Source organism: Melozone crissalis, unplaced genomic scaffold, assembly GCF_028551555.1.
Source record: "Melozone crissalis strain CALT ecotype California unplaced genomic scaffold, PUWL_Pcris_2 ptg000027l_1, whole genome shotgun sequence".
Taxonomy (NCBI): domain Eukaryota; kingdom Metazoa; phylum Chordata; class Aves; order Passeriformes; family Passerellidae; genus Melozone; species Melozone crissalis.
The window spans coordinates 41,052,802-41,196,980 of record NW_026535805.1 but is presented as its reverse complement, the minus strand read 5'-3'; the positions used below and the strand labels follow the sequence as shown (position 1 = coordinate 41,196,980).

The following is a 144,179-nucleotide window of genomic DNA, read 5'->3' as shown; positions in this document are numbered from 1 at the left end:
GCTTTGGCCTTCCGAGGGGATCAATTTTGGCAAGCTTTGCAGCATGTGCCTGCACCTGATGGCATATGGCCAGGCTATTGATGGATGTGACTTTGAAGAAGAATTTTATATTTTAAAGTACCCATGCCACGTCCCTCATAACTTATCCTCCAAGTTCTGTCTTCCTCCTTGACTTTTTCCCCTGCTTAAGCAACATCTCTGAGCTTAGTTTTGGCATTTTTATTGCCCTTTGCAATACAGCTCATTTCATCCTGGCCATTTTCATGCAATCAAAAAATTGCCCCAATTTTTTTTGTTCTCTTCACCAATTGCAATTCCTTTGATGTTATCTGCATTCCTGCATGTTTGGAAGTCATTGTTTTCTCCGTTGGCCTTCCGCGGGGATCAATTTTGGCAAGCATTGCTGCATGTGTCTGCACCTGATGGCATATGGCCTGGCTTTTGATGGATGTGACTTTGAAAAAAAATTTTATATTTTAATGTACCCATGCCACGTCGCCCATATCTTCCCCTCCAAGTTCTGTCTTCCTCCGTAAATTTTTCCCCTGCTTATTCAACATCTGTGAGCTTAGCTTTGGCATGTTTTTGTCCTTTGCAATACAGCTCATTTCATCCTGGCCATTTTATGCAATCACAAAATTTGCCGAATATATTTTTCTCTTCTCCAATTGCAATTCCTTTGATGGTATCTGCATTCCAGCATGTTTGGAAGTCCTTGTTTTCTGTTTTGGCCTTCCGAGTGGATCAATTTTGGGAAGCTTTGCTGCATGTGCCTGCACCTGATGGCATGTGGCATGAATTTTTTCGCATGTGACTTGGAAAAAATTTGATTTTTGTTAAAGAACTCATGCCATGTCCCTCATATATTCCCCTCCAAGTTCTGTCTTCTTCCTTGACTTTTTCCCCTGCTTATGCAACATCTGTGAGCTTAGTTTTGGCATGTTTTGCAGCTTTGCAATACAGCACATTTCCTCACAGACCATTTGTTGGATGACACTAAAATTACCGATTTTCTGGTTTTAATAAATTGCATTTGATTTGATCCTATCTCCTTTCCAGAGTGTTTGTAAGCCTTTCTTTTGCGTTTCGCAAAATTCCTTTTCCCTTCCCGAAAGGAAATGAGATTTCCTTTCGAGAAGGGAAAGGAATCTTGCGATTTCAATGAGCACCAGTAGAGGAATCTTTGATACATGTCCCTGCACTTGATGGCATGCCATGCCTTTCCATGGCTTTGACTTTGGGAGAGATTTTTTCCTCTCTTTATTATTCTTATAACACTATCCATGCCACGTCCTTCAAATCTCCCTCTCCAAGTTGTGTCTTCCTCCATGGCCTTTTCCCCGGCTTTTGCAACATCTGTTAGCTTAGTTTTGGCATCTTCTGCTCCTATCCACTTCTCCTGATACAATCCGGGTCCAGTTTCTTATAGTCATTAAATGACCCAAATTTCCCCTTTTTTAATTTTTCTCCTCCAATTTCAAATCCTTTGATGATATCTGCATTCCAGCATGTTTGTAAGTCCTTGTTTTCTATTTCGGACCTCCGCGGGGATTAGTTTTGGCAATCTTTGCTGCATGTGCCTGCACCTGAAGCATATGCCCCGGCTTTTGATGGATGTGACTTTGAAAATTTTTTTTTTTTTTAGAGTACCCATGCCACGACACTCATCCTTTCTACTCCACATTCTGCCGCCCTCCTTGGCTTTTTCCGCTGCGGTTGCAACATCTGTGAGCTTTGTTTTGGCATGTTTTGCTCCTTTGCAATGCAGCAAATTTCATCCTGGCCATTTGCATGCAATCACAACATTTCCCAATTTTTTTTTTCCTCTTCTCCAATTGCAATTGCTTTGATGGTATCTGCATTCCAGCATATTTGGAAGTCCTTGTTTTGTGTTTCGGACTTCCGTGGTCATTTATTTTGGCAAGCTTTGCTGCATGTGCCTGCACCTGATGCATATGGCCTGCCTTTTGATGGATGTGAGTTTGAAAAAAATTTTTTGTTTTTAAAGTACCCATGCCATGTCCCTCATAACGACCCCTCCAAGTTCTGTCTTCCTCCTTGACATTTCCCCCTGCGTTTGCAACATATGTGAGCTTCGTTTTGGCATGTTTGGGTCCTTTGCAATGCAGCGCATTTCATCCTGGCCATTTTCATGAAATCACAAAATTTCCCCAATTTTTTTTCTCTTGTACAATTGCAATTCCTTTGATGGTATCTGCATTCCAGCATGTTTGGAAGTCCTTGTTTTGTGTTTCGGACTACCGCGGGGATCAATTTTGGCAAGCTTTGCTGCATGTGCCTGCACCTGATGCATATGGCCCGGCTTTTGATGGGTGTGACTTGGAAAAAATATTTTTTTTTTAAAGTACCCATGCCACGTCCCTCATAACTTCCCCTCCATGTTCTTTCTTCCTCCTTGACTTTTTCCCCTGCGTTTGCAACATCTGTGAGCTTAGTTTTGGCATGTTTTGGTCCTTTGCAATGCAGCACATTCCCTCACAGACCATTTTATTGAAGACCATAACATTGCCGACTTTCTGGTTTTTTTCAAATGCATTTCATTTGATCCTATCACCTTTCCAGGGTGTTTGTAAGCCTTTCTTTTGCGGTTCGCAAGATTCCTTTCCCCTACCCTAAAGGAAATGAAATTTCCTTTCGGGAAGGGGAAAGGAATCTTGCGATTTCAATGAGCACCAATAAAGGAATCTTTGGTGCATATCACTGGACTTGAAGGCATGCCATGCCTTTCGATGGCTTTGACTTTGGGAGAGATTTTTTTCTCTGTTTTTTTTTGTTATTACACTATCCATGCCACGTCTTTCATATCTCCCTCTCCAAGTTGTGTCCTCCTCCATGGCCTTTTCCCCTGCTTTTGCAACATCTGTAAACTTAGTTTTGGCATCCACTGCTCCTTTCCACTGCACCTAATACAATCCGGGTCCAGCTTCTTATGGTCACTAAATGTCCCAATTTTGCCTTTTTTTTCTTTTTCTCCTCCAATTTCAATTCCTTTGATGGTATCTGCATTCCAGCATGTTTGGAAGTCCTTGTTTTGTGTTTTGGCCTTCCGCGGGGATCAATTTTTGCAAGCATTGTAGCTTGTGCCAGCACCTGATGGCATATGGCCTGCCTTTGGTCAGATTTGACTTTAAAAAAAATTTTTTATTTTTACAGTACCCATGCCACGTCCCTCATAACTTCTCCTCCAAGTTCTGTCTTCCTCCTTGACTTTTCCCCCTGCATTTGCAACATCCTTGAGCTTTGTTTTGGCATGTTTTGCTCCTTTGCAATACAGCTCAATTCATACTGGCTATTTTCATGCAATCACAAAATTTCCCCAATTTTTTATTTTTCTCTTCTCCAATTGCAATTCATTTGATGGTATCTGCATTCCAGCATGTTTGGAAGTCCTTGTTTTCTGCTTTGGCCTTCCGCGGGGATCAATTTTGGCAAGCTTTGCTGCATGTGCCTGCACCTGATGGCGTACGGCTTGCCTTTTGATGGATGTGACTTTAAAAAAAAATTTTTGTTTTTAAAGTACCCATGCCAAGTCCCTCATATCTTCCCCTCCAAGGTCTGTCTTCCTCCTTGACTTTTTCCCCTGCATTTGCAACATCTGTGAGCTGAGTTTTGGCATGTTTTGCTCCTTTGCAATGCAGCACATTCCCTCACAGACCATTTTATTGAAGACCCTAAAATTGCCGATTTTCAGGTTTTTTTCAAATACATTTTATTTTATCCTACCTCTTTTCCAGAGTGTTTGTAAGCCTTTCTTTTGCGGTTCGCAAGATTCCTTTTTCCTTTCGGGAAGGGAAAAGGAATATTGCGATTTCAATGAGCACCAATAGAGGAATCTTTGGTGCATGTCCCTGCACTTGATGGCATGCCATGCCTTTCGATGGCTTTGACTTTGGGAGAGATTTTTTTCTCTGTTTTTTTTTGTTATTACACTATCCATGCCACGTCCTTCATATCTCCCTCTCCAAGCTGTGTCTTCCTCCATGGCCTTTTCCCCGGCTTTTGCAACATCTGTAAGCTTCATTTTGGCATCTTCTCCTCCTATCCACTGCTCCTGATATAATCCGGGTCCAGTTTCTTATAGTCACCAAATGTCCCAAATTTACCCTTTGTTTATTTTTCTCCTCCAATTTCAATTCCTTTGATGGTATCTGCATTCCAGCATGTTTGGAAGTCCTTGTTTTCTGTTTTGGCCTTCCGCGGGGATCAGTTTTGGCAAGCTTTGCTGCGTGTGCCTGCCCCTGATGCATATGACCCAGCTTTTGATGGATGTGACGTTGAAAAATATTTTTTTTGTTCAAAGTACCCATACCACGTCCCGCATAATTTCTCCTCCAAGTTCTGTCTTCCTCCTTGACTTTTTCCCCTGCGTTTGCAACATCCGTGAGCTTAGTTTTGGCATGTTTTGGTCCTTTGCAATACAGCTCATTTCATTCTGGCCATTTTCATGCAATCTCAAAATTTCCCCAATTTTCATTTTCTCTTCTCCAATTGCAATTCCTTTGATGGTATCTGCATTCCAGCATGTTTGGAAGTCCTTGTTTTCTGTATTGGCGTTCCGCGGCAAAAAATTTTGGCAAGCATTGCTGCATGTGCCTGCACCTGATAGCATATGGGCTGCCTATTTTATACATGTGACTTTGAAAAAAATTTTTTGTTTTTAAAGTACCCATGCCACGTCCCTATATCTCCCTCTACAAGTTATGTCTTCCTCCATGGCCTTTTCCACTGCTTTTGCAACTTCTGTGAGCGTAGTTTTGGCATGTTTTGGGCCTTTGCAATGCAGCACATTCCCTAACAGAGCATTTTATTGAAGACCCTAAAATTGCCGATTTTCAGGTTTTTTTCAAATGCATTTCATTTTATGCTACCTCTTTTCCAGGGTGTTTGTAAGCCTTTCTTTTGCGGTTCGCAAGATTCCTTTTCCCTTCCCGAAAGGAAATGAAATTTCCTTTCGGGAAGGGAAAAGGAATCTTGCGATTTCAATGAGCACCAATTGAGGAATCTTTGGTGCATGTCCCTGCACTTGGTGGCATGCCATGCCTTTCCATGGCTTTCACTTTGGGAGTGATTTTTTTCTCTGTTTTTTTTTGTTATTACACTATCCATGCCACGTCCTTCATATCTCCCTCTCCCAGTTGTGTCTTCCCCCATGGCCTTTTCCCCTGCTTTTACAACATCTGTAAGCTTAGTTTTGGCATCTTCACCTCCTATCCATCGCTCCTGATACAATCCGGGTCCAGATTCTTGTAGTCACTAAATGTCCTAAATTTCCCCTTTTCTAATTTTTCTCCTCCAATTTAAATTCCTTTGATGGTATCTGCATTCCAGCATGTTTGGAATTCCTTGTTTTCTTTTTTGGCTTTCCGCGGGGATCAGTTTTGGCAAGCTTTGCGGCGTGTGCCTGCACCTGATGCATATGGCCCAGCTTTTGATGGATGTGACGTTGAAAAAAATTGTTTTTGTTTAAGGTACCCATACCACGTCCCACATAACTTCTCCTCCGAGTTCTGTCTTCCTCCTTCATTTTTTCCCCTGCGTTTGCAACATCCGTGAGCTTTGTTTTGGAATGTTTTTTTGCTTTGCAATACAGATCATTTCATCCTGGCCATTTTCATGTAATCACAAAATTTCCCAATTTTCTTTTTTCTCTTCTCCAATTGCAATTCCTTTGATGGTATCTGCATTCCAGCATGTTTTGAAGTCCTTGTTTTCTGTATTGGCCTTCCGCGGCGAACAATTTTTGCAAGCATTGCTGCGTGTGCCTGCACCTGATGGCGTATGGCCTGCCTATCGTCGGATACGAATTTGAAAAAATTTTTTTTTTTTTAAAGCACCCATGCCACGTTCCTCATAACATCCCCTCCAAGTTCTGTCTCCCTTCTTGACTTTTTCCCCTGCTTATGCAACATCTGTGAACTTAGTTTTGGCATGTTTTGGTCCTTTGCAATACAGCTCATTTCATCCTGGCCATTTTCATCCAATCATAAAATTTCCAAAATTTTTCTTTTTCTCTTCTCCAATTGCAATTCCTTTGATGGTATCTGCATTCCAGCATGTTTGGAAGTCCTTGTTTTGTCGTTCGGACTTCCGTGAGGATCAGTTTTTGCAAGCTTTGCTGCATGTGCCTGCACCTGATGGCATATGGCCTGCCTTTTAATGGATGTGACTTTGAAAACAGTATTTTGTTTTTAAATTACCCATGCCACTTCCCTCATATCTTCCCCTCCAAGTTCTGTCTTCCTCCTTGACTTTTTACCCTGCATTTGCAACATCCTTGAGCTTTGTTTTAGCAGGTTTTTGTCCTTTGCAATACAGCTCATTTCATCCTGGCCATTTTCATGCAATCAAAAAATTTCCCTAATTTTTTATTTTTCTCTTCTCCAATTGCAATTCCTTTGATGGTATCTGCATTCCAGCATGTTTGGAAGTCCTTGTTTTCTGTTTTGGCCTTCTGTGGGGATCAATTATGGCGAGCTTTGCTGCATGTGCCTGCACCTGATGCATATGGCCTGGCTTTTGATGGATGTGACTTTGAAAAAAATTTTTTTTTTTTAAAATACCCATGCCAAGTCCCTCATAATTTCCCCTCCAAGTTCTGTATTCCTCCTTGACTTTTTCCCCTGCGTTTGCAACATCTGTGAGCTTAGTTTTGGCAAGTTTTGCTCCTTTGCAATGCAGCAGATTCCCTAACAGACCATTTTATTGAAGACCCTAACATTGCCGATTTTCAGGTTTTTTTCAAATGCATTTCATTTGATCCTATCTCCTTTCCAGGGAGTTTGTAAGCCTTTCTTTTGCGGTTCGCAAGATTCCTTTTCCCTTCCCGAAAGGAAATGAAATTTCCTTTCGGGAAGGGGAAAGGAATCTTGCGATTTCAATGAGCACCAATAGAGGAATCTTTGGTGCATGTCCCTGCACTTCATGGCATGCCATGCCTTTCGATGGCTTTGACTTTGGGAGAGATTTTTTTCTCTGTTTTTTTTTGTTATTACACTATCCATGCCACGTCCTTCATATCTCTCTCCCCAAGTTGTGTCTTCTTCCATGGCCTTTTCCCCTGCTTTTGCAACATCTGTAAGCTTCGTTTTGCCATCTTCTGGCTCTTTTCCACTGCTACTAATACAATCCGGATCCAGTTTCTTATGGTCACTAAATGTCCCAATATTCCCTTTTTTTCTCTTTTTCTCCTCCAATTTCAATTCCTTTGATGGTATCTGCATTCCAGCATGTTTGGAAGTCCTTGTTTTCTGTTTTGGCCTTCCGCGGGGATCAATTTTGGCAAGCTTTGCTGCATGTGCCTGCACCTGATGCATATGGCCTGCCTTTTGATGGATGTGAGTTTGAAAAAAAATCTTTGTTTTTAAAGTACCCATGCCATGTCTCTCATAACTACCCCTCCAAGATCTGTCTTCCTCTTTGACTTTTTCCCCTGCTTATGCAACATCTGTGAGCTTATTTTTGGCATGTTTTTTTCCTTTGCAATGCAGCTCATTTCATCCTGGCCATTTTCATGCAATCACAAAATTTCCCCAGTTTTTTTTTCTCTTGTACAATTGCAATTCCTTTGATGGTGTCTGCATTCCAACATGTTTGGAAGTCCTTGTTTTCTGTTTCGGACTTCCGCGGGGATCACTTTTGGCAAGCTTTGCTGCATGTGCCTGCACCTGATGCATATGGCCCGGCTTTTGATGGATGTGACTTGGAAAAAAATTTTTTCTTTTAAAGTACCCATGCCAAGTCCCTCATAACTTCCCCTCTATGTTCTGTCTTCCTCCTTGACTTTTTCCCCTGCTTATGCAGCATCTCTGGGCTTAGTTTTGGCATGTTTTGCTCCTTTGCAATACAGCTCATTTTATCCAGGCCATTTTCATGCAATCACAAAATTTCCCACATTTTTTTTTTCTCTTCTCCTATTGCAATCCCTTTGATGGTATCTGCATTCCAGCATGTTTGGAAGTCCTTGTTTTCTGCTTTGGCCTTCCGCGCGGATCAATTTTGGCAAGCTTTGCTGCATGTGCCTGCACCTGATGGCGTACGGCTTGCCTTTTGATGGATGTGACTTTAAAAAAAATATTTTGTTTTTAAAGTACCCATGCCACGTCCCTCATATCTTCCCCTCCAAGTTCTGTCTTCCTCCTTGAGTTTTTCCCCTGCATTTGCCACATCTGTGAGCTTAGTTTTGGCATGTTTTGCTCCTTTGCAATGCAGCACGTTCCCTAACAGGCCATTTTATTGAAGACCCTAAAATTGCCGATTTTCTGGTTTTTTCACATGCATTTGATTTTATCCTATCTCCTTTCCAGGGTGTTTGTAAGCCTTTCTTTTGCGGTTCGCAAGATTCCTTTTCCCTTCCCGAATGGAAATGAAATTTCCTTTCGGGAAGGGAAAAGGAATCTTGCGATTTCAATGAGCACCAATAGAGGAATCTTTGGTGCATGTCCCTGGACTTCATGGCATGCCATGCCTTTCCATGGCTTTGACTTTGGGAGAGATTTTTTTCCCTGATTTTTTTGTTATTACACTATCCATGCCACGTCCTTCATATCTCCCTCTCCCAGTTGTGTCTTCCTCCATGGCCTTTTCCCCTGCTTTTGCAACATCTGTAAGCTTAGTTTTGGCATCTTCTGCTCCTATCCACTGCTCCTGATACAATCCGGGTCCAGATTCTTATAGTCACTAAATGTCCTAAATTTCCCCTTTTCTAATTTTTCTCCTCCAATTTCAATTCCTTTGATGGTATCTGCATTCCAGCATGTTTGGAATTCCTTGTTTTCTGTTTTGGCCTTCCGCGGGGATCAGTTTTGGCAAGCTTTGCGGCGTGTGCCTGCACCTGATGCATATGGCCCAGCTTTTGATGGATGTGACGTTGAAAAATATTTTTTTTGTTTAAAGTACCCATGCCACGTCCCTCATAACTTCTCCTCCGTGTTCTGTCTTCCCCCTTGACTTTTCCCCCTGCATTTGCAACATCCTTGAGCTTAGTTTTGGCATGTTTTGGTCCTTTGCAATACAGATCATTTCATTCTGGCCATTTTCATGCAATCTCAGAATTTCCCCAATTTTCTTTTTTCTCTTCTCCAATTGCAATTCCTTTGATGGTATCTGCATTCCAGCATGTTTGGAAGTCCTTGTTTTCTGTATTGGCGTTCCGCGGCAAAAAATTTTGGCAAGCATTGCTGCATGTGCCTGCACCTGATAGCATATGGGCTGCCTATTTTATACATGTGACTTTGAAAAAAATTTTTTGTTTTTAAAGTACCCATGCCACGTCCCTATATCTCCCTCTACAAGTTATGTCTTCCTCCATGGCCTTTTCCACTGCTTTTGCAACTTCTGTGAGCTTAGTTTTGGCATGTTTTGGGCCTTTGCAATGCAGCACATTCCCTAACAGAGCATTTTATTGAAGACCCTAAAATTGCCGATTTTCAGGTTTTTTTCAAATGCATTTCATTTTATGCTACCTCTTTTCCAGGGTGTTTGTAAGCCTTTCTTTTGCGGTTCGCAAGATTCCTTTTCCCTTCCCGAAAGGAAATGAAATTTCCTTTCGGGAAGGGAAAAGGAATCTTGCGATTTCAATGAGCCCCAATAGTGGAATCTTTGGTGCATGTCCCTGCACTTGATGGCCTGCCATGCCTTTCCATGGCTTTGACTTTGGGAGTGATTTTTTTCTCTGTTTTTTTTTGTTATTACACTATCCATGCCACGTCCTTCATATCTCCCTCTCCCAGTTGTGTCTTCCTCCATGGCCTTTTCCCCTGCTTTTACAACATCTGTAAGCTTAGTTTTGGCATCTTCACCTCCTATCCACTGCTCCTGATACAATCCGGGTCCAGATTCTTATAGTCACTAAATGTCCTAAATTTCCCCTTTTCTAATTTTTCTCCTCCAATTTCAATTCCTTTGATGGTATCTGCATTCCAGCATGTTTGGAATTCCTTGTTTTCTTTTTTGGCCTTCCGCGGGGATCAGTTTTGGCAAGCTTTGCGGCGTGTGCCTGCACCTGATGCATATGGCCCAGCTTTTGATGGATGTGACGTTGAAAAATATTTTTTTTGTTTAAAGTACCCATACCACGTCCCTCATAACTTCTCCTCCGAGTTCTGTCTTCCTCCTTCATTTTTTCCCCTGCGTTTGCAACATCCGTGAGCTTTGTTTTGGAATGTTTTGGTCCTTTGCAATACAGATCATTTCATCCTGGCCATTTTCATGTAATCACAAAATTTCCCAATTTTCTTTTTTCTCTTCTCCAATTGCAATTCCTTTGATGGTATCTGCATTCCAGCATGTTTTGAAGTCCTTGTTTTCTGTATTGGCTTTCCGCGGCGAACAATTTTTGCAAGCATTGCTGCGTGTGCCTGCACCTGATGGCGTATGGCCTGCCTATCGTCAGATACGAATTTGAAAAAAATTTTTTTTTTTTAAAGCACCCATGCCACGTTCCTCATAACATCCCCTCCAAGTTCTGTCTCCCTTCTTGACTTTTTCCCCTGCTTATGCAACATCTGTGAACTTAGTTTTGGCATGTTTTGGTCCTTTGCAATACAGCTCATTTCATCCTGGCCATTTTCATCCAATCATAAAATTTCCAAAATTTTTCTTTTTCTCTTCTCCAATTGCAATTCCTTTGATGGTATCTGCATTCCAGCATGTTTGGAAGTCCTTGTTTTGTGGTTCGGACTTCCGTGAGGATCAGTTTTTGCAAGCTTTGCTGCATGTGCCTGCACCTGATGGCATATGGCCTGCCTTTTAATGGATGTGACTTTGAAAACAGTATTTTGTTTTTAAATTACCCATGCCACTTCCCTCATATCTTCCCCTCCAAGTTCTGTCTTCCTCCTTGACTTTTTACCCTGCATTTGCAACATCCTTGAGCTTTGTTTTAGCAGGTTTTTGTCCTTTGCAATACAGCTCATTTCATCCTGGCCATTTTTATGCAATCACAAAATTTCCCTAATTTTTTATTTTTCTCTTCTCCAATTGCAATTCCTTTGATGGTATCTGCATTCCAGCATGTTTGGAAGTCCTTGTTTTCTGTTTCGTCCTTCTGTGGGGATCAATTATGGCGAGCTTTGCTGCATGTGCCTGCACCTGATGCATATGGCCTGGCTTTTGATGGATGTGACTTTGAAAAAAATTTTTTTTTTTTAAAATACCCATGCCAAGTCCCTCATAATTTCCCCTCCAAGTTCTGTATTCCTCCTTGACATTTTCCCCTGCGTTTGCAACATCTGTGAGCTTAGTTTTGGCAAGTTTTGCTCCTTTGCAATGCAGCAGATTCCCTAACAGACAATTTTATTGAAGACCCGAACATTGCCGATTTTCAGGTTTTTTTCAAATGCATTTCATTTGATCCTATCTCATTTCCAGGGTGTTTGTAAGCCTTTCTTTTGCGGTTCGCAAGATTCCTTTTCCCTTCCCGAAAGGAAATGAAATTTCCTTTCGGGAAGGGGAAAGGAATCTTGCGATTTCAATGAGCACCAATAGAGGAATCTTTGGTGCATGTCCCTGCACTTGATGGCATGCCATGCCTTTCGATGGCTTTGACTTTGGGAGAGATTTTTTTCTCTGTTTTTTTTTGTTATTACACTATCCATGCCACGTCCTTCATATCTCTCTCCCCAAGTTGTGTCTTCTTCCATGGCCTTTTCCCCTGCTTTTGCAACATCTGTAAGCTTCGTTTTGCCATCTTCTGGCTCTTTTCCACTGCTACTAATACAATCCGGATCCAGTTTCTTATGGTCACTAAATGTCCCAATATTCCCTTTTTTTTTCTTTTTCTCCTCCAATTTCAATTCCTTTGATGGTATCTGCATTCCAGCATGTTTGGAAGTCCTTGTTTTCTGTTTTGGCCTTCCGCGGGGGTCAATTTTGGCAAGCTTTGCTGCATGTGCCTGCACCTGATGCATATGGCCTGCCTTTTGATGGTAGTTTGAAAAAAAATCTTTGTTTTTAAAGTACCCATGCCACGTCCCTCATAACTTCTCCTCCAAGTTCTGTCTTCCTCTTTGACTTTTTCCCCTGCTTATGCAACATCTGTGAGCTTATTCTTGGCATGTTTTGTTCCTTTGCAATGCAGCTCATTTCATCCTGGCCATTTTCATGCAATCACAAAATTTCCCCAGTTTTTTTTTCTCTTGTACAATTGAAATTCCTTTGATGGTATCTGCATTCCAGCATGTTTGGAAGTCCTTGTTTTGTGTTTCGGACTTCCGCGGGGATCACTTTTGGCAAGCTTTGCTGCATGTGCCTGCACCTGATGCATATGGCCCGGCTTTTGAGGGATGTGACTTGGAAAAAAATTTTTTCTTTTAATTTGCCCATGCCGCGTCCCTCATAACTTCCCCTCTATGTTCTGTCTTCCTCCATGACTTTTTCCCCTGCTTATGCAGCATCTCTGGGCTTATTTTTGGCATGTTTTTTTCCTTTGCAATGCAGCTCATTTCATCCTGGCCATTTTCATGCAATCACAAAATTTCCCACATTTTTTTTTTCTCTTCTCCAATTGCAATCCCTTTGATGGTATCTGCATTCCAGCATGTTTGGAAGTCCTTGTTTTCTGCTTTGGCCTTCCGCGCGGATCAATTTTGGCAAGCTTTGCTGCATGTGCCTGCACCTGATGGCGTACGGCTTGCCTTTTGATGGATGTGACTTTAAAAAAAATTTTTTGTTTTTAAAGTACCCATGCCACGTCCCTCATATCTTCCCCTCCAAGATCTGTCTTCCTCCTTGAGTTTTTCCCCTGCATTTGCCACATCTGTGAGCTTAGTTTTGGCATGTTTTGCTCCTTTGCAATGCAGCACGTTCCCTCACAGACCATTTTATTGAAGACCCTAAAATTGCCGATTTTCTGGTTTTTTTCACATGCATTTGATTTTATCCTATCTCCTTTCCAGGGTGTTTGTAAGCCTTTCTTTTGCGGTTCGCAAGATTCCTTTTCCCTTCCCGAAAGGAAATGAAATTTCCTTTCGGGAAGGGAAAAGGATTCTTGCGATTTCAATGAGCACCAATAGAGGAATCTTTGGTGCATGTCCCTGGACTTCATGGCATGCCATGCCTTTCCATGGCTTTGACTTTGGGAGAGATTTTTTTCCCTGATTTTTTTGTTATTACACTATCCATGCCACGTCCTTCATATCTCCCTCTCCAAGTTGTGTCTTCCTCCATGGCCTTTTCCCCTGCTTTTGCAACATCTGTAAGTTTAGTTTTGGCATCTTCTGCTCCTTTCCACTGCTCCTGATACAATCCGGGTCCAGTTTCTTATAGTCACTAAAGGTCCCAATTTCCCCACTGTTTTTGTTCTCCTCCAATTTCAATTCCTTTGATGTTATCTGCATTCCAGCATATTTGGAAGTCCGTGTTTTGTATTTCGGACTTCCGCGATCATCAATTCTGGCAAGCTTTGCTGCATGTGCCTCAACCTAAAGCATGTGGCCCGGCTTTTGATGGATGTGACTTAGAAAATAATTTTTTTCTTTAAAGTACCCATGCCACGTCCCTCATAACTTCTCCTCCAAGTTCTGTCTCCCTCCTTGACTTTTCCGCCTGCGTTTGCAACATATGTGAGCTTCGTTTTGGCATGTTTTCGTCTTTTGCAATACAGCTCATTTCATCCTGGCCATTTTCATGCAATCACAAAATATCCCAAATTTTTTTTTTCCTCTTCTCCAATTGCAATTCCTTTGATGGTATCTGCATTCCAGCATGTTTGGAAGTCCTTTTTTTGTGTTTTGGCCTTCCGTGGGGATCAGTTTTTGCAGGGTTTGCTGCATGTGCCTGCACCTGAAGGCATATGTCCTGCCTTTTAATCGATGTGACTTTAAAAACAGTTTTTTGTTTTTAAAGTACCCATGCCACGTCCCTCATAACTTCTCCTCCAAGTTCTGTCTTCCTCCTTGACTTTTTCCCCTGCTTATGCAACATCTGTGAGGTTAGTTTTGGCATGTTTTTCTCCTTTGTAACACAGCTCATTTCATCCTGGTAATTTTCATGCAATCACAAAATTTCCACAATTTTTTTATTTTCTCTTCTCCAATTGAAGTTCCTTTGATGGTATCTGCATTCCAGCAGGTTTGGAAGTCTTTGTTTTCTGTTTTGGCCTTCCGAGGGGATCAATTTTGGCAAGCTTTGCTGCATGTGCCTGCACCTGATGGCATATGGCCTGCCTTTTGATGGATGTGACTTTGAAAAAAAATTTTATTTTTTAAAGTACCCATGCCACGTCCCTCATATCTTCCTCTCCAAGTTCTGTCTTCCTCCTTGACTTTTTCACCTGCTTTTGCAACATCTGTGAGCTTAGTTTTGGCATGTTTTGCTCCTTTGCAACGCAGCACATTCTCTCACAGACCATTTTATTGAAGACCCTAAAATTGCCGATTTTCTGGTTTTTTTCAAATGCATTTCATTTGATCCTTTCTCCTTTCCAGTGTGTTTGCAAGCCTTCCTTTTGCGCTTCGCAAGATTCCTTTTCCCTTCCCGAAAGGAAATTTCATTTGCTTTCGGGATGGGAAAAGGAATCTTGCAATTTCAATGAGCACCAATAGAGGAATCTTTGGTGCATGTCCCTGCACTTGATGGCATGCCATGCCTTTCGATGGCTTTGACTTTGGGAGAGATTTTTTTCCCTGTTTTTTTTTGTTATTACACTATCCATGCCACGTCCTTCATATCTCCCTCTCCAAGTTGTCTTCCTCCATGGCCTTTTCCCCTGCTTTTGCAACATCTGTAAGTTTAGTTTTGGCATCTTCTGCTCCTTTCCACTGCTCCTGATACAAACCGGGTCCAGTTTCTTAAAGTCACTAAATGTCCCAAATTTCTCCACTTCTCTTTTTCTGCTCCAATTTCAATTCCCTTGTTGGTATCTGCATTCCAGCATGTTTGGAAGTCCTTGTTTTGTGTTTCGGACTTCCGTGTTCATCAATTTTGGCAAGCTTTGCTGCATGTGCCTGAACCTGATGGCATATGGCCTGGCTTTTGATGGATGTGCCTTTGAAAAATAATTTTATTTTTTAATGTACCCATGCCACGTCCCTCATTTCTTCCCCTCCAAGTTCTGTCTTCCTCCTTAAATTTTTCCCCTGCGTTTCAGCATCTGTGAGCTTACTTTTGCCATGTTTTTCTCCTTTGCAATACAGATCATTTCATTCTTGCCATTTTCATGCAATCACAAAATTTCTCCAATTTTTTTTTTTCTCTTCTCCAATTGCAATTCCTTTGATGGTATCTGCATTTCAGCATATTTGGAAGTCCTTGTTTTCTGCTTTGCCCTTCCGACGCGATCAATTTTGGCAAGCTTTGCTGCATGTGCCTGCACCTGATGGCATATGGCATGCCTTTTTTCACATGTGACTTGGAAAAAATTTGATTTTTGTTAAAAACCCATGCCATGTCCCTCATATCTTCCCCTCCAAGATCTGTCTTCCTCCTTGACTTTTTCCCCTGCATTTGCAACATCTGTGAGCTTAGTTTTGGCATGTTTTGGTCCTTTGCAATGCAGCGCATTACCTCACAGACCATTTGTTGGTAGACACTAAAATTGCCGATTTTCTGGTTTTCTTAAAATACATTTGATTTGATCCTATCTCCTTTCCAGAGTGTTTGTAAGCCTTTCTTTTGCGGTTCGCAAGATTCCTTTTCCCTTCCCGAAAGGAAATGAAATTTCGGGAAGGGAAAAGGAATCTTGCGATTTCAATGAGCACCAATAGAGGAATCTTTGATGCATGTCTCTGCACTTGATGGCATACCATGCCTTTCGATGCCTTTGACTTTGGGAGAGATTTTTTTCTCTTTTTATTTTTTTTATTACACTATCCATGCCACGTCCGTCATATCTCCCTCTCCAAGTTGTGTCTTCCTCCATGGCCTTTTCCCCTGCTTTTGCAAAATCTGTAGGCTTAGTTTTGGCATCTTCTGCTCCTTTCCAGTGCTCCTGATACAATGCGGTCAGGTTTCTTATAGTAACTAAATTTCCCAAAATTCCCCAATTTTTTTTTTTTCCAGTCCAATATCAATTCCTTTGATGGTATCTGCTATCCAGCATGTTTGGAATTCCTTGTTTTGTGTTTCGGACTTCCGCGGGGATCAGTTTTGGCAAGCTTTGCTGCATGTGCCTCCACCTGAAGCATATGGCCCGGCTTTTGATGGATGTGAGTTTGAAAATAATTTTTTTTTTAAAGTACCCATGCCACGTCCCTCATAACTTCTCCTCCATGTTCTGTCTCCCTCCTTGAATTTTTGCCCTGCTTATGCAACTTATGTGAGCTTTGTTTGGCATGTTTTGGTTCTTTGCAATACATCTCATTGCATCCTGGCCATTTTCATGCAATCACAAAATTTCCCCAATTTTTTATTTTTCTCTTCTCCAATTGCAAGTTCTTTGATAGTATCTGCATTCCAGCATGTTTTGAAGTCCTTGTTTTCTGTTTTGGCCTTCAGCAGGGACCAATTTTGGCAAGCTTTGCTGCATGTGCCTGCACCTGACGGCATATGGCCTGCCTTTTGATGGAGGTGACTTTAAAAAAAATTTTTTGTTTTTAAAGCCCCCATACCACATCCCTCATATCTTCCTCTCCAAGTTCTGTCTTCCTCCTTGACTTTTTCCCCTGCATTTGCAACATCTGTGAGCTTAGTTTTGGCATGTTTTGCTCTTTTGGAATGCAGCACATTCCCTCACAGACCATTTTCTGGAAGACCCTAAAATTGCCGATTTTCTGGTATTATTCACATGCAATTCATTTTATCTTATCTCCTTTCCAGGGTGTTTGTAAGCCTTTCTTTTGAGGTTCGCAATATTGCTTTTCCCTTCCCGAAAGGAAATTTCATTCCCTTTCGGGAAGGGAAAAGGAATCTTGCGATTTCAATGAGCACCAATAGAGGAATCTTTGGTGCATGTCCCTGCACTTGATGGCCTGCCATGCCTTTCGATGGCTTTGACTTTGGGAGAGATTTTTTTCTCTGTTTTTTTTTGTTATTACACTATCCATGCCACGTCCTTCATATCTCCCTCTCCAAGCTGTGTCTTCCTCCATGGCCTTTTCCCCTGCTTTTGCAACATCTGTAAGCTTCGTTTTGGCATCTTCTGCTCCTTTCCACTGCTCCTGATACAATCCGGGTCCAGTTTCTTATAGTCACTAAATGTCCCAAATTTCCCCATTTTTTTGTTCTCCTCCAATTTCAATTCCTTTGATGGTATCTGCATTCCAGCATGTTTGGAAGTCCTTGTTTTCTGTTTTGGCCTTCCGCGGGGGTCAATTTTGGCAAGCTTTGCTGCATGTGCCTACACCTGATGGCATATGGCCTGCCGTTTGATGGATGTGAGTTTGAAAAAATATTTTTTTTTTTAAAGTACCCATGCCACGTCCCTATATCAGCCTCTCCAAGTTGTGCCTTCCTCCATGGCCTTTTCCCCTGCTTTTGCAACATCTGTAAGCTTAGTTTTGGCATCTTCTGCTCCTTTCCACTGCTCCTGATACAATCCGCGTCCAGGTTCTTATAGTCACTAAATGTCCCAAATTTCCCCATTTTTATTTTTCTCCTCCAATTTCAATTCCTTTGATGGTATCTGCATTCCAGCATGTTTGGAAGTCCTTGTTTTGTGTTTCGGATTTCTGCGAGGATCAGTTTTTGCAAGCTTTGCTGCATGTGCCTGCACCTGATGCATATGGCCTGCCTTTTGATGGATGTGACTTTGAAAAATTTTTTTGTTTTTAAAGTACCCACGCCACGTCGCTCATAACTTCCCCTCCAAGTTGTGCCTCCGTCTTTGACTTTTTCCCCTGCGTTTGCAACATCTGTGAGCTTAGTTTTGGCATGTTTTTTTCCTTTGTAATGCAGCTCATTTCATCCTGGCCATTTTCATGCCATCACAAAATTTCCCCAATTTTTTTTTTTCTTCTCTCCAATTGCAATTCCTTTGGTGGTATCAGCAATCCAGCATGTTTGGAAGTCCTTGTTTTCTGTTTTGGCCTTCCGCGGGGATCAATTTTGGCAAGCTTTGCTGCATGTGCCTACACCTGATGGCATATGGCCTGCCGTTTGATGGATGTGAGTTTGAAAAAAAATTTTTTTTTTTAAAGTACCCATGCCACGTCCCTATATCAGCCTCTCCAAGTTTTGTCTTCCTCCATGGCCTTTTCCCCTGGTTTTGCAACATCAGTGAGCTTACTTTTGGCATATTTAGGTCCTTTGCAATGTAGCATATTTCCTCACAGGCCATTTGTTGGATGACACTAAAATTGCAAATTTTCTGGTTTTTTTCAAATGCATTTCATTTTATACTATCTCCTTTCCAGGGTGTTTGCAAGCCTCTCTTTTGCGGTTTCCAAGTTTCCTTTTCCCTTCCAGAAAGGAAATTTCATTCCCTTTCAGGAAGGGAAAAGGAATCTTGCGATTTCAATGAGCACCAATAGCGATATCTTTGGTGCATGTCCCTGCCCTTGATGGCATACCATGCCTTTCGATGGCTTTGACTTTGGGAGAGATTTTTTTTTCTGTTTTTTTTTGTTATTACACTATCCATGCCACGTCCTTCATATCTCCCTCTCCAAGTTGTGTCTTCCTCCATGGCCTTTTCCCCTTCTTTTGCAACATTTGTAAGCTTAGTTTTGGCATCTTCTGCTCCTTTCCACTGCTCCTGATACAATCCGGGTCCAGTTTCTTATAGTCACTAAATGTCCCAAAGTTCCCCTTCTTTTATTTTTCTCCTCCAATTTCAATTCCTTTGATGGTATCTGCATTCCTGCATGTTTGGAAGTCCTTGTTTTCTGTTTTGGCCTTCAGCGGGGACCAATTTTGGCAAGCTTTGCTGCATGTGCCTGCACCTGATGGCATATGGCTTGCCTTGTCATGGATGTGACTTTGAAAAAAATTTTTTTTTTCAAAGTTCTGTTTTCCTCCTTGACTTTTCCCCCTGCATTTGAAACCTCTGTGAGCTTAGTTTTGGCATGTTTTTGTCCTTTGCAATACAGCTCATTTTATCCAGGCCATTTTCATGCAATCACAAAATTTCCCCAATTTTTTTTTTCTCTTCTCCAATTGCAATTCCTTTGATGGTATCTGCATTCCACTATGGTTGGAAGTCCTTGTTTTCTCTTTTGGCCTGCCGCGGTGTGAAGGTCCGCCCGAAATGAACGGGTGACGAATGATTTTTGGGTGCAAATCATAACCAACAAAGGCACAGTGGTTTTGCAGTAACAAATCAACAAGGTGCAATTTTATTGTTTATACCTACAGCTAAATAGGCGTTTGGTTAAGGAATCCGGGGAAGAGAAGGGTAAGACAAGGAAAAAGGTAGGAAAGAATGTCAGGGAATGGGGTATAGCTACCAAAACGTGAGGTCTTCGGGGTCCCGCCGCCGAAACTCGCTGGTACACGTCTTGGGGAGTACTCAAAGGACAGTCGGACCGAACCCCAATATAGATACTGTTCTTGGTTGGGGGAAGGGTAGCTGAAATTAGGTTTCTATGGAGGGGAGAAGTCCATTGTTTTCATGGCCGAATGCTCACAGGTACGTTAGGTTTTTCCCTCTCCCTGCGTTGGGAGGGGGTACAGTCCCAGTCTCTGGAAGGAGGTTGCCATGGGGGTGCCATGGGGTTGCCATGGGGGTGCCAATAGGTTGCCATGGGGGTTCTTGGTTCCCTGATCAGGGGATTCGCATCTCTGTTGGTCCGTCACGGTGGTTGAAGACAGGCAAGAGGGGTCTTCTCATGGAGCGGGGGGGGGGAGTCACCCCAGAGCTCAGTCCAGCCAAGTCAGGAGTTTGGAAGAAAGTCCAGTTCAATTGTCCAGAAAAGGGCAGCATGCCCCCCTTCGCGTACAGCATGGCGTGTTCTGCAAACATCACTTGTGAGCACACTAGATAAGTAGGAGACTTTCTTTCCCAACTGGCTCAGCAGTTTTACCCCTTCGGTAGTCTTTTCTCATGACAATTGTGAGGCAAAAAATGAAGGATTTTCGGATGGACTTCTACACGCGGGGATCAGTTTTGGCAAGCTTTGATGCATGTGCCTGCACCTGATGGCATATGGCCTGGCTTTTGATGGATGTGACTTTGAAAAAAATTTTTGATTTCAAAGTACCCATGCCACGTCCCTCATATCTTCCCCTCCAAGTTCTGTCTTCCTCCTTGACTTTTTCCCCTGCTTATGCAACACCTATGAGCTTAGTATTGGCGTGCTTCGGTCCTTTGCAATTTAACACATTTCACCCCGGCCATTTACATGCAACCAAAAAATTTCCCCAATTATTTTTTTCTCTTCTCCAATTGCAATTCCTTTGACGGTATCTGCATTCCAGCATCTTGGGAAGGCCTTGTTTTCTGCTTTGGCCTTCCGAGGGGATCAATTTTGGCAAGCTTTGCTGCATGTGCCTGCACCTGGTGGCATATGGCCTGCCTTTTTTTTCAAGTTACTGGGAAAAATTTTTTTTTTTGTTAAAGAACCCATGCCACGTCCCTCATATCTTCCCCTCCAAGTTCTGTCTTCCTCCTTGACTTTTTCCCCTGCTTTTGAAACATCTGTGGGCTTAGTTTTGGCATGTTTTACTTCCTTTGCAATGCAGCACTTTCCCTCACAGAGCATTTTATTGAAGACCCTAAAATTGCCGATTTTCTGGTTTTTTTCAAATGCATTTCATTTGATCCTATCTCCTTTCCAGAGTGTTTGTAAGCCTTTCTTTTGTGGTTCGCAAGATTCCTTTTCCCTTCCAGAAAGGAAATGAAATTTCCTTTCGGGAAGGGAAAAGGAAGCTTGCGATTTCAATGAGCACCAATAGAGGAATCTTTGGTGCATGTCCCTGCACTTGATGGCATGCCATGCCTTTCAATGGCTTTGACTTTGGGAGAGATTTTTTTCTCTGTTTTTTTTTGTTAGTACACTATCCATGCCACGTCCTTCATATCTCCCTCTCCAAGCTGTGTCTTCCTCCATGGCCTTTTCCCCTGCTTTTGCAACATCTGTAAGCTTAGTTTTGGCATCTTCTGCTCCTTTCCACTGCTCCTGATACAATCCGGGTCCAGTTTCTTATACTCACTAAATGTCCCAAATTTCCCCATTTTTTATTTTTCTCCTCCAATTTCAATTCCTTTGATGGTATCTGCATTCCAGCATGTTTGGAAGTCCTTGTTTTGTGTTTCGGCTTTGCGCGGGGATCAGTTTTGGCAAACTTTGCTGCATGTGCCTGCACCTGATGCATATGGCCTGCCTATTGATGGATGTGACTGTGAAAAAATATTTTTTTTTAAAGTACCCATGCCACGTCCCTATATCACCCTCTGCAAGTTGTGCCTTCCTCCATGGCCGTTTCCCCTGCTTTTTCAACATCTGTAAGCTTAGTTATGGCATCTTCTGCTCCTTACCACATCTCCTGATGCAATCGGGGTCCAGAATCTTATAGTCACTAAATGTCCCAAATTTCCCCCTCTTCTAGTTTTCTCCTCCAATTTCAATTCCTTTCATGGTATCTGCATTCCAGCATGTTTGGAAGGCCTTGTTTTGTGTTTCGGACTTCTGCGAGGATCAGTTTTTGCAAGCTTTCCTGCATGATCCGGCATCTGATGCATATGGCCCGGCTTTTGGTGGATGTGACTGTGAAAAAATATTTTTTTTTAAAGTACCCATGCCACGTCCCTCATAACTTCCCCTCCAAGTTCTGTCTCCCTATTTGACTTTTTCCCCCGAGTTTGCAACATCTGTGAGCTTAGTTTTGGCATGTTTTGGTCCTTTGCAATACAGCTCATTTCATGCAGGCCACTTTCACGCAATCACAAAATTTCCCCAATTTTTTTTTTCTCTTCTCCAATTGAAAATCCTTTGATGGTATCTGCATTCCAGCATGTTTGGAAGTCCTTGCTGTCTTTTTCGGGCTTCCGCGGGGATCAATTTTGGCAAGCTTTGCTGCATGTGCCTGCACCTGATGGCATATGGCCTGCCTTTTTTCGCATGTGAGTTGGAAAAAAATTATTTTTTATTAAAGAACCCATGCCACGTCCCTCATATCTTCCCCTCCAAGTTCTGTCTTCTTCCTTGCCTTTTTCCCCTGCTTATGCAACATCTGTGAGCTTACTTTTTGCATGTTTTGCTCCTTTGCAATGCAGCACATTCCCTCACAGACCATTTGTTAAATGACAATAAAATTGCCGATTTTCTGGTTTTTTTCACCGGCATCTCATTTGATTCTATGTCTTTTCCAGAGTGTTTGTAAGCCTATCTTTTGCGCTTCGCAAGATTCCTTTTCCCTTCCCGAAATGATATGAAATTTCCTTTCGGGAAGGGGAAAGGAATCTTGCGATTTCAATGAGCACCAATAGAGGAATCTTTGATGCATGTCCCTGCACTTGATGGCATGCCATGCCTTTCAATGGCTTTGACTTTGGGAGAGATTTTTTCTCTGTTTTTTTTTGTTATTACACTATCCATGCCACGTCCTTCATATCTCCCTCTCCAAGTTGTGTCTTCCTCCATGGCCTTTTCCCCTGCTTTTGCAACATCTGTAAGCTTAGTTTTGGCATATTCTGCTCCTTTCCACTGCTCCTGATACAATCTGGGTCCAGTTTCTTATAGTCACTAAATGTCCCAAATTTACCCCATTTTTATTTTTCTGCTCCAATTTCAATTCCTTTGATGGTATCTGCATTCCAGCATGTTTGGAAGTCCTAGTTTTGTGTTTCGGACTTCTGCGAGGAAAAGTTTTTGCCAGCTTTGCTGCATGTGCCTGCACCTGATGGCATATGGCCTGCCTTTGGATGGATGTGACTTTGAAAATAATTTTTTTTTTTTTAAGTACCCATGCCACGTCCCTCATAACTTCCCCGCAAATTTCTGTCTTCCTCCTTGAATTTTTCCTATGCGTTTGCAACATCCGTGAGCTTTGATTTGGCAGGTTTCTTTCCTTTGCAATGCAGCTCATTTCATCCTGGCCATTTTCATGCCATCACAAAATTTCCCCAGTTCTTTATTTTTCTCTTCTCCAATTGCAAATCCTTTGATGGTATCTGCATTCCAGCATGTTTGGAAGTCCTTGTTTTCTGTTTTGGCCTTCCGCGGGGATCAATTTTGGCAAGCTTTGCTGCATGTGCCTGCACCTGATGGCATATGGCCCAGCTTTTGATGGATAGGACATTGAAAAAAAATTCTTTTTTTTAAAGTACCCATGCTACGTGTCTCATATCTTCCCCTCCAAGTTCTGTCTTCCTCCTTGACTTTTTCCCCTGCTTATGCAACATCTGTGAGCTTAGTTTTGGCATGTTTTGCTCCTTTGCAATGCAGCACATTCCCTCACAGACCATTTTATTGAAGACCCTAAAATTGCCGATTTTCTGGTTTTATTCAAATGCATTTCATTTGATCCTACCTCCTTTCCCGAGTGTTTGTAAAACTTTCTTTTGCGGTTCGCATGATTCCTTTTCTCTTCCCGAAAGGAAATTTCATTTCCTTTCGGGAATGGAAAAGGAATCTTGCGATTTCAATGAGCACCAATAGCGGAATCTTTGGTGCATGTCCCTGCACTTGATGGCATATCATGCCTTTCGATGGCTTTGACTTTGGGAGAGATTTTTTTCTCTGTTTTTTTTTGTTATTACACTATCCATGCCACGTCCTTCATATCTCCCTCTCCAAGTTGTGTCTTCCTCCATGGCCTTTTCCCCTGCTTTTGCAACATCTGTAAGCTTCGTTTTGGCATCTTCTGCTCCTTTCCACTGCTCCTGATACAATCCTGGTCCAGATTCTTATAGTCACTAAATTTCCCAAATTTCCCCTTCTTTTATTTTTCTCCTCCAATTTCATTTCCTTTGATGGTATCTGCATTCCTGCATGTTTGGAAGTCCTTGTTTTGTGTTTCGGACTTCTGCCATCATCAATTTCGGCACTTTTTTCTGCATGTGCCGGCACCTGATGCATATGGCCTGCCTTTTGATGGATATGACTTTGAAAAAAAAATTTTTTTTTAATTACCCATGCCACGTCCCTCATAACTTCTCCTCCAAGTTCTGTCTTTCTCCTTGACTTTTTCGCCTGCGTTTGCAATATCTGTGTGCTTAATTTTGGCAGGTTTTGTTCCTTTGCAATACAGCTCATTTCATACTGGTCATTTTCATGCAATCACAAAATTTCCCCAATTTTTTTTTTCTGCTCCTCAAATTGCAATTCCTTTCATGGCATCGGCATTCCAGCATGTTTGGAAGTCCTTGTTTTCTGTTTCGGACTTCCGCGGTCATCAATTTTGTCAAGCTTTGCAGCATGTGCCTGCACCTGATGGCGTATGGCCTGCCTTCTGTCGGATGTGACTTTGAAAGAAATTTTTATTTTTAAAGTACCCATGCCACGTCCCTCATATCTTCCCCTCCAGGTTATATCTTCTTCCTAAACTTTTTCCCCTGCTTGTGCAACATCTGTGAGCTTAGTTTTGGCATATTTTGCTCCTTTGGAATGCAGCACATTTGCTCACACGACATTTTTTTGAAGACCCAAAAATTGCTCATTTTCTGGTTTTTATCAAATGCATTTCATTTGATCCTATCTCCTTTCCAGAATGTTTGTAAGCCTTTCTTTTGCGGTTCGCAAAATTTCATTTCCTTTCGGGAAGGGAAAAGGAATCTTGCGATTTCAATGAGCACCAATAGAGGAATCTTTGGTGCATGTCCCTGCACTTGATGGCATGCCATGCCTTTCCATGGCTTTGACTTTGGGAGAGATTTTTTTCTTTGTTTTTTTTTGTTATTACACTATCCATGCCACGTCCTTCATATCTCCCTCTCCAAGTTGTGTCTTCCTCCATGGCCTTTTCCCCTGCTTTTCCAACATCTGTAAGCTTAGTTTTGGCATCTTCTGCTCCTTTCCACTTCTCCTGATACAATCCGGGTCCAGTTTCTTATAGTCACTAAATGTCCCAAATTTCCCCCTTTTTTATTTTTCTCCTCCAATTTCAATTCCTTTGATGGTATCTGCATTCCTGCATGTTTGGAAGTCCTTGTTTTGTGTTTCAGTCTTCCGCGGGGATCAATTTTGGCAGGCTTTGCTGCATGTGCCTGCACCTCATGGCATATGGCTTGCCTTGTCATGGATGTGACTTTGAAAAAAATTTTTTTTTTCAAAGTTCTGTTTTCCTCCTTGACTTTTCCCCCTGCATTTGAAACCTCTGTGAGCTTAGTTTTGGCATGTTTTTGTCCTTTGCAATACAGCTCATTTTATCCAGGCCATTTTCATGCAATCACAAAATTTCCCCAATTTTTTTTTTCTCTTCTCCAATTGCAATTCCTTTGATGGTATCTGCATTCCACTATGGTTGGAAGTCCTTGTTTTCTCTTTTGGCCTGCCGCGGTGTGAAGGTCCGCCCGAAATGAACGGGTGACGAATGATTTTTGGGTGCAAAACATAACCAACAAAGGCACAGGGGTTTTGCAGTAACAAATCAACAAGGTGCAATTTTATTGTTTATACCTACAGCTAAATAGGCGTTTGGTTAAGGAATCTGGGGAAGAGAAGGGTAAGACAAGGAAAAAGGTAGGAAAGAATGTCAGGGAATGGGGTATAGCTACAAAAACGTGAGGTCTTCGGGGTCCCGCCGCCGAAACTCGCTGGTACACGTCTTGGGGAGTACTCAAAGGACAGTCGGACCGAACCCCAATATAGATACTGTTCTTGGTTGGGGGAAGGGTAGCTGAAATTAGGTTTCTATGGAGGGGAGAAGTCCATTGCTTTCATGGCCGAATGCTCACAGGTACGTTAGGTTTTTCCCCCTCCTTGCGTTGGGAGGGGGTACAGTCCCAGTCTCTGGAAGGAGGTTGCCATGGGGGTGCCATGGGGTTGCCATGGGGGTGCCAATAGGTTGCCATGGGGGTGCCAATAGGGTGCCAGAGGGGTTCTTGGTTCCCTGATCAGGGGATTCGCATCTCTGTTGGTCCGTCACGGTGGTTGAAGACAGGCAAGAGGGGTCTTCTCATGGAGCGGGGGGGGGGAGTCACCCCAGAGCTCAGTCCAGCCAAGTCAGGAGTTTGGAAGAAAGTCCAGTTCAATTGTCCAGAAAAGGGCAGCATGCCCCCCTTCGCGTACAGCATGGCGTGTTCTGCAAACATCACTTGTGAGCACACTAGATAAGTAGGAGACTTTCTTTCCCAACTGGCTCAGCAGTTTTACCCCTTCGGTAGTCTTTTCTCATGACAATTGTGAGGCAAAAAATGAAGGATTTTCGGATGGACTTCTACACGCGGGGATCAGTTTTGGCAAGCTTTGATGCATGTGCCTGCACCTGATGGCATATGGCCTGGCTTTTGATGGATGTGACTTTGAAAAAAATTTTTGATTTCAAAGTACCCATGCCACGTCCCTCATATCTTCCCCTCCAAGTTCTGTCTTCCTCCTTGACTTTTTCCCCTGCTTATGCAACACCTATGAGCTTAGTATTGGCGTGCTTCAGTCCTTTGCAATTTAACTCATTTCTCCCCGGCCATTTACATGCAACCAAAAAATTTCCCCAATTATTTTTTTCTCTTCTCCAATTGCAATTCCTTTGACGGTATCTGCATTCCAGCATGTTGGGAAGGCCTTGTTTTCTGCTTTGGCCTTCCGAGGGGATCAATTTTGGCAAGCTTTGCTGCATGTGCCTGCACCTGGTGGCATATGGCCTGCCTTTTTTTGCAAGTTAATGGGAAAAAATTTTTTTTTTGTTAAAGAACCCATGCCACGTCCCTCATATCTTCCCCTCCAAGTTCTGTCTTCCTCCTTGACTTTTTCCCCTGCGTTTGCAATATCTGTGAGCTTAGTTTTGGCATGTTTTGGTCCTTTGCAATGCAGCACATTCCCTAACAGACCATTTTATTGAAGATCCTAAAATTGCAGATTTTGTGGTTTTTTTCAAATGCATTTAATTTGATCCTATCTCCTTTCCAGAGTGTTTGTAAGACTTTCTTTTGCGGTTCGCAAAATTCCTTTTCCCTTCCCGAACGGAAATGAAATTTCCTTTCTGGAAGGGAAAAGGACTCTTGCGATATCAATGAGCACCAATAGAGGAATCTTTGGTGCATGTCCCTGCACTTGATGGCCTGCCATGCCTTTCGATGGCTTTGACTTTGGGAGAGATTTTTTTCTCTGTTTTTTTTTGTTATTACACTATCCATGCCACGTCCTTCATATCTCCCTCTCCAAGTTGTGTCTTCCTCCATGGCCTTTTCCCCTGCTTTTGCAACATCTGTAAGCTTCGTTTTGGCATATTCTTATAATTTCCACTGCTCCTGATACAATCTGGATCCAGTTTCTTATAGTCACTAAATGTCACAAATTTCCCCCCCCTTTTTTTTTCTCCCCCAATTTAAATTCCTTTGATGGTATCTGCATTCCAGCATGTTTGGAAGGCCTTGTTTTCTGTTTTGGCCTTCCGCGGGGATCAGTTTTTGCAAGCTTTGCTGCATGTGCCGGAACCTGATGGCATATGGCCTGCCTTTTCGCGGATGTGACTTTGAAAAAATTTTATTTTTTTTAAAGTTCCCATGCCACGTCACTCATATCTTCCCCTCCAAGTTATGTCTTCCTCCTTGACTTTTTCCCCTGCTTATGCAACATCTGTGAGCTTAGTTTTGGCATGTTTTGGTCCTTTGCAATGCAGCACAATAACTCACAGGTCATTTTTTTGAAGAGCCAAAAATTGCCGATTTTCTGGTTTTTTTCAAATGCATTTAATTTGATCCTATCTCCTTTCCAAAGTGTTTTTAAGCCTTTGTTTTGCGGTTCGCAGGATTCCTTTTCCCTTCCCAAAATGGAATGAAATTTCCTTTCGGGAAGGGATAAGAAATATTGCGATTTCAATGAGCAACAATAGAGGAATCTTTGGTGCATGTCCCTGCACTTGATGGCATGCCTGCATTTCCATGGCTTTGACTTTGGGAGAGATTTTTTTCTCTGTTTTTTTTTGTTACTACACTATCCATGCCACGTCCCTCATATCTTCCCCTCCAAGTTCTGCCTCCCTGCTTGACTATTTACCCTGCGTTTGCAACATCTGTGAGCTTAGTTTTGGCATGTTTATATCCTTTGCAATACAGCTCATTTCATCCTGGCCATTTTCATGCAATCACAAAATTTCATAAATTTTTTATTTTCTCTTCTCCAATTGCAATTCCTTTGATGGTATCTGCATTCCAGCATGTTTGGAAGTCGTTGTTTTCTGTTTCGGACTTCCGCGGGGATCAATTTTGGCAAGCTTTGCCGCATGTGCTTGCACCTTATGCATATGGCCTGCCTTTTGAAGGAAGTGACTGGGAAAAAAACTATATTTTTTTAGAAGTACCCATGCCACGTCCCTCATAACATCTCCACCAAGTTCTGTCTTCCTCCTTGACTTTCTCCCCAGCGTTTGCAACAACTGTGAGCTTAGTTTTGGCATGTTTTGGTCCTTTGCAATACAGCCCTTTTCATGCTGGCCATTTTCATGCAATCACAAAATTTCCCAAATTGTTTTCTTTTCTCTTCTCCAATTGCAATTCCTTTGATGGGATCTGCATTCCAGCATGTTTGGAAGTCGTTGTTTTCTGCTTTGACCTTCCCCATGGACCAATTTTGGCAAGCTTTGCTGCATGTGCTTGCACCTTATGCATATGGCCTGCCTTTTGAAGGAAGTGACTGTGAAAAAAATTAAATTTTTTTAAAAGTACCCATGCCACGTCCCTCATAACATCTCCACCAAGTTCTGTCTTCCTCCTTGACTTTCTCCCCTGCGTTTGCAACAACTGTGAGCTTAGTTTTGGCATGTTTTGGTCCTTTGCAATACAGCCCTTTTCATCCTGGCCATTTTCTTGCAATCACAAAATTTCCCCAATTGTTTTCTTTTCTCTTCGCCAATTGCAATTCCTTTGATTGTATGTGCATTCCAGCATGTTTGGAAGTCCTTGTTTTCTGTTTCGGACTTCCGCGGGGATCAATTTTGGCAAGCTTTGCTGCATGTGCTTGCACCATATGCCTATGGCCCGCCTTTTGAAGGAAGTGACTGTGAAAAAAATTATATTTTTTTAAAAGTACCCATGCCACGTCCCTCATAACATCTCCACCAAGTTCTGTCTTCCTCCTTGACTTTCTCCCCAGCGTTTGCAACAACTGTGAGCTTAGTTTTGGCATGTTTATATCCTTTGCAATACAGCTCATTTCATCCTGGCCATTTTCATGCAATCACAAAATTTCCCAAATTTTATATTTTCTCTTCTCCAATTGCAATTCTTTTGATGGTATCTGCATTCCAGCATGTTTGGAAGTCTTTGTTTTCTGTTGTGGCTTTCCGCGGGGATCAATTTTGGCAAGCTTTGCTGCATGTCCCAGCACCTGATGGCATATGGCCCGCATTTTGATGGATGTGAAATTGAGAAAAAAATTTTTTTTTTTATAGTACCCATGCCACGTCCCTCATATCTCCCTCTCCAATTTGTTTCTTCCTCCATGGCTTTCCCATTCTTTTGCAACATCTGTGAGCTTAGTTTTGGCATGTTTTGCTCCTTTGCAATGCAGCACATTTCCTCAGTGACCATTTGTTGGATGACACTAACATTGCCCATTTTCTGGTTTTTCTCAAATGCATTTCATTTGATCCTATCTCCTTTCCAGGGTGTTTGTAAGCCTTTCTTTTGCGGTTCGCAATATTCCTTTTCCCTTCCCGAAAGGAAATGAAATTTCCTTTCGGGAAGGCAAAAAGCATTCTTGCGATTTCAATGAGCACCAATAGAGGAATCATTGGTGCATGTCCCTGCACTTGATGGCATGCCATGCCTTTCGATGGCTTTGACTGAGGGAGAGATTTTTTTCTCTGTTTTTTTTTGTTATTACACTATCCATGCCACGGCCTTCATATCTCCCTCTCCAAGCTGTGTCTTCCTCCATGGCCTTTTCCCCTGCTTTTGCAGTATCTGTAAGCTTACTTTTTCCATGTTTTGGTCCTTTGCAATGCAGCATATTTCCTCACAGACCATGCTATTGAAGAGCATAAAATTGCCGATTTTCTGGTTTTTTTCAAATGCATTTCATTTGATCCTATCTCCTTTCCAGAGTGTTTGTAAGCCTTTCTTTTGCGGTTCGCAAGATTCCTTTTCCCTTCCTGAATGGAAATGAAATTTCCTTTCGTGAAGTGGAAAGGATTCTTGCGATTTCTATGAGCACCAATAGAGGAATCTTTGGTGCATGTCCCTGCACTTGATGGCATGCCATGCCTTTCGATGACTTTGACTTTGGGAGAGATTTTTTTCTCTTTTTTTTTTTGTTATTGCACTATCCATGCCACGTCCTTCATATCTACCTCTTCAAGTTGTGTCTTCCTCCATGGCCTTTTCCCCGGCTTTTGCAACATCTGTAAGCTTCGTTTTGGCATCTTCTGCTCCTTTCCACTGCTCCTGATACAATCCGGGTCCAATTTCTTATAGTCACAAAATGTCCCAAATTCCCCCTTTTTTATTTTTCTCCTCCAATTTCAATTCCTTTGATGGTATCTGCATTCCAGCATGTTTGGAAGTCCTTGTTTTGTGTTTCGGACTTACGTGGTCACCTGTTTTGGCAAGCTTTGCTGCATGTGCCTGCACCGGATGGCGTATGTCCTGCCTTTTGATGGATGTGACATTGAAAAAATTTTTTGTTTTTAAAGTACCCATGCCACGTCATTCATATGTCCCTCTCCACATTGTGTCTTCCTCCATGGCCTTTTCCCCTGCTTTTCCAACATCTGTTAGCTTGGTTTTGGCATCTTCTGGTCATTTCCACTGCTCCTGATACAATCCGGGTCCAGTTTCTTATAGTCACTAAATGTCCCAAATTTCCCCCGTTTTTTTTTCTCCTCCCATTTAAATTCCTTTGATGGTATCTGCATTCCAGCATGTTTGGAAGTCATTGTTTTGTGTTTTGGCCTTCCTCTGTCATCGATTTTTGCAAGCTTTGCTGCATGTGCCTGCACGTGATGCATATGGCCTGGCTTTTGATGGATGTGACATTCAAAAAAAATTTTTTTTTAAAGTACCCATGCCACATCCTTCATAATTTCCCCATCAAGTTCTGTCTTCCTCCTTGACTTTTTCCCCTGCGTTTGCAACATCTGTGAGCTTAGTTTTGGCATGTTTTGGTGCTTTGCAATACAGCTCATTTCATCCTGGCCATTTTCATGCAATCACAATATTTCCCCAAGTTTTTTATTTTTCTCTTCTCCAATTGCAATTCCTTTGATGGTATCTGCATTCCAGTATGTGTGGAAGTCCTTGTTTTCTGTTTTGGCCTTCCGCGGGGATCAGTTTTGGGAAGTTTTGTTGCATGTGCCTGGACCTTATGGCGTATGGCCTGCCTTTTGATGGATGTGACTTTGAAAAAAATTTGTTTTTAAAGTACCCATGCCACGTCATTCATATGTCCCTCTCCACGTTGTGTCTTCCTCCATGGCCTTTTCCCCTGCTTTTCCAACATCTGTAAGCTTGGTTTTGGCATATCCTTATAATTTCCACTGCTCCTGATACAATCTGGATCCAGTTTCTTATAGTCACTAAATGTCACAAATTTCCCCCCCCTTTTTTTTTTCTCCCCCAATTTAAATTCCTTTGATGGTATCTGCATTCCAGCATGTTTGGAAGTCCTTGTTTTCTGTTTTGGCCTTCCGCGGGGATCAGTTTTTGCAAGCTTTGCTGCATGTGCCGGAACCTGATGGCATATGGCCTGCCTTTTCGCGGATGTGACTTTGAAAAAATTTTATTTTTTTTAAAGTTCCCATGCCACGTCCCTCATATCTTCCCCTCCAAGTTATGTCTTCCTCCTTGACTTTTTCCCCTGCTTATGCAACATTTGTTAGCTTAGTTTTGGCATGTTTTGGTCCTTTGCAATGCAGCACAATAACTCACAGGTCATTTTTTTGAAGAGCCAAAAATTGCCGATTTTCTGGTTTTTTTCAAATGCATTTCATTTGATCCTATCTCCTTTCCAGAGTGTTTGTAAGCCTTTCTTTTGCGGTTCGCAGGATTCCTTTTCCCTTCCCAAAATGGAATGAAATTTCCTTTCGGGAAGGGACTAGAAATCTTGCGATTTCAATGAGCACCAATAGAGGAATCTTTGGTGCATGTCCCTGCACTTGATGGCATGCCTGCCTTTCCATGGCTTTGACTTTGGGAGAGATTTTTTTCTCTGTTTTTTTTTGTTATTACACTATCCATGCCACTTCCCTCATAACTTCCCCTCCCAGTTCTGCCTCCCTGCTTGACTATTTACCCTGCGTTTGCAACATCTGTGAGCTTAGTTTTGGCATGTTTATATCCTTTGCAATACAGCTCATTTCATCCTGGCCATTTTCATGCAATCACAAAATTTCATAAATTTTTTATTTTCTCTTCTCCAATTGCAATTCCTTTGATGGTATCTGCATTCCAGCATGTTTGGAAGTCCTTGTTTTCTGTTTCGGACTTCCGCGGGGATCAATTTTGGCAAGCTTTGCTGCATGTGCTTGCACCTTATGCATATGGCCTGCCTTTTGAAGGAAGTGACTGTGAAAAAAATTATATTTTTTTAAAAGTACCCATGCCACGTCCCTCATAACATCTCCACCAAGTTCTGTCTTCCTCCTTGACTTTCTCCCCAGCGTTTGCAACAACTGTGAGCTTAGTTTTGGCATGTTTTGGTCCTTTGCAATACAGCCCTTTTCATCCTGGCCATTTTCTTGCAATCACAAAATTTCCCCAATTGTTTTCTTTTCTCCAATTGAAATTCCTTTCATGGTATCTGCATTCCAGCATGTTTGGAAGTCCTTGTTTTCTGTTTCGGACTTCCGCGGGGATCAAATTTGGCAAGCTTTGCTCCATGTGCTTGCACCTTATGCATATGGCCTGCCATTTGAAGGAAGTGACTGTGAAAAAAATTATATTTTTTTAAAAGTACCCATGCCACGTCCCTCATAACATCTCCACCAAGTTCTGTCTTTCTCCTTGACTTTCTCCCCAGCGTTTGCAACAACTGTGAGCTTAGTTTTGGCATGTTTTGGTCCTTTGCAATACAGCCCTTTTCATCCTGGCCATTTTCTTGCAATCACAAAATTTCCACAATTTTTTATTTTTCTCTTCTCCAATTGAAATTCCTTTGATGGTATCTGCATTCCAGTATTTTTGGAAGTCCTTGTTTTCTGTTTCGGACTTCCACGGGGATCAGTTTTGGGAAGCTTTGCTGCATGTGCCTGCACCTGATGCATATGGCCCGGCTTTTGATGGATGTGTCATTGAAAAAATTTTGGTTTTTAATATATCCAAGCCACGTCCCTCATAACTTCTCCACCAAGTTCTGTCTCCCTCCTAGATTTTCTCCCCAGCGTTTGCAACAACTGTGAGCTTAGTTTTGGCATGTTTTGGTCCTTTGCAATACAGCTCATTGCATCCTGGCCATTTTCATGCAATAACAACATTTCCCAAATTTTATATTTTCTCTTCTCCAATTGCAATTCTTTTGATGGTATCTGCATTCCAGCATGTTTGGAAGTCTTTGTTTTCTGTTGTGGCCTTCCGCGGGGATCAAATTTGGCAAGCTTTGCTGCATGTCCCAGCACTTGATGGCATATGGCCCGCATTTTGATGGATGTGAAATTGAGAAAAATTTTTTTTTTTTTAAAGTACCCATGCCACGTCCCTCATATCTCCCTCTCCAATTTGTTTCTTCCTCCATGGCTTTCCCATTCTTTTGCAACATCTGTGAGCTTAGTTTTGGCATGTTTTGCTCCTTTGCAATGCAGCACATTTCCTCAGTGACCATTTGTTGGATGACACTAACATTGCCCATTTTCTGGTTTTTCTCAAATGCATTCCTTTTGATCCTATCTCCTTTCCAGAGTGTTTGTAAGCCTTTCTTTTGCGGTTCGCAAGATTCCTTTTCCCTTCCTGAATGGAAATGAAATTTCCTTTCGGGAAGTGGAAAGGATTCTTGCGATTTCTATGAGCACCAATAGAGGAATCTTTGGTGCATGTCCCTGCACTTGATGGCAGGCCATGCCTTTCGATGACTTTAACTTTGGGAGAGATTTTTTTCTCTTTTTTTTTTTGTTATTGCACTATCCATGCCACGTCCTTCATATCTACCTCTTCAAGTTGTGTCTTCCTCCATGGCCTTTTCCCCTGCTTTTGCAACATCTGTAAGCTTCGTTTTGGCATCTTCTGCTCCTTTCCACTGCTCCTGATACAATCCGGGTCCAATTTCTTATAGTCACAAAATGTCCCAAATTCCCCCTTTTTTATTTTTCTCCTCCAATTTCAATTCCTTTGATGGTATCTGCATTCCAGCATGTTTGGAAGTCCTTGTTTTGTGTTTCGGACTTACGTGGTCACCTGTTTTGGCAAGCTTTGCTGCATGTGCCTGCACCGGATGGCGTATGTCCTGCCTTTTGATGGATGTGACATTGAAAAAATGTTTTGTTTTTAAAGTACCCATGCCACGTCATTCATATGTCCCTCTCCACATTGTGTCTTCATCCATGGCCTTTTCCCCTGTTTTTCCAACATCTGTTAGCTTGGTTTTGGCATCTTCTGGTCATTTCCACTGCTCCTGATACAATCCGGGTCCAGTTTCTTATAGTCACTAAATGTCCCAGATTTCCCCACTTTTATTTTTCTCCTCCAATTTAAATTCCTTTGATCGTATCTGCATTCCAGCATGTTTGGAAGTCATTGTTTTGTGTTTTGGCCTTCCTCTGTCATCGATTTTTGCAAGCTTTTCTGCATGTGCCTGCACGTTATGCATATGGCCTGGCTTTTGATGGATGTGACTTTGAAAAAATTTTTTTTTTTTAAAGTACCCATGCCACGGCCCTCATAAATTCCCGATCAAGTTCTGTCTTCCTCCTTGACTTTTTCCCCTGCGTTTGCAACATCTGTGAGCTTAGTTTTGGCAAGTTTTGGTCCTTTGCAATACAGCTCATTTCATCCTGGCCGTTTTCATGCAATCACATAATTTCCCCAATTTTTTTTTTCTCTTCTCCAATTGCAATTCCTTTGATGGTATCTGCATTCCGGCATGTTTGGAAGTCCTTGTTTTCTGTTTCGGACTTCCGCGGAGATCAGTTTTGGGAAGCTTTGATGCATGTGCCTGCACCTGATGCATATGGCCTGCCTTTTGATGGATGTGACTTTGAAAAAAATTTTTTTTTTAATGTATCCAAGCCCTGTCCCTCATAACTTCTCGACCAAGTTCTGCCTCCCTCCTAGATTTTTCCCCTGCGTTTGCAATATCTGTGAGCTTAGTTTTGGCATGATTTTGTCCTTTGCAATACAGCTCATTTCATCCTGGCCATTTTCATGCCATCACAAAATTTCCACAATTTTTTATTTTTCTCTTTTCCAATTGCAATTCCTTTGATGGTATCTGCATTCCAGTATGTTTGGAAGTCCTTGTTTTCTGTTTCGGACTTCGGCGGGGATCAGTTTTAGGAAGCTTTGCTGCATGTGCCTGCACCTGATGGCATATGGCCCGCCTTTTCATGGATGTGACTTTGAAAAAAAATTTTTTTTTTTAAAGTACCCATGCCACGTCCCTCATATCTTCCCCTCCAAGTTCTGTCTTCCTCCTTGACTTTTTCCCCTGCTTATGCAACATCTGTGAGCTTAGTTTTGGCATGTTTTGGTCCTTTGCAATGCAGCACATTCCCTCTCATTCCATTTTCTTGAAGATTCTAAAATTGCCGATATTCTGGTTTTTTCTAATGCCTTTCATTTGGTCCTATCTCCTTTCCAGAGTGTTTGTAAGCCTTTCTTTTGCGGTTCGCAAGATTCCTTTTCCATTCCCGAAAGGAAATTTCATTTCCTTTTGGGAAGGGAAAAGGAATCTTGCGATTTCAAAGAGCACCAATAGAGAAACCTTTGGTGCATGTCCCGGCACTTGATGGCATGCCATGCCTTTCGATGGCTTTTAACTTTGGAGAGATTTTTTTCTCTGTTTATTTTTGTTATTACACTATCCATGCCACGTCCTTCATATCTCCCTCTCCAAGTTGTGCCTTCCTCCATGGCCTTTTCCCCTGCTTTTGCAACATCTGTAAGCTTAGTTTTGGCATCTTCTCCTCCTATCCACTGCTCCTGATACAATCCGTGTCCAGTTTCTTATAGTCACTAAATGTCCCAATTTCCCCATTTTTTATTTTTCTCCTCCAATTACAATTCCTTTGATGGTATCTGCATTCCAGCATGTTTGGAAGTCCTTGTTTTCTGTTTTTACCTTCCCCACGCATCAATTTTGGCAAGCTTTGCTGCATGTGCCTGCACCTGATGGCATATGTCCTACGATTTGATGGATGTGACTTTGAAAAAAATTTTTAGTTTTTTAAATACCCATGCAACGTCCCTCATAACTTTTCCTCCATGTTGTGTCTTCCTCTTTGACTTTTTCCCCTACGTTTTTATCAACTATGAGCTTAGTTTTGGCATGATTTTGTCCTTTCTAATATAGCTCATTTCATCCTGGCCATTTTTACACAATCAAAAATTTCCAAATTTTTTTTTTTTTTCTCTTCTCCAATTGCAATTCCTTTGATCTTATCTGCATTTCAGCATGTTTGGAAGTCCTTGTTTTGTGTTTCAGACTTCCGCGGTCATCAGTTTTGGCAAGCTTTGCTGCATGTGCCTGCACCTGATGGCATATGGCCTGCCTTTTGATGGATGTGACTTTGAACAAAAATTTTTTTTGTTTTAGTACCCATGCCACGTCCCTCATATCTTCCCCTCCAAGTCCTGTCTTCCTCCTTGACTTTTTCCCCTGCGTTTGCAACATCTGTGAGCTCAGTTTTGGCATGTTTTGGGCCTTTGCAATAGAGCTCATTTCATCCTGGCCATTTTCATGCAATCACAAAATTTCCCCAATTTTTTTTTTTCTGTTCTCCAATTGCAATTCCTTTGATGGTATCTGCATTCCAGCATGTTTGGAAGTCCTTGTTTTCTGTTTTGGCCTTCCGCGGGGATCAATTTTGGCAAGCTTTGCTGCATGTGCCTGCACCTGATGGCATATGGCCTGCCTTTTTTCGGATGTGACTTTGAAAAAAATTCTTTATGTTTGAAGTACCCATGCCACGTCCCTCATATCTTCTCCTCCAGGTTATGTCTTCTTCCTAGACTTTTTCCCCTGCTTATGCAACATCTGTGAGCTTAGTTTTTGCATATTTTGGTCCTTTGCATTGCAGCATATTTCCTCACAGACCATTTTTTTGAAGACACTAAAATTGCCGATTTTCTGGTTTTATCAAATGCATTTCATTTGATCCTATCTCCTTTCCAGAGTGTTTGTAAGCCTTTCTTTTGCGGTTCGCAAGATTCCTTTTCCCTTCCCGAAAGGAAATGAAATTTCCTTTCGGGAATGGAAAAGGAATCTTGCGATTTCATTGAGCACCAATAGAGGAATCTTTGGTGCATGTCCCTGCACTTGATGGCATGCCGTACCTTTCGATGGCTTTGACTTTGGGAGAGATTTTTTTCTCTGTTTATTTTTGTTATTACACTATCCATGCCACGTCCTTCATATCTCCCTCTCTGTCGGAGAATGACTTAAAGAAATGGCCATGAGACATACAATTGAGAGAAAAGTATAAGGGAAAAGTAAAGCAGTTTCTAACAATTCTCAGCCTTCTGATTTGTATAAACAATTAGACTCTCTCAGGCATCATTCTATAAACAATGGAGTTCTCAGATTGTCTTCCCATAACAAGCAGAACACCGTCTCTGGGAAAGCCTGCCATCCTGAGAACAGATGTAGAAATTTTGGGAACACTGGTTTCTGTTTTAGTTTCTGGTTTCTGTTTTGGTTTCTGTTTTTAATAAACAATTGTAGGTATTCTAAAATAAGAGGAGTGGTTAGAAGTTTCTCTGTTAGCCTATCATGAAATTGGATTACAGAATATTCATGGCGTTCGTTAGCACTGTTATTTAAGGTGATGGATTGATCAATAAAGTTGGAGTTCGATGCATTACCAGGATGGTCGATTCTCCCCTTCACTTCAATATATGGTGACCTCCGACCATGATAGTGAACACCACCGGGAAGCGAACGCCACGCGAAGTGAAGCCAGTTTCGGGTTCCGTAAGATCGAAACTGCAGCCGGAACGGCAAAGAAGCGTGGAAGACAAAGCGGAGGGTAACCCGCCGGCCTGCGCCGCGCTGCGAGCGACTATACAGATAGGCTCGTCCAATACATGTGGCCGCGACCTTGATTTGAAGAGCTGCAACGTTCGCACATAGGTATGGAAAGGCAAGCCGCATATGAACTTTTTATTACCCTGTTGGAAAAACGGCAAATTAAGGGAAGAGATTTACAGAAAGAATTACCGGGTCTTTTAGCTTATGGCCTAGAAAGGGGGATCTTTATAAATCCTCACACAGTTCACGAATTGTCTGAGTGGCGTAAATTTGGTGATTTATTGTGGCAGGCTGCCTTAGATGATGATAAAACTGCTAAGAAGTGGGGTAAATTATTGCGGGTCCTTAACACCGAGCTTTTGCAAATTCAAGCTGAAAAAAGGGCTGCTTATCAGGCCACTGCTGCTCACGATCGTAACAAACACTACGATCAAGATAGGGAATTTGATAAGAACGCGGGAACTCCTCTTGGCCCCGCGACGCGGACAGTTTTATTACCTGCTTCACCACCTCCCTCGGAAAGCCAGGCTATGAGTCATACTATGAGCCAGGCGCAGACCGCCTCGCTGCCCGCCGCGCAGCCCCCGTTAACGAGCCAGGCTACAAGCCCGGCTACGAGCCAGCCTACAAACCAGGCTACGCAGACTGCTTTAGTACCCGCTTCGCAGCCCCCCCTAACGAGCCAAGCTCCGCAGGGTGCCTTGTTGTCTGCTTTGCCGCAGGCTACACAGAGCACTTCTGACTCTCCCGTACCTGCTGCGTCCCAGCAGCTGGGGCCAAAAACGCGTACTCCGTTCCCGACAAGCAATCAGCCGGTCCCTGGGTCGGAAAACCACTTGGCGGAGGCGATTGCAAGGGAAAGAGATGCGTGGGCTGCCCTGGCCAAAGATGCAATTGAAAAGGGAGATCTAGAGCCAATAAGTTCGGCTCCAGAGCTGGTTTGTCCGGTTGTCTTTAACCCTCAGGCTGGTGGAGGAATTCAAGCCGCAATTAGTGCTCTTGACTGGGAATTGTTATCTCAATTGCAAGCTGCTGTTAGTCAGTTTGGACTTGGAAGTGGACCAGCTAAGCAAATGCTTGATTATATTTTTAACACCAGTATCCTCATCGTTAATGATTGTCTTGGCATAGTTAAATTAATCTTTACCCACCATCAACAATTGCTGTTTAATGATCATTGGCGGATGCTTGTCAGTGAGTGTGTGGTAGTTCAAAGACAGTCGGGTGACCCCTTGCATGGCGTCACTGTTGATGAACTTATGGGTCTGGGACGTTTCCTTCGTACTGATGCACAAGCTTTAATAGGTCAAGAAAAGTGCCGGGAGGCAATGCGGTTAGTCAGACTCGCAATAGACATGGTGAAGGAACCGGGAGAGATACCAGTGTCTATAGGAATTAAGCAAGGCAGAGATGAGTCATTTGGCGTTTTTGTTGATAAAGCTGCTGCTGCAATTGAAAGAGCTGGCGTGCCAGAATATTTGCGCAGGGTCCTACTCAGGCAGTGTGTCCTTCAAAATTGTAATTCTGCTACTAGAAACATACTTAATTCTTTAGGTGCAGATTGGACTGTAGAGGAAGCATTAGAGAGGATGGCTCTTATTCCTACCGGGCAGCAGGCTTTTGTGGTAGATGCACTCAAACAGATAGGAACAGGTTTGCAAGAACAGGCAAAGTCCTCTCAGAGTCAGGTGTTAGCCGCTTTTGCACCTCTTCAAGCGTCAGCTGCGTTTGCAGCATCAAATAAAGAGGGCCGCACGAAATGCTGCCGATGGGAAGGCACGGGCCACTTGCGCCGGGAATGCCAAGCACCTTCAGAAGTCATCGCTGCATCATCGGTACCTTTTCCTGCCTCTAACCCTCCGCAGCAGGGAGCCTCTAATCCTCCGCAACAGGGAGCCTTCAACCCGACACCACAGGGAGCCACCGCGGGCGAAGCTGAACCGCCACGAAGGGAGTGACCTGCAGCGCAAAGCAGAGATGAATTGGCAAAAGGACTTAACAGGACTTTGGGCTTATGACTACGGTAAAGGGATTTTCCATATAGTTTATGGATTAACGGAAATGTGTAAATTCGGTGATTTATGGTGGAATTGCGGTGCTGTGCTACTCCGAACTTGGCACGGGCGCACCGGAGGCAGCAGCGGGAAGATCAAAAGCCGCCGCCGCAGGAGCCGAGCCGCGCCGCCCCGAGAGCGGAGCCACTGCGTGGGAGCAGCCGCGCCGCCGCCGCGGAAACCAAGCCGCGCCGCGCCGGAAGTGATCAAAGAGCGCCGCGGGGGGAGCGACCGGAGCCACATCGCCCTCATGTGTGAACTGGGGGCCAGATGTCCACGGGCAGCCAGTTGCTGCTTGGGAACAGTGACTGGACATCAGAGAGCAGGTGATGGAGGAGCAATCATGCTGTGCATTGATAGTTTTCGTCCTGCTGTTTAGATCGACCGACATCTTTTCTGGGCTCTGATGAGCGTCCAGCGCCATCCATTTTCAGGGCTAGTTGATTCGGCAAGTGAGTTGTCACACACTCCTTAGCGCATTCCGACTTCAGACTGCTTTTTCGAGCGGGAGCGCTTCTCCCTCCGCCCCGTAACTGGCAGGAGCTACAGTTTGAGATCTAACAGCTGTAATAATCGTGACTTTTGTCAACAAAAGATTCCTATTGCAATTAAAAGACCAGTGAAACTAAACAAGCGACACCAAGGACTATTGCTGTCAGGATGTTTTTCACCTAAGTTAGTAAAGATCTTTTGTTCTCCCCAGCACAGACTGTAAAGCAGAAATCAGCGTAAATGAATGCGAGAGTCAAATTTCGGCCGATTTGGCTCGGCATTGGTTATGCTGTCTTGGAAACACCTGTATTACCAGAGACTTTGAACATCAGAAGCCCGGATGGCTGGGCCGGTGGAACATTAGACTTTAAAGCTGTGTTTTGAAAAGCTTAAAAATGTTGAGATGTGTTGGATTGATTGTATGAGTGAGATGTTGGGAGTGTGTTTTTGGTATAAATGCTGCAGCAAAGACGTGAGAAAGGTTGTTTTGGTTGAGTGTTTTGGAGTCAGGCCTGTGAGTGAGTGATAGTAAATGTTATATATTATTTCTGTAGCAAGTTTTATCTGTTATTAAGTGGTTTAAGTTGAGTTATCAATTAAGTGCCATTAAATGTTAAGGTTAAGTTTGTTGAGCTTGTTTTCGGTTGGGTTCGAGGTCTTCTAAGTTTAAATTATATATAGGTTTGAGTTGTGTGGGATTTGAAGAAAATTAATTTTTGTTAAGTATTATTAAGTAAGTTAAGTTAGATTCTGTTAAGTTTGAATTAGATTTAAGTGATTTACATGATTTGCAAATAAGTCTGTTAGGTCAAATATTTTAAGTGCTTTAAATGCATACTACTTTTCACCACTCCAAATTAACAAAGGACTGAGAATCTCCCAGTTGATGCCATTTGAGCCAAATGACTAAAGGATTACAAACTGAAAACTGACTTTGAACATTTCTGGGAAGCTCATGAAAAAAGGTGGATGTGATAAATTCAAGGACAGAAAGAATCATTTTCAGACTTTTTCACCTTCTCTCCAGGTTCGCATGAATGAAAACAGCTAACAGCTTTCTTCTCTTAGTCCAATTACCACCTATCGTGCAATGCCTGATAAGGCCATAACACGCCGTTGCCGGACGACCAGAGAACTGATTGACATTATTGAATCATTATCATCTTTCCATATAAGAGGACCGGCAAAAGAGAACTGTTTTGAATATCACAGCCTAAATTGTGCTGCTTGGGTTGCACTGTGTTGTGGGGGTTGTGATCAGTTGTTACTTTTTCATTTATGGTGCCACACCTGTAATTATAGGCATATCTGGGAACATAATTGGGAGCAGGCACTACGGAATGAGACAGGGCTAAACATTGCTTCAGCTTCAGACCTTTATAAATCTCATGAGCAAAAATCTTAGCTTATTATCAGTGGGAGGTACAGTGTATTTTGAAAAGGGGTTAAAGCTCAAAGTACATCATATATAGCCTCAATAAGGTGTAGAAAACTGGTGCCTTTAACACAATATTCTGTTGTAGGCCCTATAAGAAGAGATCCCAATCAAGCATTAGATAATTGCAGTTCAGCTGTGATTACTCTGAATTTCAAAGGATGAGTCAGTATAAACAGACATGGGCTACTCTGGATTCATCTCTAAGCCTGGAAATAGTGTCCAAACAGCTTTATAACCAGTGTAAAGGCTCTACTATTATGACACCTAGGAAATTACCCACAGGGATATTTTAAATTTGTGGAGATAGAGCCTGGAAAGGAATACCAGCCCAAGCGCAGGGTGGATCTTGTTATTTAAGCAAGTTATCATTATTCCACCTCTGAGCACTGGTTCTGATCCTTCTCCACAGGATCACATTTCTGACACTGAGTGTCCTGTTTGTTCTCAGGCCTTTGGTGCAGCTGAGCCCTGGCAGAGCAGGGTCTGCACTTTTGGAGTTTGTTATGAGGCCCACATGAAGCTGCTCTGAAGTTTAAAGTGTTGCCAAGCATAGTGGATGAGTTCCCTTCTTTTTTCTTTGCCCCTGATAGTAAACAGGAGGAATTGTCTCCTCCACAAGAGTTTCTGTGAGGAAAAACTTCACCATTATCTTACCTTGTTGCATTCAAAAATAGTCAGTAAGATAATAGAAAAAACCTGCAAACTAACCACTTTTCTCTCAAAGAAGGAAAAACGGGGGAAATGTCGGAGAATGACATAAAGAAAAGGCCATGAGACATACAATTGAGAGAAAAGTATAAGGGAAAAGTAAAGCAGTTTCTAACAGTTCTCAGCCTTCTGATTTGTATAAACAATTAGACTCTCTCAGGCATCATTCTATAAACAATGGAGTTCTCAGATTGTCTTCCCATAACAAGCAGAACACCGTCTCTGGGAAGGCCTGCCATCCTGAGAACAGATGTAGAAATTTTGGGAACACTGGTTTCTGTTTTAGTTTCTGGTTTCTGTTTTGGTTTCTGTTTTTAATAAACAATTGTAGGTATTCTAAAATAAGAGGAGTGGTTAGAAGTTTCTCTGTTAGCCTATCATCAAATTGGATTACAGAATATTCATGGCGTTCGTTACCACTGTTATTTAAGGTGATGGATTGATCAATAAAGTTGGAGTTCGATGCATTACCAGGATGGTCGATTCTCCCCTTCACTTCAATACCTCTCCCAGTAGTGTCTTCCTCCATGGCCTTTTCCCCTGCTTTTGCAACATCTGTAAGTTTAGTTTTAGCATCTTCTGCTCCTTTCCACTGCTCCTGATACAATCCGGGTCCAGTTTCTGATAGCCACTAAATGTCCCAAATTTCCCCATTTTTTTTTTTCTCCTCCAATTTCAATTCCTTTGATGGTATCTGCATTCCAGCATGTTTGGAAGTCCTTGTTGTCTGTTTCGGACTTCCCCGGGGATCAGGTTTGGCAAGCTTTGCTGCATGTGCCTGCACCTGATGGCATATGGCCTGGCTTTTGATGGAGGTGACTTAGAACAAAAATTTTTTTTTTTAAAGTACCCATGCCAAGTCCCTCATATCTTCCCCTCCAAGTTGTGTCTTCCTCCTTGACTTTTTACCCTGCTTATGCAGAATCAGTGAGCTTAGATTTGGCATGTTTTCGTCCTTTGCAATACAGCTCATTTCATCCTGGCCATTTCCTTGCAGTCAGAAAATTTCCACAATTTTTTTTTTCTCTTCTCAAATTTCAAATCCTTTGATGGTATCTGCATTCCAGCATATTTGGAAGTCGTTGTTTTGTCTTTCGGATTTCCGCAGGGATCAATTTTGGCAAGCTTTGCCGCATGTCCCTGCACCTGATGGCATATGGCCTGCCTTTTGATGGATGTGACTTTGAAAAAAAATTTTTTTTTTAAAGTACCCATGCCACGTCCCTCATATCTTCCCCTCCAAGTTGTGTCTTCCTCCTTGACTTTTTCCCCTGCTTATGCAACATCTGTGAGCTTAGTTTTGGCATGTTTTTGTCCTTTGCAATACAGCTCATTTCATCCTGGCCATTTTCATGCAATCACAAAATTTCCCCAATTTTTTTAATCTCTTCTCCAATTGCAATTCCTTTGATGGTATCTGCATTCCAACATGTTTGGAAGTCCTTGTTTTCTGTTTTGGCCTTCCACAGGGATCAATTTTGGCAAGCTTTGCTGCATGTGCCTGCACCTGATGGCATATGGCCTACCTTTTGATGGATGTGACTTTGAAAAAAATTTTTGTTTTTTAAAGTACCCATGCCACGTCCCTCATAACTTCCCCTCCAAGTTGTGTCTTCCTCCTTGACTTTTTCCCCTGCTTATGCAACATCATTGAGCTTAGTTTTGGCATGTTTTGCTCCTTTGCAATGCAGCACATTTCCTCTCAGACCTTTTTTTTGAAGACCCTGAAATTGCCGATTTTCTGGTTTTTTTCAAATGCATTTCATTTGATCCTATCTGCTTTCCAGAGTGTTTGTAAGCCTTTCTTTTGAGGTTCGCAAGATTCCTTTTCCCTTCCCGAGAGGAAATGAAATTTCCTTTCGTGAAGGGAAAAGGAATCTTGCGATTTCAATGAGCACCAATAGAGGAATCTTTGGTGCATGTCCCTGCACTTGATGGCATGCCATGCCTTTCAATGGCTTTGACTTTGGGAGAGATTTTTTTCTCTGTTTATTTTTGTTATTACAATATCCATGCCACGTCCTTCATATCTCCCTCTCCAAGCTGTGTCTTCCTCCATGGCCTTTTCCCCTGCTTTTGCAACATCTGTAAGCTTCGTTTTGGGATCTTCTCCTCCTTTCCACTGCTCCTGATACAATCCGGGTCCAGTTTCTTATAGTCACTAAATTTCCCAAATTTCCCCATTTTTTTTTTCTCCTCCAATTTCAATTCCTTTGATGGTATCTGCATTCCAGCATGTTTGGAAGTCCTTGTTTTCTGTTTCGGACTTCCGCGTGGATCAGTTTTGGCAAGCTTTGCTGCATGTGCCTGCACCTGATGGCATATGGCCTGGCTTTTGATGGATGTGTCTTTGAAAAACATTTTTTTTTTTTTAAAGTACCCATGCCACGTCCCTCATAACTTCTTCTCCAAGTTGTGTCTTCCTCTTTGACTTTTTCCCCTGCGTTTGTAACACCTGTGAGCTTAGCTTTGGCATGATTTTGTCCTTTGAAATACAGCTCATTTCATCCTGGCCATTTTTACACAATCAAAAAATTTCCAAAATTTTTTTTTTTCTCTTCTCCAATTGCAATTCCTTTGATGGTATCTGCATTCCAGCATGTTTGAAAAGTCCTTGTTTTGTGTTTCGGACTTCCGCGGGGATCAGTTTTGGCAAGCTTTGCTGCATGTGCCTGCACCTGATGGCATATGGCATGCCTTTTTGATGGATGTGACTTTATAAAAAAATTTATTTTTTTTAAAGTACCCATGCCGCGTCCTTCATATCTCCCTCTCCAAGTTGTGTCTCCTTCCATGGCCTTTTCCCCTGCTTTTCCAACATCTTTGAGCTTTATTTTGGCATCTTCTGGTCCTTTCCACTGTTCCTGATACAATCCAGGTCCAGTTTCTTATAGTCACTAAATGTCCCAAATTTCCCAATTTTATATTTTTCTCCTCCAATTTCAATTCCTTTGATGGTAACTGCATTCCAGCATGTTTATAAGTCCTTGTTTTGTGTTTCGGACCTCCGCGGGGATCAGTTTTTGCAAGCTGTGCTGCATGTGCCTGAAACTGATGCATATGGCGTGCCTTTTGATGGATGTGACTTTGAAAAAAAAGTTTTTGTTTTTAAAGTACCCATGCCACGTCCCTCATATCTTCCCCTCCAAGTTGTGTCTTCCTCCTTGACTTTTTCCCCTGCTTATGCAACATCTGTGAGCTTAGTTTTGGCATGTTTTTGTCCTTTGCAATACAGCTCATTTCATCCTGGCCATTTTCCTGCAGTCACAAAATTTCCCCAATTTTTTTTTTCTCTTCTCCAATTGCAATTCCTTTGATGGTATCTGCATTCCAACATGTTTGGAAGTCGTTGTTTTCTGTTTTGGCCTTCCACAGGGATCAATTTTGGCAAGCTTTGCTGCATGTGCCTGCACCTGATGGCATATGGCCTACCTTTTGATGGATGTGACTTTGAAAAAAATTTTTGTTTTTTAAAGTACCCATGCCACGTCCCTCATATCTTCCCCTCCAAGTTGTGTCTTCCTCCTTGACTTTTTCCCCTGCTTATGCAACATCTGTGAGCTTAGTTTTGGCATGTTTTGCTCCTTTGCAATGCAGCACATTTCCTCTCAGACCTTTTTTTTGAAGACCCTGAAATTGCCGATTTTCTGGTTTTTTTCAAATGCATTTCATTTGATCCTATCTCCTTTCCAGAGTGTTTTTAAGCCTTTCTTTTACGGTTCGCAAGATTCTTTTTCCCTTCCCGAGAGGAAATGAAATTTCCTTTCGTGAAGGGAAAAGGAATCTTGCGATTTCAATGAGCACCAATAGAGGAATCTTTGGTGCATGTCCCTGCACTTGATGGCATGCCATGCCTTTCGATGGCTTTGACTTTGGGAGAGATTTTTTTCTCTGTTTATTTTTGTTATTACAATATCCATGCCACGTCCTTCATATCTCCCTCTCCAAGTTGTGTCTTCCTCCATGGCCTTTTCCCCTGCTTTTGCAACATCTGTAAGCTTCGTTTTGGGATCTTCTCCTCCTTTCCACTGCTCCTGATACAATCCGGGTCCAGTTTCTTATAGTCACTAAATTTCCCAAATTTCCCCATTTTTTTTTTCTCCTCCAATTTCAATTCCTTTGATGGTATCTGCATTCCAGCATGTTTGGAAGTCCTTGTTTTCTGTTTCGGACTTCCGCGGGGATCAGTTTTGGCAAGCTTTGCTGCATGTGCCTGCACCTGATGGCATATGGCCTGGCTTTTGATGGATGTGACTTTGAAAAAAAATTTTTTTTTTAAAGTACCCATGCCACGTCCCTCATAACTTCTCCTCCAATTTCTGTCTTCCTCCTTGACTTTTTCCCCTGCTTATGCAACATCTGTGAGCTTAGTTTTGGCATGTTTTGCTCCTTTGCAATGCAGCACATTTCCTCTCAGACCTTTTTTTTGAAGACCCTGAAATTGCCGATTTTCTGGTTTTTTTCAAATGCATTTCATTTGATCCTATCTGCTTTCCAGAGTGTTTGTAAGCCTTTCTTTTGCGGTTCGCAAGATTCCTTTTCCCTTCCCGAGAGGAAATGAAATTTCCTTTCGTGAAGGGAAAAGGAATCTTGCGATTTCAATGAGCACCAATAGAGGAATCTTTGGTGCATGTCCCTGCACTTGATGGCATGCCATGCCTTTCGATGGCTTTGACTTTGGGAGAGATTTTTTTCTCTGTTTATTTTTGTTATTACAATATCCATGCCACGTCCTTCATATCTCCCTCTCCAAGCTGTGTCTTCCTCCATGGCCTTTCCCCCTGCTTTTGCAACATCTGTAAGCTTCGTTTTGGGATCTTCTCCTCCTTTCCACTGCTCCTGATACAATCCGGGTCCAGTTTCTTATAGTCACTAAATTTCCCAAATTTCCCCATTTTTTTTTTCTCCTCCAATTTCAATTCCTTTGATGGTATCTGCATTCCAGCATGTTTGGAAGTCCTTGTTTTCTGTTTCGGACTTCCGCGGGGATCAGTTTTGGCAAGCTTTGCTGCATGTGCCTGCACCTGATGGCATATGGCCTGGCTTTTGATGGATGTGTCTTTGAAAAACATTTTTTTTTTTTTAAAGTACCCATGCCACGTCCCTCATAACTTCTCCTCCAAGTTGTGTCTTCCTCTTTGACTTTTTCCCCTGCGTTTGTAACACCTGTGAGCTTAGCTTTGGCATGATTTTGTCCTTTGAAATACAGCTCATTTCATCCTGGCCATTTTTACACAATCAAAAAATTTCCAAAATTTTTTTTTTTCTCTTCTCCAATTGCAATTCCTTTGATGGTATCTGCATTCCAGCATGTTTGAAAAGTCCTTGTTTTGTGTTTCGGACTTCCGCGGGGATCAGTTTTGGCAAGCTTTGCTGCATGTGCCTGCACCTGATGGCATATGGCATGCCTTTTTGATGGATGTGACTTTATAAAAAAATTTATTTTTTTTAAAGTACCCATGCCGCGTCCTTCATATCTCCCTCTCCAAGTTGTGTCTCCTTCCATGGCCTTTTCCCCTGCTTTTCCAACATCTTTGAGCTTTATTTTGGCATCTTCTGGTCCTTTCCACTGTTCCTGATACAATCCAGGTCCAGTTTCTTATAGTCACTAAATGTCCCAAATTTCCCAATTTTATATTTTTCTCCTCCAATTTCAATTCCTTTGATGGTAACTGCATTCCAGCATGTTTATAAGTCCTTGTTTTGTGTTTCGGACCTCCGCGGGGATCAGTTTTAGCAAGCTGTGCTGCATGTGCCTGAAACTGATGCATATGGCGTGCCTTTTGATGGATGTGACTTTGAAAAAAAAGTTTTTGTTTTTAAAGTACCCATGCCACGTCCCTCATATCTTCCCCTCCAAGTTGTGTCTTCCTCCTTGACTTTTTCCCCTGCTTATGCAACATCTGTGAGCTTAGTTTTGGCATGTTTTTGTCCTTTGCAATACAGCTCATTTCATCCTGGCCATTTTCATGCAGTCACAAAATTTCCCCAATTTTTTTTTTCTCTTCTCCAATTGCAATTCCTTTGATGGTATCTGCATTCCAACATGTTTGGACGTCGTTGTTTTCTGTTTTGGCCTTCCACAGGGATCAAGTTTGGCAAGCTTTGCTGCATGTGCCTGCACCTGATGGCATATGGCCTACCTTTTGATGGATGTGACTTTGAAAAAAATTTTTGTTTTTTAAAGTACCCATGCCACGTCCCTCATATCTTCCCCTCCAAGTTGTGTCTTCCTCCTTGACTTTTTCCCCTGCTTATGCAACATCATTGAGCTTAGTTTTGGCATGTTTTGGTCCTTTGCAATGCAGCACATTTCCTCTCAGACCTTTTTTTTGAAGACCCTGAAATTGCCGATTTTCTGGGTTTTTTTCAAATGCATTTCATTTGATCCTATCTCCTTTCCAGAGTGTTTTTAAGCCTTTCTTTTGCGGTTCGCAAGATTCCTTTTCCCTTCCCGAAAGGAAATGAAATTTCCTTTCGGGAAGGGAAAAGGAATCTTGCGATTTCAATGAGCACCAATAGAGGAATCTTTGGTGCATGTCCCTGCACTTGATGGCATGCCATGCCTTTCCATGGCTTTGACTTTGGGAGAGATTTTTTTCTCTGTTTTTTTTTGTTATTACACTATCCATGCCACGTCCTTCATATCTCCCTCTCCAAGTTGTGTCTTCCTCCATGGCCTTTTCCCCTGCTTTTGCAACATCTGTAAGCTTCGTTTTGGCATCTTCTGCTCCTTTCCACTGCTCCTGATACAATCCGGGTCCAGTTTCTTATAGTCACTAAATTTCCCAAATTTCCCCATTTTTTTTTTCTCCTCCAATTTCAATTCCTTTGATGGTATCTGCATTCCAGCATGTTTGGAAGTCCTTGTTTTCTGTTTCGGACTTCCGCGGGGATCAGTTTTGGCAAGCTTTGCTGCATGTGCCTGCACCTGATGGCATATGGCCTGGCTTTTGATGGATGTGACTTTGAAAAAAAATTTTTTTTTTAAAGTACCCATGCCACGTCCCTCATAACTTCTCCTCCAATTTCTGTCTTCCTCCTTGACTTTTTCCCCTGCTTATGCAACATCTGTGAGCTTAGTTTTGGCATGTTTTGCTCCTTTGCAATGCAGCACATTTCCTCTCAGACCTTTTTTTTGAAGACCCTGAAATTGCCGATTTTCTGGTTTTTTTCAAATGCATTTCATTTGATCCTATCTGCTTTCCAGAGTGTTTGTAAGCCTTTCTTTTGCGGTTCGCAAGATTCCTTTTCCCTTCCCGAGAGGAAATGAAATTTCCTTTCGTGAAGGGAAAAGGAATCTTGCGATTTCAATGAGCACCAATAGAGGAATCTTTGGTGCATGTCCCTGCACTTGATGGCATGCCATGCCTTTCGATGGCTTTGACTTTGGGAGAGATTTTTTTCTCTGTTTATTTTTGTTATTACAATATCCATGCCACGTCCTTCATATCTCCCTCTCCAAGCTGTGTCTTCCTCCATGGCCTTTCCCCCTGCTTTTGCAACATCTGTAAGCTTCGTTTTGGGATCTTCTCCTCCTTTCCACTGCTCCTGATACAATCCGGGTCCAGTTTCTTATAGTCACTAAATTTCCCAAATTTCCCCATTTTTTTTTTCTCCTCCAATTTCAATTCCTTTGATGGTATCTGCATTCCAGCATGTTTGGAAGTCCTTGTTTTCTGTTTCGGACTTCCGCGGGGATCAGTTTTGGCAAGCTTTGCTGCATGTGCCTGCACCTGATGGCATATGGCCTGGCTTTTGATGGATGTGTCTTTGAAAAACATTTTTTTTTTTTTAAAGTACCCATGCCACGTCCCTCATAACTTCTCCTCCAAGTTGTGTCTTCCTCTTTGACTTTTTCCCCTGCGTTTGTAACACCTGTGAGCTTAGCTTTGGCATGATTTTGTCCTTTGAAATACAGCTCATTTCATCCTGGCCATTTTTACACAATCAAAAAATTTCCAAAATTTTTTTTTTTCTCTTCTCCAATTGCAATTCCTTTGATGGTATCTGCATTCCAGCATGTTTGAAAAGTCCTTGTTTTGTGTTTCGGACTTCCGCGGGGATCAGTTTTGGCAAGCTTTGCTGCATGTGCCTGCACCTGATGGCATATGGCATGCCTTTTTGATGGATGTGACTTTATAAAAAAATTTATTTTTTTTAAAGTACCCATGCCGCGTCCTTCATATCTCCCTCTCCAAGTTGTGTCTCCTTCCATGGCCTTTTCCCCTGCTTTTCCAACATCTTTGAGCTTTATTTTGGCATCTTCTGGTCCTTTCCACTGTTCCTGATACAATCCAGGTCCAGTTTCTTATAGTCACTAAATGTCCCAAATTTCCCAATTTTATATTTTTCTCCTCCAATTTCAATTCCTTTGATGGTAACTGCATTCCAGCATGTTTATAAGTCCTTGTTTTGTGTTTCGGACCTCCGCGGGGATCAGTTTTAGCAAGCTGTGCTGCATGTGCCTGAAACTGATGCATATGGCGTGCCTTTTGATGGATGTGACTTTGAAAAAAAAGTTTTTGTTTTTAAAGTACCCATGCCACGTCCCTCATATCTTCCCCTCCAAGTTGTGTCTTCCTCCTTGACTTTTTCCCCTGCTTATGCAACATCTGTGAGCTTAGTTTTGGCATGTTTTTGTCCTTTGCAATACAGCTCATTTCATCCTGGCCATTTTCATGCAGTCACAAAATTTCCCCAATTTTTTTTTTCTCTTCTCCAATTGCAATTCCTTTGATGGTATCTGCATTCCAACATGTTTGGACGTCGTTGTTTTCTGTTTTGGCCTTCCACAGGGATCAAGTTTGGCAAGCTTTGCTGCATGTGCCTGCACCTGATGGCATATGGCCTACCTTTTGATGGATGTGACTTTGAAAAAAATTTTTGTTTTTTAAAGTACCCATGCCACGTCCCTCATATCTTCCCCTCCAAGTTGTGTCTTCCTCCTTGACTTTTTCCCCTGCTTATGCAACATCATTGAGCTTAGTTTTGGCATGTTTTGGTCCTTTGCAATGCAGCACATTTCCTCTCAGACCTTTTTTTTGAAGACCCTGAAATTGCCGATTTTCTGGGTTTTTTTCAAATGCATTTCATTTGATCCTATCTCCTTTCCAGAGTGTTTTTAAGCCTTTCTTTTGCGGTTCGCAAGATTCCTTTTCCCTTCCCGAAAGGAAATGAAATTTCCTTTCGGGAAGGGAAAAGGAATCTTGCGATTTCAATGAGCACCAATAGAGGAATCTTTGGTGCATGTCCCTGCACTTGATGGCATGCCATGCCTTTCCATGGCTTTGACTTTGGGAGAGATTTTTTTCTCTGTTTTTTTTTGTTATTACACTATCCATGCCACGTCCTTCATATCTCCCTCTCCAAGTTGTGTCTTCCTCCATGGCCTTTTCCCCTGCTTTTGCAACATCTGTAAGCTTCGTTTTGGCATCTTCTGCTCCTTTCCACTGCTCCTGATACAATCCGGGTCCAGTTTCTTATAGTCACTAAATTTCCCAAATTTCCCCACTTTTTTTTTTCTCCTCCAATTTAAATTCCTTTGATTGTATCTGCATTCCAGCATGTTTGGAAGTCCTTGTTTTGTGTTTCGGACTTCCGCGGTGATCAGGTTTGGCAAGCTTTGCTGCATGTGCCTCCACCTGATGGCATATGGCCTGGCTTTTGATGGATGTGACTTTGAAAAAAATTTTTTTTTTTAAAGTACCCATGCCACGTCCCTCGTAACTTCTCCTTCAAGTTCTGTCTTCCTCCTTGACTTTTTCCCCTGCTTATGCAACATCTGTGAGCTTAGTTTTGGCATGTTTTTGTCCTTTGCAATACAGCTCATTTCATCCTGGCCATTTTCATGCAATCACAAAATTTCCCCAATTTTTTTTTTCTCTTCTCCAATTGCAATTCCTTTGATGGTATCTGCATTCCAACATGTTTGGAAGTCGTTGTTTTCTGTTTTGGCCTTCCACAGGGATCAATTTTGGCAAGCTTTGCTGCATGTGCCTGCACCTGATGGCATATGGCCTACCTTTTGATGGATGTGACTTTGAAAAAAATTTTTGTTTTTTAAAGTACCCATGCCACGTCCCTCATATCTTCCCCTCCAAGTTGTGTCTTCCTCCTTGACTTTTTCCCCTGCTTATGCAACATCTGTGAGCTTAGTTTTGGCATGTTTTGCTCCTTTGCAATGCAGCACATTTCCTCTCAGACCTTTTTTTTGAAGACCCTGAAATTGCCGACTTTCTGGTTTTTTTCAAATGCATTTCATTTGATCCTATCTCCTTTCCAGAGTGTTTTTAAGCCTTTCTTTTACGGTTCGCAAGATTCTTTTTCCCTTCCCGAGTGGAAATGAAATTTCCTTTCGTGAAGGGAAAAGGAATCTTGCGATTTCAATGAGCACCAATAGAGGAATCTTTGGTGCATGTCCCTGCACTTGATGGCATGCCATGCCTTTCGATGGCTTTGACTTTGGGAGAGATTTTTTTCTCTGTTTATTTTTGTTATTACACTATCCATGCCACGTCCTTCATATCTCCCTCTCCAAGCTGTGTCTTCCTCCATGGCCTTTTCCCCTGCTTTTGCAACATCTGTAAGCTTCGTTTTGGGATCTTCTCCTCCTTTCCACTGCTCCTGATACAATCCGGGTCCAGTTTCTTATAGTCACAAAATGTCCCAAATTTCCCCATTTTTTTTTTCTCCTCCAATTTCAATTCCTTTGATGGTATCTGCATTCCAGCATGTTTGGAAGTCCTTGTTTTCTGTTTCGGACTTCCGCGGGGATCAGTTTTGGCAAGCTTTGCTGCATGTGCCTGCACCTGATGGCATATGGCCTGGCTTTTGATGGATGTGACTTTGAAAAAAAATTTTTTTTTTAAAGTACCCATGCCACGTCCCTCATAACTTCTCCTCCAATTTCTGTCTTCCTCCTTGACTTTTTCCCCTGCTTATGCAACATCTGTGAGCTTAGTTTTGGCATGTTTTGCTCCTTTGCAATGCAGCACATTTCCTCTCAGACCTTTTTTTTGAAGACCCTGAAATTGCCGATTTTCTGGTTTTTTTTCAAATGCATTTCATTTGATCCTATCTCCTTTCCAGAGTGTTTGTAAGCCTTTCTTTTGCGGTTTGCAAGATTCTTTTTCCCTTCCCGAGAGGAAATGAAATTTCCTTTCGTGAAGGGAAAAGGAATCTTGCGATTTCAATGAGCACCAATAGAGGAATCTTTGGTGCATGTCCCTGCACTTGATGGCATGCCGTGCCTTTCGATGGCTTTGACTTTGGGAGAGATTTTTTTCTCTGTTTATTTTTGTTATTACACTATCCATGCCACGTCCTTCATATCTCCCTCTCCAAGTTGTGTCTTCCTCCATGGCCTTTTCCCCTGCTTTTGCAACATCTGTAAGCTTCGTTTTGGCATCTTCTGCTCCTTTCCACTGCTCCTGATACAATCCGGGTCCAGCTTCTTATATTCACTAAATATCCGAAATTTCCCCATTTTTTATTTTTCTGCTCCAATTTCAATTCCTTTGATGGTATCTGCATTCCAGCATGTTTGGAAGTCCTTGTTTTGTGTTTCGGACTTCCGCCGGGATCAATTTTGGCAAGCTTTGCTGCATGTGCCTGCACCTGATGGCATATGGCCTGGCTTTTGATGGATGTGACTTTGAAAAAAATTTTTTTTTTTAAAGTACCCATGCCACGTCCCTCATAACTTCTCCTTCAAGTTCTGTCTTCCTCCTTGACTTTTTCCCCTGCGTTTGCAAGATCTGTGAGCTTAGTTTTGGCATGTTTTGGTCCTTTGCAATACAGCTCATTTCATCCTGGCCATTTTCATGCAATCACATAATTTCCCCAATTTTTTTTTTCTCTTCTCCAATTGCAATTCCTTTGATGGTATCTGCATTCCAGCATGTTTGGAAGTCCTTGTTTTCTGTTTTGGCCTTCCACAGTGATCAATTTTGGCAAGCTTTGCTGCATTTGCTTGCACCTGATGGCATATGGCCTGCCTTTTGATGGATGTGACATTGAAAAAAATTTTTGTTTTTTAAAGTACCCATGCCACGTCCCTCATATCTTCCCCTCCAATTTGTGTCTTCCTCCTTGACTTTTTCCCCTGCTTATGCAACATCTGTGAGCTTAGTTTTGGCATGTTTTTTTCCTGTGCAATGCAGCACATTTCCTCTCAGACCATTTTTTTGAAGACCCTGAAATTGCCGATTTTCTGGTGTTTTTCAAATGCATTTCATTTGATCCTATCTGCTTTCCAGAGTGTTTTTAAGCCTTTCTTTTGCGGTTCGCAAGATTCTTTTTCCCTTCCCGAGAGGAAATTTATTTTACTCACAAAATCCTTTTTGGCAAGCTGAATTTTCTGAAGCAGCTCCGAGAACTTCAAGTCTTGGTGATTGTCACTCTCAATGAGACTTAAGTATTACTCCAGCTAGTTAGTCTAGCAGAGACTTGTCATCCATGTGATACTTGAACATTGTCACATCTTAAAAGGTAAATGTGCAGAAGTATAGTGAGAAAAAAAAAAAACTACTGCAAGCAGAGCCAAAAAAAGTAATGTTTTTGTCCATGGTGGAATATAAATTATCTTTTCCTTCTTCCCCAATCCTCACCTGACTGCAAGAAGCACACTTAGCCGCATCAACACATCCAATGAATGAGCCAATCTTGGAGACGGGATCTGTTTCTATGAAACACACTGGGAATCAAATTTTTCAGCTTCTGTTGTACAGAAGATGGCTGAAAGCTTCATTCCCTCTTCCTTAGTACTTGTAACTCATGGAGGCTAGGATCCTGGTGAAGGCTGTCAGCAAGCCAGCTATGCCTGCTGAGAGGCACTTGGAATGGTTCAGTGTTTAGTCTTTCCCCGGTACTCAACACAAGGGCCACTCTACTCTAGTATGCAAGCCTGGATGATGGTTCCTCTTCCCTTACCCTCCTGGAATATTTATTTTCTGTTGGCAAAAGAGCAGATCTGTCTTCTGGTTTATCCATACTGTGATTCTTTGTCAGATGCTCCCAGACCTCTGGGGACACAAATCAGGGCTTCTTACAAGCCCGTCATACTGAGCTGAATATTAATCATGTAGAGAACTAGATGCTGGATTTCTCGCTATCTCTTTTCTAATGCCTTTAATCTGATGATGCCATTGCTTTCACATTTCTCCTCACCTCTTTCTATGATAGATCAAAGTCCTAGGAACAGAATTAAGCCAAATCTAAAGGATGCCATATTTAAACTTCTTATCTGAAGAAAAGTTCTTATCTCGATCTGAAGATCTATCTCCTAGTCTTTCACTGTACAGTCATACCATTCAAAAGGCTGAACATACCAAAATTACATTATTTTACAGATACATAGACTGATTTCAGGAACAAGCCAGTCTGTTAAAATGAAAAAAAAAAATAAATAAAAGGCTGAAACATTATTTAATCATCAAACCATCATATACTGTGCCCCCCTAAAAAAAGATTATTTTTCCTGTTATTGCTTACCATGATTCCTTTTCCCTTCCCGAATGGTTAATGATAAGTTTTAAACAAGTAATAATAGGAAACCCTAGATTTATGTCAACAATCTGAAGAATTGTGTGATTAAATATTTATGGTAGGTTAAAAATTCTTACTAGGATAATTTCATACATTGCAGAAAGAAAAAGTAAAGCTGTCTCAAGGTCAAAAGTAAAAATGCCATTTTCAGGGGAGGAGGCACATAGAAAATTCAAGCTGGGACCAATATTTCCTAGTGCTATGATTTTCCTCTCTGTACATTTCTTATGATCAGAATTGCTTCTTAATAAGCTCGCCTAGCAAAATTTCACTCTCAGGAATTTTAAGGTAAAAAATATATTGCTCTTAAACAAGAACACAAAGAGTTCTTGGAAAGAAAACTTGCTCTCTTACTTATAAAGTACTCTTAGTGAACTTACCTGATAATTTGACATGAGGTGATGTGGGGACATTTTCTTCTTTGATATTTTTTAATGACACACAGTAGGGATTGCATAGGTAACCAAACACTAACGATAAATTTTCTTAACCATGCAGAACTTGCTAAATGGAGAGGTGCTCACTCATTGTCGTATGCTCCTATCTCTGTTCTAATCTCTTTCTTCTCCATCACTTCAGTTCCTAAATATTGTTGAATTTTATTGTTTCTGGGCTGAGATTCTGTTTGATGTGTCTGAGTACATTTCAGCACAGTAAGAGTCCAACCTTTCAAGGACATACATTATACCTTATTCGATATAATAAATGGCACACTACCAGAAATACATTCTAAAGGGTTTTTTTTCCAAAGAAGCAGAGAAAATGAGAAGAGAGTCTGAAGGAAATCCTGCACTGAACAACCAGGGAAAGGTCTGCCCAAGTCCTGCCATGGGCGTCTCTTAAACACATTATAGCACATAGTGTTCTCTATGGCAGGATCCCACAGACATACGAGAGCACAAATATTTATTTCACAAATTTGGACTCTGTGGTGGAACATAAACATTTTGTATGTTGCCTGCAGCTTATTATCACAGATCCAATGTTACATTTCTCAGAAATCAATCACCTAGAGTGCACTTTGTACTGAGATCCAGGGTAGGCAAAGAAAAATAAGGCTATGTGTTTCAATGATTATCCAGATGTAAGTATAGGTGTATCCCCCAGGAGCTTGCTGGAGAGCCCTGAGTGCCTTGACTGTGGGCCAAGCCATCAGTATTGGGCTGTTCATGGTCCTTTCCTCACATCCACAGCCAGCCGTGGAGCCTACTCTGCCTGCGCTCTCCAAGAGACCTGGGTGTTCTTGGCCAAGTTTTTCCACAGCTGGGACAGGAAAGGCTCAAGTGGATACCCATGAATGGAGGGGAGTTGGATGGGTCTCTGCTACTGGGAGGAGGCTGGTCAGGGGCAAGCTGTCAGCAGAGGAAGAGAGGTATGCACACGCCTTTCATGGAAGGAAAGACAGACACCTCGGTAGGAAACACACTCATTTCTCCATGGAGAAGTCTCATGTCTGAGATCCACTTGGAGGTCTCAGCTGGCAGATATGAAGGGTCTTTTGTCTTACGTGTATCCACAGATATTTACACACTGGGGAGAATGTAATGTGTGATTTTTGAAAAGCATTTGAGATTCACTGGAGTGAATCACATCTAATCCAAATTAGTTGACTCTTTTTTATTTCCTCAGTAATTAGAATAATAGAAAAATTAAAGGCATTACTTCTCCACCCACAAGACACAGTTTGAACCATCCCTCTGCTGTATCAGATATCTGAAGAATATTCATTCTGGCCACAAGAAGTATGTTTTATGAGTTGAAACAAAATATCCGTCAGTAGTAGAAAAATGCTATCCAGCTGACTTTAAACCCACATGTGCATTGGACTCTTTAAAAATGTATGGCATGACTTACATAAACTGACTACAAAAAAAAATTCAATTTTTGTTCTTAAATTATTGCCCAGGGATAGCTACAAATCTCTTTTTGTGTTATGACACAACATAACAGAGGAGCAATGATTTGTGATTTTGTTTTCTACAGACCAAATTCCTCTCACCTTTTCTGAACCAGACATGAAGAAATGATGAAGTTTTTCATGGTCTGCCGTAGCTCACCACATCACTCTCTCTGTTTCAGTCCTATTCTTAAGCCATTTTGATTCTTGCCTGCAGTTGTGGTACCCACAGCACAAATCTGGGCAAATTCACGGGCTGCTCTAGCATGCAATCTCCCACCCATGATATTACCATGCTATTACCAGACCTTTCTATTACCCAGAACTGCCCAGGAACAAACCACCTGTCAGGGTCCGTCCTAGTCGACAGATGACCTGATGGTTCGTAGGAATGATCTCAGAGTGCAAAACACCAACACGGTACAAGGGGGTTTGCAGTGATAATCAAAACAAATGTAGTTTTATTGAAATAACTACAGCAAAAATGCGATAGCGGGATTAAGGGAGAGAAAAACAGAGAGAGAGAGAGAGAGAGAGAGAGAGAGGGGATATAGCTACCAACGCAGAGACGAAGTCCTTTGGTGCAGTCCAGTCGAGGGTCCGCCTGCTACGCTGGGGAGATCTCAAAGGCTCTCCTAACTCAGAGGTTTTTATTACTGAAAATTGTGGGGAGGGGGAACAGATACAATAGGGAACAGATGTAACAGGTAGTCTATGTTCTCGGCAGTAAATGAGCTTGATAGATGTAACAGGTAGTCTATGTTCTTAGCAGTAAGCGAGAGCCATTGTATTCTCGGTCCAGTGGTCACAATCTGCAGGCAAACATCTCGCTTCGGTCAGCTTGCCTCCCCACACCCCTCCCCCGGGCTGGGAGTTTCAGTCCCAGTTCTTGGAAGGAGCAGAGGTGCCTTTTAGGAGTTTCATGTCTCAGTCCTTGATGGAAAAGCTTCTCACATCTCCGTCTGTCTGTCACGGTGGTTGTAAAACAGATGAGGGTCTTCTGTGGGAGACCACCTGAAACTCAGGAGAAGTCCAGCCAGGCGGAGAGGTGGGACAGCTTCCAGAGCTGCTATTGTTGCAAACGGGGCATGGTGCCCTCTTTTTAGCATACAGCAAACACACTTGTGAAAACGATAGCTCAACACTGAGCTTTCAGGTCCCAGGGCCCGTGGCGTGTGACTTTTCTCCTTCAGAGCCAGATATTCTAGACGGGGGGGGGTCTTCTCTTCAGTGGTCTCCCAAGGACGATCGTGAGGCAGATGAGGGAAAATTAGGACAGACTCTCACACGACCCCGTGACTCACGATTGTCTTGAAGGGATCTTCATCAGCAGGGCTCTGGGGTGTTGCTGATCAGTCTTGCCGTACGTTGGTAGCATACCCGGAAAAGTAGAGACAGTATGACAGAGAGAGAGAAAAGAGGAAAGGAGGAAAAGAAAGGATAGGAAAAAGAAAGGGGAAAAGGGAGACAATAAACAAACATAATTAATATTGATTATCATAACAATTTTCATAAATGGTTGATTAATTAAAACAATATTATTTGTATAACAATTCCAAAAAATGGGTGAAACAAATCACAAATAATCAAAGTAAAGGCCATAAACAAATCTTAATATTAGCATTATCTTTAAAATAATTTTCTAAAACAATTCACTAAAAATCAAAAATAATTTTCACAAAATCATAAAAGGGTACTCAGGATTACTCTAAAACACATATGCTTGATTCAAAATTTCTTTGTGTCACATGTCTTGGGGATTTCCACAGTGCAGGGGACATCAGCCAAATTGTGTGCATTAACTATACACGTCAATCTTGTCAGCTGTTTCACCACCTTCTAATTCATAACGACTAGGATTGCTGATAAAATAACATCAAACAGAATTAAAATCAAAAGGATAACAATGAGATGACACACACTGTTCAAGACACTCGTAGCAGTAGGAGACTGTCCAAAAGAGCATCACACCACCGGTGCTCAGCATCTTTGTCAACTCTTTCCATGACATGGTGTGTCTGTCTCACATTGTGATGAACAGTCACCAGGGTCTTCTGTTTGCTTTCTTTGATTTTCTCCAGGATTTCAACCAAGTTCTGATGGAGCAGCAGTTGTCTTACCAAAGTAAGATCCATCTCAATAGGAGTAGGCATCAGTTTGTGAATCAGTGTGTAGTTAGATTGCAATAGGTAGTGAGAAGTGACTGGAGCTTCACAAGTAAAAAAAATCACATCCTGAAATCTTCGTAAAGTTACAAGCACAGAAATTTAAATGATTTTTAGGACCTACTATAACATTTTATATGAGCACAAAATCACAAATAATTCTAAAACATGCACATCTATTGCCTATGTATATAAGAACTGTTTCAGAAGCCTCATTAGGACAGATCTCAAAATGACAGATATTTTGCTCTGTGTCTAAGCAAATGTCTTGAACTATGATTGCATTGCTTTCACAGATGAACTCTTGTTGTTCTCGGGCAATACAAGATTCCAAATTAACAGTTTGCCATCTCTCACCAATTTGACAGGCCCATTCTCTATGTTCGGAAAGATAGAGAATAGCTCCGTCGTAATTCAGTTCTAATGCTATAACAGGGAAAGTCAAATGCACTGAGGCATTGTGTATGGTTAACACAAAAACTGTGGCTGTATTTAAAATGGGATCATAGGTCAAGTTCACCAGGTTCCACAAGGATTGGAATTCTCTTTCAAAGTCAGTGGCACTGTCCCAAATTATTTTCCAAATTTCAGTGGGAAAAGTGCCTTCTTCACCTACCTTCTCCCAGTCTGGTAATATGTTTGATAGCAGCCACTGGTGTGTTCACAAAAGCCAATAAGAATGACTGCAGTAGTTGCTGTAATTTGGTCAAATCTCTAACTGTGACAGCCAATTCATTCAAGTTCAGTTAATTTACATGTTATGTGTAATATCATCACCTGGTGTTACCGTAAAGAAGGGAAAACATTATTTCTGTTGTCCATCACTAGTGTTATCATGGTTTATCAGGTCTTCATGTCCCTCGGAGTTCTTCTGAAAAAGTAAACACAACAGACTCTGCCACGAAGAGGCAGAAAAGGTTAGAACAATGGAATTGTCAGAGAGGTTTGGAACAGCAGTGGTGCTTCCCCTACAGCAGCAGGGAGTCCACCAAAAACATGTTGTCCAGGGTAAGGTCCTGGGTTCTTGAAATCATCTGGTCCCTGTAGTGAAGGAATTGTGCTTGGAGCTGTCTGGCAAAAAGCAGCGATTTTGGAACACTCATTTACCCCCCATCTATAGTAAGAGGTATGAGAAGTCCATTTAATCTTTTCACCTTCTGCCCTATCCTGCACACTTTTGACAGTAAAGTGAGAAACATTACCAGATTGAATTTCCTGTGGGCTTAGGAAAATCCCAAACCATCCCTGCATTGCTTTAACAGTATTATCTCCTGTAGGTCTTTTAAAAGCATCAGCCTGGAGCAACCCAAATATAAACATAGCATAGGACTTGGTGTTAATACAGACAAGAAAGTAATTCTGTCCCTCACTTTGGAAAATGCTCCAAACAGTTAACAGCTCCCCAACCTGGGCATTGTCCTGTTCCTCTCTGTTAGCAGAAGCGGGGGAGAGAGGAGGGGTTGCTTTAGTCACAGAGGCAGGTTTATTTTGGCTGTTACCCAAGCTGCCAGTTTCTTGGATTGCCCAGTTCTCCTCTACTTCCCTGGGAGCCAAGCCAACCACAAACACCCCTTCCCAGGTAGTGTACCTTTTCTCAGCATCTTTGAAACCACAGGAATAAAAACCAGCAGGCTTTGTCAGACCCTCGGGACCTTGCTGCCAAATGTTTACTGAAAGTTGTGAGGAGGCAAATCCCCACTCCACCTGAAAGGCGTCTGTGGGATGGATAGGGTCCAGTGCCTGATGAGCTGTCACTTCAAGAATCAGCAATTGCAATGTTTCCTTCTGAGAAGAAGTCCAATCCCACTTTATTCTTTTTGTCAGCAAGTCATAAAGGGGAACAAAAGGGTCATTCTGGTTACTAAGAAGTTTATCTGGTCTTTCTATAGGAGACATAGCTACTATGGTTTTCTGAAGGAGAATTGCTGTAGGTTTAAGTGTTCCTGGAAGCCCTTGAGTTAAAGAGGTCATAATTTCAGGCTTTACAGGTGATTGGATTGGAAATTCAAGACCAGGAATTAATTTATTTTCATTAATCGATTGCAGGCAGCCGGCTTTGTGAATGTTTTCCAGAAGTTGGTCGGGGGTACCGACCAAAGGGTCTCTTTTTCCCAAGGGGTTAAGCCCCTCAGCCCAATGAGCAGTGTGCTGAGTTAGGCACCATGGGATGCGTCTGTCTGCTGTTGTTAGGAACACCCCATGTCCCCAGCACCCACCAGCTTCTCGTTCTGACAAAAGAATCTGATCTCCCCCAGTGAGAGACACTTGGCAAATGTGTTCTGTTTCAGATTTTTGAGGGAGAAGCCCGTACTGCTTTGCAAGTTTTGTTAATTCAGTAGCAGTGTATGGGATTTCTTTAGTGATTATGTGCGGGTTAAGATCTTCATTATTGATATAGTTGCATTCTGTTTTACTTAGAGGTTTTATGTTGTTACAGCAGTGTTTCCCGCAGTTTTCCATCAGGGCTAATTCTTTTTGAGGGCAATTTTGATTAATGCGAGGAGTTTCTTTCTCTTCTGTTTCTTTTGAGGAATTAGTGTTCTGTGAATTTTTAAAATGTTCCTCTCTCAGGGCAGCCCGTAACAAGTTATTTACATTTCTTTCTTCATTCAATTGTTTTTGCAAAACTTCAACTAGGTTTTGAAGGGAGTCTATGATAGCATTTTCCTCACTTTTTCGCTTAAAGCGAGTTTCTATGGCTGCTGTTAGGCAGGCGCCCAAGACTGAGCAGAGGATGGTTTTATTTGTGCCCAGTTTGAATTTTGATTCATATTGCATAGAAGATATTCTATCAATAACATTTTCTAAGTTAAACCAATTGCAGCTTGCCCATTCTTCTCCCCCCGGAGAAGGTGTGGCATTGTATTTAGCAAGCAGAGCATAAAATTCAGCTTTACCTTTTGCACTGAAGTTTGTAGTCATTTTGTGAGGGGACCAAAGCTACACCAGGGAGTTAAGTTACACAAATCACACAGCCTTTCCACTGTCCCCTTGCTTCCCTGGGTAGTTGAAGAGACAGAATCAGTCTGGGAGGCTCTGTGAGGTTGTTTCAAATTTGTCTCTTCCTTCCCAGACAGTACAAATACACACTCACATGAACACACACACACAAATGTTTTTCTTTGTGAGTGGACCAGAAACCTAGAACAGGGAAAAAGCCACTCAGCCTTTGCCGGGCCGCCCCTCGCTCCCTGTGTAGGTGAAGGGACAATATCTGTCTAAAAGGCACAGCTTAATTTCCTCAGGTCTGTCCCTTCCCTTTTTAGACAGTCCAGGTACACAAAAATACAACAGTAAAAACAGTAACAGGTTCAAATTCAGCTCAAATACAACAGTAACAGGTTCAGATTCAACGCAAATACAACAACAGTATCAATATCAATATCAGTAACAACATCAATATAAGGATCAGGAGAAGTATCAGTGTCGGTGTCAGTGCCGGTATCAGAGTCAGCAACAGTAGTGACAGTAACAGTTACCCCCATTTTGCACTGAGAGATCTTTTGTGCCAATTCCCGAGACAGAGCACTCAATTTAGCATGGGATTTGCCTGCAAATCCCTCTGTCTACTGGAATCCTGTCCGTGACGCCAATTTAATGTCAGGGTCCGTCCTAGTGGACAGATGACCTGATGGTTCGTAGGAATGATCTCAGAGTGCAAAACACCAACACGGTACAAGGGGGTTTGCAGTGATAATCAAAACAAATGTAGTTTTATTGAAATAACTACAGCAAAAATGCGATAGCGGGATTAAGGGAGAGAAAAAGAGAGACAAAGAGAGAGAGAGAGAGAGAGAGAGAGGGGATATAGCTACCAACGCAGAGACGAAGTCCTTTGGTGCAGTCCAGTCGAGGGTCCGCCTGCTACGCTGGGGAGATCTCAAAGGCTCTCCTAACTCAGAGGTTTTTATTACTGAAAATTGTGGCAGGCAAACATCTCGCTTCGGTCAGCTTGCCTCCCCACACCCCTCCCCCGGGCTGGGAGTTTCAGTCCCAGTTCTTGGAAGGAGCAGAGGTGCCTTTTAGGAGTTTCATGTCTCAGTCCTTGATGGAAAAGCTTCTCACATCTCCGTCTGTCTGTCACGGTGGTTGTAAAACAGATGAGGGTCTTCTGTGGGAGACCACCTGAAACTCAGGAGAAGTCCAGCCAGGCGGAGAGGTGGGACAGCTTCCAGAGCTGCTATTGTTGCAAACGGGGCATGGTGCCCTCTTTTTAGCATACAGCAAACACACTTGTGAAAACGATAGCTCAACACTGAGCTTTCAGGTCCCAGGGCCCGTGGCGTGTGACTTTTCTCCTTCAGAGCCAGATATTCTAGACGGGGGGGGGTCTTCTCTTCAGTGGTCTCCCAAGGACGATCGTGAGGCAGATGAGGGAAAATTAGGACAGACTCTCACACCACCCTTTCTCACTTTTATGCCATGGGCCTCAGGATAGGTAGAGTACGGCACTGAAAGACCAATTGTGCTAACTTTATAATGCACGTGAGAAATCCCCTGAGGTTATATTTGGGAGAAATTGAAGACTGTTGGTGTTTATGCAGGCATGCTGAGAGGCATTGATGTCACTGAGGACGAGAACCTGGGTCTCTATTTCCCTGATTGTGCCGAAAGCCCAAAGAAGGAATTTATGAAACTCCTACTGATCTCTTATGTCTCTAGGACCCTGCAGATTAGAAAATAAAAAGAACCCCATATTGTACCTTGATGAGAGAAATGGCATAATGAGATGAAATCTTCTATGAGGTATCAAAAATAAAGTTTGGATTAAGGCCCATTAATATAAGGATGAGTCAGGAGCTGGCTCCTTAGGTCTCTCAGTGATTAAGGGAAGTAGTAAGCTTATGAAAACATCCAACATTATCAGAGATTTGAGTAACTTTTTGGATACCCTTTTCCCTCTGACTATAGAGGTAACCTGATTGTCTGCTGCAGTCCTTCAGTGTTCACTCTCTACTTTACCACCTTAAAAACTTTTGGCTATTATTGGCAAATTCTGGCACTTTGCTTCCCAGCTACTTTCTCAGTACTTCTGGATATGCTGAGTGCAGATGTTTGCAGAACTCAATGGATGGCATCTTCTGTTATGAGAAGTTGGCACAGCTCTCTTGGTATTAAAGTCCTCTTAGACCTGCAGAGACACCAAATCTAAGTACACAGCTGTGGCTCATCCCAGCAGTTACACCCCTCTGTCATGAAATAATCACCAACAGCGTCCTAAAAATATGTGTCACTCCTTCGATAGGTGGAGTGAGAGAAGGATAGAGATTTAGAAATCATGAACAGTGCAATAGATTTGAATAAGAAATTATATTTAGAGTCTGTAGGCTGATTTTTAAAGGTCGCATGAGTCAGTAGTCATCATGAGGCTGAATCAGAATTATTGCTTCTGAATATATAGGAAGGTATGAGGAATTTTTCAAAAATTATTTTAGGTTCCCCTTGCCAATGCTTTTGAACACTCAGTTTGGGTGTCTGTCAGAAGTCCAGAGCATCAAAATTCCCTTCAAAGAAATGAAATTGATAAATGATCAGTTACTCATTTCATTAAACAATCAGTAGAAAGATCATCTGAAACTGTCTTGTGAAACTTCAGGAAGCCAAAACCTTAATTGCAGATGCAGCAGGTCATCTGTCTTGAAGAGGATCAAAATTCACTTAAAATAGCCTCTGAGATACAGTATAAGATAAATGTTTCTTGTATTGATTTAAGATTGTACTTTTCAAAACTTCTATGACTTCTACAGTCTACAGTCTTCTATTTATATGGTCATAAATGAATTAAAGTGAGGTTAAATGAAGTGCAATTTCACATGCATTAAAATAAATTGTTCTTCAACACTTGTGATTAAAAGAGAAACTAATTTAGATGAAGAGAGTGGCTAAAACTCTAATTTAAAATAGATGTAAACCAATTTGAAGATGACAGACCATCTGGGTAAACTCAGATGCAGAGAGAACATCTTGACTTAGTCTGCATCCAGGTGCAGAGGGCCAAGAAATTTCAAGGAGGTAATGAGTGATTCAGGCTGACTACTAGTTAGACTCTCAGATATCCAATCCTCTCTTTTCTCCATCTTTAAATTTCCAGCCCAGAACCTCAGCTGGCAACTCAACCTGTACGTGGCTGTCCTGCATACAGTCATCCAGTAACACACTGTGATATGTGGTGAGGGAAACAGCATCCTGTAGATAATGAATTGTTGGTTCTTCAACCGTGTATGTATGTGCGTGTACATAGAGAAAAATAGACTGTAGGTGATATGAAAAGAGAGAAAAAGACAGAGAAACAGAGAGGAAAGAAAGCATTTGCCATTGATTAATATTTGCTATGAGGACACAGAAAATATTTTCCCCATCAGACTGCTTTGGGGTTTTTTCCCAAACTCTAGCCTGAAGAAAACAGGAAGAAAGAAACTGAACATTTTTCCAGATATCATACCAGGATGCCAGCCCTCTCCTAGGTCATCATATCAACCTTGCTGATTGTTCAGCCCACTGTGATCTGCGTAAGCTGTTTTAACAGTTGTGTATCAACAGCAAACATTTGCCTGTTGCCTTCCTGTGCCACAGAGCTCCTCTCTTTGCCCAGGAACTCCTGGCCAGCTGCCACAGACAGTAGACTCACCATCTTGACTTGGTCATGTTTGTTAACTCACTCTAGATAAACACAGCAGATCAGTAGCAGCCAGTAACCCTTACTCAGCTACTTTTCCTGACATGCTCCATACTCATGAGCTGCATTGTGTGATTGATTTGCAGGGTGACTATCTTCACAGGGCTCTGGAGAAGGATGCAGTCAGAAAGTGTGAAGAGTTAAAACACAGGGCTCCAAAACAAGCCCTGTGAACCTCTACAACTCCTAGGAAACAAACTTTTCCAGGTTGACTGACGAAAGCATGAATTAACAGACACAAGCTTAATTAATTCACTGTCTCCAATGGAAAATGACATTTCTTGGCTTGCCCAAAGAAAGGAAAGAATGTGAGTTTAAAGAAGGGAAAATATTACAGCTAAAAGGGCATAGTTATCTTCAGAGATGGTGATTAATTGCCTGGGAAATACATGGTCTGAGAGCTCATGTATAAATATTTAGTAAGCATCCAAAACTAGTTCATAACAAATTCCCTTGAACATAACTTTTGCCATGCTTGTCAGTTTTGCTTTTATCTTAAAGATGCAAGGATGTCTTGCATTGAAGCCACAGCTACAGAAAAGAGGAGTGTCAGTGACTGATATGGGTACCTGGCAGAATTGTTGCAGGGAATAGAAGGAATAGATCATTCTGGCAGCCCCTTCCTGCCCTAATGATACTTCTCATCTGCAGTGACTCTGGGTCATTCACATTTACAAAAAGAAAATCTAGAGAATCAGAGGGCCAAACAGGGAGCAAAATGATTGCCACCTGGGGTTTGGTCTGCCTGCTGTCTAATACTCTGCCACTGCACCAAATGACTTGTCTTGCATTTTCTGGTTTGAAGTTTTCTTTCTAATATGCTGAGGAGGACTATTAAAGCTCCACTAAAAAAGTCCTGCAAGAGGAGAGTTACTTTGATAGGCGCTGATTGGTGATCTCCAGATACTACCAGAGGTCTGTTGTGGGAAGGAGAAAGGAGTATTTTCATCACTGACAGCTGTAGCATAAATCTCTATTATTTTTATGGTATCTGGTTAAAATAGTTCTCAGCTGGGCTCTGTGTGTAAGTCAAGGCTACACATTGCCCCTGTTTTTCACCCTGAATAGGGATTTTGTTCCTCAGATCCTCTGATGTCATGAGCTCAATTTTACTCTTGATGCAATGCCCACTTGCTTTTTCCCTGGCTGCCAGCAGCACAGAAAGAGGCACACAAGGATGAGGGAGCCCACGTGTCCAGTCACCTACCCACCAGGGCACAGGGCTGAAAACAGAAAAGGGAGATGAATAGAAAACAGTCAAAAACCCAGTCTGAAAGAGCTGAATAAAGCTACAGAACTGGACAAAATGGTCCCTCTTACCTTCGGACCTGCTGTCTCAGCTCTGGAGGCAACAACAAGCTGGCTTTGTTTTTGTGATCCAGCCTCTGGTTTGTGGGAGAAGGCTGGCAGCCAGAGGCCCTTGCCCCATGCTGGCAGGGGAGATGGGGAACGCTCACTTCAGGACAGTCAGTGGGAAGAGGGATTTAGGCATATTGTGCAAACCTCAATAAGTCTCCTTTTCTACTATTTTTTTTTTTGTTATTTGGGCAAGATGAACCTTTCCAAGGAAGGGGTGATACAATAAAACAAATAGAAACAATATGTAGAAACAATATGTAATATTTTCCAAATAACTCTTCCCTACCCTACTATTTTTAAAAAGAAATTGATAATCTATTGTTGGCATATGCCCTGGTCTACTGAAAAGTCACTTGAGAATAGAGCAGAAGAGGAAGGGAGGCAAACTAAGTGATTTTGATATGTCATTTTCCAGGTGATTTATATTTCATTACAAAAGCACAGAATTTGTTAAAATTTGCAATTGAATTAAAAATGAACAGTTGTGGGAGAGTCTGGATAAACTGGCAAGAAACTCAACAAAAATACTGAATTTCAAGTTTTTTGTAGTTCTCACTTCTAATAATCACAGTTCAGAAAAATCTTGCCAATTCTTCCCCAGATAATCAAGATGTTGAAGAACAGAATGATAAAAGTGAGTGGAAATATTTTATATTTGCTTTTGAAAAGTTCATTAATTTGTCTCAGCTACTGCTATATATGTCCATAGAAGATGAGTTAGAAAGAGGCAAATATCAGCATTGAGGAAAAAAAGGTGCAAAAGAATAAAAACATTTTTGTTGAATTATTCATCATTCCAGTGGGATTAGTCTAAAACTGCTGAACAGAATCAGTTACTACCAAGGTTTCCCCATCATTTCCAATTTGCAGGTCCTATTTTCAGCAGCGTATAATGTTTCTGAATGCTTCATTTGGACGAAATTTTCCATGTCTAGTGTCTGCTTTAGGCTGCTTTGTTTGTGGAAAAAATCAGCCAAAATGATTCATTGGTTTCCAAGTAAGAGGTTAGTTAAAAATACATTGTTTTTCACACAGTAAAAATGTTCTGATCCCTTTTCCCTGAAGGCACTGAAGTATCCCTCTCATTTGAAACCTGGGATTGGGCTTGGCACAAAGGCTGAAAGGAGAGGGGTACTCCATACAGGTGGGCCTAGGGAACACTCTAACGTATAGGAATTAAATCAGCAAGCCCTGTAGTTTCTCTTCACTGGGCTTCTTCCAGCAGATGTCTGACAAATCTGTTGTTGGCTCATTCGTCTTCTGCCTATCATTCCTGTGCAAATGCTGTGCAGCTGTCTGCAAGAACCAGGGATCTTTGGACTGTATGCTTGGAATGCTCCCTGGCTGACCAAAAGTTGCAGATCCTTCTGTATCCTTGTCCAGGAGGAACTGAATTGTGGGCATTTGGCTGCTGGATTGTCAACACCTGGGAAAAGCAGCTGGCATTTCCATGGGCAACATCAAGCAACTTCTGTCTAATTTTCTTTTCTTGCTATTTTTAAGGATGAAATTGCAGGGAAAAAAAAGAACATGTTCCAGGTTCTTTTCATCTGTGGTTTGTATTTTGCCCTATCAGTTGTAGAGAATAAATACAAGGAAATATGAATAATGTTAAGAACTGGCTAGCAGGTTTTCAGCAATGCACCAGCTGCTTATTCAGCACAGGAAAAAGTACATTGTTATGTGTCTCATCTCTTTGCACAGAGGAAATACAGAGGTGTGGTGCTGGTGGGGAATCCTAATAATCCATCATAGAAGTGGGGCTCTTCTGGGAGACTGCTGGTCTGTGGGCTTGTATGGCCATGGCCGGCACTGCATCAGCACATCCTGTCCTGGCTTCCCACTCAGCTCCATTTCGAATTATTTCCTTCTGTCTGTGTGCAGGCAAGGGGGCAGAAGTGTCAGGAGCTGGAGCAGGGTTACAGGTCCAGGTACCAGCACCCAGAGTGGGAGAGGGTTTGTGTGTCAGTGTGCAACCATCAGAAAGTATCACACTGATTTAGCTGCTGAGCAGGACAAGGGGCTTGCCTGGGAGTTGAGAGGGGGTGTCTCTGTGTGTCTTTGAACACCAGCAAATGAAGCAGGGGGGTGGGACCTGGGGGCTTGTCTGTCCAGGGGACATCTATCACAGGGAATCCCATTGCATGTATGCAAATATTTCCCACTGATGGGTCTTCATCACGAGCTGCTGGGGGAGGGAACAGGGTTAAGCTGTTTGTGCTGTCTGTGCATGTGTAACTATAACTGTTGGTGCTGCTTTTGGGGGTCAGGCTGTGTATTTGCATATAATGCATGCCTCATGGTTGTGCAGGTGTGCCAGTGGGGATGCATGCTCAGTCTTGCCACTGGCTGGACCTGGGGACATGCAGCAGCAGCAGCTTCACCCCTTTTGGGATGCCAGATTCAGCAAACCAAAATAGCTATGATATTTCTAAATGCAGAGTAAGCACCCTGTGTGCTAATGGGAAGGTGAAATGGACAAATATAATAGGCAGATAAAACCGATTAAAGTATTTTAATAGTTCCCATTAGGTGACAACTGAAATGTTACATTATTTTAACCGGTCCCTCTCCACAGCCTGTCATTTTCTTAAATAGTGATGGGTGTTTGAGGCACTGCTGGCTGCCAGAAAAGCAAGATCAGGACGGCTGCAGAACTCGAGTAATTCTCCCTCGGTACCACAAGATGGCAGGACCTTAGTTTTCAATCTTTTCTACTTCTGCCTTATTCGTTCTGCTTTTTTTTTTTTTTTCCCCTGTAATTTTTGGGTTGCCTGACACTCTCAGATAATGCTATTTACATTGAAAGTGAGTATAAATGATGTGTCTTTAGCAATGAAGCTTTGTCTGCATAGCAGCTTTGCTTTAGCTCTGGAGGGGATTGAACACTTTAAAAATAATTCTGCTTTATAAATAAACTTGGCATAAGTAAGTGCCTTTCTGGTTCTGTTTTTGTACCAATTTTCCCCTTTTCTTTCTGGGAGTAGGCCAGCCACTGCAAATAACTATACTGGTATAAATTACAGATATAACAGTTGACACATAAAGTGTTCTGGCTTTTGTCCCTGGACAACACCTTAGTAAAATGACTTATTTTTTGAAGAAGGCAGATGCCTAGCAGTTGTTGGGGGGTTTTCTACTTCTGTAAAGTGCATTGATAGTGTGTGATTTCAGCTCTTCCCCTCTGACCTCTGCACCTGGCACTACATGAGCAGGCACTAAACCATGGCTGAGTGTACTTTGGGCCTTCCCTCCTTTCCTTCACTGCCACTGAGCTCTCTCTCTTGCCTGGGAAGGCAAACAGCAGGGTCCAGGGCCGGCACAAAAGACTGGTTAACACCAGCTCTCTGTTTCTTCCAGGGTAAGAAGTGTCTCTTTTATCGAAAAGCTTAGAGCTGATGGCATGTGCAGATCTCTCAGAGGGCAGCAGAGAGTGCTATTCAATAAGCAGTTATTTTTTCAGTTTGGCTCTCTCTTTTTCAGGTTTTAAAGAAAAATATAAGAGGAAACCATGAAAAATGGGGGGTAGGGGAAAGAAATATTTTATTCCTTCTGCCTGTAGGAAAGAGCCTCCCCTCCTCTACAAATTAAGCTGGATGTGGTCAAAAAAAGACATGAAGATCCTCTTAAGTTTGGCAAGTCCCTTTTTCCTGCCTGGGTATCTCAGCTGTCCATTGCTTCAAGGCTGGCAGATGGGCAGGGGGATAAGACCACAGCATATTGTGGGGAATCTGGCAATTACCTGCTACCATACCAGAAGTCAACACTTTAAAATTCTTCCTCTGCTGTTATCCCACTCTATAGGCAGGAGCAGGAGAAAATACATCAACTATTCAATAACAATGTCTTTGTGCCAGACAGAGTAAAATCTGTGGCTTTAAAAAAAAAAAAAAGGCAAAAGAAAAGTGAAAACTTTTCTTAGTAAGACCATCATTAGCTGGGATCTCGTGTTACCTGTTTTAAGGTAGCTGAGGAATAGAAAAATTCTAGCTATGGTTAGAGTAGGAATAATGGGAGAGCTAGAGAAAGGGAATTATAGTGGTAAACCAGCTGGGAACTACATCCAAAGAAATTAAGATAACCCTTAGTCCAACAACTACTAATGGAAGGAGAACAATATAGCATTCTCTTCAAAAGTTTAACTCAATATTTGAAAATTGAGTTAAACTTTGAAGAGAATGCTATATAGATGGATCTATTTTACTCTCCCTGTTGGGGTTGAGACTGACTAGAGAATATAATATGTATATTTTTCTAGTATGAAATCTTTTCCTTACCTTGCAATTTCAAAAACTTTTAACCTGTTGCAATCTCGTACAAATATTTTTACAGAAAACTAGAGAAACATTCTTAAAAACTCAGTCTGGTTTTAAAAAACCCAACCAAACAAATAAAAAAACCCAGAAAAGAACAGTATCTAAGAATTGCCTTTGGCAGACAGATACTAGGCCTTTAACACAGTTAGATAGTTACAGAAAAAAGAGGTCCTTGGAAAAGGTGTGTTTTATCTTTTTACAAGGGAAAGATCTTGTCTGTTTACCAGACTATCTTCAGCCAAGATAGGAATGCCCCTCAAAGGGGAAAGTTTTTGCCAAATCTAAGATTGCCTGTCCCAGATAAAAAATTGCTAGAACTTCATATAGGAGAAGAACAACAAGATGGACAGATTTCATAATCTGAAACTCTTGTCTACTTGTCTTTTCCAGCCTTCCATAATTCTGTTTTGCCTAATTCTCCTCCCAGAAAAATCTCTTTAATAATTTCTTCACTCCAGCACCAATACAGTCTCTGTACATTTCTGGGAGTTCTCTGTCTCCCTGTGGTATCCATTTTCACTGATGTATCCATCATCACCCTGTCTTTAAGGGTTTGGAGACATATTTCTGGTTATGGCATGGATACACTACTGAACTTGGGACTCCTAAGCTCTGTGCAACACCTTAGCTATGAACTCAGTTGTTCTTTCCATCCATCATGCTTTTCAAAAATACCTACAAATTTCATATTCAGTGATCATCTCTCTTCTCTCTGTAGCTCAGCTCTTCCACACCCTAGCTAAAAAGCACTAACCTTTGGAGGTATGTTCAGTTGGACACATCTATCTTTTATTTTTTCCCCATGGTCTGGTTCCTGAGATGCCTTTCTCAACTTTCTGACCTACTTTTCTCTGTCTTGCCAGCTTTAGTACACTAACTCCTCAGCTGCTGAAGGAGGGGGTAGATCCATACAGCTCTATAATGGATTTGTATCACCTTACATCAGCAGCAAATCCAACCTGTCAGGTCTAAAAATGTGTCCAGGTGCAGTATTTCACTCAGAGTCTCCCAGAGAGGCACAGTCTGGGAATAGCTTCTCCCAGATTTATTACATGATGCTACAAATAATGGCCAACATTTGAGCAGCTTCTATGGTTTGCACAGAATAGTGCAGATTTGTTATATATAAGTTTACTGTATTCCCCAGAAATGCTTCGCAAGGTTTTCACAGGTTATTAAGAAGTTTTCAAACCTTATCCTCTTAAATACCTTAAGATATCTTCTAAAGACAAACTAATCATGCAATCTCAAGACAACCTGTGAGAAAGAAAAATATACTGCACAACATCCTCTTTTTGACCTAAGAGCATAAACTCTCCAGGAAACCAACAGGAGACCCACAGAAATGCTTTTGCCTTAACAAAGTGGGCATTTTTAATGTATTTTCTCTTGTACTGAGAATTTGTGATCATAGGCATTTGAGATTGTCATATTATTCTTATTTCTTCATAATGCAAAATGTTTCACAATTTTAAGAACCTTTATTTAAAAAAGCTTTAAGAACCTTTTATTCTCTAGTTCACAGGTTAGAGCAGGGGAAGGAGTTAGCAGCTTGGATTTTGCCAAGTTTTCTCACAAGAGATTGGAAATTTTTAGTGAATAAACACAGTTATGTTTCTTAAAAATCACTGCAAAGAGGGAAGTTTAAATCATTATTAAATAATTGCTATTGCTCAGGAAACACTTGCTCAAGCCTCTAAAACTAAAAGAGAGAGCAATACTTTTTTTTTCTTTGCCATAATTTTGTAAGAGAGTTGTAAACTCTACAGCTAGTCTGGTCTGGCGTCTCTAGTGACAGAAGCACATTCAGCTCCCAGCTGGTTTCTTGCTTGCTAGGATGCAAGAAACAGCATTTACAAGGTGATGTATATGCAACCCATGGGAGGCATCCATAGGAAAGGAGAGAGCAGCCTCACAAAAGACAGTTTACCTTGCCAATAAGTCTCTGAGTCTCCAGGAGTATTTACTCAATCTGTTTGTGTTTCACAAGCAGAGCTTTCTGTCTCTCAGAGCTCACTTCCACAGCACGGTGTTAGTTGCCATTGGTAGTGTAACTGCAATATGTTGTCCTAGAGCAGATGTGAAGCCTCAGATTTCCTTTTACAGGAGTATGCATGCAGAGCAAAAAGACATTTGCTTGAAGTAAATATTTTTCTAGTATGACCAGAAGCAGACTGTAAGACTAGTCATCTTAAATGTCCCAATGTTTTCCTGGTACCTTACCATTTTCCTGTAAACTGGAAACACCACAAAACTAAAAACTCAGTCTAGGTGAATAGTCTCCTTTGCTTGATTTGTTGTGCAAACATAAATTACGTCTACATTTTTTTCCTAGGTGAGTTTCCTTAGCACCAGGCCTTAGGTTTTAGTTGATGGGGCAACTGCACCTGCACCACCTGCACTTTGCAGGGGCTGAAGTAGGGAAACCACATGGCTGTACTCACCTCCAGTGTCCAGTGCAGGGGACTGGTGAGGGGATGGCAACTGCTTGTGAGGGCACCCATGACCTAGGGAGACCTCTCTGGGGGTGGAGGAAGGGGACTAGAGGAGCTTTACCCTCTGCTAAAAGGTTGTTTGCTCTCTCTCTCTCTCTCTCTCTCTCCCCCTCACCCTTATGGAAGACGCAGATGTACCAAATAAGAGGCAAAGGGCAGAAGGAATGAAAATTCTTAAACATTCCAGTAGTAATGATTGGTCTAAAAATAGTCACTTTCTGCTTGATGGGAGGAAAGAGGAGAATGAGGCCAGTGTTTCTGCTGGATTTTGTTTATTAAATTTGTGCCCCTATGGCATCTGGGATAATATGGCCAAACAGGCCTCTTTTAAACAAGCCAGACCTCCCCAGTGAAAGGAATTAAGCCCAATACAGTTGTGATCCCACCAGCTGGGATTCAGCCTCTCCCCCTTGCACTGGTCCACACTTGCACCCAGCCTAGATGTCACGCTATGCAGCCAAGGATGGGCTGACATGGGGTTGTATAGATGGGCCTCCAGGATGGGAAAAGAAATCAGAGAATGACATTCTCCTCTACAGGGACAAATATTATAGCTATGTAAACTCCAATGTTCCTGTCTCAGACATCCTGCATCCTGTTTTTACTACACACAGGCAAAATCCCAAATGGTTGTCAATTTAGATGAGAGGGATATTTGAGGAGAGCCACATGTTTAAATGGAAGATCTGTAATGGCTAAATAATAGACCCAAAAGGGATAAAATACTATAAATAGTACCTCTATAGATAGTCTGCAGGTGATAGGCGACTGGATCATTTTGTGAGGAATAATATTAAAACAGAATGGGATTTTCAGCAACTATTGGAGAATGCAATACACCAAATATTTTATCTCACTAAAATATTTATGTGTCTGGCTTCTCACTAGAAACTTTAAAATATTTTTTTCACACAAAGAAAAGCATGAATGACATAATTGTTAAAATAATGCATTGTGCATAGTCATTTTTGGGCTCATCATCTGCAAGTCATAGATTTTCCAATGTATACACATCTTCACCACCATGGTTTGCTTGACAATAGTACTTACTGTATATGCTATAACTATAACTATTGAATGATTTGGGTAGAAACACAAAGAACATATGCTTTACTAGAGCTAAATATTGAAAGAAAACCACAGAGAGCTGTGTCTGAGAGCTTTTTCCTGTGCAGTGTGACTAGGTGCGTGCTTGCTACATGTTTTTCTTCAGTGACATAGAGTTAGCTCGTGGCATTTCTCACTTTTATCTTTGTTTGAATTTTCAACAATTTCAGACTGGTTTTTATTTGTTTTCTGGTTCTAAGTTTCTGTAATAATGTGTTCACATCTGTCTTGGATTCTTTTATTTGGAAATATCCCAGAACTCTATCACCAATTTCTCTTTTTATTTACCTATGAAGCAAAATTTTCCTTTCCATTCCCCCAGAAATCATAAAACACTTGTGTGTTAAACAGAAATGAGTGTTTAGTGTATATGACAGGTCTGCCTGATATGCTGGCAGCTATCTCTCACAGACATCCTTTCTGAGCTGGCTTTGCTTTACATCATCTTGTGCCATACTGGATAGCAAAAACAAACACCCATCTGTTCACGTGTTCCTAGGATGGGTGCCCACAGAAAGGAAATCCCTGTAGATAAGAAACTGCATCAAATCAGAGAACAGACAGAATGGAAACTAACTCTAGATCTGATTTATATTTTTTGCAAATCAAGTCAACCCAGGATGGATGCCAGTAGTAGCAAATGAGACACAGCACTGCATGTGAAAGGGCTCCCCTATCCAACACAAAAGCTCTTTTCTAATTTCATTGCCTGTTATTTTTCCCTTTGCTCCCTGAAGAAAAGCTGTTAAAGCATGCCCAGATTAGGGATGGGTTTGAACATAAGAAAGGCCAATGTCCATGCTGACTCCTGTTAGAACAGGATGCATCCTTGACTTTATGATATCTTAGTAGATGGAGGATGCCCCTCACTTTTTTACATTCAGAACAGATCTGTAAAAATAATAATTCAGAAGACTTTTCTGCCTATATTTCACCATGACTACTCTTTTCAACCAGTTCTATTTGGGACTACAAAACAGAAGAACATAATTCTTCTGGCAGGAAGAAGACATCTACATAGTTACATTTCTTTATTGAAGCTTCAGGAGCTTAATCCCAAAAAAACCCACATGCTATTTGGCATACACTATTTCCTTACCTCATCCAGGACCAAAGGGAAGAATGACAGAATATATCACAGTCCAGGTATATTTAGAGCAAAGAGCTGCCCAACAATGATAAAGAATTTTCCCATGTAGGAGTTTTTCCAAGCCAAGTACAGATACAGCACCAGGAGGATAAAGCTGGCCTTGGTCAGCTTTCATGGTCCATCTTAAACTCCCTTTATGCATAAGTTCTCTAATGAGATTGTTATAGCTCCTAGAAAATTAATCTACCCTTGATTAAATCTTTCATCTCTACTTGAGACATGGAGCTGCTTCAGTGCCTCTCTCCTGTCAGCTGTCACATGCATTGTAATTTTGGATACATGCATTGTAATTTTGGATACATGCAGAGGAGCCCTACCTGCTCTGTGATGCTTTCTTTTTCACTTCTCAAATTCAGAGAAGACAGCTGCCAGATTGTCTCCTCATCTTCCTTCTTATGTGATATTTCTTTGCATAAAACAGCCTGCCCTGCTTAAGAAGAGGAGCTGCATGGAGAGCTGATATCAGTTGTTAAGAGATAATGAAAAAAAAATGGCCACAAAAGCATTTTATCTCAGCTCAGGTTCTTGATCTGCTCACCACACTGCACAGAAGTGCTCAATGTCATAAAATGCACATAACAAAGCTTGTGTGTAACTAAGCCGACAGAGGTTAGTTGTAGATCAGGTGTTGCAGAGATCAGGGAAGCACTCTCAGCATCTAGACTCGCTTATTTTTACAGTCACACTCCAAAAGGGTTTATAAAATACTGAAAAAAATTATAGCTTATTGTAACTGCAGTGGGGCTACAAAAGTGAATGGGATTTTTTAAATGTTCAGTCCTATTCTACTGCATGGCATAATTTCACTGGGGAGCAATAAATTTTGTCTCTTTCAGGAATACTCCCTACCCAACACCTTCTGAGTTGAAAAGTTTCCAATTTCTGAATATAAATAAAACTTTGTACATATGAGACAGAAAAACAACCTCTTAATCAGCAGTTTGGCCTATTGCAATGCTCAGCATGTGCTAACAATAGCTGCTGGCAGGCTCAGTCCCCTGGCAGAGCCTAAATGTGAGATAAATCTTTATTGCTCCTGCTGTCCAGATCAAATCTAGAAAAGGAGTATCTACTTCTCGCCAAAGATTTAATCACTGTGCAAATATCTTAGTACACAACGAACGCCATGAACTACCTGGGATCGGGAAAAAGAAATGCCAACCAAGCCAAAAGATTTGTACAGGATTCACGATGAGGAGATTTGGGGTTCTGCCTGTGTTTTTCATCCCTTTAGCACCCTTAGTTCTCGTATCTCAGGAGCTGAGATGGTTTTGCAGTGTGCTGCTCCCAGCAATGTCCAGACTGGATGAATTCTTCCCATAGCTTTATGGCACATGTCAGCCAGACATGCCCAAATTTATGTTTGCAAGTCCTGTCCATATAGCAGTGATTTCATTACCTGCAGATAACAACAGTCAAGGCAAAATAATACAACACAGACCAGGCTGATTGTGGTTAACTAAGTTGCTTTTAGTTTATTAATTTTGCCCATATACATAGATGACTTTGAACGCACCACGTGAAAGAGGCAGGACAAAGTATAAGAAAATGGTACAGGAAAATATTTCAATATGCAATGTGTCAGTGTACCTACTGTATTTCATACATATTTTACATTGAAAACCAAAAACCCCACAGTTTCCAGAGGATGTACACATTTTGTTTTGATCCAGCAAATTTAGTTCATTAATAAGTAAAAAAATAAATCTACAATAGCAACAGTGCAAACACATCAGAACTTGCATGGCATACAGAACACAGATGAATAAAAATTATTATACAAAGGGCCCAGTATTTCCTATGGTACTGGCTGTGATGTATACAATACACAACAGGGTAAGGAATAAACTGCAACTTAAACAGGAAGATGAACTGCATATTACTGGCTCTGTCTTGTATGGTCGCTCTATCTCAGGAGGTAAAGCTGTCATGCCTTGGATCTGAAATTAAAATAGCAAAAAATTATCAGAGTTTTGTCACATAAGATTAGAAAACTCTTTTTGCTCTCAAGATAATTGGCAGCTTGCCTGATAGTCTATTGATAGCTTTGTACTTGGGCTGTGACTCTCACTGTGGAAACATCAAGCTCAGTAAAAGTATGAATATACTGCACGCCAAATGATCAGCCAGTGTGCATATCCAACATTCTCAGCTCGAGAGCAGCAGTACACACTGGCATCCTCTCCAGTCAAGCAAGGATAGACTTTGGTTGCTTGATTTGAATAACCTTATTTTGCTTTGTGGGGTTGTTTGGCAGGTTTGGTTGTTGTTTTCATCTTTCTGTCAAATAAAAAGAAAGCTGGTAGTGTCACTCTGCTGTGGGCACATAGGATGATATTTGAATGTGTTCATTTCTGAGTGCATGGCTCACACTTGCACGTACAAAACAGCTAAAACTGTCTACACAGGTTTTGTTCCACAGAACCACAGAATGGTTGTGGTTGGAAAGGATCTCTGGAGGTCATTGGGTTCCACGTCCCTGCTCAAGCAAGGTCACATACAGCAGTGTCATATTGCTATGTACTGAGCATTTTTCATTCTTCCCATAGAACTCAGCGCAATTTTATGGGATTTGACGTAACTACATGTTTGCTATAGTTTTGACATGAAATTGGAGACATTTGTGTACACAACCCAGCTTGCTTTTCCTAAATTTACTCCCTACATGTTAAAGAAAATAAGCTCTGCAGAAAGTACGCTCCTGGGCACATTTTTGAAAGTTTGAATGCCCACCTGTACAGCATATGCTCGCTTTGGGGACTTCATCTATGTTGCTATTATTCTGTACCCTAGAAAGAAACCCCAACTGAATATTGACTTAATCTTAGCAAACACAACACAAAAGTAAAACTGAAATACAGACCAACTCTATAGAAAAAAAGAAGGTATTTTCAACTCAGTTCCTCTGCTTCAATTTTTTTCAGTCTTGTAACAACTGAGGGATTGTTTGGACATTCAGGTAAAATCTGTCCCTGATTTTGATGAGGATGGTCATTTAAGTGCAATATCACTAATAAGGGAAGAGAAAGGAAAGAGTCCTAATCTTAGCTTTGAAGAATATGCCCATGTCATTTTGAAAAAGGAAACTATGATTAAGGAAGAGCTAAGAACTCCCAGTTCCAGTGAGCTCATTCTTTGAGTTGTAAGTATTGTTCCTTCATCCTGTAAGATAAAGAGCAACAGTATTTTCCATTAAAAGTATACCATTAAAAAAACCTCAGCCTATCCCCACTTGATAAAATTTCTGTGCTTTTCATCATCTTGACTTGTCCTCTGAAAAATAATCAGTGAAAGGGTGGCTATGCAATTGCTACTAGCCAGCAGTTGTAAAGGTCAAGAAGTTTAACCAAAACTGGTGAAAAGTCACAGCATTGTCTACAACTGTTTTTTTCTGTCTACAGCTACTTTCCACAGGAGGTCTACAATGGGACAGAACCTCTTTGATTACTTATAGCACACAGTATTCCTTTGTCATCCACTGGGCAGAACAGTCTAACCTATGCTGGAAAAACACAAGAATGCTGCTGTAGGAAGGGAATTTCTTCACCACCTGAAAGGACTGTGTGACACACTATGAGGAAGCATGGGCTATCTTCTAGGGTGAGGAGGATGAGGCAGAAGTCCTTTCATAGGAATTACTTCATCAGTAGTATCTCACAGCAGCTCTGCTACACTGGACTGAAATCACAATAGGAAATAAGCTGGTACAGTGAGACTGCCTCTCATTCTGAACAGAAAATCTCAAAAAAGTAAAAGCGTAGAATTTGGAGTCTGTAAAGGAATTCAAGAGGAATACATATTTTAAAGCATCCCTTTTAGGGATGATATGACATGCACTAGCCATTCTTTTTAAACAAACATCAACATTAAAGATGACAACTTTTCTTAGCAGTGTCCTGATAAAATGCCAATAGATATTTAAAATAAATAATAATTTATTGGGGAATTATTTTTTCTCTTACAGGTTTTTTCATCAAGACAATAGGGCAAGAAAAACCATGGAAGATAAAATCTTAATAAATTGCACAAAGGGAACAGACTATCCAATTTTATTTTTCTGGCCCAACACTATAGACAATTCTAGGACCACTAAAAAAGCAAGACTTATTGCAAGAGTATTCATACAGCTTTAGGTTGTCTAGATGCCCAAGTTAAGAAGGCAGATTCTTAAGGCTTCATTATGCAGTCAGTAAGCTTCCCTTAGAAGGTGTGTCAGAGAGGAAACCTGATTTAGGGATTTCAAATCATCTGTTGCAAGACCCTAACATAAGTCCCTGACAATGGAGGTGGCCAAGCTAGGACAGCTTCCTGGCATGGTCACTTCACCTGGACACACATGGCTGCTCTCTGATCAGTCCCAGCCCCACTGAAAGACTCCATCCTCCTATTACTGATCCCAAGTGCTGATTAAAGCTCCAACTTCTCTATTCTTTCTAAATGCTTCTAGAACTCAAGTTAGATGAAAGTACTGGTAAAATATTCTCATCATTTGTTATTGTATGTAAATTAAATATAGCTGCTTAAACATCCTGAAGACATATAATCAGATAGTTATTCACATGCATTGAAACACAGTAAATCAGATTAGTTTCATGTCATCGTTGCCTCCTTTTCAGCACACAGACTTACCGACCATTCCGCATTATCTGTTTTTGAACATCTCACGTTCACAGGTAGTTTAAGCACAAGTTGATTATAGGAGAGACCCTCTGATCTGGACCATTTGAATTTGTTCATTGCATCCATAAAAGACAGGTTTTTATATTGCTTAGGACTCTTGATAATGAAAGGCCAAGTCCTAAAGAAAAACAAAAAATAATTAGAAGAAATAGATAAAAACTATCAAGCTGAAATGAAAGAGGAAAACTTTTGGGGAACTTACTCAGAAAAATAAATGCTCTACAACTGTGTATATTATGCCTAGCTCACTAAGTTCTCTTTTCAACTGAGTTCCCTTCTACTGAAAACTGATGCAGTTTCATTGATTTTGACAACCTTATGAAAGGCTGTCAGCAGGTTAGTACTTGCTACCAGATGCTTTTAGAAATGAAAGACTTCAAGAGTTGTATTGCTCTTCTCTGATCCACAAACTCAATGCACAAGCAATACAAAACAGATCTGCTGTAACTTCTGAAGAAAACAAAAACAAAAGAAAGCCACACCCACTGCTAGGTTTGGCAGGCCAGGTTGCCAAGGAACCTTTGCCATTAGAAAGCTGCTTCCAGACGGTTCTGCCAAGCTCAGGTCAGAACTGAGGAGTTGCTCTGCACTGGTGGGCAGCAGATAATAAAAGGTGTTGTGGACATTCCCTTTGGCATATTCCTGCAAGCTGGCTGCAAGGACACTTTTGGCCAGAGGTGGCTTAGAGACCTGCTGCACTGCTCTGGAAGATCTGTCTGGCCAAGTGTGGGAATCCTTCCCATGAACAAATGGGGACAATCTCATTTCTCACCAGCCATATGGAAAGAGAAGGAATGAGATTTCATTCAGTAAAGAAAACTAAACAAGTAACATAGGAAAATTTAAAAAAAATCCAAAAATCCAAACCTCACAACCTTTTCAATTGTTTCTGCTTTCTCCTTGTTTGACTTTACTGAGAAGAATGGAAAAAACATGGTAGAGGAATCAAACACAAAATCAATACAGCTGGAGGAAGAACAGAAGTATCTAAACCTTTATCCAGTAACCTAATTAATACTGTGATTGGAGCATGAGTTATCTTTTCAGAATACTTTAAACAGATCTGTGTTACCTTGTACTAGGCTGTCTGCCACTTGCTTTGGGGAAATTGCCTATGCCAGAGTTCTGCTCCTCAACATCTAGGCATAGAGACTGTGATTTTAATAAAGTATTTTGGTACTCAGGCCACTATTATGGCCCAATCACTTTTATCTCTGCTCCTCAAGATTTAAACTATTGTTGTGCCACCAGACAGAGGAAAAATGTTTTAAAGGGAACCACAATGCTTTGATCCTACTCCCAGTTTGCATTTGTATGTCAAGAGAGACTTTGGAAGAGTCAGTGAAGCAATTCTAGTGTTAGACTGACACAAGAGACATGAGGATCAGGTCACATATCCTTAGGCTGACAGAGTTTAATGAAACAAGAATTGTGGATTAGGTCATAAATACTAGAGGCATTAATAATCTCCTCTTCTAATTACTATTCCATTTGTGGCAGACAGTCTGCATACTTACTCTATTCAGAACATCTTTATTTCCCCAGGCCAAATGCGCATTTTTTCCTTAAGTACAGTTAACATGAATGAACACTCAAGAGAGCATACATTTGTTAGAGTATTTTATTTCTAAGCTCAGAAAGACTCTTTTAGATAGGACTAATTTAGAAACTCTCTTCTTCCTACATTAAAAGAGGTTGTAAATGGAAATAGTGTGGAAAATTATGTAGACATTGATTGCACTGTGACTTCCTTCAAACTCTTCTTGAACTTAAATTTCAGAACTAAGACCACTAAGCCTGTATGTCAAATTATTTTGCAATAATAGCTTTATATGGTTTGTTAAGATAAACTGTATAAGCAAAGACAACTTTTAAAATTTGTAATGACACACAATTAGTCTATCCATTTGATCTTAAAATCTTACTATTACCGTAGTTTAGTGCAACTAAAAATACAAATGTAATTCACCTTTCACCACAAAATGTTCATTCAACCTTTTATTGTTTGATTATTTTTCTGCATTTCATTCATTTGGGAACATTCCAATTTTGACTCTTCTCACTGTTTAAAACCTCCTGTTGAGATGCTTTAATTTTAAGCACTATAAGGAACATATTTTTGTCTTCAGAATTCCTGTCCACAAAACTACCCAGGGAAATTCAATAACCAGCTCACAAACTCTTTTTCAAGATTACTTCTCTATATATGAGACATTGACATGTTTTAATAAATGGATAGATTTAAAACATTGATATGTATGTGGTAAATAAAACCAAAACAAAACAATGTAAACAGTATTATTTCCTTAAAAGAAGAAACCGCTTTTCTATCAGAAGAAAAAAAGATGCAAAATAATTTGGCAGGAAAAATGGCAGCACAGCATATTGACCAAAAAAAGTGGCACAGTGAATATGTTTCTTTTCTTTCTACCAGAAAGAAAGAAAAGTTGTATAAAAAATGATCCAAGAATCCCACAGACAGAAAGAGAGGTGCTGCACATATTCATAAAGATTTTACATACCTGACTGGTCGATAGATTTCCTTAACACCGATGAACTGGAGCTGTTCCATTATATCAGGAATACTCGCACAGCGGGTAAGGTTGATTCTTGGGTAATAGAGCAGGTATGACAGGCACATTTCATTCCTGGTGCTCAGACCACCCTGAAAATGGGATTTTTCGTTAATCAGGGTAGCACTGGAATCCCACAGATTAAACCACTGATTAGCATTCAGATGCTAATGAAAGGTGTGTCAGAAGGCCAAATTTGACAAGTTTATCTCATACATGAGGTTATCAAGTAGCAAGAGACTATTACATAATTAATTACAAAATACTCTGGAAGGTCAAGCAATAGCTTCTAAGTTAAAAGACATCAGAAAAAACACCTGTGAATAAAATAAGGCCCATATTATATTGAAGTGTACTATCTGAGAAGTTCAGGTTTGCTTTCAGTTGCCCCTGAGGTGCTTTACATTTACCACGTTTCAGAAAAGTGGAACAGATAAGGAAAAAATTCTTGTAGGACAATTAATATGTTTAATAAGAAATTAATTGAGCTTTGCCTAGTAAAACAGAGGCTGGGATAGAAGATTCATATTCCTTACAACCTATGAACTTAGGTTGTAAGTACATATGCCAGCAAAAAGCAAGAAGGAAAATAATTATTTCTATTAACAGATAATGTTGACTCAAGAAAAAATGAGCATAGCATTATAAAATCAGTTATTAGAGTAATATTTCTAGCTAACAGAAGAAACAGACTCTTAAGCAATCTTCCATTGAGAACCATGGGGCAAACAACCAACTTAAAATTAATCTTGGTAAACATGGACAAGATTATAAACTGCATGTTCCTATATCCTGGGTGGGAACAGTTCCACAAGTCTCATGGAACCACAGGAATAGGAATGGAGAAAACAAACACATGAGCCAAGAGTTAGTTAGTTAGTGGTCACCATACAGGAAAACAGGAAAAAACTCAAAAGCCTTCATTCTTGCTCTTTTGCTTCTCATTAAATAACTACTGCATGCGCCTACATGCAATCCATTACTCAGGGAGAAGTATCCCTTTTCTCTCTGGATGCCAGGAACAGCTTTTCCCTGCAAAACAGACAGCCCTCAGGTCTCACTTCCCAGAGGTCTGGATCCAGCCACTCCCCAGGAAGCAGCATCAGACCCTGGCACAGGCAGCTGTATCCCTTCCATAGACACAGTGGGTTTGGCATCACTCTGTGTGTTCCTAGACAACTGGCACAGTCCAGCCCATGTCCGAGTAACCAAATTTACTTCACCTCCAAAACCCAGTGACTGCATTGCAAAGGCCAGTGCCTCTGTTAACCTATCCAGCTGCTTCTGGGAGACTGTGCCAAACCAGAGCTGGACACCCTCAGCAGGGAAGAGTGGGTTCCCAACACCTCTTCCCAACCAAGGACCTTCGTTCTGCCTGGATTCTGTATTAGGCACAAAACTAAATAGTTGGAAAACCTCCTGATCACAGCTTATCTAAAAATCAATACAAAAGAACTGGCAATTACAACTCCAGGGAAAAATGTGTAACAAGTTCATAAAAATAATTCATTGCAGTATGCAGAATTTGCATGTTAATACATGTTGTGAAGAAAGCACTCCTTATACCAGAAAAATTTGACTTCTAAGGATTTTTTATGAGCTGACGTGCTTATTTTTACAAACTATGCATATGAATGCCTTAAGCAAAAGATCAGACTAAGATCACAATAGCTCAGATGACCTTAAAAACTAAGAATCTATGAAAGGAAAGACAATAAATAGTTATGTGCACACAGGAATTAGTAAGTAAATTCACTTTTTTAAAACAGTGTTCTATGAAAAAGTTTTTAGTCCCCAGTTTTATCTGTGTACTTATTTTGATCCACCAAAATATTGCTTACCCATGTCATACGAATTCGGTCCACAGTACTGTAGTGGCATTCTGTGACTAAATTATCCCCCTGAAATACAAAATTTAGGAAGTTCACAGCTCTGAACTTTATCAACACCAGTTTCAGGTAACCACAGATGACAGCAAGCACCTAAGTAATAAATATAAGAGCAGTGGATATGACTTTTTGAAAGAGTGAAGTATTAGGTAATTGCCATATGTTAAGGCCTTGGCACTTAGTATTCATATTATCCAGATCCTCAGGGATCCCCCATGGATTTAAACAGAGTCTTAATAAGAGTGTTGTCTGGATTTCTTTTAAAATAACAATGAAGGTACACAGTTACCATCCAATTTTCTGGAAAATTATATAGTAGACAATGTAAACAAATGATACTTGCTGCAAAACTCATCCAGTGCTACTTTACCCAGGCTAATTTACACTGCCAACTTCAATAGAAATATTTGGCAAATGAGGAAAAGAAGGCTTTCCACATCACAAAAACAACTATATCTCCGCCAAGCCTGGGAGTAGAGGAGTGGCAGGCAAAGACTTCACTACATTGACAGATATGTATGGGAAAGGCTGAATACTTACCTTCTCAAGCACATACAATTAACTTTTTGGTGTCTTGACAAACTGATCTACAGTTTGGTAATAGTTTCCCTCCCTGTGAAACTAATCAAGTACAAATTTGAAAATCACCGTGATAATCAAGTGGATTTTTTTCGTATCATCATCTTTGCTTATCAACCATTATACGTCCCTAAAAAAACCAGATCACCTTTCAAAGGCTGAAAATTTCTACTTTCCTACAGGCTGTTTCTCTAGATCAAGGCTAGGACAGTCTGTACTCCAGACTGATGGAAGAAGGTGCATCAGCCTCATGTCAGCCAAATAGAGACAGAGGTTTCTGAAGTAGCTTGAGCTGGCACAGTGTCACTGCTTCCAGTGGGAATACTCTGTTCCTGTCAATGAGGTCTCTGGCTCTTGTATCTTGCAGACTGGATAACATTCACTAAAATTGTTCCTTCTCTTAGACTAGATTTTCTGCTTCCAAATGGAGAAGAGAGTGCTACTATGTGAGGAAAAAAAATAACATGGACTCCACAAACTGAAAGAAGGTTACACTCTTGGGAGAGCTTATAGAAAGAGAGAATAACAAGAATTTACGTGAAAAATCATATTATTAGTTAATTGATTAAACTGTTCTCTGAATTATACCAGATGATGTATGTAAAGTTGCACTGGTAGTTTTGCATAAGATGAAAATGAAAGGCATAAAAAATGGTTCTCTTCAGAGAAAGAATTCCATCTTCTACTTGAGCTGGGGTTTTTTTTGTCGTTTTGCTGTTACTATCAAATGCTCTTTATAGTTTTTCTGTTGTCTATTCTCTTATGTTCTTGAATTTTAAGAGGCCTTCTGTTATAATTGCATGAATTTTCCTAAAAATGTTACAGGCTTTCTCTGCAAACCTGTCATCTTCTGCCAGCCCTCTTCCTAAACCCTTCAACCTTCTTTCCTGAAGGAGGTACTTTGTCTTTGAAGCCCCTAAACTATGAGCAATTTCACTTCAAAGAGTAAATTCTGCACTTGAACATTCAGGTTTTGCTGTAGAAATTAAACTTTTAAGTTAGCGTTTTAGCTTCTTGTCTTTAAAGTACAAATATCAAAGCCTCACAGTGTGGGAGCAGAGATGTAAGAGAGAAAGGGGCTTAAAGAGAAGCCCCTGAATTTTAAACCATGGGGCTCCTGATCATACTTGAAGTTCAGTCATTTCAACGTTCTTTTCAGATCCGTCTCCCTTAGTGATTCCAATTGTAAATAAATTCAATTTTTTGATGTTTTGCAACTGGCAATTTAAAAACATGCTTTTTCTCATGCACCAGGACAAGCTACTCTCCTGGCCAGATCTGGAGCACCAAGGCGATCTTTGCAGCACTAAAATTTCTGTCATCATGCTAAAACTTAAATATAGATACTGGGTGGAACAAAAGAAGAGTGAATAATTTTTAAATGAGTGACACACTAAAAATGCAGACTCCTTTCATGCAATACCTATGCATAGCTACTGCTTTATAATATAACTGTAGTTGGAATATTTCTACAAGTTCTATTGCATTATTTTCAGGAATACAGTAGATACAGTTGTATGATTTCTTCTTTCAAAGGGTTTTGTTTACTAGTGAAACATCAGGTGGAACATGGGCATGGAGTTTTGCTCCCAACAAGAAAAAGTGTGAAACAAACAGAAGACTTGGCTGAGTTTTAAACATGTTTGTAAGGCTGGATACTTGCTGGGTGCAAATACTGAAGATATGCTACTTGGTCCCACAGCTCTGTAAAGCCATACAGAGGCATTTCCATTATTCATCTTTCTGGATGAGTGAAGATGGTACAGCCCAAAACAAGGGATTTTCTAATCTGCTTTGTTCAAACATTTGTGATAGTAAAGTTCAATTATTATGGATATCAAACATATCCAAGGAATAGCTTGATTTGGTGAACCAAGCCAGTTCTGTGGTGACTCATGCGGACACTCCTGAGACACTGAAACTTTAATGCATGAGTGACTCTGCAATAAGTGGAAAACGTAACAGAACATCCAAGAATTCTATGATGCTAGGCTAAGAAATTGTGTGGCAAATTTAATCCTAAAGGTGAGAAAATTATAGGCACATGATCTCTTAAACACTTTCAGGAAAAGAACTAAGAGTGTCGTACTGGCAAGATGGTTCTTTCTTCATTCAGGTACTGAAACTCCTGGAAGTTGAAGTCAAACTCGTCGTCATAAGCAAGCAGCTTCTGCTCCTCGCCATTGTGGAAGTGGCGCATCCTGATAGCTCTGCCAGCAAGGTGAGCATGGAGAAGCACTGCAAACACTTGAATCCCAGCAGGTCTCTCAGCACCCAGAGCCTGGCCGAGAGAAACCAACATCATCACTGTTCCCAAATTAAAAGTATTGTAATGTAATTCCATCTACAAATACATTCATTAATGCATTTTGAATTCACTCAGTTTACTGAAAAATGCAGTCTGAAGCAAAACCAAGACATTAAGTGAAATTCAGGGTTTATGTACAAAAAAGGCTAGGGTTTTTCTGTGATTATTTTTTATAAACAAAACATGTTTTTACACCTAACACACCCATTTGTTAAAATGAAAATCAACTGGACTGCAAATAATTCTCAATAGTTTTAAGACTTTCAAAGGAATAGTACTAAAACCTGCACATTATTTTGGTGCTAATGGCCAACACTAATGAATGTGGATGTTTATTGTGAAAATGAATTTCTCTGCAGTTATGAATGATGCCAAGAGACGCACTTCAAATTGAGAGGCTGTAGTTGTGACATCCTCTACTTTCCATCTTTAAGTGAACTGGTAGGGAAATACCATAAGTTTAAATCTAAAAGTTTTTTTCCAGGTCAAAAACATTTGCAAATTAACTTTTCCAAATTGACACAAATCTGGCATCACTCCCATTCTGGCTGACATCTACTGATCTAAACTTTATGTTGAGTATGCTCAGCTGTAATTATTGTTCAGAGCTCAAGGTAGAAATAATCTGTCATCACAATACCTTTCAAGAACAGCCTTAGGGTCAGAAGCCTCATGATAATGGATAACTCAAGAGTTATAAGGCTGAAAATTCCAGGAAAATACACAACATTTAACACCACCAAAAACAAAACTAAATTTTGTATCTAATTTAGCCTTCATTGTAAACCATGTTATTAATTCAACCTTTCCCTATGGAAGACAAAGTATATGAGAATCTCCCATTATACAGTCACCACAGATTTTAGACAGTGCTTCCATTGCCTGCAGAGATATTTAAGTTATCTTAATGAAACCAAGAACTTAATAAATGCAAAACCTGTTTAGGTCTTCAGTTTCTGTGGCTGGTGTAAGAACACCTTTCAGGCTTTCATTTCATCATTAGAAGCCTTTTGCACATGCCCACATCTGAATTAGTCTAAACTTTTTTTTCTGAGCTAGCTATACCCAGAAAGCTATTAATACCAAAGTTATTAATAGCTTTGCCACAGAAAGCAGTGTATGCTTACATATTGAACACAAAACAAAAACATTGCAACCCCTGTGTCATCCATTATTATTCAAATAAATATAGCAGCCTGAGTAGTGAGCATGCCAAGTACCCAGTTCAAAAAGACAACATTTTGGAGGACAACATGTACCACCAGATGCCTTTGCTCACGTCTTTTAACTGTAACTATCAAATTTTCCAAGAGGTTCAAGTGACTCTTCCAATTATTTCCATGAATGAAAACCAGTGGATTCAGGCAAGGGACATACCTCTTCCAGACATTCCAGTGTGCAGTGACCCTCTGACACAAATTCAGGCATGCCTGGTGGGATATTGTGGAAAAGGCTGACCCAAAGACCAGCTTCAATAACCCCAGCATCGTATTTCCTTAAAACTGGAGTATAAATTAGCCTCAAACCAGAGTTATCTATCAAGCCTGCAACAAAAGAACACACTTAGCCATGGCTAAAAATCAGGTTTTTAAGGGAGAAAAAAAACCCAAACCATATTGTTTCATGTTTTTCATGCTATATCATAAGTTTTCTACATGAAAATCAAGGAATCAATCTCAATATCATGGAAATGAGTGAAACCATATGCAGGAAGTGGTTTTTTCTCTTCAAAATTTTCAAGCCACATGTTGTCTTCTAGTTGAGAATTTTATCTATTTCTTCATCTTGGGTCCTACCATTAATTATATTTTTCCCTTTGCTTTGGATTGCCTGTTACATTACAGACTACCTGAGATGAAAAATACATCCTTTTTACAATCTCTCCAATTAAGAGAGCATCAATTAAACATGAAAATTGCCTTACTAAATCCCAGACTTGTAGACAATACCCCCACCTTGAGTGAACTAGACAAGAGAATTACAGAGTATGTTAATTTTGCTCTGACTCAAGAACTTATCTTGATTTCAGAAATTGGTTTAAAGAACCAAAGCCTGCTGTTTGGAGGCTGTGTTTTTAAGAGTCAAAATAATACAAATCTATTTTGTTCACCCACATATGTTTAGCCATATGTGTTTGTTTGTGCATCTATTAATAATTTATGTTGCCTTATTCATCTAAATGCTTAGAATACTTGTCTTCTTTTAGTAATTTTTATTTGTAAAGATATTGACAAAAATTATTAATCTGTTTGTGCACAGGAACTAAATTCTGTTAGCTCATCTATTAATCTCTTTGTATTTTTGAATAATAACTGAAACAATTTCAATTTTGAAAATGAAAAATGCAAAAAACATATTGAATATCTCAGAGAAGGTAAGATGCTTCCTAATGACCTATATTAGTCTTCTGAAAAACAAAGCAGACATAGCAGTGCCTGAAGCCAAATTTTACATCAATATGATATCGGCAGTCTATTTTAAGATAAGCAAATGGCAGAGGTACAGAGCAGGGATTGTTACACAGTCACTAAAATACCTAAGATGGAGTAGTGCATATAAATATTAAGGAACAAAGGATATGAACTGTGCAAGCCAATTAAGAATTGTAATCAGCCTTGAGACCTTCTGCAACATACAAATCATATTTAAGGTGATACATTGTGTCCCACAACATCCCAACTTTAGCATTTGGGAATCCCTACTCACTCCCTTCCTGGAGAAGTTTGTACCACCTCATCAACTTGACTTTTTCCTTTTGGTATTTCTGCTTCAGAAATTGTTAGACATTGTTAATGTCTAAATGTCAGACACTCTGCTGTATGGCAAAACTCTGGTATGTCAGAGTTTCTGATAAACAATCTCAAAAGAGGCCACCTTTCAAATGAGAAGTGAATGTTAAGGACTACTAAACCAGAAACAGTGAAAACCATCCATATTAAACTAAAATATGTTTCAACTCCTCCTAACTGGGAGCCAAAAGCCACTACCAATTTGAGTCACTTAGGAAAACATTACCCCAGGTCACAAAGTGAGGCAAACAGTGCAGCCTTTCACCAAACTGAGAAAATGCAGGTGCCAAAACACACAAAGGAAGGTGACCCAGTGGCAGGTTTGCTGCTGTGTCAGGAGAACTCATTTGTCCCACCTGAAGCAGATGGAGCACCCAGGTCTGCTCTCTTGCACTCCTGGCACAATCTTACACGGTGTATTTTGCCAGGGAGGAGGAAAACTATGACCTGGATTACAAACACTCTGCTCTGCCTACGCTGTCTGAATTTTCCCAGGTCTTTTGGGAGTGTCCCAGCAAGGCACAATTGTTCCTATTGCTTAAATGGAAACAAAACATTATCAGTTTTCCAGTTTTTTGTATGTGCCACTTCAGCTAAACCAACACTATCACGAACAGTCAATTAAAACAAAATGATGGATTTAGGGACACAACCAAATCAAAGGGACAAACCAAAGGGACACAGTTTTGCAGCATGTCATTTCTTGGGTTTTCATGCAACATTTGATGAAAAAGCATACAATATCAAGGATGCAAATTAAGTTGATTGTATCCCATGTCCTGAAAGCACAGAGTCTGACATTAAATTTAAAAAAAATAATTTAAAAGATGAAGATGGGAAATGACAGTAAGGCAGAGTGCCATAGCCCACACAGCAGATTTAATTTTAATTTTATTTTATTTTATTCACGGGGGTGTAAAGAAAGGCCAGTATACTATCCTGCATTGGATTTTACTCAGTTCATATGTAGCAACCACCACAATATTCCTGGGTACAGTAAGTTAATAAACTTCTGTTTCAGAACAAAAAAGTATCTTTCCCAGAGGCATCTTCAAAGTTCCCCTGATTTTCCTGGGATTTTTTGTTTCTCCCTTTTACTTCTTCTAAATATAAATTAAATTCAGGAAGAACAATTTTAAAACACTATTACAAATTAAAAACTTATATTTTAAGATAAGCTGGTTTTTGCTGGTGAATGGTCAAGACACTTGAGTCTATACTTCTGCTTCAGAAACTGTCCACTGTTCAGGTAGATGTATATCTAAAAAAATGCAGCAAAAAAAAATTCAAGGGCAGTGAGAAAAACACTGTAAACCAGGAACTATTGATCAGGAGCAGAAATAACCCTCAGCTTTTTATTTGCTCTGTTTGCCATGCAGTGCAGGGATGAGCACTTGTGTGTAGTACATTTTCCAGTCTGGCATGCTTTAAAGCCTGTGGGGCTACAAACCTTCTGTCTCTGATGGATTGTCATAATGCACCTCCATAAGGACAAACAGAGGGTCGGCTGCTGTGCCGATGGATAAGCCAACATGAGGAGGGTAGGTGAAGCCCTGGAAACCAATACACATGGAAATCAATACAGAGTTAAGGTCTTTTTTGCCATGGTTAAGAGTTAATTTCTCTTTGCAGGTACATTGACTCCTTCTTGCAATGATATCATCATATTAATGATAAAATTTACAAATATCACTTCTTTTACAGCTTTCTGAAGAGGGCATTGTGATAAAATGTACTACTATGTACTTAATAAACTTAATAACTATGTCAATATAAAATAGTAGATCTAATGCTTCCCAGAGGACAAGGCTCTGGGCAAACTAGTCTAACTTCACCTCTGACCCTGCTTTGAGTAGGAGGCTGGATTAGAGACTTCCTGAGGTCCTTTCCAACCTGCATTATCCTGTGATCTTATGATTATTTATTCTGTATTTATTGTTTGAGCAGAAAAGGAAAATTCCATTTTAAACTTACAAACATTGCATCATCAAGCACTTAGTCTGACAATAAAACCCTTATGAAGAAGTGAATCAACATTTCAAATGTTCCCAGCTTCTGAAAGCAGTAATTTCCAGGGAATACTGAGGTTGCATGTACTTAACTTGCTTTTTGTGCACAAGTAACTGTATTCTAAGTAAAATTATTTGAACAATAAAGGTGATTTTTATGGCTATGTTTCCACTAGCAAGCCAATAAAGAAGTAGCTCTGCATGGTGTAACAGCTTGTGCTGGACCCACTGGCCCCAAATGATGTTCCTCTGGACAAGCGCCAGTCAGGTTCCATTTATTGCTAAAGGTGCTGGGTTCATCCCTGCACATTTATTTTAACTTCATCCCAGAGAGGCCTGTGCAAATTCTCAAACCACTCATGACGATAAACAAAGCTTTGTAAGTGGGGATAACTGGGAGATTTACTTCAAAAGCTCACTCTTGATTCAACCCAAAATACCAGTATCTCCTAAGTGAACTCACTTACCAAATTCACTTTAATTGGAATTAATCTGCACCATTTTATATTTTATAGCTAATATTTTAATACGCAATTTGACATTCTAACTTTCTGAAATGTGCAATTTGAGATTCCAACTTTTTGATGCTTGATAGACATTAATGGATTAATTGTAGTTCATAGCAAAATTTATTATCATCTTCATTCTACATAGGGGTAAGCTAAAGCTAGTTAGTGAAATGGGTACTTGGGCAAACCTGAATGTAACCCAGATCTGTCAGATTCCTCTCTAAAGATTTAACAACAGCATCATCCTTGCAAAAACCTCCATAGGGCTTGTCAAATGATAACTTATTTATATGAGTTTTTAATTTCACTTAGATTAAGACAGTTAAAAGTACAAATACTAGGTCAGAGCATAGCTGATGGCAAAATGCACAAAGCATACACCAGGGATAACGCTCCTAGTGGATTAAACTTCTTTTGATGGGTCCATGTAACAATTCTTCCTTCCTCACACTGCAGCATTTGCAGATGGTTTTGGACTGCGGGCTGGCAAACGAAGGTTCCAGAAAGTTTCATCACCCCAGTCCCTCTCTGTGCCCAAACCATCATTTGGGCACACAGTGAATCAAGGGTGTAAAGAGCTAGGATTCTTTTGGTAGTCATGCTGTGTTATGTCAGCTGAAAGCATTAACTTTAATGCAGCCTAAATTAACATGAAATAAGCTGCAAACACATCCTGGGGTGAGCATGGCATCACAGCCTCTGTTTTCTGTAGATATGCCTCACTGCCATGTGTAAAGTGGTCCTTATGCTGGCCCTGCACTGACACAGGACCTCTCCTACACTGAAATGTTTCTTTGGACAGGTAAGAAACTTCAGAATGATATGCCTGAATGGGGCAACACTGAAACCAGGTCCTGGTGAGGCACAAAATTAATTAAATTAATGTATAACTTCATTTGGAGAGTTGTGCCTGTGTGTGTTTTATGAAGCCACCTACAGACACTGTTTTTCTTTCTGTCATTATCCACAGGTAGCAGATACTGGTCATTGCTGGAGGCACTGTATTTCCATGTCAGATGGGACAAGCTGATACAGCAAGAGATTTCCGTGCTCCAAAGCTCTCTTCCTCCCCTAAGGCATCAACTCCCTCTCTACTATTTTTCATTACTTTTGGGTTGTCACTCAGGATGACCACTGCACTGCATACTTGAAAGGCCAAGAGGAGGTTGAGGACTTACTGCTGAGGCATTTAGGGACTGTGATCCCATACCATTAAGAACAGACAGATTAAGTAATCACTAATATACTAGGAAGACATTTCCTGATGATACACACCCTCAAAAAGCCCCACTGGTGAACCATGCTAGACAGACATTCATCCTACCTCTCCTCCAATGGCCCAGGCAAAAATGACTGTCTCACATGTAAGAAAAGAGTCTGGCATGTTGGGGTGGTAACACTCATGCCCATAATCCAGAACACTGTCATTCAAATTGCTGCTGCACTGGTACAGGAGGATGTGGTGCACCAGGTTCTCGTGGCCTTTCTGGATCAATGGCTTAACCTGTCAATGGCAAAATTAAAAGAAGAAAAAAAGAAGAAAACATATCTCAATGTGACTATTTCAATGCAGGTATGAAGACAGGACTAAAAATTCTATGGTACTTTCATTTTAAAAGAGGAGACTCGATGTTAGATTGTACTTAGCTTGAGATGTAAGCCCAGCACTCTACAAACTCAAGGAGTGAAGTTTCCAAAATTTTCATTTTGCCCAAGTGCATCAATGAGGGTCATGAAAAACATTCAGCATCTGGACAAAACCTCTGTTACAATCTTACTTGTTCTCTCTTCTCCCATCCTAGTCTTGCACTGTCACTTTTTTCTCCCTGCCCAGTCTTGTTTAGCCACATTCCAGCAGGAGGGGGGATATAAACCAGCTGAAAATGTGTTCTGCTGAACCAGCTTGATGTCTGAACTACTCAGAGGTTTTCATCCCTGTTTCTGCCTCTTTTGTACTATTTCAAATTAAAGCTGCCCATAAATTCTGTATATAAAGGGTGAGCCTACAGGTATACCCCACATTCCTCAGCAGCTCAAAATGGACTTTGAAATTTTTTCGACATTTACAAGAAATTATAATTATTTTTTTTAATCCTCTCAGTTGTAAAGACTTTATTAACATGAAGTCATTCTTGAGAGGTTGGGTGCTCCAGCCTGTTTATGGCAGGGATGAGCTGGAGGGCTCTCAGGGGTGCTCCAGTGCCCCCAGTATAATTACACCACAGAATTTCTGCATAGGCCAAAATTATTTAATTTCCATGTAAGTGTTCACTCCCTGTTTGGATGGGTGATGTTAAATCATCTCTGTCAGAGATGATGTCCCTGGGGCAAAGATGAATACTTCTGAAAATAATTATTTTGCATTTCAGAATGACCATATTCCACAAAATATCAGCATATAAAGGACAGTATTAAAATGAAAGTGAGTTTTTCCCTTGCTTTTCCTTTCAAAGATTTTGTTCCATTCTATTATATCTACCTTCAAGTTCAACAAGATAAAGATTAATATTTTCACAAGGAAAGTAAAGCTTTGGCAATGCAACTCTTAAGGTGCAGGGTGCCATGCAGTATTGCATTTCAGTATTAGGAAAGAGAAGGTTACTTAAAACAGGAAAAGAATATATATGCAACCTAAATTTGCATCCATTTCATTTTGCAGGCACATCCATGTGCTACTGGAGGACAGGAACAGGGTAAGCAGGAGCAGTTTATTACATTATTAAAATATTGTCAACACAATTTCTCTCTCTGCATTTTGTTCAAACCACTAGATTGATTACAAAAGAGGAAAGGCAGGAGGAAGCAGCCAGAGCCTGTGTGCATCAAGGCCACCCTCCCTGACATGAATCTGCAAAGTTCATTGGAGTTGGGCTCTTGGAGAGGTCAGATGCTGCTGAGCACCTGCATGTCCACCCAAGAAGAGCACAACCCACTTCACTGCACTTAGAAATCAGTGGAAGGATGCTAATTGATTCAGATGCACCAAAGTTTTATTCTGGAGGGAAGACTGAACTACTCCACAGGGGATCATCTGTACTGTTCTCAGTAAACCCTGCTCAGTTAGCATTACCACCCTTGTGAATTACTGCACTGTGGAAGTAAAAGGTATTTTTGAAGAAGATGAGTCAGTTTTTCCATGAAATAAGACTGTATTCCCCAATATATCAGACTGAATGACAAAGATTCAGAAATCCATTCCAGCTTGATGTTGCTTCTTCCCTCTTTCCATCACACACCTGCATATTTATCCAAGTACTGCACACCCAAACACAGTCATGACATGGCAGCTTATACATTAAATACCAGAATGTATCTCTAGATTTTTTTAAGCTCTGCATACTGTATATGTTAGTCAAGAAATGGTTGTGGGAATATTATCCCTCTATCTACCAAGAAAAAAAGGGAACTTTTGTCCCAACATGTGATAGCTCTGCCTGCTGCTACAAGATCCCAGCACCTGCTGTGCTTACAATCACTACTTCAAAACCAGCTTCCCCTCAAAACAATGGGACATCACCAAAATTAGAAACTCACATCCTGTCATTGGTTTTTAGTGTCAGTTACCTAAACAATTACAGCAATTCAAAAAGCAGTTTTGTTCGGCTTTCTGCAGTGAAGAAAAGAAAATAAAAGACTAGAACAAATCCTTACACATCTTTCCAATGTACCTTGTAGGAAAAGTTACATTCTTCAGATGCAGAAATAAATAATGAAGAGCAGCATTGAAGGTATGCTTTTCACATATTTTTACTACAATCTGGTTAAAGAGAAATTTCTTTTTCCCCTTTTAAATAGAAAAGAAAAGAAAAGAAAAGAAAAGAAAAGAAAAGAAAAGAAAAGAAAAAGAAAGAAAGAGAAAGAAAGAAAGAAAGAAAGAAAGAAAGAAAGAAAGAAAGAAAGAAAGAAAGAAAGAAAGAAAGAAAGAAAGAAAGAAAGAAAATAAATTTTAGGAAAATCTCATTAATCCCGCATTGTTCCAAAATGCATGGAAGTATTTTAATGAGTATTTTAAAGGCTCACAGCATTACTGCTAAATGAAACAAGAGAAGGTAGAGGGCCAGAGCCCTTAGACACTTCTCTGATCTGAAAAATAACTAACTGTATTTACATACTAGGATAACTTCAGCAGAAAAGAAAATTAAAAAATACAGTCCCATATTCTATTGTAGTGTTTAACTGGAGCAGGGGTTTAAATATGCCATTCTACATCCCAGCTGAGTTTTGCCCTATTTACTCAGCTATTGGTGATTTTAGCTTATAGAATAGATTGGTTATTTAGGTTGCCTCATACTTCCTCTCTGACTTTCCACAAAGTACATCTGTACAGATTACTTTGTTCTAAGCCAAAAAGAAATTTCTAAACCTCTTTTTTTTTTTCTCAAATAAACAAAATATTGTTTTCTGACCAGCCTTACAAGTAATGATGAACAACAACTGAGTTTCTCAAATAAGGGGCCAAATTCAGGAAATCGTTAATGCATTCAGAAGTGCACATAAGTAGTTCTAGATGTAAAATTAGTTGCTAAAGTAGTTACCTATAATTAAGTCTCGAGATCAAGGTGGCTTGTTTACCAGAGTACTCATAGCCTCAATGAATGATAACACAATTTTCAGAGCTCTACTTCTCCTGGTCTCCCGTCACAATGATAGAGGACCAGCCCTGAAGAGTCACCAGGACTGTTTTGTAAATTTGTGCAACTTTCAGGATACTTATGGAAAGAAAATTATTCGAAGTGGCACACTAGGGCCACTTCAGGAGTGAAATACACACACAAAAATTGATAAAAACAGGCATGGTACATAATATTCAGTAAACTCTGCAGATGTAAGTCAACAGCTAATTTTTATTTGGACACATCAATATTATACACAGCCTTGTTTGCTCTCTTACTACAAGGGGACTCTAAAATGACACCTGGAGCCAAGCAATAAGATAAGCAATAATTGAGTAATTTAGATGGGATGTAGTGAAAATGGGAATCCACCTTTCATTTTCATTAATTATGAAGAAACCTGTGACTTTGAAATATATTTCCTTCCTCTGTCCTTGCCACTTCCTACCAATCTCTTGTTAGCCAAAGAAGTAAAGAAAGAAACTGAAAGGCGACTAAAAATGGAATATAGATACTAAAATGGAATATGAATATAACTACCTATCTTCCCCAATTTACCTCATTCTTTGAGGACCATCTGTGGAATTTTCACTGTTGCTGACATGCAGGGAAGACCCAGCTGTCAGGGTTCATCTCTTTGCCTTGTTGTGAATAAGCCTGCAGAGATACTGCACCACTGGGCACCTCAGTGACTTCTTCCCCTGCAGGCAAAGTGCATTTTCTGCTTGACATTTCCTATCTGCCAGAGGCATGGAGAACAAAAGCCCTACATCCACTCTACATCAAATTGCCCAAAGTGTTTGGGATTGCAAAAATGTAAGTGCATGCAACAAGGCACAGCCTCTCCTGTTTTACATGAAACCTACAGGAAGAAGATCATGATTTATTATTCATGATCGTTTGCTTTTTGCTTCTTTTTCTCCACCCTTCTTGAAAGCTTGGCCAAAAAGTCTTTCAAACTGAGCAACTGACATACATGAACCACACTTCCACTAACAGAGGTAAAAAATAATAGACGCACTATAAACCACCAGTACTTCAAATCAGGGCTGCCAAGGAAGGAGGTATTTAAAATATTTCACATTCAAATGTAAGTGAAGGTACTGTCTTCTGCAATCAAAAGTATGGGTTATGGTCATAGTGATTGGTTTGTACTCATCAGGCAGGCTGAGAGGTTTTAGAGAGCTCCCTTCATGGTCCTGAATCTCTTAGGACTTGTGAAAATGCTGACTTTCAAAAAATAAAAAATAAAAAAAAAAAATCTAGTTTTTCTACTGTTAAGCCAGATGATATGTGTGCTGTTCACCTCTCATTTCAACAGGCTGACATCACATGAACAAAGAAAATATTTATATCTTCTCATCCTCAATTTTTCTTCCTCTCTTCTTTGTTTCCTATTATCACTTTATCTAATGCACAGTTTGAACACTGTCATATGTTTAGGTTTTTTTTTTTCCTTATAAAAGAAGCCAAAATTTTAATATAACAGTGCTTTGCATCTCAAGCTGATGATAAGCAGGGTCAAGATACTAATGTGTGATGTATTAAACAGGAGGAAAATGCAAACAGTTCAAGTGGTCCAAGAAGTTAAATTTCCTACAAGTTAAAAACATCTCCAGAAATCTGAAAGTCTTTCTTGCTTATTCCTGTTTTCCTACCTTTTTATTTGCTCTGATTTCTTTGACGGTAATAAACATGATTTGTCTTTATGCCTGCTTGTGCAAATGATGAAAGTTATTCAAATATATCCATAGTCACACCTTAGTGTCCCCTTTTAGAAAATACAGCCCACCAAATGTCAGAAAACAAAAACCTGACTTTATTTTTATATATGGAAATAGCAGCAGGTTTCTGATCTGCTTGCATCAATGTTACTACACTAAAATGTCAGACAAATAAATGATTTTTTTTTCTGGCTCAAACAGGTAATTCCAAATCAATCTTACATTTTAAAGACATGATGGTATGATATATTGCCATGTAAATGATTCTGAATAAGGCCTTACACAACACCTCATGTAGTGGTGACACAGGGAAGAAAATGTAATTCTTTGGTCTCAAAATGGAGAGTAAAAATTTGATTTTTATGCTAGCACTGCTACATCTAGGAGAATTTCCAGTCTGTGGTTGGTTAATTCATTTATATGAACTTGCCATGTCTCTGATTAACTCAGAGCAAAAAGTGATGGCTGTGAGTACTGAGTACTGGCTGAGTTCACTTGAAAATTTTCGCTAAAGACCAAGTCATAGGGTCTCTGCTTCCTGTACTCCTCATCAGGAAGAACTATTACATGCTTACTGATTACTTTGGTCTTTGTACTTTTGAAAATGTGTACCAAGCATATATAATAAAAAATTATCTGACTTGGAAAAATTTTTCAAAGAGCAACATGATTTCTTCTTGTTAGAATTCATCAAGATTTTTCCTGAGTTTTTAAAAGTGTAATTGTGAAATTATCAAATATTTATCTAAAACATCACCTTTAGGGTTTTAGATTTTCTTCAGAAAAGCAAATACTTAAAATATTTGGCTTTATAAAGTTAGGCCTTTTTCAGAAAAAAATTTCTATATATTCCAGAAAAAAACTGTCAGTAGTATGGCTTTATTTTCCTATAAATATTCTGAAAGAAAACCACCAGACGTTTGTTGCCTAACACTGCTTCTTGCACAAAACCCAGAGGTGTGCTGAGCTAGAACAAGAGCTGGAAACACGCCTCTGGGCTGGGGTAGATGTTGAAGTCCATGACTGCAGGGTGGAGCAGGATTTTAGCACCAACAACTGAACAGCTATCTCACGTTACCAGGAGAGCCTGCCTACACCAGAGCCACATCTGGGACACAATTACGGTGCAGACTTTCAGCACAGAGTTAAGGCATTCTGGGGTCAGGCAGGGACCACCCTCCCCATGCCTCCACCCTACCCCATCTGTCAGAAAGCATTAAATTAATGCCACAGAATAGTTTGGGCTGAAAGAGACACTTGCAGCCCTCAGCTGGCTGCAGTCTAGTGTGGACTAGCTGCTGTAATCTTTCCTGAGATCATTTGCACATAACACAGCTTAGTGCTCATTCTGTTTTCCTCACTGTAAAACCCAGACCCTAAATTCAGTCACCACCTCTAACAAATTTATTTAAATCATTCTCTGTTCCAAGGGCTTCTGAGTTTATACTGGGCCACTTAGAAAGGTGTATGTTTTGGTGAGTTAATTGCAGGAAATAGAGCAAAGCCACTGCTTCTGGTTCCCTCATGGTCATCAGGGATGATTACTTCTGAGGTACAACAGGGAGGTACAACTGCTTAAATTGTCTTTCAAACGTAAAAATGTTAAACCAAATTATTCTCATACACATTTTTCATACCTTCAAGCTGGAGAGAAATCTAACCTGAGCATTTAGTGACAGCTCTAGATTTTTGTATTTGAATAAAAACAGAGATGTAGACAAGAAAAAGGCCCAGGCAACAGAAACCATCCCCAGCCCTAATCTCATAATGTGATTAGATAAGGTTTCCTTGGAGTATGGAAGCTTTCCAGACTGAAAGTTCTATGCAATCTAAGGCATTGAAATTTGTGTGATTTGTACTTAATATGTGTGGAGGGGTTTTCCCCCTTAAAGTGAGATTCAAATAATAATTTTAATTTGAAATAACAATGTAATTTGATTGATTGATTGAAGCTGCATTGTTGGCACTTGTGTTTACCTGGTTTTGGGCCCTCTTTTAAATGTAGAATAAGAATTCTAATAAAACTGAGGAGGAAAGATCTTTACCACGTGAATGGAAAATCTAATTCAAAACACAGATATTTCCTGCTCTTGGCGTAAAAAAAGGGTTTGTTTACTCTGTGACTGTGTGGTTCAATGAAGGTTCTTATTTAGGTTTTGTTTCTATACAGCATTAAGAAGTTATTACCATACCTCTGTTTTAAGCTTTAGAATTTTTATTGGAAAAAAAATATATACTTTCAGGTAAAACTTAAGGGTTGCTGTGCTTTTAGCTTGGAGAGAAGGCTATATATCTAAATTTACATAAATCTTTCTATCCCCATATAATCCTACTAATAATTGCACTGTCTATCCAGAATTTCTGCAGAACAACTTAAATATTTTAATTAAGAAAGAGGAATCAAAACACATAATAAACAATAAGCCCAAACATTTAAAAACAAAAGTTAGAGATGGTTTCTTGTTCTCTCTGTTATCATGCTCATTCTTAAATTTTTATTCCTAATTAATTACCTGGAACTCTGCCACTCATAAAGAGTTTCAGACTTTAAAGACTTACAGTAATTTAGACTAAATCCAAAAGAAGTTTAGCTCAAAGAAATACCAATAAAACATTGTTTCTGCCTGACGTACGCCTGAAGATTTAAGATAATGCATTTACTAATAGTTAAGAAGTATAACCCTGAGGAGAAATCTCATAAAAAGCTCAGGTCAAGCAAAAACATGTTTCTTTTGGTTAAGCATCCTGGCAGTACACTCATTGTACTCCTAAGCAGCAGAGCCACTGGCAGTGGTTGTGGTCTAAAGGATGACCATAGTCTCTCAGCATAGTTGACACACTTCAAGCAGAATTAATTGGCAATTAATCCTGAGCATCCTTCCTTCCTTATGAAAACAGTATCATCATAAATTATTATGTAACCAAATATGTATCAGGCCTAATATCTAAGGCCAAAGTGGGTAACCAATAAAGAGTTTATAATTATTCAAGAGAAACGTACAATTTGAACAGTATAAATAATAAAGTCAGCGAAGGTACTCCCATTTGTTCATGGCATCACCATTCTTGCACAGCAATGTCTATTTCTTTGAGGGCAAAATGGCAGAGGTTTTGATTCTATTGTAGAACTGCAAAGCAATTCCCTCGATCATGCAGCTAAAATAACATTACACTTTTTCTCCTCCTGCTTATGAGTGAGCGTGCAGCTTTGCCTGAAGACAGAACACATGAGAATTGGCAGTGTGTCCCTTTCTTGTTTTGCACATGCAGAAGTACATTACCAGGAAACATGTTTTCTGAAAGTGACACTCTGACTTCTGTGAGGGGCTACCAAAAAGGATGTGAGAAAAACCTTGTGTGCTCGGATACTGAGCTCCCAGAGGAGCCACCAACTTGCACATCCTGGCACCTTCAGTTTGAAGGGAAACGGGATAAAATAAGCACAAGGCTCCCAATTTTGACAAGACAGCCTCCAGAGCAACACTCAGGAACTATTGCTCATAACCCTCTAAAAATTTATATCTTCAGGGTTAATATACAAACATAAGAGAGCTTACAAATAAGTAGTTAAGTAACGATCACCTTAATACTATTTCCACATTTTCTCACCCAGTCAAATCCTGGTATACCCCTTAGCAGGACTTCATCACCCATCAACACATGCAGGAAGTCACACAACAAGGGTTATTTTCAGATTACATGATTCTTTTCAAAAGTCTGCAATAAAATTATACCATGGCAATTATTTAGAAACCAAAACTGATTGGCACTTCATAAAAGAGAAAGACACAGTTGCAGTCCCAGCAACTTAAGACACAGTAATGGAAAGGTCACAGTAGCACAGGAAGAAGGGGAAAGGGGGTTATGGTCAGTTCATCACACCTTGTTTCTCCCGCTTCTCAGGGAGAGGAGTCTTCCTCCTGCTCCAGTGTCAGGTCCCTGTCATGGGTGATCTCCATGAGCTTCTCCAATGTGAGTCCATCCCATGGGCAACAGTTGTCCACAAAGTGCTCTAAGTGGGTCACTATTCCACAGGATGCAGTCCATCAGGCACAGCCTGCTCCAACACAGGTCCTCCACAGGGTGACAGGTCCCGCCAGGAAACCTGTTCCAGTGTGGGCTCCTCTATCCATGGCCTGCAGGCCCCGCCTGGAGCCTGCTCCAGCACATTTCCCACAGGGTCACAGTCTCCCCTCAGGCATCCACCTGCTCCAGCATGGGCTCCTCCACAGGCTGCAGGTGGATCTCTGCATCCCTGTGATCCTCCATGGGCTGCAGGGGCACAGCTGCCTCACCATGGTCTGCACCAGGGGCTGCAGCAGAATCTCAGCTCCAGTACCTGGAGCAGCTCCTCCTCCCGTTTCTTCAGTGACCTTGGGGTCTGAACAGTTGTTCCTCTTCTCACTCTGCTTTTCACTAGCCACAATTACATCTGCACAGTAATTCTTCTTTTTCTTCTTAGATCTGTTATAGCAGAGGCATTCCCACCATTTCTGATGGGCCCAACCTTGGCCACTGGAACATCCATCCTGGAGCCACCTGGGACTGGCTCTGCTGCACATCAGGCAAGCTTCTGGCGGCTCCTCACAGAAGCCACCCCTGTAGCCATCCTGCCACCAGAACATAGCCATGCAAACCCAATACAGTCTGCTATGTGTGGACATGGTAGAGAGGCATTTTCTGACCATTGTCTGTCTATTTTTCCACAGTTACTAATGTGGAGTTTATGAATCTATGCTTTGTTCATAGCTGTGACTACTGCGCACTGCAAGTGAAAGCAAAGAGGGAGAGTGTCATAATATCATTTTCTGAAACTACCACCAGTAGCTGGGGTTGCAGATAAAAAGATTGGTACTGAAGAGAAATACTTCAATTAGATGGGAATAGATAGTTCTGCTCCATTTAAATACCATTGGAGCAATTTAATTTACCTTATTGAAAATCTGTTTAAGATGCTGCTACAATGTGATTTGTCTGAATTAGAAGGCTGATCTTCAGAAACAATGCCCAGATGCTAGCAGAACCAAGCTAGGTTTGTTTTGTGATCCATCTACACAAGCCCCATCAAGAGAGATTTTACTACCTATGAGCCTGCTATTCTGGTATTTGCACAAAAGATGCTTTGGAACTGCTCATCTAAGGACAAATGCTGCTCTGAGGTGTTTTGTTGCCTGCTATGATAAGAAGTGCTAGATGTTTGGCTGCAGACTATTTTCTTATCTTTTCAGTGCCTCACCTAGTCATAGGTTTACTTTAAAATCATCTATAAAGCTAAGAATAAGGGAAAAAAATAAAGACATGGCACAAGACAAAATAGGGTTAACCAATATCAATGGTCTCCTGAAGATCACCCCACAAATTCTCTCAGAATTGGGAGGTAAAACTCAGAGATCTTCAAAAAACTTTTACTTCCCCCTTTTATGCTTACTTTTGGTCACATTTTAAAGTAAGACTGCTGTCATCTGACTTTTATTTAATCAAAAAGTCACACAGCACACATATTTTCCTACCACCTGCTGGCATGGTCAATACGTTGCCATAATGGATGATGTTGCTTTTATTTAGAAAAAAAAATCGAAGAAAATGGATTAAATTAACTAGACATTCAACTTTGCTGATGACAGAAGTAGGTTATTTTTGCATGTCAAGTATGGAATAAATAATGCATTAATAACTGCATAATTTAATAATTCTTTTAGTTAAGATACACAAGTGAAATGAAAGAAGACTACCATAAAATAATTTATGTAAGAAATAGAAAGTTTGGTAGGACTGCAAAATCTGTAGTCATATATAATTTAATCTGTGGTCACAGAAGGGAATAATACCTTAAGCAATTTTGCATATTAAATAATTTAGCAGAATATGAGAAAATAATGCATTTTTGTTATTTCCTCCAACAGTGCTTGGGAAACTTTTAATTTTCAGCCTGTTCAGTTACATGAATCTTAGGACTGGAAAGCCTAATGGGCCAATTCAGGCTTGCACCAAAGAGCCAGCCCTGCAGATCAAAGGGCAGATAGCTTACAAGCTCTGCAGCGTAAGATGATTGTCTGGTTGCCAATCTAATTTACTTGGGCTGAAATTGCTTTGTAGGGGAACGCATGGGAAAATATAGAACATTTGTTTATGTCAGGCTGCATGATGCAATTTGCTAGAGTTATCACATTTAGCAAAATGTAAAAGTTCAGGCCAGAGAGTAACAAGCAGTTACTGTCTGCTATCACTCAAGTTAAAAATCAGTGCCCTCATTTAGGTACTGCAGGCTACAAGCTGCCCTTCTGGCTTCCAATCAATCAGTCTCTTAAACTGGAGTCCCTTTGTATTTTCACACTGGGGTCTTTGGTATTACTAAAGCATTCCACTGTCAAAAAGCACAGTTACCCGTGGCAACAAGTTTTTTGGAGTTTTCACTTCCTTATCAGTTTGCCCCAAAACAGAACATGAAGATTAACTGGCAGCTGCTGGTGTGTTCTAATACAGGCCTTTCTTTAATTGAAAAGAGGCTCCCTCTTCTAAGGACATCAGCAATGGAAAACTTTAGTGCTGATATAAAAATATGCCTAATGTAACACTTCTCAGCTAATGCTAAATAATTAGGGTTTTTTTCTGCTTCTATGATTAGCCTGTTTCACTAGTCACATCATAGGCTTAGTGCCAAAAAAATTACACAGGGCTGTGGTTGAGAGATCATTTTTCCCACAGGCAAATTTTTTTTTTAAAGTATTATTTTGCAATTTTTGCTTTTATTACAGTCTCTTCTCTCCCCTGACCTTTTTGGTTCAGATATATCTCCCCTGATTCATTCATCTGGGCGTTACTTATCTAACACAGGATGGTGGTCTGGGTTCTCTCATCCATCAGTGGAGAGAGACATTGAACCGTACACAGGATGCTTGAGCTCACACATTTCTCACAACTCTTCTAGGATGATACCAACAGCGAGTTTTGCCACTGTAAGGTCAATTAAGCAGCTGGCTCGGGCCCATAGATAAGTCAGGTAAGATGAGAGGAAGCCCCTCTCTATGGCTGAAAATTTACTGTCTCTAATATGTTGCCTGAGTATCTATAAGTTGCACTGAAGAGATACTGGATTTTGACCACACAGCTTAACCCCCAGTATGGGGATTCTTCCCCATTTCAGCAGAGCTAAACCTGCTCACACCATTCTCATAAGCAGGTTCAAATAATGCACGTGGAAGGACTGCTTTATACAAGAAACAAAGATTCTAAGAGCTTACAAAATGCAACTACTATCCTCCTTTCCAATGCCAAATGCCCTCTACTAGATGTCCCATGTAAAAAGTTCTCTTCCAGAATCAGAAATATTTTATGCTCTCGGACACAGCCACATCACAGCATTTCTGCTGGTATTTCTTTGACTATACTAGTTCTGAAACAACCTATAAAGTTTAGAACTAAGGAAAAATGAGTTATTCTTAGAGAAAAGACATGCAGATACAAGTGACTGTACTACCCAATTTTGGGGTTTATTTTACACAAAATTCTTTTCCTACTCTTGGAGGAAAATTTAATATTTGACATGGTTTTGACTAGGGGATTATTACTAATGAAGCCTGAGGAACTACTTTTCCTGAGGAAAACACAGTGTTTTTAAAATAAATTAAGACAACATAGGGGGGAAATTTACAGCGTTGGAACTAGCACAGGCATGCTATGCTGAAAAGTCTCACACAAATAGATTATGGCACGTCTGGCATGTATGATATCCATAACAGTCTTTCACCAGTATATACTCTAAATTTCCAGTTTACACACAGCATTAAACACTTTGTCATGTGGAGAGGGAGACCACAGGTCTACAGGATTCACAGAAAATGTAGACAGTAGAAGAAACATTGTATCTTAAGGTCTTTTAATTGCAGCAGAAAAAACAAACAAGCACATGGAAGACTTGATGTAAATGCAAAGACAGAGTCATGAATCCTTAGCAGATGCCGTTATTTGAATAAGCAATACAGTTAAATTGAAGTGACAGAAGACATGGAGTATTGAAACCTAAACTAAAGATAGTAATAAAAAAGAGCTGCATCTGTAGAACAAGCTTTGAATACAAAGCAAGAGCTGTGTTCATTGAAACACTGGGAAGTATTTCTCATGAATGTAAACAAATTTTCACTTTCTTGCTGCTGGTAATTACCTTCATGATGCCTGTTCACAGCAAGGAAAAAATAAATTCAGCAAATAGGCTGAAAAAATCTATCAGCAAATAGTCTTAAAACATGTTAAAATAGAGAGATGTGTGTCAGCACACACAGATCCACACACAGTGACAATCATGAAAATCGGACATCTCAACAGTACAAAAATGACAAGACTTCAGAAGATCCAGTCAACTGCTACTGAAAAACTGAATAACTTTTTTTTTTTTTTCAATTGAATGAGCAAAAAGAAAGAGACAATCCAGGTAATTTACAAGGGGGAGGATACTGAAGAGACCCATTTTCAGGGTGTGCTCCCTGGGATGATCACCTCTGTCTCTGTCAGCCCTGCTCACAGCCCGGTGCAGTGGTGTCTCTGCCTGTGTGGGCTCTTCACACCCAGGAACCTGCCCTCGGCATGGCTTTAGCAGGGAGACAGAAATACATTTTCATGCAAAGGTAGGTGTGTGGACCTGCCTGGATGTCTGCTCTACCAGTGGATCCCGCTCTCCCTCCTTCTAAGAAGTCCTGCTGGAGTGGAGTTTCTTCCTGAGGTGCAGTTGGCGAAACCAGAGAATTTTCTTTAGGAATGTGATTAAAGGGCACATTCAAGACCAGTCGGAATAATGACATTTACAGAGAACTGCAAATAATCCCAGCAAGACATAGTCTTAAACCCATCGCCAGAAAGTCTGGGCAAATAAGGGGAATGCATTTTTCTAAGAAACCTACTTCTGAGAAAGCTCCTGGCTAACTTCTGCATGTGAGAAAAGTGAAAATCCCTTGGGTAGTGAGCCTGAGGCACACACCACTGCCTGAAGCTCAGAGCAGCAGAACAGGTCAATGCACAGTATATAGCTGCAGGAGGAGTTTGCAGACAGGCAGCCGAGTGCTCTCCATGTGAAGAGCAGCCAAAGTCCACCACTCTGGGACCACTGCAGAGCCATCCCGCAAATATCTGATTTGAATGCCTGCTATTACCTCCAAGCAAGCCCTTTCATCTGTTCTGCATATATTATTTTCAAAATTTACCTATTACCCTTATAATTAGTTCTGTTAATAGAAAATGCTCTGGGGGGAAATCCTATAGAAATTTAATAAATTTTTAAGGAGCCAGAATTCAGCCAGGTAGGCAGTTTAAAGCTGAGGAGTGATGCAAACCATTAGAGCCACAAAACCAGCTCAGTGCCAGGTTTTGGTGGTTTCCTGTATCACTATTGTCACTATTATGCCCAGCTATTGAGAAGCTGTGCTATTCTGTTTCATTTCTTAGCAGTCGTGCTATTATGAGCTGTCTCTCCAGAAGTTCCTGGAGGCATTAGAAACAGAAGGCATTGTAGGGACACGTAGGAGGAAGACACAATCTCTTCCCTGAAGAGAATGTTGCAAGAAATGTGAAACAAAAGAAGATTTAGCAGAGAAGTTCTAAACCTGAATGTCTGTCCCTTTATTCCAGTGAAGATCTGTTCTCCATTGGTAAATGCAGAATAAGGAGAAATTACTTGTCCATGTCCTTATTCTACCTCTGAAATGAACAGAAGATTACAATCTTATCTGTTGCACAATTTACATATCATGTAGAGCAGCTTGATCAATGAAAATATGCTGTTTCCCATTACCTGTGATTCCTGGAAAGTAACATGAATATTATCTAAAGAGAAAGAAAAGACCTAAGGTCTTACATAATTTATCTTTGATTAGTTCTGAGATCTCTTGCACTAGTTATTTTTTCATCTTGTGCAAACAGAAGAAACTAAGACACTACTGCAGGTGAACCCTAAGACCCATGTGTTATCAGGTAGCCAGCTTTGGCACCACTAGATTGTATTTACAAAACGTATTTGTAAATACCTTAAATATATTCTGGTTTAAAGACAATATTTTTTTAAATAATGCATCTTTAATAGACATTAAAAACACTTTAAATTCAGAATCTGAATTCAGAATCTGGTATTTGTTAACCAGAGACAATTAAAAGTCTTGACCTCTACCTTTAATGACAGGTCTAATTTTTTTCAGTGTCCTTCAGTAAAACATCATGCTTTCCAGATGAAACTGATATTTAAGAAGTACTTGGTTATAAAGAGCTCAGAGCAATTTTCAAGAAAGAAGAAATGACAGAGAATGATGGAACATAGGAAAAAAAAATTCTAATTGTGGCTGATGCACCTCCTTGAGACCCCAGGCCACCATCAGATTTACACACCAGTGTACACACTGTTGATGGCACACATTGTCCAGCAAGAGCCAAACTGAGCAGTCCAACACTCCACAGAACCATACAGGAGCACAGAAATGGCCAAAGCCAGCTCACATGCACACTGCTGAAGCAGGCTAAGTTATGCCACAGACAAATTTGCACCATGTCTACACCTCTTTTTTTCTGTCTGCAAAAATGAGATGTGTAGGTTTGTGTGAAAACTGTGCTACAGAGAGAATCCAGCATCAACATCCATGTAAGTATTTAACTAACCCGGACAGTTTGATCAGGGCAGAGAGCTCATCCGCCCTCCTCTTTGTGGAACTCAAGCTTTGTTTGCACAGCTAATATCTTCCCCAGCAGCCATAAGCCCCATCCTTTGTGTATCAGCAGGCTTTAGGAAATGTTTAATCAGTTTGCAAGAGCACATAGATACAATTCCACAACAACCCTCTATGTGGCATCTAAAAGTGCCACTTAAAGGAAAATATAAGTTGTGCCCCTGAGAAGAAAGGCTATGGAAGTGTTCCTACTTAAATCTACTCTCTTTCTGTATTCATTTTTCTCTCTCTAAAAATTTTTAAGCCACAAAATGAAATTTTCTTGCTTTTGTGAAGATGGAAAAATCACTGAGGGTTTTACTCTAATTTTTAACTTTATAAAATATATGCTGATTTGAAAATATGACTTCTAAAACTTCAATATTTTTTATCCATTATTGTAAAACAAAGAATATAAAATTATCCTGAAAAATCAACCAGTGTATTTCTGAGCTAAAATTTTGTTTTAGCTGAAACCAAACACTATTTTTTAAGTACTGAGCAACTGTATGTGCAGTCATGCAAAGCATTTAGAAAATAAAATCAGAAATTATAAATAATGAATACTTTCAGGGAACTTTTTTAGCAGCAGCAAATACCTACAACTTCCACCAAATTTAACAGGAGAAGTTTGATTTTGACACTACCATTTTAAAGGTCTCTCATTTTAAAGCAGAAAAACTAGAGATCTTGACATACATATTATAACAAAAGCAAATTCTCTATTTCATACAGTGAAAGTAGCTGTCACAAATTTCAAATGTGATCAAGTACCTGAAGGCAGAAATTTGGGCCTTGCAATTGTTCATTCTGATAAAGTGTAGAAACATGCAATATTTCAGAGTAATTAAAATTTATCATACAGACGTTGATATCACATGTTAAAGTTCTCTGAATTAATTAAAAATTTCAGTCTTACTGAATGCACTGAAGAAATATGACTGACAATTTTAACAAAACAGAAGAAATACAATTCTACACAATGCATCTGTGGGTTCAAAGAAAGATAAAAATAAGGGCCAGAACTATCTCACTGTGCTATCCTTAGCATATTAGAAAAATAAGAATTTGTTGTTTCATTAGGTTTTCAGCATATTGCTTTTGGGGAGAAATGTGAGAATCATCTTTCCCTCAGCACTCAAGCTTTCAATTTAAAATAGAAAGAAAAGTTACAAAATGTGTTATAGGAAAACATGTTTATGCATATGAGTTTTCAAGTCACCTAGGATCCTGGTGAGCTTTGTGTGAATGTTTATTCACACATTTTCATTATTTTTTAAATAAACAGCAATGCTCATCTCTTTTTGAAATAATATTTAGATTTTAAACTGCTGAAAACACTGGTGTGTGTTCTTATGTGATGTACCCTGGCTCCACACTGGTCATCACAAGAAAGACGACTGGAATCAAATAAGAACCTGGCCCTTTATTTAAATAAACATCACCATTTAATTATTCTTTAAAATTTAAAATTACTATCTGTTAAAAGAAATTCATTAAATTCCTATATAAAAGTAAAAACTTGATGTAACATGCTTTTAGACAACTTTACTTAGTCCTTGTCAGAAATATTTACAGACACAAATCATCTTCAACCTCATTTTCTTATGGGAGAGAGGATGAAGGAGAAAAGAGCTGCAAGAAAGAGGCTCTGTCACTGTTCAGGGCATTTTGAAGGGCACACCTGAGCCAGTTTCTGGGCTCACATATACAAACATTTGATCCATATTTGTGAATACAGAAAGAAGTCTTGTTTCCCTCTAGTAAGCAGTGAAAAAAAACTTCAAAAGTGCAAGAACTGATTTGAAGTGTAACTATACTCTAAATTCCTCTAAATTTTCTGAGTCTGAATCACTCACCTTTGTCACGTGATGCTTTTCATGTTGTACAGGAATCTTAAACATTTGGCACCAATATGTTGTGTCCTTGTCTGGCACAGGCACCTGTCTTAATAAAAAGGGCACGAACACAGTATTATCATAGAATCACAGAATGGTTTGGGATGGAAGGGACCTTAGAGGTCCAGATCCAGTTCCAATCCCCTTGCTTTAGGCAGGGACACCTTCCACTAGACCAGGTTGCTCAAAGCCCCATCCCTTGAAAACTTCCAGGGATCCACAGCTTCTCTGGGCAGCGTATTCCAATGCCTCATCAACCTCATAGTGAAGAATTTCTTCCTTATGTTTAATCTATACATAAAAGTCACACTACTCGTTGTGTGAGTCAAGGCTTTGGCTACCACCTTATTCCCTTCTCCACAGAAACCCACAGCATGTAGGAGTAACTTACGTCTTTGTTTGTCAAGTCAAAGTACGGCAAAGAGGCGGATGAGACTTCCTCTCTCTCAGGGTTCAGCAGGCGCAGACTCTTTGTACCACGATTCGATCCGTGGTAATTTTGCCCTGCTTCTCCCATATCTTTGTGGTGGTAGGCCCATATTACCCGCACTGTGCTCTCCTGAAAAATCAAAGCAGAATGTCCACAAGGGATAGGAGCAACATCTTCCTTACACAGTTCCTGTAATTCCTCCAATAGCTGTGACACAGATGTATTTAAGCAATGACAATGTATCCTAGAGGAGCAGTCATCTACCCACAGAATTTGGCCTTTGAAATAAAAAATTTTTTATACTCAGTGGGTTAACTGGAAATACACAGAAATTAAATTGTTCTCTGAAAGACTCCTTCCCTAATGTTGTGAACTGAAATCATATCCTCAAATGGCAGAAAAGACTCATAAAGAAGTAACAAGCTAAATGCATTACAAACATTTCTCTAGAGATGTTACTTATTTGATCAGCACCAGAATGTTTCCCCGCCAGACATTTTCCAGGCTCAAGTCTGTGAAGATGTGAATACCTTCAGTGAACTGTTGTCCTTAGATATTATGGAAAATTAACATTGAGTTACAGAACAGATTTACATCTTAAAAATCAATCTACAGCCACTACACAGATCAGTTCTCTGTAAACCATTCTCAGATTACAAGAATGACCCTTGAGACAAAGTGCTATAATAAATCCTGAAGTGTCTCAAAATGCTAAATTATACTGAGAATTTGGAGCAGGTGTGCAAACCAGAGACCCACTGATTGCCTGGGAAACTGGTGGTTTATACAGGTGGCGTTTGCTTCCTGCATTTTCAGCCTCTCATGTTGCTATAATTGCATATATTGTAAAAACACAGATAATTAATATAGTGTTTTACTCCCATAGTAATGCTTCCAAAAGAAGAAGTAAACAAGACAAAGCAGAGAAAGCCTTGCAAATCTCTCCAACCTTTCTGTCATTTCCAATACCAATGTCATCACCTTCATGTATTTTAAGATTATGTTTAGGAAATAGCACAGCAATCCCTAGGGCAACAGAAGAATTTACCATGAAAATTATTTTACCATGGAAAGTTTTACCATAATTTTTTTTCACTTTTAATTTTGCATAAAGAAATAAAGCAAATAGACCCTTTAAATATATATTCTCCAATTTTTTTTAAATCTGTTCTTTAGATCAATTTAAAGTTAGTGCAGAATCTTAAAAGTATTTCTCAATTTGGCCTCCTTTGAATGGTTGTAGCAATGGCATATAGGACTTGATGGCACAGAAGTATCTATTTCAATCTTGTGTACACTTGTTAGAAATTACAGAACATAATGTATTAAAGTACAAAAACAAAGAAAGCTGAAATTTAAACATAATAGTTTAAAAAAACTATCACAAGTATTTTACCTCAGCAAACAGCTATTTTGGAAAGTGAATTTCTCTAATTCTGTCCTTTTACTAAAAAGATATTTTAATTACCAGCTTAATAACTACACACACACACATTTATCCTGTGTTAATTAGTTCATCTATCCACATACAGATAGAGACTCTTACCGTTATACTCTTGTCATTTGTGTCACAAGTGTGCAGCTCTCTGCTAAAAGCCAGTATTGTATGTGTACTGTTTTCCATGGCATATTCCAGATGGTAATCCTGTTGAGGGTCCTTTTTTAGTACTCTATTTTCATCTGTAAAATAATCCTGTTATGAAAGAAACATGGCCCATTATTAAAATATAATATTAAAAAGGAAACTCGATGTACAGTACTGAAGCCTTTTTCAAAACATGTAAATTTCTGCAGTGTCAGTTTTGAATTACACATTAAATTTGAGGTGGCACTAAACTATTTTTTATACAAAATCTCCAAGAAAGTAACCCTCCTGATAAACAGCTTAAAGAATGCTTTAGGTAATTTTAGCAACATGCTGCCTGTATGCAACTGCAGAAATAAAGGTTGGATCCAGCAACCAAGAAGCTTTATTTATCATTACTGGGATGTCATGAACTCCAGGAGAAATTACAGAGAGAATTCAGAATACAGAAATTCACTTAATATTTGCATCAACAATAGTGTCACTCCTTTTTTCCACAACTTTTCCTATGTTTTTTTCTTTCCCAAAAAAAAAAAAAACCTCTTGAATGAACATTGACTGGAACCAGAAACCCTACGGCTTAACGAAAAGCGCTCATTTCACACAAAAGCTGCTGGGATTAGGTTGAGGTTTTGGAAGAGGCAAGGGAGCTGTTTGTAAGAAAGATGCTTCCCATCCAGGGTTCTGCAGAGGCCCAGCACAAAGGAGTAGCATGGCAGCAATGTCAGGTCATTAACCTCCTCACCCCGGATTCCTGCAGCTGGGACCCGTCCCTCCCTCTCCTCCCACCCTGGCCACCTAGGAAGGGCTGGCCACTGCCTCAGATGCCCCTCCTCTGGTCACCCTCCTTGGGGTTTTAGGCTGTTTCTGCTTGCTTCGGGGTAGGGAAGGGTCTTTTAAGTAAGCAATGTATTTCTCATGCCAAACAGGCTACTGGCAGACATCATTAATTGTGTGGTGTCTTTGCAAAATAATGCAGCACTGTCTGGTCCCAACAGGCATTTATTTCTGTATCTGCTTGGACCTCTGTTCACTTTTGGACATTTCTAACTTTCCCCTTTCATTGAGGTTGAGGTAACCATCTGAAAAACAGTAAAAGGTTATGTCCAAGTATTTTGATAGCAGTAAAAAAAGAACTGAAACTTCATTAATTCACTTAAGGGTCATTTAGGAGCTGTAATCTTAAACTTAATTCCACCCTAGAAATCTGTGTGTGGGCAAGACACCAGAGAGTTCTTCTTTTCCTGTCACCACTTCTTACAAATACAAATGATTAAGTACATACATGAGAGAATAGACAAATGGAAAAATAATCACTAAAAAGAGCAAAACACAGGCCTGGGACCTGAAAGAAAGTGAACTAATGAGTTGTATTTGTTTAGAGAAATAACTTGGATTTGCTGTTTTCCAGACAGAAATAATAACAGTTGTTTTGGAATGGTTCTTTGAAGATAGATACTTTATGGGATCAAAACTCTCCACTTTTACCATGCATCAGAACTTGGGAAGAAGCAGTGTATTGCATATGCATTAGTACAATTCCTGCTCTGAAAACACTCTTCTGTGGAATCTCCATTTCCATCTTTTAGTAAGCGTTTGCCTGGACAAGAATTGTAACCCTGTGAACATCAGTTTTTATTGAAGTGTGATATCTTTGCTTAAATGTTACCTTAAATTGGAGGAACACATTCTTAGTGAATGCCCCCACACTTTGAAATATTGAGGAATACAAATTCAAGAGCAGCTTTTGCTCATGTGAACAGACTCAAAGTCTCTGCCTGAAACCAGTGTGAAGGAAAGCTGAGAAATGTGAAGAAAAGGTGTGCACACTCAAATGTTTTGTGGTAAACTTCACAATTTCATGACAAGTCTAGAGGACACAGCTCTAACCAGAAAAAACCCTCTTGTGATATAGTCCTGATTTCCATGAGCCTGAGGCAAGAATGCAACAATAATGCAAAGAAGTTCTGTAATTAAGGAAGAAGCTCAGATATGCCTTGATAACGTGGTTGTCAGGTAATTATCTCACCCAGCTGGATGACAGTCACAGACAGGTCACAGTTCTGGCTCACCAAGAGGGGCCCATTTTATGGCTGCTGGTGAATGCTTTGGGGAAGGTGGCCCCAAATCCCAGGGCCCCAGAGAGGACCAGGCTGCTCCCCATGGGATGAGAACTGTACTGGGAACTCACACTGCTGCCTGCTCAGGCACTGGCTGCCCATCCCTGCTGTCAAAAATGAACAGAACCTTGCTGATTTCAGTGATTTCACCTGAAATTATTTGGTGGCTCGATGTAGCTAATGCTATTTTTAGTTCCTTTGTTGAAAATTATCCAGATGTTCATCATAAAAATAAAATCACATTATGTCACACAAAAAAAGCCATCAACAAAATCCCCCAAAACAAAACAAAGAACAACAACCAAAAAAGGCAAAACCACAAAGCCTGAACAACTCAAAATTTGATTGCTCAACCTCTCACATGAAAATGGTTTGTGTTCCAGTTTTAAAACAAAATAATGCCACATTGTCCAGGAACGATATGAATCTCTCTCTGTTCACACAGAAGATTTTAAGTCAAACTATGTAGACTTTGCTCAATTTACTCATCAGAGCTTAAAAGCCTTTAAGATGTGTTTGTGTACAAAACAGAATGAACAAAAGGTTTTCAAAAATGACAACACAGTGACAATCTGCGATGCCACATCTTTTTCAGCCACAATTTAGAAAAATCTGCCATCTGGAAAAGTAAAAAAATGTTACATATATCTATGTAGATATATGTCTGAACCGCTATATATATTCTATGGTTCATTTCAGAGTAGAAAAATCTGAAAATTAATTGGCAGAAAATTGGCAGAAATTGGCAGAAAATATCCTGCTGCCAAAAGTCCTGGTGCAAATGCAATCAAAACCATCACACTTGGACTGCCTACACTCCACTCTTTTATCTAGTCAAAGGAGAAAGCTGTATAGCTCTGAAGCCTTTGAAATGTGGCAGTACAGAGGATGGATCTACCAGAGACCAGAGAGGGTAAACTGGGCATTTGGGCTTCAGTTAAACTAAGGGAATATAAATTTAATTTGAAACTCTCTCAGGTCCCGACTACTATAACACAGAGCTTATCCAAATTCACAAGTTTCACTTATTTAATTCTGTAAAGCAGTGGGATGATTTAATCCACAGTATTGCAGAGCTTTGATATCTATCACAGATAGTTCTAAAATGGGCTTCGTACTGGAACAGTTTATCCTTCCCAACAAGCAGAAAAAGGCTATAACATGGTACAATCTTTTTTTACACAGATCTGGGGTTTTGCTACCCCAGACAGCCAGAAAACCTGTGTCTTTTGTAGGGTAGATTATACTGATACAAGTTCCCTGAATTTCATGAAATTCCAACAGATCTACAGGAATTGTCAAGTCCTGCAAACTGGATTTCTAAAACACTCTCATATATGTGGAAAAACCCACAAGAAGGTTTTATATACTGATTCTGTACTTGCATCCAGGTTCTCCGGTTTCTTATACACACAAAAAATATGTGTGTATAATGTTTATATAATGTTTAATAAAGTTTTCAAACTACACATCAGCTTTACAGAACTATAAGAATTAGTTAAAGAGAAGAATAAAGTAACTATATTTTTCTATTGGTTCTTTAAAGACTAAGTGTTTAAAAAAGCTTCAGAAGTGTTATTGGTCATGCTACATGATAACAAAGATGTCTGTTTCAGGATTTAGGTATGTAAATTGTTTACATGTGAAACGTTTAAATTTGTTGTACACTCTGTGATAATATTGCATAAAATGGCATATTGAACTCTGAACTAAGTTGTGCAATCCATCAAGTAATTAAGTATCTCCTTCCTCACATTACCTAAAAGTTGAAATAAGATATGGAAAATGAAAAATCTTCCTGACATTACAAGATATTTTATGCTCTTTTCCAGATGTGAGGCAGATCATGTTATACTGTTTTTCAGATACCATTAGCCACTCTCCTTCTTAAAAAAAATACTTTGTGGTATATATGGTTTCTGATTTCTGTTCCACAAACAGTCAGGGAGAGTAATTTCTTAAGGATGTGAAAAGATGCTGGTTTCTCCTTCAAGAATGCAAGCACAGCTGCAGAGGGAAGCCTGACCCCAAAAGCCCCACCAGCTGTCATCACACACTGAAACAGGTGTTTATGGGACTCTCCCCCAGACCTTTACAATGTACAAGATTGTTTTGTTTATGATATCAATTTCCCGTCCCAAATTATATATATCACCTTTCAACCTCAAGGAGCATAAAATAATTCTCAGATTGTGGCCCCATCCAGCATTTGCCGCATGAGCTCAGCTTGTGAGAAACTCAGCCACCCCATTTATGTGTACTGCCTTTCTCTAACTGGGCCATCACTGCTCCTCCAGCACCAGTCTAACACTCAAAAGTGGAAAAAGGGACAAGTCAGGAATGGGAAATGACAGGAAAATAAGCCGTGTTTCTACTTGTCCTCACTGATGTTCTGCAGCCAATCCATGGGATTTGAAACATCCCTGTCCTGGTTTAGGGCAAATTTGGGAGGAAAATTCCAAAGGGGTTCCTCTAGAAAGCAGATTCAAGTGGCCTCTTCCCCAACTGGTTCAGAAAAAGATTTCCTGGGAGAAAAGTGGAAGAAAACTGTTTATTTAGCAAACAAAGTATTCATAAGCATAAAAATTGAATAATATCAAACAATAAAACCTCTTGCTGTTCTGAAGAGATGGCAAATTCAGGAAGTCCTTTTCCTAGGGTGTAGCTCAGCTCACTCAATCTCTTATCCATCCCTCCTGCGCTGGAAAATGCCATGTCCCGGGCCCAGTGGGCCAGAGGTGGGAGCTCCTGGTGTTTTCCTGCATTTTTTGGTCCAAAGCAGGCCGATCAGTTCCAAGAAAACAGTCCAGGGAACTTGTCTGCCTCAGCTAGCTAAAAACTAACTAAAAAGCAAAGGAGAGCTCTCTCCTGCTCTCTCCATGCTGCAGACACCACAGTGAGCAGGAATGCTGAAGCTCTTATCTCTGCTTTTGAATACAGCTGCCTCAAACATTCCACCCCTTCTCCTTCTCCCCACTTCACCCTCAGGCCTACTTTTAAAGGTGCAGAACTTAATATCCAGCACAAACAGAACAGACAATTGGGGATACAAGCATGATAAAGTCACCCTAGAACAATCCCCAAATTACCAAGCTGATGCCAATGACCAGGACCAAAGAGAAGCCTGGCAAAAAGGATCATGAAGCTGTAACAAAGATGAAAGTTAGTGTAGGAGAGGATTTATCTTAGTATAAATAGGCTGGATAAACTGCTACGGTAAGGAAAAGAATGGAACCAAACATTTGTTTGAAATAAGCACCAAGTTATGCCTTTCTGGGTTTCCAGAAAAATAACTGTGGTTAACATTTCTCTTTTTTTTATTGTTGCATTCAATTTAAACGGAATCCTGCTGCTCAAGGTTCCAGTACACACTAGATGTTACCACCTAAAAGAAGCTGATTTTACACTGTATTTGGCAAGAACCAAACAGAGCATGAGTTTACAAATAAGCAAACCAAACTGTTTTGCAACCTCAAATGAATTTCAGCTTGAGTTTCAGGCAAAGATCTTACTATGTTCTTATGATGGGGAAAAGCAGACCCCACTCACAGCAGCCAAACATGAGGCAGGAGCCTGAAAGCATCACTGTTCTGTGTGAGAACACCTTGAGAGCTTTCCAGTTGACTGAACCAATCTTGAGATTGGCTGCAAATGAAAAAATAACCATACAAAAGGGTACAGCAACAGCAATCAAGTAGTTGCAGTACGTTCCTAAAGTAACTGGGATCAGTAAGTTCACAGCCACTGTCCCGTGGGCAGTCTGTTTATAATTGATTTATTAGTTTGGCGGGGGGGAGCATGTTGCATTGGTTTTTTGTTCAGGAGGTTTTTTGTTTGCTTCTGGTTGTTTGGGTGGGTGGGTTTTTGGGAGGTTGGGGGGGTGAGTTTGGGTTCTTTTGTTTTACATTTTTACCTACACAGCAGATTATCAGAAGGGATTCAGTCCTTGCTAGGAAGCCTGGATCTCGCTCACATGGGCAGTTTTGAGAAGCTGTACACAATTCTTGGTACAACTCCAGTTAAACTGGCTGACATACACTAGGTTGTGGATTATTTACTTCAGGTGCACTACTAACTCTGACAAGGACAGAAAGTTTTTATCTCTAACAAACAATTCTGTGTGTGTGTCTGTACTTTAAATGCAGACATAAACATATACACAAAGACACACATTTCCATTTGTGTATTTACAGAAACAGGTAATGCCTGTATATGTGTGTACATGTTCATATATTTTCTTCACAAAAGAGGCTTGTATTTTTTTATACATGAAACACAATTATTTACTTAGAAATATGCCTTTTCTCATTCAGACTTGAATATACTTCTGTATATTTCTTATACAAGAGAATAGAAGAATATCTTCTTACATTTCTTATACTTCTTATAGAAGCGTATATTCACTTGAATACACTTCTGTATATTTCTTATATCCAGTTAAATGGTGCCCAGGGTGGCTTACAGCTGGCAGTGGCATCCCTTTGTTTTTGGGAAATTCATGAGAAGTAAAACACATCACTTTCTCTGCACACAAATGAAAACACTGAAGTGTGGAGACCTGTCTAACTTAGCACAAGAAGGTATGAGAGGCACTAGTGGCTACAGGTTGAAATATGACTGTCCTGGTTTAGGGCAAATTTGGGAGGAAACTTCCAAAGGGGTTCCTCTAGAAAGCAGATTCAAGTTTCTCCTCCCCCAACTAGTTTAGGAAAAGATTTCCTGTGAGAAAACTGGAAAAAACCTGTTTATTTAGCAAACAAAGTATTCACAAGCATAAAAAAAATGAATAATATCAAACAATAAAACCTCTCTCTGTTCTGAAGGGATGGCAAATTCAGAAAGTCCTTTTTGCAGGGCATAGCTCAGCTCACTCAGTCTCTTATCCATCCCTCCTGTGCTGGAAAATGCCATGTCGCAGGCCCTGGTGGGCCACAGGCATGAGCTCCTGGTATTCTTCTGGATTTTCAGTCCAGAGCAGGGCAAATCAGTTCCAAGAAAAAAAAAAAGCCACAGTCCAAGGTACTTCTCTGCCTCAGCTAGCTCAAAAAAAAAAAACTTAACCAAACCAAAGGAGAGCCCTCTCCTGCTGCTCATGCTGCAGGCAACAGTGTCTGTGAGCAGGAATGCTGAAGCTCTCATCTCTGTTTTTGAATACAGTCACCTCAGACAATCCACCACTTTTCCTTCTCGCCCCCTTCACTCTCAGATCTAGTTTGAAAGGTGCAAAAACTTATTTCTGGGCTGAAAAGATAAATGGGGATACAATTCCACATCATAAAGTCACCCCATGACAATGACATTCCATATTGACATGGATAATTTGACATTCTGGTGGAGTCCCAAGGCCCTGTACAAGTCTTTACATCAAGAATAAATGTCAATTTAAGAGTTTATATTCCAGCTATATCAGAAAATATAAAGCTAGATTAAAGGCTGTCCTAACAGAAAAAGACTAGACAAAACATGTAGCAAAGTGTTTTAAGGGAAAGAAAATCAGTAATGAGGAGATATTGCACGATACAATCTTAGAACTGCAGTTTATCACAAGGAACATTCCTTACATAGGAGCCACATTTATTCAGTACAAGTTTTCTGGGTTTAATTATTTTAATTACTTCAATTATGAGGAAGATTAAAAACACTTAGGGGATTTTCAAGCACAACAATTAGGGATACTTGTTCCCAAAATTTCTGGATCTGCCTTAGAAAATCTCCCTTCCTCCCTTTCCTCCTTCTGTGGTACTTGTTTATATGGGGAATTAAATCATCCTCCCATTATTTTAAGTCTTTGCATCATTCACAGTTGCTAAACTTCCATATTTTTGGGGAGATGTGAGAAAATTTCATTTTCTTGATGTTTCCAAAATCCAAAGGAGAACAAAAAATATGACAAAGGAAAAAAAAGAAAAAAGAAAAACAATCCCAACCAAACACTTGAAAACAGTCCCCTGAAGGCCTGCAAACTACAATCTTCAGAATTCTTCTCATCTTTTGTTCACCAACTGTTGCTTCCTTGTCCTAACTATTGTACCTCTCAAAGGGAACTACAAAGCACCCAGCCAGTGGAGATGTACACTGGAGTGTCTCTTTATGCCCCACACTGAAGCCAAGAGGGAGACATTAGTCATCTGGAGATTCTGCCCCAATGCCCAAAGGCATGAAATACCTCCAACAAAACACCGACTGAGATATGTCAGTGTGGCACTCGCTTCGCATCTCCCTCTTGCTGCCTTTCAAGTTGTTTTCTAAACACTTCTTTTGTTGCTGTTGGCATGAGTGCACTTAAAAGCGGCATATCGTTAAGTACTGAAAATGCTCACTGTTTTCTGTCCTTTAAAATCTCTTCCAAGTACTTCCCTGTGAGCAATTAAGCTAACTCTATGGGATACATTTGATAACAGATATTCTTTAGTTTGGGTGACAGTTAACAAGCAGGGCTCTAATGAATAATAAAGTACTTTTTAGTGACATACAGTCCCTATTCACCCTGAGTAGGGACTATTTTTGTGCAAGTTCAACAGAAGATTCTAACAATGCAACCCTCTTGTATAACTTGCACAAAATAGGCATTCATCAAGGAGGATTACTCTCCCCAAAATGGGGCTCTCAGAAGCTACGTGCTGTGGGTGGGGATGCACAATTCCAGACAGGGGTGGAGACCAAGGAAAAGGCATGGGTCTAGCAAGAAAATGCATGCTGTGTCAATTCATAAGCACAAAAGAGATGCATTAAGAAAAAAACAAAAAAGCACAAAAGAAAAAAAGAAAAAGAAGAAAATAAAAAAAAAGAAAACAATTAAGAAAACTAGATGTAAAATCTAAGGCTGCCCCAAGATCTTGTATGAAGAGTAACACATGCTGCAAATGACCATGGAAATATTTCAAGGTAACATTTTGCTAAGAATGAACTCTCCTAAGTCCAACTCCTCCCTATAGAGACAAAGACAGCTCTCAGCTTTCCAATACCAACCCCCATTGGCATCTTCTTGTTCTCAAACATGCTCAGCCAAACGCCACACAATCTGCTGCTCTGACACCACAGGCGCTCAGTAGTGTGTGAGAACAGCCTGTTCACTGATCTCCTTTTTCTCCTTCTCCTTGATGGAGATGCCTCCCTCATGACAAAGCACTAAGTCATGCATGTATGTGTACACATATCCATTCTATGTCCTCCCAAAATATGTTAAGGTTCCCATTTCAAGTATCAAACTTCTTAAATGTTAGGACTGTAAATGTGTAATTCCCTGATCATTCCAATGCTCTTCAAAAAACTTTTTCTTCTTCTTTCATGACATCGTAACACTTTCCATCTTGATATATTTAGACAAAACTAAGCCACAGGGCTTCCAAATTGTTTCCAAATTACTTTCCTTATGTCAGACACCCTTTCAGATTAAATACAGCTCCAACATGGCAAAGCAAACCAAAACCAACAGCTCATGGCACCCAAGTTCAGGATACACTGAAAACTGAGAAAGTAAAATCCGACCCAGGATATCCAGGACTTCGAGTTTTTTCAAGGCAAACCTTGCCTGCTGATGGTGGGAATAGCATTTACTTGCACTGAGAGGATGAAGACTAAATGCCAGAGGAAACATTTTTTTTCTTTTCTCTGAAAACTACCTGGCAGTTTTCCTCTACCCCAATACATGGATCTTCCACAGACAGGATTATGTGCTTTTACCCTAACTGGCAGCTGAAGTCTGACTATATTTACATGTTTATTCCCAGAAGAGAACTCTTACCTCTGAGAACACTTTCTATTTTTAAAGAAGGTGAGAGAATTTTGGGGGGGGGGGAAGGCAAAACTGACCCAAGGGACTAGCAATTTCAATGCCCACTTGAAAGGCTATAAAGGTGTTTCAGAACATCTGAATGTCAGGCCACTAACAAGCATCTCAAAACTTTCAAAGAAACCAAAAAATGACCCCTCTAAGAGTTTAGACCACGATGCACATTTTCCGACGGATGGTCATGGAATAAAAACATATTTCTAAAACCAAAAAGAAAAGTAAGTTCATTCATTATAGGGTGTACATATTTCATGGAGTTCAGCTAGGCATAAAACCACATACTTTCAAGGGTGCTATCTATGAAAAAATCTTTTTCAGTAGTAATAATCTAAATTATGATGGTCTACACTTAACACAGAATGTATTTTTAAAATATTAACTGTGTTTGTCCAGTAAAGTGAAGAATTGGATATTATTGAAACAACATCCTAGAACAATTTGTTCATTTTCTAGCAATCCCTGCTGCCTGACCAGAAAAAGCCTCTGGACAAATTTTGTTTATCATCTTTGTTTCTGGCCATTCCTTGTTGGTGCAAGTATGGAAAAATTTTAACCGAGCAACTTCAAAAAAAACTCAGTTCAGTTTAGAAAGAAACCATGCTCCCTAGAACTGAAGAAGGAACGGGGATGGAGCAAGCCTCAAGTCGCAAGCAAGCATAAAAAAAGTATTTCTTCTTACCTGCTCAAAAGTGCAACAAAATAACCCATAGCTCTTAGCATAACAATTTATGTGCTAAATTTGTGTTTCAGGAAAAGTATTAGTAGGTTTCTATTGGTGGGCATTTGCTACAGTCCTTTTCTATTTGTAACAGAATGTTGGTGGATAAAACCTGCTGGAAGAATGGAGTTAGCATGGGGCCATTTTTAAAGATACTGAAAACCTGTGAAGGGTGCTGAAAAGTGCCACAAAAGTGCTGGGAGCGCTGGGGAAAATGTCCTGTGATGCTAAAGAGCTCAGCCTATTTATTTAACAAAAAAGAAAATGGAGCAGTGACTTGATTGTCTCGATTGCAGTATATAAATAACTTTATGAAGGCGGTATGCAGGGGGAGTAGAGTTTTTAATATAGTAGAGAAAATGCATAGCTGGAAGCTCAACCAAGACAAACTAATCCAGGCAATCAGGAACAGCAGAGACTCGTTATTGCCACAAACTAGCAAGGGAAGTGATGGATCCTCCACCACTGGATGTCTTTACACTAGGTTTGGATGCCTCTCTAAAATACTTGCTTTACCCTAACAGGATCTATGAACTAACCAGGAAAAAAGCTGAGGTTTCTTTTAATGGTTAATAGGTGTGTCTTCTGAGAACTGCAAAGCCTTTCAGAAAGCCTTTCATTCTGTGAGTGAAGAGCTCACTGCTCAATGAGTAGCCTAGAGTGGGTTTTTGTACTGTTATTAGTCTTTTATTTATGCTTTAAGAAAAATTATCTTCATTTTGAAATGTGGAGAAAGCAATATTCTGAAAATCACTGGTCTGCACTTAAGGAAGACAAACATTTGCCTAAACTTCATACAGCAAATGAATGGAGGAAAGAAAAAGACATTTTAAAGGAAAATATTTGTACTAAAAGCTCAATTCTTCTGGAAAAGTTTTGATTTTATAAAATCTTGACAAACAGTAGGGAGATCATATTATGCATTTTGTTTTCTTATGGTGAATTGTGAATAGAAAATCCATACTCTTATGGGAAAATCTCTTAAAATTTAAGCAGGAGCTTCAAAGATCAACTAGCTCTAGCATAATGAAGGAAAGACAGATGACCTCTCCTAGACCATACTCTAACATCCACTCTGCTCTTAAACTGCAGCTCTGACTTATTCAAGCATCTGGGGGTGACAACATGTCATTCCAGGCCTGATTGCCCTTCCAGTCATCCGTGGGACAAGCTGTCCCTGCTCCCCTGACCCCAGAGCAACTCCTGCCAGCTGGATCTCAGGTTGATGAGATGGGACAGAAGGTGTGGGTGCCCTCCCCTCTCAAGGCTCCTGCTCCACCAGTGCCTCTTGGAGGGGATGACTTGCTCTAAGCACCCGCAAGGCCTCTGTTCCACACTCCTGTTCCCAGACGTAGCCCTGACAATATCCAGACTACTACAGAAACATCCCAAGGAAATTATACCAGTAGAGTTGGGCACCTCTGAGATTGCTTTGCCAGACTAAGGACATGTACCAGGAGTCCTCCCAGTGGTTACTCTGCAAGTCCTTTCCAACATCTGGCTCAAAACACTTCCAGGGGAGGAGAGGAGGAACACCAAGAACAGGGGCAGCACCGGCTGTGCCCCTGCAGAAGGGCACGTCAGCAGGCTTGGAAGCTGGTGGGATGCTGCCCTCATGCCAGTGGGATTAGAGAGAGCAAGCTCAGGCGGCACCAGGAGGGCAAAGCTCCACCAGCTGTCGGCAAGGTGAAGGGAAAGGTGCCGCACCTCCCCGGGAGAGACTCTGCCCTCCCATCCCTCCCCTCCGCGGGTCTGGGCTCAGCGGGCAGCAGGAGAGAGTGCCCAAAGGAGAGAGGATAGGGCTGTTGCATCCTCTGGGTAAAGAGCAAAGAAACCCGACACCTCTAACGAAATCTATGTAGAAGTTTAGAGGGAAGGTTGGCAAGGAGAGGATCGAAAAGAACTGTCTCCTCCAGGGGAAAGGAAGGCAGAGTAGGGATTACCCGAAGGGTGGAAGGAAGAAGTAAAGAGGTACAGGGATGCAGGACAAGAAGGCTACAGAAGAAACGTGGGGCAGGAAAAGAAGGGCGTCCCGAGAGAGGGACAGCGCGGGGAAAGTGGGCGGACAGGGAGGACCCGTCTCGGCGGCCGAGGGGAAGGAGCAGGGCCTTACCTGCAGGTAGGGCTGGCCCCTCTCCACGCCCCCCACCACGATGTCGGCCGAGGCCATGCCGCCGCTGGCCGAGAGCCCGAAGCCCACGTAGCCGCGGGTGCGCACCTCCAGGCGGAGGGCGAGGGCGCTGCCGCGGCGGCCCCAGAGCAGGCGGTAGGCGCCCGCGCCGTCCAGCACCGCGCTGTGCGGGTAGCTCCGCGCCGCTGCCCCGGCCCCGGCCCAGGCACACAGGAGCCCGCCCAGCACCAGCGCCCAGGGGCGCAGCGGCCGCATCCTCTCGCCGCGCACCAGCGGCCGCCCGTGCGTCTCGGCGTGTGTCCGGGCGCGGTGTGCGTGTGCGGGGGCTGTGTGTCTGTCTGTGTGTCTGTGCGTGTGTGTGTGTGCGGGCAAGGGGGGCCGGGTGCCCCGGTCACCCCGCCCCCGCTGCGGGCGGCTCCGCGCCGGCCCCGTCGGGGCAGCACGCCCTCGGCCGCGCTTTGTTCGCCCCCGCCCGGCCCGGCGCCCCCGCTCCCCCATCGGGGCCGGGCCGGACCCCGCCGCGCCGGGAGCACCTGCCGGGCACGGCCGCGGGGGCTTCTCGCCGAGATGCTCGGAGTTCGCGTTAGGGACCCAAAACGCCCCTCCTGACCAGGGGAGCGGAGGGAAGGCGGTGGACGGGAGACCTCCCCGGCCTCCCGGCAACCCTAACTCCGCTGGAAGAATTCACGGGAGGAAGCCCGGAGGCAAACGAGCGCTTCCCCACTCTCGGTCGCCTCCTCACTCAGTGCGAGGAGCGCACGGTGCGGCGGACGGACGGAGCTAAGCAGGAGATCCCCGTCGGGAGAGTTCTTTTTGCATTTTAAGTGGAAAACGAGGACCCCCCGAGTGGTGTGCACGGAGACGGCTACAAAAGCGCATCTCAAAACCGCGCTGGCGTCCCTTGACACCCCCGTAGCCGTCCCCGGCGGCTCCGCCACTCGGCCCGCCCGGCCATGCGGTCCCCGGCGCTCCCGCAGCAGCAGCAGCTGCCTCCCTCCCCTTGCCCTGCTCACAGCATCACCGCCGCGGCGGCGGCGAGAGCAACGAGCAGAAAGATGCTCTTGGGGGAATGCTCCCGAGCCCCCTGCAGATCTGGACGGAAACAAAACAAACAAACAAAAAAAAAAAAAAAAAAAAAAAAAAAAAGCGTAGCACCCAAAACGGGAAAGTTAGGCATCACTAGAAGTCAAATTGACCCTTAAAAGCTCTGAGCTTCCTTAAAAGGAAGGTGTGCTATTTGAAATGTGTTTTCTTCACATTTAAATGAAAGAGAAAGAGCCTGCTACTCAACCAAAAATCATACTAATTCAGTAAAAACCGATCAAATTAGTACATAAATGAAATTAGTAATGCTTCCCTTTTTTTGGCTTCTGCATGATAATATTTCACAAGTGTCATTAGGGTTTCTAGAATACAGCCACCCATTGTAATGTGAGGGATATATCAAACTATAAAACAACTTTTAGAAAAGAAAATGTTTATAAAAGGATAAGCACCAAAAATCACTTTTACCTAAGACATCGTAAGAAATTAGAGGGAAATAATATAAATACTGGTGAAATTAAAGCAATCTTTAGAGGGAATAGATTAGTGTGACCATTCTTGGAATTACAGCAGTAACTTCAAAGATACAGACTCAAATTACTGGCAAAACAGTAAATTGTGAGATGCTGAGTGTTTAGATTCTCTTCTGCAAAATTGTTAACACCTGCAAGTGGATATGGATTAATTTAAGGAGAAATTGCAGGTGTGTGATAGGCCCTGCCAAGGCCAAAGGTGTGACCTTGGCACCTAACTGGGGGCACTCAGCCTTTGTAAAATTGTGTGCTAAAGGAGGGAGGGATCCTCAGGACAGTTCCAAGAGTGCACATTTATCTTTTCTGAGGGCAAGGACAATGAAGGAATGAAGAATGTTTCTTAAATGCAGGTTTTTTACTTAATTTTCTAATAAGACTGTGCATTATGTTCTTAGATGACAGAAACCCCTAGATAAAGTTTCGATCACATGGAGATGACAAACTCACTCCTCAAAAGAATGATTGAATTACACATCTAGTACTGCCTTTAAAATTGCTGCCTTTAAAGCACAGCAGTGGTACTGAAGTCCAGCTAGTGCTTCCCAGAGCATGCATTGTATAAGCATTTGTACAAAAGAGTGCAAAATGTACTTGAAGTACTCCAGCACTTCTCAGTTTGGTGAGGGTGGTGCTGATGACATTTTAGGAGCCTGTACACAACATGGGATGTTGTAGTACAGGGAGGGGTGATGGACTATCCTACACAGCAGGCTGGGCTGCACAGCAGACAGAAATAGGGTTTCCCAACTAGCCTGGATGCAGAGGGAAGCAGGGCTGGAGACAGGTGTGCACTGCAGATGCTGTCAGAGGAACAGCTGCACACCCCCCATATGACCCTGCCCCTGCATGTCCTGCCCCCTGCTCCTCTCACAGCAAACAGGCACAGAAGGAAAACTCCAACGCACACAAACTTGTGGTTGGCTGGGATCTTCCCAGTCATTCTGTCAAAAGCCAAAGCAGCAGGACCACCTAGTGGCTTGGACACACTTCAGTATGTCAGGCACAACAAGCCCAGAGTTTTGCTGTAGTGGGTGGGGTAGAAGTGATGACACTCACAGGAAACAGCTGTGCTATTTCTGGTGCGCTGCAGTGGCCATGGAGGGTGGGCAGTTCCACCCAGCCCAGCATGGGAGTCCCGTGCTGGCAGAGCCAGTGGCCAAGGCATTCCCGTTCCATGGCTCTGGAGCTAGCACCAGAGTGCTCCTGAGCCTTACTTTGCCTATGCAGAGAAAATTGGCATTTTGGAGACTGAGAGTTGGAATGGAAACAATGCTTGAATTCTTGAAATCTCCTATGGGACTGCATGATTTTGTCTGTGCAGAGCTCAAGGGTCAGTCTGCTGCTTCTCTGCAGCTCTGAAGTCTGTACCTCCCAAATCCTTGTGACTTTCTACCCAAACCTGGTGGCGATGCTACCCTGTCTTCCAGCGTTACACACACTCAGCAGCACTGCTCACCCCATCGTGATGGCAACGTTCACACCAGTACAAGTGCAGGAATAGCAGTCCTACTCCTTTCCAATTTCCAGCAAATATTTTTCCATTAAAATAAATCATCAAAACAGTTTTACAGAGATGCACACTTGATCTACAAATACTGTGACAAAACCAACCTTTTTCAACTTGCTGCTATTTATAATCCCAAGAACAATGCTCATGCAATAAAACTTTCCTAGTAGAAGAGGCACTTTGTGGGTAGGGCTGCAAAATTCCCAAAACTCACATTAAGAGACTTTGGCAACTTCACCAGAAATTTTTTGCACCATTAGGAGACCAAACATATGAAGAAAACACAGTCTAAATAATTCTAAATCTGATCTTGGCCTGTAAGTGATGCTGCTGGCCGGAACACAGGGAGACATCAGGTTACCACCTTCTCTGAACTGAACCTCCTCTTCTAGAGGAAGGCAGAAAGATTCAGAAAATGTTTTTCTTTTTTAAAAACTCTTACTACCATTACTAAATATCAGCTTGTCCATTGCTCCCTCAAACCATTGCATGGCATGGTTCACATACTGAAGTACTGATTAAAAAGTCACAGAATCATAGACTGGTCTGTGTTATAGATTGGCTAATTCCAACTCCCCTGCCATGGGCAGGGGCACCTTCCACTAGACCAGGTTGCTCAAAGCCCCATCCAACCTAGTCTTGAACACATCCAAGGATGGTGCATCCAACAGCTTCTCTGGGCAAGCTCTTGCAGTGCCTCACCACCCTCACAGGGAAGAATTTTCCCCTAATACTTAATCTAAACCTACTCCTTCAGATTGAAGCCATTCTCCCTTGTCCTGTCACTTCATATCCTTGTAAGGGGTCTCTCCTCTTCTTCCTTGTAGGCTTCCTTGAGATACTGGAAGGCCAAAATTAGGTTATCTCTAAGATGCCTCTTCTCTAGGCTGAACAATCCCAGTTCTCTCAGCTTTTTTCTCATGGAAGAGGTTCTCCCTCTCTTGGATCAGCTTGGTGGCCTGCTCTGGACTTGCTCAAACAGACTGATGTCCTTTTTGTGCTGAGGACCCCAGAGCTGGATGCAGCTCTCCAGGTGGGGTCTCACCAGAGCAGATAGAAGGAAGGAATCCCCTCTGCCCTGCTGCCCACGCTGCTTTGGATGCAGCCCAGGATACAGCTGGATTTCTGGGCTGAGTGCCCATTGCAGGGTCATGTCCAGTCTCTCACCCACCAGTACTCCCAAGTCCTTCTGGGCAGGGCAGCCCCTCAGTCTGTTCCAATCCCCCAAACTCTGTTGATACCTGGTGCTGCCTCGAGCCAGATACAGCATCCTGCGCCTGGAATTGTTAAATCACATGAGATTCCCTTGAGCACACTTAAACTTGCCCAGATCCCTCTGGATGACATCCTGTTTTTCAAGTGTGTGCTTCTCTACTGTTCCTTAATGAGTCAATTAATTATGAAGATTTGGCCTGATCATGGCTCGTTACTATCACCTGGTTTATCCCTACTGGTGTATCCTGGCACTGAGGTGTTCTTGCTAGAGACCAGTCCAGCAAGAGCTGTGTGTCCTGTCCCATTTGCAGGCAGCAGGATTTCTCAAAGGCAAAAAAAGAGGCTTGTTTTCAGCCTATTTCTAAGGTACCCTGTACTATGTGGCATGCTTAGTTGCCTGCTGGCTTTTCTCTTACACAATTTAGCCTCCATGCAGGAAATTCATGAATATTGAACATTGATTTGATACTAATAATGAATGTAAAGTCTTATAAATTTTTTTTCTAAAGTAGCTAGCCAATAGCTACAGCATCTTTCTAATAGAGGGCAACAAGAATTCTGCTCTTACCTATGAAATGTAAATTAGTCACCTTTTACTTACCTTTTTAATGTAATGATTTTTATCATTGGATTGATCTCCATGAATCCAGATTTTGACATCAATGCAATGCAAAAGGGTTAGAGAAGCATCTTGCAGATCCAGCTGGAAGCTTTTTACATTGGGGTAATGCCTATGCAGAATAAAACCAGCTTCACTGACAATCCAGTTTGTGTTCGATGTGGACAGGGAACTTAGAGCAGGAAAGGTTTGGGTTGAACTGGATGTTGTCTTTGGAATGCTGAGCCAGCAGGATGGGTTCCTAGGGAACATTACTGCCAGCACAGGTAGAAGGGGTTAGAAAACTTTTCTGTCTTGATCCAAGTCCAATGCTTCACGAAGAGCAAGATGGACACATTCCACCCATGCCTCTGTCAGCATCATACATTTCCTCAGGCACACATGATAACCTGGCTGCTCTCAAACATGTTTTAAAGTATATATCTTAAAGAAAAAAAACTTCAAATTTTGTTTGTTGTCTTAACCCCCTAAACTAAGGTGAAAGGACAAAGCACCATGCTTATTTTATTAATGTTGATTAAAGATGTGCTGGGGAGAATAGCAATGTAGCCATGTAAATGTAGCAGAAACTGTGTATTGGTTTTTTAAGCTTTATTCCCACCTTGGCCTTCTCCTGCTCCATTTCCCAAATACCTGAAAATTCTTTTTAGATTTTAAAGTGGAAAATGCCTACAATTTAAGTGATCACTGTAAACAGAGTAATTGTATGAAGATTTTTAGAATTTTTTAGTTCTCATTCTATGCATTTTATGTCCTTGTTTTGAATTTTTCTTTTCTTTTGCAGGGAGTACTAGAGAAGAAGACACAGTTGGCTTTGCTTTCAGTTACACATACTGAGGAGATGCAAATTCTTCTTATGAAGTGATATACATTAATCACCAGAGCTGGAAGCAAAGTTTGAGACCAGTGAGTACAGAGGTGAACCATTTCTACCTTTCTTTCTTGAATCAGCCTGACTTTGGCTCAGGTTAGGATAGTTTTGGATCTTTGCTGTGCTACCTACAATCTGCATTTTAAAACTTCTGTTAATCTCAAACTAGTACAAATAAAGGCTAGTTTGCTTTCAGCTATTCTTATGATGAGTTTGGACTCATGTCTGTTGATGTTTTAAATTAATTGCCTGAGGAGACAAAAGTAAAATCATTGTTAGAAAAAGACTATTTATCCAGCCCTCTGCTCAGGGCAAAAGCAGACTGATTTAGCTTTCTTTTCCTCATCAGCAGGCTGGTTTCTGCAGACGTTGCCAAATTTCCAAATACCTTGACTCAGGTTCATAAAAAACTTCTTACTTCTCCTGGGAGAGAAAACTGGAGGGCAAGAGTTTTATTAGACCAGTTGGAAAAGCCAGAAGGCTTTATAGCAAAGAGTTTCTCATTTCCCTTGGTTGTGGTTGTTGTCTTTTCCCCTCTTTTACGAGCACCTCTGCAAGAGGAGGCACTTAGGTGCAGTGTAATCCTGGGCACTGATTCATAGCAGCTCCCAAAAGTGGATACCTCAGCAATGGCATTTCTATACAGGTCTCCTCAGGTCTGGGGAAGAATTAATTCCCTTTCATTTGAATTAAACCTAATTTCATGTTTTTTACTTTTCACTGAGTGTATCTGCTCTGGTGCTGATGTTCTGTGAGGTGGAATAGCTTTTAACATATGTACTTTTAAGGATAAAGTACCATTTTAAAATGGTTGCTTATGCTTCATATATATCTTTGTTAAGTTATTTACAATTCTAGCTGTCTGTCCATCTGTCACACAGGACATAGACAATTTAAATACTTTTTAGCATTAGATATTACATACAGAGATCTAATATTTACATATTAGGAAAAAAATTCTTTATTGTGAGCGTGTTGAAGCACTGGAATGGGTTGTTCAGAGACATGGTGGATGTCCCATCCCTGGAAGTGTTCAAGGCCAGTTTAGATGGGGCTTTAAGCAAACTGATCTAGTGGCAGGCGTCCCTGGCCATGACAGAGGTGTTGAAACTAGATGATCATTAAGGTCCCCTCCAACCCAAACCATTCTATGGATCTGTGATCTTTGCTGTTTGCCCCTCAGCTCTTACCAATATCTGGGAGCACTCTCACCAAGGTAAAACCAGGAAGCTAAGTGCATTTCACATTTCCAGAACTCATTAAAAATTTTTATCTGAGTAATGCACTTCCCAGGTAGCAATTAACTTTCTGAGACCACCTAAGCCAAACCCTGACTCATGGGCAGGATCACCTTTTTCCTGTATCAGACCTGAGAGTTGTCTGTCTAGCCTTCCAATTATGATGTTTATCAGTGCAATTCTTTTTTTCTCTTCTCCTTTCTCCTTCTCCCTTTGAGTAGAATTAACTCTGATCCATCATCATTCCTCCTGTTAGAAAGCTTTGTTAGGTGGCTAATCTTGGAAGCAGCCGTTTAGGCCCATGACTGCTGTTCTGCACCTTATGTATTTATTTGACTGTGTGGGAGCCAACACGGCTGCTTTTGGAGGGGAGGAAGGCACTTCCTGGCCCCTACCTCTCACTGCCTTGTTTTCTGTCTTGATCTAGTTCAGAAAGCAGCTGGTGGATATAGATTTTCAGCCTGCTCTTCATTTTCTTGCAACAACTTGATTTTTGCAAGAAAATGAAGAGCATCCTTCCTGTGCAGCCTTCACAAAGCTCAATAGGCGTCCAGTATTCTAAATCTAGATGAACAGTCTCTACATTTTTTTTCCCAATTGGACAGATGGATTCAGAGAGCATAATTGACCTTTGGGTTTAGTTTCTCTCTCTTGTTTATAATGTTAAAATTAGCAGAACAAACACAAAACAGAAGGCGAGCAGGAGGAGGAACTTAGTGCCTTTGGGGGCATGTGTTGCTCTGCAGAAAGGGAGAGCATCCCCATGCTCTACCCCCTGTGTAAACAGCCTCCATAGCCAGTCAAGCCTATAAATGCACACAAAACCCAAAAATGTAGCAGTGAGAGGGTGCCAAATCTCTGCATCTTCTGGACAACCACAGAAACATCTGTCTTTCCCACAAATTAAGATTAGCTCGCAGTTACTCCATCTAAGGAAAATGTCTTCAGAATTTTTTGACACAGCAAAATATAGAACCCAAACCTGTTTTCACTGAAGTCAGTGGTAAGTTTCTAATGCAAACAGGAGAAGTAACCTTTCTTTTGAGAAGGAGGATATTTTTTGGTGGAAAAAAAAAATACCCATCTCTAAAACTTTTAAGCATTTTGATGAGCTTTTTTTACTTTGAACTGATGCAATACATTTTGTTCCTGCATATAAAACACTCCCATTCCCGCCCCCAGGCACTTACACACACATAAGACAGCTTGTATTAAAGCAAAGAAAATTCTGTTGAAATGTGGAGCTTATAAATGAATGTGTGCATATAAAGTGTACATAGGCTGAGGGATGAGATTCCTGCCTGCTGATTTGATAGTGAGTCTAAAGTAAGATTTCCAAGAGAAATCTTGGAAATTGCCATGGAAATGGCCATCATGAAAGTGTCTGGACATTTCTCCTGAATTTTTTGAGTTGCTTGTCATGGTCATGGATGTTTTTGTCAAGTTTACAACCTAGAATGACAAGCACTCTTATTATGAAAGTGAAAGGAATATGACAAAAAGCAATTAAATTAAAATCCCTAAAATATCACCTATTGACATTGGTTCAATAACATCCAGGGATATTCCTTGAGAAGGAATAAAAAAAATGCAGAACCAGAAGATCAAGTGTTAAAAAAATGAAGCCACAGGTATATGATAGAAAAAGTAGCCTGAAGGCTGTGATGCTGAAAGAGACTGACCCTTGATATTAACCTTTGGTAAAAAATCTACTGAGCAGGAACTTCCAGTGTGAAACGAGACAAAGTAGAACTGGCTCTGCCACCAGGGAAGAAGACAAGCATTGCTGTGCTGTGTCCCCTCTGCCAGGATCCACACACTGAAAAGGCAGCTTGATGCTCAGTCTGGTTATTTAAGAGTTACTTTAACAGAATTGTTTATACATTTGTGTTCTTAGGCTTTTATAAAAAAAGCTATGTTGAGGATACAGTGTTACCAATACATATTATTTTACAAATCACTGATATTTTTTCAAAGACACTATGCAAGTCCTGCAGAAAAACAGTTGATATGACGGACAGATTTCTAGAATTTTTGAGAAAGTTGAACTCCAGACTACTGCAGATTTTTCTTCTAAACATCAGGAGAAAAGCAGTTGTCTGATGCTTCCATATGAGCACTGGAGCACAGATTTGCAGCAGCCTGACATTCCTAGGCACCAACTTTTTCAAATTAGGGCTCACTTCACCAAAGTTGGAGTATTCCAAACATAACTAAACAAATCTTTGCTTGGAGCACGCAATACGAATCCAATGAATGAATACATGTGATTTCAGTTTTTGGTGATGACAGGTTTGTTACTATACCCCTGAGAGTGTAGCCTGAAACTCAGACTTATATAAGCAACCTTTGGACATGTGGCTGTACCAGCTGAACTCAATAACCACAGACTATTTGTGGGGACTTCTGGGAGGAGCTGTAGTCAACACTTTCTTCAGGTGATACCAGTTTGGGGTCCTTGCTTGATTTATAAGCACCTTGTAAATAGAAATTTCTTCCCCAGTCCATGATTTCTTTATGATACAGCATTTTGAAGACAAGTGATGTTTTTATACACTACTCTATCAGGAAAATAAGCTTTTTTCTTTTTCTTCTTTTTTTTTTTTCCCTTTTTCTTCAATCAGCAGGAGAAAAACATTACCCTAGTGAGATCAACATTTTCTCCTGGCAGCATAACACTCTGGAGGTCACATATCTGGACCCATAGTGGTTCTGCTTTAGAAATTCCTCAAGTAGTTTTAGTGCTTTAGAGCTCCTCAAGGAAAAAGTGAATTCAGCATCTTTCCCAGACCCTCTAGAAGCTGGAGAAGGCGGTCACAGTACACATCCATCTGTGGTCACAACCTCAGAAGGCTCATTTGATACCAATGCTGTTGTTGACCTCTTTCCAACCTAGATACACAATGTGTCATTTTCAGTAAGTAGTGCCATTTCACAGACTTTAAATCAAAATTGTTTAGTTTTTTGTTTAGCTTCATTCATCTCTCTCTATTCTTACAAGCTTGACATTGCAATAGCCAAAATCTCAGTTTTCAATTAAATAGAAGGTCCACATGTGATGGATTTTAGTTTGTGGGTGCTGTACTGCAATTTCACAGTGCTAAGTATAGACCAGAGTCTGACTCCTCAGCATTTTCAGGAGCATCTGTGTTATTTTAGCACCATACTCTTGTTATCCCTGGTAGGATGTGAGGCTTCAGTCCAAACCCAGACTTCCCTGCAAATTACTAGTTTACTGCTCACAGCCTCTTGTCAGGGTTTTCTCTGTGAAGTACGTCGCTGCTGGCTCAAGGGATATCCACAGTCACCTGTTTATTCTTCCAGAAAACCTGCATCTGGACTAGTAATTTAAAACAAAAGTCTTTAGGCCTTTCCTGGTAACATCTGCTGGTCTTGGGCAGATCCTGCACTGTGTGTCACCAAACCTTGCTCTTACATCTGGTGGAAAATAAAGCTGTCAGTAGAGTGATTAGTGTGGAGCTTGTCCAGGTTGATCTGATCTTCTTTGAGGGAGAAGACAGCATAAGTAGGAATGCCACAGCATCTCAGACTCTACTGCTAGGCTGTTGCCTGAGTTTCAAGCTGACACTCTGGGTTTGTTGATTTGCCTTGTTGGCTTGTTGGATTTTTAAAATAAATTATTTCCCCATCACTACCTCAGAAGCAGCACAGTTCATAGGTGCAGTTGTCACATACATGTTCTCATCCAAGATGACTCCCCTGCAGCAGCCCAGACTAACCCCAGTCCTGTGCCATCCTGTTAAGTCTTCTTCCTCCCCTTGCCCACAGCATCTTTCATGGAATAAACACTCAAGTTACCTTGGCACCCATTAAAAGCAAATCAGTACTATTAGCACCATAATGACTAATGGTCATTAGGCACCACTCAGCACAGTGGGAAGTATCCTGTAATGAGTACCCATGGAAAATTTTGCTACCCTGCATAAGTAGGAAAAACAAAACAAGCAACTCCTAAAAGGAGCTTGTGTTAGAACTGGGTTAAACAATTTTTAAACAATTTGCATTCTCCTTTCTCATTTTGATTTATAATCCCCATAAGTCTTTTTTTCTTCATCAGTCAGATAAAGGAAGTTTTATCAGACAAATGGTTTCTTGGTAAAGTGTTTGATAATGTTGTACTTTTTGCCTTCCTTAAAAGCTTTTGGTCTGATTTTGTTAAGGACCTCATCAAAAGATCCTCTGTGTACCTACATGGCAAAACTTAATGAGGAAAGACACAGCACTTAGCTGAGGAACCTCCTCCCTTCTTCCTCTCGAAACAATTTCAGAAGACCAGCTCAAATTGAAAAGAAAAGAAAAGAAAAGAAAAGAAAAGAAAAGAAAAGAAAAGAAAAGAAAAGAAAAGAAAAAAGAAAAAGGAGTTCAGTTGCCTGATGAAAATATTCAAGGTGTCCTTAGCATCAAAGAGCAGCAAGTCAGATTAGCATAAGATTTTACTACCTCTTCCATACCAGCCATAGTATTTTGTACACACCTTTCAAATTATATCAGTCTTGAAGAGTCATGTCCTTGCATTCCTTTGGGGATTGGAATTGTTGCATACAAGCAGAGAACACAGCTTGGGGCAGAGTTCTTGTTAGAAACATCCCAACAGAATGGAAGGAGATATGATTTTGGTGCAAAGGAATCATGTTGAGAAGCACAAATGAACAAACTTGCATAGGGAACATCTCATATTTCAACAGCACCTTCCTGGCAGAAGAGATGAGACATAAAAGTAATGACGAACAAAAAGTAATTAAAATACAACACCCTCTGACTTTGCAACCTCAAGGATGTTATCAAGGCAAAAATATTTATGCCTTCTTGAAATTTTAAATATGTTTTATTAAAATATCTGACTTGTAAAGTGTTTAAGTTTTTGAGACTGACATACATTCGTCTCATAACAATTCATGCATAGCCAAACTGAATTATGGCTCTATATCTCAATTTGTTTATATTACTATAATGCCACTACTTTGGTCTTCTTAATCCTTTTGCAACCTTCCTAACGTGTCCTGGAGGGCTCCAGCCCTCTTTGCATTTTTACTCCAAATGCAGCCCTCCCAGAAAACAAGAAAATAACTGGCAAGTCAATAAAAGTTCAGGGAATTCACCACTTCCCTAGAGTCATAGCCAAAATTACTCCACCACACTACTGAATTCTCAGGAATCAAATGAAATACAACATGCAGAACAGCTTCTGTTTTTCCCCTCCAAAAGCCATAAAACAACAACAGCAAAGATGGTTTTTCTGGCTGTAGAGAAGGCCAGCTTCAGAAGACTATTCATAGAAGAGTAATTTCCAAAATTTGAGACATCTGTACAGTCATCCACCATTTATTGCCCAGAACAATGTTGCATAGTGTTATTCAGTACAACCCTCCACAGTCACCTCCAGTTTCTCAGACCTACAGTTGTTACATTTGTTTCTGCCCTTCTCTGTAGCACAAGCTATAGAAAGATCCTTTTCTGTCTCCCCTCCTCATCCTGTCCTCTCCTCTCAAATATTTTTCTTACTTTCATTTAGTCTTGTGGTCTTTTTGTAACATTTCTGGTTTTCAGAACTCTTCTAGTCTATGTGCACGACTTACAAAATATCCCTTTAGCCTTTTTTTCTTTTTTCTGGTAGAGCTGTGTTTGCAAATGGATGAATCATAAACCTCATAATTTTCTTTTTTTTTGAGAAATAATTTCTACCTAAAATGCAGAGGAGTTGAAGTTTAACTAGAGTGTTTATGGATATCTTATGTCCAAGGGGAAAGAAATTTGAAGTCAAACTTCTATGGTCCTGGCAATGTTCAGAAGTAAATTTGGGACTGTGGGTGGGGAGAGGAGATGACAGGAGGGTTGTATTGCAAGGAAATGCTTGGCTCACTGGACACTTGCCTTTTTTCAGGTGCAGCTCCATCATAAAATTAGGACTGCAGGGATTAAATAACAAAAAAATCTCACTCCAGTATCTGCTAGAATAAATGATCTGAATTTTTATCTTTACTGGGAAGAGAGTGATAAGATCAAGGCTATAACTGGTTGAGAAGTTCATGGAAGTTTCTGAATTGATGATGTCAAATTGCTTCATCACTGAATGCCTTTGACACTGAGTGAATAAAATGTTTGTTCCTAGCCTAGAACTACTGACTTGTACAGCAATCATGTAGCCAGCCTAACTGACCTTATTTGCAGAGAGTCGTCACAGTGGGGTGAGCACAGCCTTGAAGCAGAGTTGGTTCTGCCTGTACAGGCTGCCAGAGGAGCACAGGAAAAGTTGCCAGTACAAATGGCAAGATCAGGAAAAGTCATGCAGTGTTGTTATTTTAAAAAATTACTTCCTGTTTGGGTGAATTGACACAATATTAAGATATGATTATGCTTATTAGAGAGATTCCTCTGCCCGAACCAAAGTGCAGGTGAGACCATGTGCCAAAGTCAATAGTACGGATTTTATTTAACGGTAAATATCAGGTGGAGAGAGACAGAGAAATAGAGGAGGAGAGAGGGTGAGAAACAGATTAAGTAGGAAGAGAGACCCCACCCCCACAGATCCAGTGGCATTCTGTTGCTACTCTTCACCCTGCTCCCAGTGGGGGCCCCAGGAAACACGGAGTTCAATGGATTATTATATGTTCAGGTGTATGCAGGAATGCCCAAGCACCTCCTCCCCAGCAGTTAACAGACCTCTGGTGGAAGGCCTCAGGAATGAGTCTGAGGGTCTTTGATGATTTATGACCCCTTCTAAGACATGAGAGCTGCCTCCTTTACAACTGAGCCAAAACTCCCCAAACACCCCAAACCTCTCCTCTCCCTCAGCTAGCAGGAGAGTGAGTATACCTGGCCTTAGCAAATGAGCCTGTGGGCTATGGCCTCCCCCTGCCCCAACCAGACAGAGCTGATTTTCAGGACAGCTGCTGAATTGACTTTCCTTGTGGATACATTCTTCTCCCCCAGCTTTGTTTACTTCTCCTTGGACCTGAGATAATTGAAATTAATGATGCCCTGTTCTTTGTGTGGCCACTCAGGTGCCCGATTGCCCTTTTTCCAGGGATGCTGCTGTGGGGCAGATGAACAACACTGGCTCTGTGCTGCAGACATCTCCCCTCCCCTAGAGCTTCAAGCCTTGCAGTCCCTGCTTGGGAATTTACAGACTACTCTGTAAACTAACAGAAACAATACAAATCAGAGACAAATGGTCTACTTCGCTTTTCTATTTGAAGTTCTCAGATTGTTTTAAATAATGATTTGCTGAAGACATCAAAACTATGGCTGATACACGATAAGAAAGCCTCAATTTGTTTTTCTCATCTTACAAAGACAGTACAAATCTACTTTTTAATAAGCATTTCTGATCCCCCAAACTTCTTTAGCCTAGTTCTTCCTGACAACACAGTGGCTAATCTCCAAGACAATAGTTACTCTTTATCTAATTGAAGAAAAGCTGTTGGAGAACAGTATATTAAGCAATGAGGCATCTCCCTATTTCAGTAATACCGTGGCAGAGAAGTTCTTGAAGACAAGATATGAAGAACCCCTTTTTGGGGTTTCAGTTTCCTCTGCATTAAGAACATCTGTGTCTATGAGAGGGGAGAGGGGAGGGGGAGAGGGGGTGGGTGGGAAGGGAGCAAACATGGTGCAGATGGCAAGGAGTGTATTTATCTACCCCCTCCCCAGTTTGCTGGCTGATGTTCTCCTGTAGAGGGGAAAAGATCCTCTCCTTGTCCCTGCTTACCTCCTTTAGATAAAGGTCCATCCAGCCTGCAGGACTTGGGAGCAGCTGAAGCTCTTGCTGAGGAATTCCCTGTGGGTCTTGGAGCCCTTCCTTCTAAGATCAAACTTGGCAGCTACAGTGAGCTCCAGCAGCTTTTATGAGTAAAGGTGGGAAGGCAGATTATCATTTATACTGCCTGGATTGTGCAGTGTGCTTACTCCTTCCCACCCTTATTATCTCTTCAGACTTCAAACTGTACTGCCAAAGACCAAACATTTTCTGCATAAATATTAAATAAAGGAAAAACACAATTACAACTCAGTCCAGAATGAATCTTGAAGGAGGAAGGAGGGGTTAAATGGGCTGCTAGTGACTTCCAGTTTTCTTTGTGTTTTTTTATAATTTTCTGCTTTCACAATTTTTCAAAATATGCAAGACATATTTTGAGATGTGACAGCAATAAAAAGAAAAAGCTTCAAAATTATTATTTTTATTGTGCTAACAAGCATTTTAATCTAGGTTATTTTTGTCTTAAATAAAAAAATATATTTTAGCAGCAGTAGCAAAGAAGTGCTGTGTTCATATACAGAGATATAACTATTAAAGAGCAGACATTTATACTGAATATTTCTTCTTAGGATATTCTTGCAAATGCAGAATCATAGAATAGCTTGGATTGGAAGGATCCTTTAAAAGTAAACTAGTCCAGCCCTCCTGAGATGTGCAGTGACATCTTCAACTAGATTAGGTTACTCAGTAATTGGTAATTAGAGCCCAGTTCATCCTGGTCGTGAATGCTTCCAGGGCTGGGTCATCACCACTGTTCTGGGCAACCTATGCCAGCATTTCACCACCCTTACTGTAAATAATTTCTTCCTTATCCTTATATCTACTCTAAACCTACC

At 40.8% G+C, this 144,179-nt stretch overlaps 1 protein-coding gene across 1 annotated transcript; it reads right to left on the bottom strand.

The window, feature by feature from the left end:
• Window positions 1–78,969: 78,969 nt before the first annotated feature.
• MOXD1 (monooxygenase DBH like 1) lies at window positions 78,970–128,794 on the bottom strand. Its single transcript, XM_054280018.1, has 12 exons — window positions 128,522–128,794; window positions 115,740–115,886; window positions 114,155–114,322; window positions 113,725–113,808; window positions 96,171–96,350; window positions 93,779–93,881; window positions 90,917–91,083; window positions 89,321–89,512; window positions 86,605–86,664; window positions 84,713–84,855; window positions 82,140–82,308; window positions 78,970–79,450 (listed from the first exon to the last, which is right to left on the bottom strand). Exons 1-12 carry the CDS (start codon window positions 128,792–128,794, stop codon window positions 79,286–79,288), a joined length of 1,851 nt encoding a protein of 616 aa, XP_054135993.1. The 3' UTR covers window positions 78,970–79,285.
• Between the last annotated feature and the right edge of the window lie 15,385 nt (window positions 128,795–144,179).

Coding starts and splice junctions, on each gene's coding strand:
- MOXD1 (XM_054280018.1), bottom strand. CDS start 128,794: ATGCGGCCGCTGCGCCCCTGGGCGCTGGTGCTGGGCGGGCTCCTGTGT. Junction 115,887..128,521: donor GGGGCCAGCCCTACCTGCAG/GTAAGGCCCTGC, acceptor CTTTCATAACAG/GATTATTTTACAGATGAAAA. Junction 82,309..84,712: donor GAAATCTATCGACCAGTCAG/GTATGTAAAATC, acceptor GTTTTTCTTTAG/GACTTGGCCTTTCATTATCA.